This window comes from Pristiophorus japonicus, chromosome 1 (assembly GCF_044704955.1).
Source record: "Pristiophorus japonicus isolate sPriJap1 chromosome 1, sPriJap1.hap1, whole genome shotgun sequence".
Taxonomy (NCBI): domain Eukaryota; kingdom Metazoa; phylum Chordata; class Chondrichthyes; family Pristiophoridae; genus Pristiophorus; species Pristiophorus japonicus.
The window spans coordinates 149,595,691-149,739,869 of NC_091977.1; the positions used below are offsets into that span (position 1 = coordinate 149,595,691).

Here is a 144,179-nt window from a genome sequence, read left to right on the forward strand (position 1 = left end):
GGGATCCCAAATGGCTTGCAGGGACAGTAACGGGCAAGGAAGGAAACAGGCTACTGGTAGTACAAATAGACAATGGCAAAACCTGCCGGAGGCATGTAGACCAAGTCAAAAGCAGATTTACCAACAGCACTGCGGAACCAGAGGCAGGCTACAATGTGGAACTCGCACCACACCTGGTGGACAGAGGGAACAACCTGAGGAAAGGGAAATCCCAACAGCCAGCCCAGGCGAGTCAACAACAATCACACCAATCGAAACAGACAGCCCAGGCGAGATACCAGCAACCACACCCAAAGAAAAACAGACACTAAGGCAAACAACTGAACCACAACTCAGACGCTCCACACGAGAGCGTAGACCAACTGAGAGACTGAACTTATAAAGATAATAAGACCTTGGGGGAGGGTGATGTCATGTATCTTACATTATTATATATAACTGTATCCCAACATGCTATACATGACTGTAATAAGATATGACCTGTAACCACCAGCATACCTTACCACCGGGCGGGGGGGTGCACTTGCAAGAGACAGGTATCTCAGCACAGGTCTCAGGCAAGTGCAGCATTCCAGAGCTGTGAAATAAAAGGTGCAGGTCCAGAGTGACCTTGACTTCATGACATGCCTTGTGTGAATCTGTACTGAAGGGACAGGACTTTACAACTGCCAAGATAAACCTAAAACTTGCAACCCAAACTTACCTACGAGTGAAACAAGATGGTGGATGTAAGTGCTAACATTTTTCAGAGGCTATGTGAAGATCGTCACAAACGAGGCATTATACCAAGTTTGCACCAGCAAAATTTGAACTAAGGCCACAGGAAATTTATAATGGGGAAACGTTAACTTAAAAACGTGAGAACAGGGCAAGCGGCACAGACATGAAATGGTGCAGTTGTTATGACTTGTAATACGCTGTAGATACGCCTTCTGTACACTGACTGGTCTCAGGGTGTGAGTTGGAAGGCGGCACTGGGCATTGTGACGTCGGCGCTGTGACGTGCGGATACAGACGGCTCGGAGCCGAAGAGCAGCGGCGCCGCGTGCCCCGCCCTGGCCGTATTCGGGCTGCTGCAGACATTCTGCGAGAGGGAGAGAGCGAGCGAGTCACCGTGCAACCTCAGAGCAAAGAGCCAGCGCACTTGATAGATTATTGTTGCTCATACAAGTCATGGCGGCGTCGCTTATGCAGCGTATGGACAAGTTCCTGCAAGAGAAGAACGTATTGACGGATCTTTTAGAGAAAATCGAGAGCAAGACGGGAGTGAGTAGACGTTACATCGCGCTCGGTGAGTCAGCGCAGGGTGGGGACAACCCGGGGTACGCGATCACTGCCAGCACCAACCTCGCCAATGGCAAATTGCAGATATCTGTCTTTACTGCTAATTGAGTGAAATGTCACAGTGTCAACTGAAGTTCGAGTAGGTCGTTTAAACTAAAAAGCATCGTCGCAGCTGTAGAATTGATGTTCGGTTCCAGTTGAGCTCTGTGTATGTTGATATTGTAACCTGATACAATACAATATCTGTCAGAAATGTAACTAAATTTACAGCAATCTGCATGGGGACAGAATGAATATATTTATAAACGAGACCTCTTGCGTGCCGATTTTTGGTGTAGTCTGACACGGTGAGGTGGCCATTTCAAATGAATACTTTATGTCAATAGATGCCAACATTCCCCTTTCTTGCCAAAGTACAATATTGCTGATGGCAAAAATTGGCTCTTGCACAATGAATTAGAGAGAATCGGAATATAAAGGTACTGAAGATATTTGCTAAGGTGATTACTTCCGTATAGTTGAATAACATCTACCAAAAAGCACGGGATATGACGGGCCTAGAGTATTCTGCCTTCGCCCTTTTGCTGAATTGCTTCACTTGGATATTATGCGGAAAAACAGCTGTTAATGTGCCTTGTATTATAGTATATGTTTTTTTTTAAACAGTTTTCATTGGAATCATTTCCGTTTACCTTGTGGTCGGCTATGCAGCATCTTTACTTTGCAACTTGATCGGATTCGTTTACCCTGCTTATGTCTCGTAAGTGACATCCGCTTTATTTTAATCTGCGTGCTTGGAATCCTTTTAAACGCGTGGTATTAACGATGGAGATCTAATCTTTTTATAAACGGAGAACAGATACCACATTCTTATTTTAATCGTTCTAATCGGAATGGGAATGATTTATATATTACCAAGAAAAGGTGTCTGCACTGGGAGATCATTTGGCAGGATGTTAAATGTTACATTAATCAGTTTTTTATATTTATTAGTTTTCAAGTTATGGGTGATGCTGTTAATCTATACTGTTATCTTTAATAGTGGAAATATTTTAGAATGCAGACCAAAGCAGATGATTTAAAAAATATATATATTTATTTCACTACCCCTGTTTTTTATTTTGTCTTTAACAAAAGCATTGAATTATGCTGGTGTACCTTTCCACAAGTGTTCGCTACCCATCAGTACTTTACTCATGTGGTCTAGCTGGCTATTACATCATGCCAAACGCTGCACTGATCCCAATTTCGCACTTGCTTGATGTTCACATGCCTGCAGTTTCCAGAGAGTCACTCGATAGTGATCAAGAGTGACCCCTCCCCTCTTCCCCTGCCCTTGGTCACTGAGGTTAATTCTAGTACCCCACTGCCCCATGTTGAACTCAACACAGACTGGCAACTGAACTTGGGATCTTCCTAGTTTAATGGCTCAGTTCCACAATGAATTGCATTTAGCACGGAGCTATTGGGAGAGCTGGATGCATTTTTAAAAAATCTACAGGGCACGCAGAACTCATAAAATACTGCCATAATAATTTCTGCAGCAGCCTGGTAGGACATGGTGTGTAGTTATGAGGATGGGGGCTTGGGTCAGATATTATTTTTGGAGTGAAATGGTAGATGTAGCAGCCCGAAAAAATTGTAGCCTCAAAGGATAGTGTATTTATAGAAGGGTGGGGTAGAAGAGTGATGCATCATTTTTTGTGATGCAGTGCTGCATTTCAATACCATTTCTGTTATGTTATGTAATGTCATGTGATGTGTTTGATTCATAAGGATGGTGCCCCTTCCTTCAATAGGGGTTGTCTAGGCTCAGGTGGATGGGGTGGTGTTCATATCTCTGAGAAAGATCTAGTGTTGATTCCATTAAGCTTGTTGTATTAGATGATACCCATTTCAGACTAGTTTTAGGCCTTTTGAAAACCTTTGCCAAATATGCTTCTGCATTATTTCTATCCCTTGTACAGATTCAAAATTATGGGACTTTTTTTTAACCTTTAAGCTTTCTTTGTTACATATATATATCACAGAATAGTGTTTTGATTTTTGCCAAATCTGACAGCTGAGCTCTTGGTGAGATGAGGTACTTTTGTTTGGTAGCTGGTTTGGCCATATTTAAAAATCCAAAAATCAGCAGCAAATTTGCCGTTTGAACAAAATAAATGAGGGTGTTTGTGTGTGTTGTTGCTACCAGTTTTATTTACCCTTTTCCATAAATATTTTCTCTTTTGTTTGCCCCCTTCATTGTCCATACACCTACAATGCTGCCTCCTTCAGCTGGGAGGGTGTGGTAGCTCAGCTTCCACATGAATTTCATCAAGGTCACTTTGTGATCCAGCAGGGAGACTAAAGGCTTGCTTATTCATACTTTCAGTATCTAGTTGTTTAGCTACCACAAAGCTGTCTGACCAAAAGTTTATTACAATTTAGAACAACACATCCAAAACTGAGACCAATGAAGAACTCCTGTCATTTCTATTGTGCCAGGCTGATCTCTTGAACACTTTTTTTTTTTCTCCTGATGGCAGTGACTCATGTTAGGGTATGGGTATTACTGTAATACCTTCCTCAGGTAACCACTTTTGTGTTTTGAAATCTTGGCAGTGAATATTGGCAGACTATTTGACTGTGGAGTATATCCACCCTGATTCCTTTGCTCACCTGACAATTAAATATATGCTTTTTTTTTCAGCAGAGGCCTCTGGATAGCAGTTAGGACCAACATTTTCTCCTCCCTAGCTCTAGGGTGCTGAATCTATTTATAGCACATCCACTGCAGCCTCAGCTATATCAGCACAAGCCAGAATCAAACTTAGGGCCTTATTGGTCTGAATGCCTCTGTGCATTGCCACATGGTACATTTTATCCACTGAGCCATTAGGAGAATTCATATTTGTATTTCTTTATGATTCAAAATAGATGTTGATTTTTCAGCAGTGAATGAATATATAACATTCTTTGCAATATACTTTGAAGCACATGTCTGTCAAAGATTCCATCTTAATTGTCATATATTCAAGAGCATTTTCACTTTATATCATGGATATTTTACTTCAGTTAAACACCCATGTGCTCCTGAATATGGCAGCAAGTTTACACTAGTTTCGGGTTAAATCTAACCTTGCTGGCATGAGTGAAAGCCTTGTTCATATTAATGTCCTTGCTACACTAGACCATTACTGCTAGTTGACCCTGATCTAGACTGATAATGTGCCAAAAGTTGCAGTCGGAGGCTTCCCGCGGGTGGACGCCTCCAACCACAAAAATATTTACGAATGTACCTGGTAGTCCCGGAGGAGCAAACACTAACCCAGTGAAAATGGCGTATCCCCATTCACAGTAATGGTGAGTTCTGTACGGAGATCACCATTTCTATGAATGGAGATGCCCCCAAAAACACACACACAAGAAAAACACTTCACATATTTAAAATTAATTGTAATACAATACAAATATAAAATACAAAACCGTAAAATGAAAATTGGTATAATTTTGTAGTGTCGAGTGTTCACAGCTGTAACACTCTGGTTAGATTGTAGCAGCTCTTGCTTCACCCTTGTAGTTTATGGTGTCATTCAAAGAGGTACTGGATTTACACCCTCGCAGGCATTGTTTGAGCTTTGTTAAATGAAGATAGTGAGAACTTCTGATCTTGCTGCATTTTTGTAATACCCTGTAGCAGAAACAAAGTACTAACATTATTCCCATCCCATGGCTTATGAAAATATAAATGCATTTTGTAAAGGGGGAACTCTTCTAACTTTTGATTTTGAATACCTGTGTTTTTATTGTATTTGGCAAGTTGACTTTGGATAAGAATAATTATAGCCCAGCCTTAAATACTGTAAAATATAAATGAATGTTGAAACAAGTGGCAGGGAAAAGGAAGGAGGAAACTGATACTAGCTTAATATTACCTTTAACGTGTAGTCTGTTCATCTGCTGTGTTCTGCCCGAGAGTAGGTTCTAACTCGGGTCTCATATGAGACTCTTGAGCCAATTACTGGGGAAGAGGAGCTGAGGTGGATTCTTATTGCTTTCCTCATGCTTTTTAATCTTTGGAATACCTTCCCTTAGGTGGGCTGCAACAAGGCAAAAGAGCCCCTCCTATTCTTTACAGTGGAGGACCACCTGCATCTATCAGAGTGTGCAATAAAATATATTATGACACTAAAATCCTGCCATCTTGCCTCTGTATCGCATAATGGAATCTTTTTTTTAAATCAATAGTTAATTTGTTTTCCTTGAAGATGTACATACAGTAATCTTCAGAAACTACTGTTTAGAATTTCTTTTTTTTTTTAATTCTCTTCAATCTCATTGTTCTTTATTCTCAGTTAACTCGTTTATTTCTCTGAACATTTCGGATGTTTAAGTTTCTTTTTTTAGTGGAATTCTGTTTGCATTGGTTTGCAGAAAAAGGGTTCTAGCATTCTTGATGTAAATCATTTCATGACTACTACATTGGCAACAATTGAAATAGCCTACATGAGTGCACTGTTAATTCATTTTGACTTGGCCAGAGCATTGAACTAAACTGAAATGTTACCTGGTATTTATATCTGGTAGGCTGATATTTTATAAGAACATAAGAAATAGGAACAGGAGTAGGCCATATGGCCCCTCGAGCCTGCTCCGCATTTAATACGATCATGGCTGATCCGATCATGGACTCGGCTCCACTTCCCTGCCCACTCCCCATAACCCCTTATCCCCTTATCGTTTAAGAAACTGTCTATTTCTGTCTTAAATTTATTCAATGTCCCAGCTTCCACAATTCTGAGGTAGCGAATTCCACAGACTTACAACCCTCAGAGAAGAAATTTCTCCTCATCTCAGTTTTAAATGGGCGGCCCCTTATTCTAAGATTATGCCCTCTAGTTCTAGTCTCCCCCCATCAGTGGAAAATCCTCTTTGCATCCACCTTGTCAAGCCCCCTCATAATCTTATACGTTTCGATAAGATCACCTCTCATTCTTCTGAATTCCAATGAGTAGAGGCCCAACCGACTCAACCTTTCCTCATAAGTCAACCCCCTCATCTCCGGAATCAACCTAGTGCACCTTCTCTGAACTGCCTCCAAAGCAAGTATAGCCTTTTGTAAATATGGAAACCAAAACTGCACGCAGTATTCCAGGTGTGGCCTCACCAATACCCTGTATAGCTGTAGCAAGACTTCCCTGCTTTTATACTCCATCCCCTTTGCAATAAAGGCCAAGATTCCATTGGCCTTCCTGATCACTTGCTGTACCTGCATACTATCCTTTTGTGTTTCATGCACAAGTACCCCCAGGTCCTGCTGTACTGCAGCACTTTGCAATCTTTCTCCATTTAAATAATAACTTGCTCTTTGATTTTTTTTTCTCTGCCAAAGTGCATGACCTCACACTTTCCAACATTATAATCCATCTGCCAAATTTTTGCCCACTCACTTAGCCTGTCTATGTCCCTTTGCAGATTTTTTGTGTCCTCCTCACACACTGCTTTTCCTCCCGTCTTTGTATTGTCAGCAAACTTGGCTACGTTACACTCAGTCCCTTCTTCCAAGTCGTTAATATAGATTGTAAATAGTTGGGGTCCCAGCACTGATTCCTGCGGCACCCCACTAGTTACTGATTGCCAACCAGAGAATGAACCATTTATCCCGACTCTCTTTTCTGTTAGTTAGCCAATCCTCTATCCATGCTAATATATTACCCCCAACCCCGTGAACTTTTATCTTGTGCAGTAACCTTTTATGTTGCACCTTGTCAAATGCCTTCTGGAAGTCCAAATAACCACATCCACTGGTTCCCCTTTATCCAACCACCTTGAGGTTTTTTTTAATGAGCAGGTTTACTTTCAAAATCTGATTAAAATCCAATTGGGCTGAATTTATTTGTTGCCTGCAACATTATACTTTAACATAGAATTTTTAAAAGTGCATACTGTCAGTTTCCCATCACTCCATGTTAAAATGACTGAAAATAAGTTAGTTGCAATTGTGTAATGTGGCCTGCAATTTGAAATTAATTTTAGTGTCCTTTATTTTAAATATACCCTGTTTAAGGGAGTGGCCATTTCCCTCAATAATGCATCAATCGTGTAGAACTAGGTACACGCTATTCTCAGGAGAGTGTATTCCTGAGACTTTGCTTTTTAAAAAAAAAATATTCAAGGCACACCTGTCTAAAAATTCTGACTTAATATCAAGCTTATATCAGGTTTATAGCCTGTCCTCCCCAACACAGTCTGTGTGTGTGTGTGTCTGTCTGTCTCTAAAATGCAACATTGCATTACTTGCTCCTACTCTTCAGGTGCTGTATAAGGAAGTTGAGATTTTGGTAGGGACCTATTTTTCAAAGTAACGTATTGAAAATATTTTCAGGATTTAATAGGACTTGAGTTTTTTTTTTGGTGAATTTTGTGCCTCTCAAAATGAAGGATTTTAACAGAGAAATGGAACTCTTTTCCATTTTGAGCATCCAGTGTCAGCATTAATGTTGGAGTTTTGCTCAAATATTTAAAGTCCTTCACATAGGGAACATTTCCCATAAACATGTATCACAATTTCTGACACTCATTTGTTTAGTATTTCATGGTAGCATTTCTAAGATATGACATCTGACTGTTGCCTATATGTCAGCACTGTAGCTGTCATATTAATTGTTTCATTAACAAACTGGTGTGAAATTTGCCATTATATGTACCGATTTTCAATCTTAAATATTGACATCAAAAAGTGTGACTGATATCGTGACACAGGAAGTATGCTCCAAATGCGATATTTTATGCCACTTGCATGAGGTCTGGCAGTATTGGGGTGGGGTCTCTTTGTTTAGTGATACTTTGAGGAGTCTCGGGCAGGAGCATTGCACTGGGCAGCAGGAACACTGAAAAAAGGTGGTTCTGGAATCACAGGGATCAGGTTCCTGCAATCTTGGAGAACAAGAGAGGGAAGTCTCGGGGTCTGAGAAGGGGTGGTCCTGAGATCAGGGAGCACTGGTAATGAGGTCTAGCATAAGAGGGGTGGGGTGGTGGGGAGGGAGTCTGCGAGTGGGGAATGGAAGTCTGAGAGACAGTACCCCTGGGTTCAGCGAGATGGGTGTTGGTAACATTTGGGGGAGTAAAGTCTGGCAGTTTTGGAGAGTTGTTGGATCCAACGATATTGGGGGATGGATGCAAGAATTAGCAGCCTTATGGGGAGGGGGAGAGGGGTAAGAGAATGATGTCAAACTAGATTTGGCCAATTTAGGACTATCGGATACCACCCTACTAGCGTGGTCTTACTTATCAACTTCCTCCCCACAATGCTCACCGCCCCTCTTTGTGTTTCTGGATTCCCCCTCAACACAGTCACACTCAGCAATTTTTGTCTTTGTTCCTGTCTTAGAGGATATAGGGGCATTTCAATAGCTAAATTAATGAGTAGGAAATCACAGGGGTGAACAATTTCCTGAAATAATCTCATGTTGTGCATAATGAAAGTAGGAGTGGCAAGTCTATCCTATAGTGTCTTTTGTGAGTTTGCCAATGGATATAGTCCACACATTTCCATAAACAAACCAAAATCACCATATTAAATATTAAAAAGTTAATTGTTTCTGAATTTTGCCCATTTTTAAGAATTTCCTTAAACTCCTTCCAAAAATAGTTCAGAAGATAAAAGTTTATTAACTGAATTTTGAACCTTTTCATTGAGGGATTCTCTGAACAATTTTTGATCGAAAGGAAAACAAAAGAAAGTACAGCTACTGCTAATCATAGGTGTGTTAATCACCTGTCTTGTCTGACTGAAAACTTCATAATAGAAAAACTGTTGATATTTTAAATGAGATCTGCCTAAAATAATTCATTTGCCAGTTTGTTTGAAAGTCTTTTGGAAAAAGCAAAGTGTAAAGTCCTGTCCCCTCAGTACAGATTCACACGAGGCATGTAGTGAAGTCAAGGTCACTCTGGACCTGCACCTTTTTATTTCACAGCTCTGGAATGCTGCACTTGCCTGAGACCTGTGCTTATATACCTGTCTCTCGCAAGTGCACCCCTAGTGGTAAGGTATGCTGGTGGTTGCAGGTCATATCTTATTACAGTCATGTATAGCATGTTGGGATACAGTTATATATAATACTATAAGATACATGACATCCCCCTCCCCCAAGGTCTTATTGTCTTTATAAGTTCAGTCTCTCAGGTGGTCTACGCTCTCGCGTGGAGCGTCTGAGTTGTGGTTCAGTTGTTTGCCTTGGTGTCTGTTTTTCTTTGGGTGTGGTTGCTGGTATCTCGCCTGGGCTGTCTGTTTCGATTGGTGTGATTGTTGTTGACGCGCCTGGGCTGTCTGTTGGGATTGCCCTTTCCTCAGGTTGTTTCCTCTGTCTGTCCACCAGGTGTGGTGTGAGTTCCACATTGTGGTCTGCCTCTGGTTCCGCAGTGTTGTTGGTAAATCTGCTTTTGACTTGGTCTACATGTCTCCGGCAGATTTTGCCATTGTCCATTTGTACTACCTGTAGCCTGTTTCCTTCCTTGCCCATTACGGTCCCTGCAAGCCATTTGGGACCCCTGCCATAGTTTAGTACAAACACTTTGTTCCCTATCTCATTCCATCTCCCCCTCGATTTTCTGTCATGGTACTCAGTCAGCTTACTGCGCTTTGCCTCAACGATTTCGTGCATGTCTGGGAGGATTAATGAGAGCCTTGTTTTTATCAACAGTTGCGCGGGGGGGATCCCAGTCAGTGAGTGCGGACAAGATCTGTATGCCAACAGCAGTCGCGACAGGCGTGGGACCTTGGATTTTAAGCATGCCTTGTTTAATGATTTGCACTGCTCTCTCCGCCTGGCCGTTGGAGGCCAGCTTGAACGGTGCCGTCTTGATGTGATTTATGCCGTGGTCAATTATAAAGTCTTGGAATTCTGCGCTGGTGAAGCACGGACCATTGTCACTGACTAATATGTCAGGGATTCCGTGCGTTGCAAACATTGTTGCGAGGCTCTCCACAGTGGTGGAGGTTGTGCTCGAGTTTAAAATAGTGCATTCGATCCACTTTGAAAATGCATCTACAAATACGAGGAACATTTTGCCCATGAATGGCCCGCATAGTCTACGTGCACCCGCGATCACGGTTTGGTAGGCCAGGGGCTCAGTGGAGCCTCCCTGGGGGCATTGCTGAGTTGAGCACAAATGGTGCACCTTCGGACGCAGAGCTACAAGTCCGCGTCAATACCAGGCCATCAGACATGGGATCTGGCTATGGCCTTCATGAGAACGATCCCCGGATGCTCGCGGTGGAGCTCCCGGACAAATGCCTCTCTGCCTCGCAGACGCATGACTACTCGGCTGCCCCACATCAGGCAGTCTGCTTGTAGTGATAGCTCATGCATGCGCCTGTGAAAGGGTTTTAATTCCTCGGGGCAGGCATCGCGAGCCTCTGCCCAGTCACCGGTTAGGACACATCTTTTTACGAAGGATAACGTGGTGTCGCTGGCCATCCAGGCTCTGATTTGGCGAGCCATCATGGGCGAACCTATGGACTCGAAGGCATTGATTGCCATGACTATCTCACAGTCCTGTTCGTCAGACCCTTCCGTGGTCGCCAGGGGTAGCCTGCTGAGCGCGTCGGCACAGTTGTCTGTGCCTCATGGTATAGTCGTAGGACGCCAGCATGAGTGCCCACCGTTGAATTCGCGCCGAGGCGTTGGCGTTTATTGCCTTGCTCTCGGATAGGAGGGACGTGAGGGGCTTGTGGTCGGTTTCTAATGCGAACTTGGCCCCGAAAAGGTATTGGTGCATCTTTTTGACACCGTACACGTACGCGAGCGCCTCCTTCTCTACCATTCCGTACCTGCGCTCCGCCCGCGAAAGTGACCTGGAGGCATAAGCTATGGGTTGTAATTTGCCCGCACTATTGACATATTGCAAAATGCACCCGACCCCATACGCTGACACATTGCATGTGAGAACTAGCTTTTTACCTGGGTCAAAGAAAGTCAAAACACTGTTGGAACACAGAAGGTTGCGTGCCTTATTGAAGGCGCCTTCCTGGGCGTCCCCCCAAAACCAATCGCACCTCTTCCTGAGTAGCACGTGGAGAGGCTCCAGCAGCGTGCTTAAGTTCTGCATAAAGTTCCCAAAGTAATTGAGTCGCCTGAGAAAGGCACGCAGTTCTGAGACATTCCGGGGCCTGGATGTCAGGCGAATTGCTTCTGTTTTGGACTCTGTTGGGCGGATTCCATCAGCGGAAATCCTTCTGCCCAAAAATTCAACCTCGGGTGCGAGAAACAGGCACTTGGATTTCTTGACTCGTAGGCCTACCCGATCCAACCGCTTTAGTACTTCCTCCAAATTACAGAGATGGAAGTCGGTGTACCTGCCCGTGATAAGTATGTCGTCTTGAAATACAACCATCCCCGGGATGGACTTGAGCAGACTCTCCATGTTGCAGCTGCCGACCTGATGCTGAATGGGCATCGATTGTACATGAAAAGGCCTCGATATGTGTTGATGGTGGTGAGTAGCTTGGATTCCTCGGTCAATTCTTGCGTCATATATGCAGATGTGAGGTCTAATTTCGAGAAAAGTTTACCTCCAGCCAATGTGGCAAATAAGACCTCCGCTCTGGGCAGGGGTAATGTACTCACGTGGATAGAGAAATGGTTGGCAGACAGGAAGCAGAGAGTAGGAATAAACGGTTCTTTTTCAGAATGGCAGGCAGTGACCATTTGGGTACCGCAAGGTTCAGTGCTGGGACCCCAGCTATTTACAATATGCAATAATGATTTAGACAAAGGAATTGAATGTAATATCTCCAGGTTTGCAGATGACACTAAGCTGGGTGGCAGTGTGAGCTGTGAGGAGGATGCTAAGAGGTTGCAGGGTGACTTGGACAGGTTAGGTGAGTGGGCAAATACATGGCAGATGCAGTAGAAGGTGGATAAATGTGAGGTTATCTACTTTGGTGGTAAAAACAGGAGGGGATTATTATCTGAATGGTGACAAATTGGTAGGGGGGAAGGTGCAACGAGACCTGGGTGTCATGGTACATCAGTCATTGAAGGTTGGGCTACAGGTGCCGCAGGCGGTGAAGAAGGCAAATGGCATGTTGGCCTTCATAGCGAGAGGATTTCAGTATAGGAGCAGGGAGGTCTTACTACAGTTGTACAAGGCCTTGGTAAGGCCACACCTTGAATATTGTGTACAGTTTTGGTCTCCTAATCTGAGGGAGGACATTCTTGCTATTGAGGGAGTGCAGCAAAGGTTCACCAGACTGATTCCTGGGATGACAGGACTGACCTATGAAGAAAGACTGGATCGACTAGGCTTATATTCACTGGAGTTTAGAAGAATGAGAGGGGATCGCATAGAAACATATAAAATTCTGACAGGATTGGACAGGTTAGATGCAGGAAGAATGTTCCCGATGTTGGGGGAAGTCCAGAACCAGAGGTCACAGTCTAAGGATAAGGGCTAAGCCATTTAGGACCGAGATGAGGAGAAACTTCTTCAGAGTTGTGGACATGTTGAATTCTCTCACACACAAAGTTATTGGGGCCAGTTTGTTGGATATATTCAAAAGAGAGTTAGATGTCGCCCTCACGGCTAAAGGGATCAAGGGGTATGGAGAGAAAGCAGGAATGGGGTACTGAAATGCATGATCAGCCATGATATTGAATGGCGGTGCAGTCTCGAAGGGGCGAATGGCCTACTCCTGCACCTATTTTCTATGTTTCTATGGCAACGATCTTATTACATTTTTAAACCAAGAAGTGTCACAAAAACATGGGGGGGAGGGGAAAAGGGAATGTAGTAGTGGTGTCCATTTTATTCCTTGTTTTTCATTTCATTACCTTGCACCTTATCGTAGAGGATTGATTGGAGGTTGAACTGTTGGGTGCTAAACTACACAGCTGCTCCTGTCTCCTATCTTGCCTGCCTGTTATTAATAGTCACCACCCAGTTTGCCATTAGATACAGTTACTTGACATTAAGCCTACTATAGTGGGTCATGAAAATGGAACATCCATCTGCCTCACCTTAAATAAGGTTACAGAACTGCTACCGAATAGGAAGGGTTTGTTTAATTTCCTGTGATTCTGCCAGCGTGTGGGGAATAAAATGGCCATCCAGCCTGGAGGTGTCTGCTCAGGGCAAAGCCATTTTAAAAACCTAGACTGCTTGGCTCAATAGATATTGAGAAGTGAATATTACATTAAAAAATATATTGTCATGGATCTCTCCAGTATTATTTGTGAAAATCAGCCACTTTAGGACCATTACGGTTCTGACTCATTATCACTGAATATAATCATTGATCTTCTTTCATTACTGCAGGACATCAAGCCTAGGTCATTAATAATCAACACTGGTAAATGCTGTCCATCAAATACTTCAATAAGCTCCCTCCCCCATTATACCCAGGACACGAAACCTTTAATTCAACGTTCTAATTTATTTATTTACATAAACTAATAAAGTATGTTTAATTGAATTTGGTTAAGTTCCAGAGACATGGTACACATGTGCTAGGCATATTAAAAAAATGTAAAATATTTGACAATGGGCTGGAGAATCGGCAGTAGGATCGGAGAGTGAACTGTGGAGGGAAGACTGGGAAAGCAGCAAAAGACAAGAGAGAAGCCTGTTGCCACCCTGAGAAGCAACCAGAGCAACAATTGTACATCCCTGTCTGGCGTAAAAATAAAACGGGGAAGGTGGCTCAACCGTGCCTAACAAGGGAAATTACGGATAATATTAAATCCAAGGAAGAGGCATATAAATTGGCCGGAAAAAGCAGCAAACCTGAGGACTGGGAGAAATTTAGAATTCAGTAGAGGAGGACAAAGGATTTAACTAGGAGGGGGAAAATAAGAGTACAAGAGTAAGTTTGCAGGGAACATAAAAACTGACTGCAAAAGCCTCTATAGATATGTGAAGAGAAAAAGATTAGTGAAGACTAATGTAGGTCCCTTGCAGTCAGAATCAGGTGAATTTATAAAGGGGAACAAAGAGATGGCAGACCAATTGAGCAAATACTTTGGTTCTGTCTTCACTAAGGAAGACACAAAAATAACCTTCCAGAAATACTAGGGGACCGAGGGTCTAGCAAGAAGGAGGAACTGAAGGAAATCCTTATTAATCAGGAAATTGTGTTAGGGAAATTGATGGGATTGAAGGCCGATAAATCCCCAGGGCCTGATGGTCTGCATCAGAGTACTTAAGGAAGTGGCCCTAGAAATAGTGGATGCATTGGTGGACATTTTCCAACATTCTATAGACTGTGGATCAGTTCCTATGGATTGGAGGGTAGCTAATGTAACCCTACTTTTTAAAAAAAAAAAGGAGGGAGAGAGAAAACAGGGAATTGTAGACTGGTTAGCCTGACATCGGTAGTGGGGAAAATGTTGGAATCAATTATTAAAGATGTAATAGCAGCGCATTTGGAAAGCAGTGACAGGATCGGTCCAAGTCAGCGTGGATTTATGAAAGGGAAATCATGCTTGACAAATCTTCTAGAATTTTTTGAGGATGTAACTAGTAGAGTGGACAAGGGAGAAACAGTGGATGTGGTGTATTTACACTTTCAAAAGGCTTTGGACACGGTCCCACACAAGAGATTAGTGTGCAAAATTAAAGCACATGGTATTTGGGGTAATGTATTGATGTGGATAGAGTACTGGTTGGCAGATAGGAAGCAAAGAGTAGGAATAAACGGGTCATTTTCAGAATGGCAGGCAGTGACTAGTGGGGTACCGCAAGGTTCAGTGCTGAGGCCCCAGCTATTTACAATATACATTAATGATTTAGATGAAGGAATTGAATGTAATGCCTACAAGTTTGCAGATGACACTAAGCTGGGTGGCGGTGTGAGCTGTGAGGAGGATGCTAAGAGGTTGCAGGGTGACTTGGGCTGGTTAGGTGAGTGGGCAAATGCATGGCAGATGCGGTATAATGTGGATAAATGTGAAATTATCCACTTTGGTGGCAAAAACAGGAAGGCAGAATAATATCTGAGTTGTGACAGATTAGGAAAAGGGGAGGTGCAACGAGACCTGGGTGTCATGGTACATCAGTCATTGAAAGTTGGCATGCAGGTACAGCAGGCGGTGAAGAAGGCAAATGGCATGTTGACCTTCATAGAAACATAGACAATAGGTGCAGGAGTAGGCCATTCGGCCCTTCTAGCCTGCACCGCCATTCAATGAGTTCATGGCTGAACATTCAACTTCAGTACCCCATTCCTGCTTTCTCGCCATACCCCTTGATCCCCCTAGTAGTAAGGACCTCATCTAACTCCTTTTTGAATATATTTAGTGAATTGGCCTCAACAACTTTCTGTGGTAGAGAATTCCACAGGTTCACCACTCTCTGGGTGAAGAAGTTCCTCCGCATCTCGGTCCTAAATGGCTTACCCCTTAGACTGTGACCAACATTGGGAACATTCTTCCTGCATCCAACCTGTCTAACCCCGTCAGAATTTTAAATGTTTCTATGAGGTCCCCTCTCATTCTTCTGAACTCCAGTGAATACAAGCCCAGTTGATCCAGTCTTTCTTGATAGGTCAGTCCCGCCATCCCGGGAATCAGTCTGGTGAACCTTCGCTGCACTCCCTCAATAGCAAGAATGTCCTTCCTCAGGTTAGGAGACCAAAACTGTACACAATACTCCAGGTGTGGCCTCACCAATGCCCTGTACAACTGTAGCAACACCTCCCTGCCCCTGTACTCAAATCCCCTTGCTATGAAGGCCAACATGCCATTTGCTTTCTTAACCGCCTGCTGCACCGGAATGCCAACCTTCAATGACTGATGTACCATGACACCCAGGTCTCTTTGCACCTCCCCTTTTCCTAATCTGTCACCATTCAGATAATAGTCTGTCTCTCTGTTTTTACCACCAAAGTGGATAACCTCACATTTATCCACATTATACTTCATCTGCCATGCATTTGCCCACTCACCTAACCTATCCAAGTCGCTCTGCAGCCTCACAGCATCCTCCTCGCAGCTCACACTGCCACCCAACTTAGTGTCATCCGCAAATTTGGAGATACTACATTTAATCCCCTCATCTAAATCATTAATGTACAGTGTATACAGCTGGGGCCCCAGCACAGAACCTTGCGGTACCCCACTAGTCACTGCCTGCCATTCTGAAAAGTACCCATTTACTCCTACTCTTTGCTTCCTGTCTGACAACCAGTTCTCAATCCATGTCAGTACACTACCCCCAATCCCATGTGCTTTAACTTTGCACATCAATCTCTTGTGTGGGACCTTGTTGAACGCCTTCTGAAAAGTCCAAATATACCACATCAACTGGTTCTCCCTTGTCCACTCTACTGGAAACATCCTCAAAAAATTCCAGAAGATTTGTCAAGCATGATTTCCCTTTCACAAATCCATGCTGACTTGGACCTATCATGTCACCTCTTTCCAAATGCACTGCTATGACATCCTTAATAATTGATTCCATCATTTTACCCACTACCGATGTCCGGCTGACCGGTCTATAATTCCCTGTTTTCTCTCTCCCTCCTTTTTTAAAAGTGGGGTTACATTGGCTACCCTCCACTCCATAGGAACTGATCCAGAGTCAATGGAATGTTGGAAAATGACTGTCAATGCATCCACTATTTCCAAGGCCACCTCCTTAAGTACTCTGGGATGCAGTCCATCAGGCCCTGGGGATTTATCGGCCTTCAATCTCATCAGTTTCCCCAACACAATTTCCCGGCTAATAAGGATTTCCCTCAGTTCCTCCTCCTTACTAGACCCCCCGACCCCTTTTATAACCGGAAGGTTGTTTGTGTCCTCCTTCGTGAATACCGAACCAAAGTACTTGTTCAATTGGTCCGCCATTTCTTTGTTCCCCGTTATGACTTCCCCTGATTCTGACTGCAGGGGACCTACGTTTGTCTTTACTAACCTTTTTCTCTTTACATATCTATAGAAAGTTTTGCAATCCGTCTTAATGTTCCCTGCAAGCTTCTTCTCATACTCCATTTTCCCTGCCCTAATCAAACCCTTTGTCCTCCTCTGCTGAGTTCTAAATTTCTCCCAGTCCCTGGGTTCGCTGCTATTTCTGGCCAATTTGTATGCCACTTCCTTGGCTTTAATACTATCCCTGATTTCCCTTGATAGCCACGGTTGAGCCACCTTCCCTTTTTTATTTTTATGCCAGACAGGAATGTACAATTGTTGTAGTTCATCCATGCGGTCTCTAAATGTCTGCCATTGCCCATCCACAGTCAACCCCTTAATTATTATTCGCCAATCCATCCCAGCCAATTCACGCCTCATACCTTCAAAGTTAGCCTTCTTTAAGTTCTGGACCATGGTCTCTGAATTAACTGTTTCATTCTCCATCCTAATGCAGAATTCCACCATATTATGGTCACTCTTCCCCAAGGGGCCTCGCACAATGAGATTGCTAATTAATCCTCTCTCATTACATAACACCCAGTCTAAGATGGCCTCCCCCCTAGTTGGTTCCTCGACATATTGGTCTAAAAAACCATCCCTTATGCACGCCAGGAAATCCTCCTCCACCGTATTGCTTCCAGTTTGGTTAGCCCAATCTATGTGCATATTAAAGTCACCCATTATAACTGCTGCACCTTTATTGCATGCACCCCTAATTTCCTGTTTGATGCCCTCCCGAACATCACTACTGCTGTTTGGAGGTCTGTACACAACTCCCACTAACGTTTTTTGCCCTTTGGTGTTCTGTAGCTCTACCCATATAGATTCCACATCATCCAAGCTAATGTCCTTCCTAACTATTGCCTTAATCTCCTCCTTAACCAGCAATGCTACCCCACCTCCTTTTCCTTTTATTCTATCCTTCCTGAATGTTGAATACCCCTGGATGTTGAGTTCCCAGCCCTGATCATCCTGGAGCCACGTCTCCGTAATCCCAATCACATCTTATTTGTTAACATCTATTTGCACAGTTAATTCATCCACCTTATTGCGGATACTCCTTGCATTAAGACACAAAGCCTTTAGGCTTGTTTTTTTAACACCCTTTGTCCTTTTAGAATTTTGCTGTACAATGGTCCTTTTTGTTCTTTGCCTTGGGTTTCTCTGCCCTCCACTTTTCCTCATCTCCTTTCTGTCTTTTGCTTTTGCCTCCTTTATGTTTCCCTCTATCTCCCTGCATTGGTTCCCATCCCCCTGCCATATTAGTTTAACTCCTCCCCAACAGCACTAGCAAACACTCCCCCGAGGACATTGGTTCCGATTCTGCCCAGGTGCAGACCGTCCGGATTGTACTGGTCCCACCTTCCCCAGAACCGGTTCCAATGCCCCAGGAATTTGAATCCCTCCCTGCTGCACCATTGCTCAAGCCACGTATTCATCTGAGCTATCCTGCGATTCCTACTCTGACTAGCACGTGGCACTGGTAGCAATCCCGAGATTACTACTTTTGAGGTCCTACTTTTTAATTTAGCTCCTAGCTCCTTAAATTCATTTCGTAGGACCTCATCCCTTTTTTTACCTATGTCGTTGGTACCAACGTGCACCACGACAACTGGCTGTTCTCCCTCCCTTTTTATAATGTCCTGGACCCGCTCCGAGACATCCTTGACCCTTGCACCAGGGAGGCAACATACCATCCTGGAGTCTCGGTTGCGGCCGCAGAAACGCCTATCTATTCCCCTTACAATTGAATCCCCTATCACTATCGCTCCCCCACTCTTTGTCCTGCCCTCCTGTGCAACAGAGCCAGCCACGGTGCCATGAACTTGGCTGCTGCTGCCCTCTCCTGATGAGTTATCCCCCTCAACAGTACTCAAAGCAGTGCATCTGTTTTGCAGTGGGATTGACCCCTGCACTACCTTCCTTGCACTACTCTTCCTGCTGGTCTTCCATTCCCTCGCTGGCTGTGGACCCTTCTCCTGCGGTAAGACCAACTCGCTCCACGTGCTACTCACGTCATTCTCAGCATCGTGGATGCTCCAGAGTGAATCCACCCTCAGCTCCAACTCCGCAACGCGGACCGTCAGGAGCCGGAGGTGGATACACTTCCCGCACATGTAGTCGTCAGGGACACTGGTGTTGTCCCCGAGTTCCCACATGGTACAGGAGGAGCAGATCACGTGACCGAGCTGTCCTGCCATGACTTAACCCTTAGATACACTTAAATTGGCGACAACAATGTTAAAAGTTACTGACTAATAAAGAAAAAGAAAAACTACTCACCAATCAGCAGCCAATCACTTACCACGTTGGCTGTGACGTCACCTTTTGATTTCTTTCTACTTCTTTTTTGCCTTCTCTCCCAGCTGGAGCTGCACCGGTACGCCTCTCTCGACTCCCGCCTCTCTCGACGCTCCCCGGACTGCTGAGCCTTTTATAGGCTGCTGCCTCTCTCGACTCCCGCCTCTCTCGACGCTCCCCGGACTGCTGAGCCTTTTATAGGCCGCTGCCTCTCTCAACTCCCGCCTCTCTCGACTCTCCCCAGACTGCTGAGCCTTTTATAGGCCGCTGCCTCTCTCGACTCCCGCCTCTCTCGATGCTCCCCGGACTGCTGAGCCTTTTATAGCGAGAGGATTTGAGTATTGGAGCAGGGAGGTCTTGCTGCAGTTTTAAGGGCCTTGGTGAGGCCAAACCTTAAACTGTACACAATATTTTGGTCTCCTAATCTGAGGAAGGACATTCTTGCTATTGAGCGAGTGCAGCAAAGGTTCATCAGACTGATTCCCGGGAAGGCAGGACTGACATGTGAAGAAAGACTTGATCGACTGGGCCTGTATTCACTGGAGTTTAGAAAGATGAGAGGGAATCTCATAAAAACATGTAAAATTCTGATGGGATTGGACAGGTTAGATGCAGGAAGAATATTCCCGATGTTGGGGGAAGTCCAGAACTAGGGGTCACAGTCTAAGGATAAGTGCTAAGCCATTTAGATGAGGAAATACTTCTTCACTCAGAGAATTGTGAACCTGTGGAATTCTCTACCACAGAAAGTTGTTGAGGCCAGTTCGTTCGATATATTCAAAAGAGAGTTAGATGTGGCCCTTATGGCTAAAGGGATCAAGGGGTATGGAGAGAAAGCGGGAATGGGGTACTGAAGTTGCATGCTCAACCATGATCATATTGAATGGTGGTGCAGGCACGATGAGCTGAATGGCCTAATCCTGCACTTATTTTCTATATTTCAAAGGTGAGGAGGCTGTGGACTTGGCAAGAATAGGGTTGAACTGTCTACCAATGTTGAAATAGAATTTTTGTTTGAATTTTTTTGAGGTGTGTGGGGGAGATGTAATTGTCTTCAATCTCTTGAGTATAAATGAAAAGCAAAATGGTATCTGAGCTGGAAGGGAGACAAAAATTTGACTTGACCACCAAGCAGCTAGATTGTGTAATTGCAGCCTTGCAAGTTTCCACTGGTGAAACACAATATATGTTGGCAGGGGAATTTATACACGAGAGGAAGTCAAATGATGCAGTTAGGAAGTGCGTGCAGATATAAGATTTTAAAAAGATATAGTTATATATTTTGTGCACCGGAATCCCACAAACAGCAATGAAGTTAGTTCTCTGCTTGGTGACTGTGATTGAAGAGGAATGTTGATCACAACACCTGGGGAACTTACTGCTCTTCCATGAGTTAGGGTGACCATATAGAGACAGTCCCTAGATCCCTAGATGAGGTAGTGGGTCCCCAGGCAAATAATGTCCCTGGTTCACAAAACTCATCCTGAAGTGTACACCTGGGCAGTGAGTGTGCCACCCACCCAACCTCCCGCCCGCCCCCCCCCCCCCCCCCGTGACCCGGAGAGCTGTCAGTTTGTGGCTCTAAGGTTAAATTAAACAACAATATGTACAATGGCCAGAGTGACTCATTATGCATTCACGACTGGGCGGTCTTTCTGCACATGTGCTAGTTGTTGTTTGAGTTTCCAGCTGGACTCGTGCTGTTGGATTGTCGGTGCACAGCAACCAGAGCGGGTGCGGGAGGGCCCGGTCACAATCACCAGAGCAAGGGGTGGGGGGCTAATCCTAGACACGGAGGGGTGGGTGGTCAGGGGTAACTTCAGTCACGGGTAGGGGTCGGCTCAGGTGTGACTTCAGTCACTGGGGGGTGGGGAGGATGGTGTTCGATATCTGAATGTGTTTCAATAATGTCACATCCACGGTAACTATATGCACATTTTTTTGCACGTGTTAAAATATAGGCTACTAAAAAAATGATGCATCGTTATGCTGCACAACCTACCGTTTCCATCCTGGCTACTTTGCTGCGCTCCCACCCTGTGTGTCCCCAGACTCGGTTTAGAAAATGTTGTCACTCTACCATTAGTGCCATTTGGATTTAATGTCCATCTGAACCATTGGAACAGTAGACAGGGCCTCAATTTAACAGCTCATTTAAAGAATACTGATGATGCAGCACTACCTCAGTGCTACATTAGAGTGTAACCTAGGTTATGTGCTCAAGTCTTGAAGTGGATTGTAAACCAACAACTATCGAACTCAGTGGGAGGACTTTGGATTCCGTTAGCACTTAATAGTTTTAATGGCTGATTTTATGTATGTATGTGTCTGTTTTAATACTTTTTTTAGTAATTTGAGAAGTAGCACATCACAGTAGCATAAACTTTGAACATGTGTTTGCATCTCTGATTTTCCATGTCTTGAGGTTTTGCTGTTCCATTGTGAAAAGTGAAGGTCAGGTTGCCAATGGAATTGCCAACGTGTATCGAGAATCATGACGTTGGAAATTTTTTATTGACTACTCTTGATATTAGTTCAAAGTTTCACAGTTTTGAAATTGAGATTTCTGTTTTGAAGGAACACCCTCTTCTCTCTCTTGTGCAGCACATGAGTAGTAGTACAAAAACTAGAGCAATCCTTTTTTGGATTTTAGTTTCCCAACCCAAAAATGTTTTAAGAACTAGTCACTACTTTCACACTAAAAATAGCCTTTTTTAAATCTCTTTTATAGGGGTTTTTATTTGATTATTGGGGGGCGGGTGGAAGAAACGCTCGAGTCCACGCAACCCAGGGCACAGATTTTCTACTTGACACACAAATATAGGAACTATTTAAAATTTAAATCACAGTTATGTTTTTACAAATTGTTACATTGTAGTATTAAAGAAATATGAAAATAATATACAAAAGGGTTATGGAGATAGTTGGCAACCCTGAAATAAGTTTTAATACTAATCATTTTTTTTGTTTCATTTTTGTATGCTAGGGATTGGCAGAACTGACTATCCTATAGGGAGAAGCAGAAGGAGTCGCCCCCAGTGACCAATTATAGATTGACATTGGCTGAGGCTCATTCATGGCATAAGAAAAAGAAAGACTTTCATTTATATAGCACTTTTGACATCCTCAGGACATCCCAAGGTGCTTCATGGCTCGTCAAATACTTTTTGAAATTTAGTCACTAATTTCTCTAGGCAAATGTAGGAGCCAGATTTGTGTACAGCAAGAAACCACAAACCAGTGAGATGAAGGACTGGTTAATGTTTTGGTGGCATTGGTTAAGGGAAGAATGTTGGCGAGTGCTCCGGGAGAACTCCCTGCTCGTCAAAAAAAATGTTGGATCTTTTATGTTCACCTGAACAGGTAAACAGGATCTTGGATTATTATCTCATCCAAAATTCAACACTTCTGGCAATGCAGCAGTCCTTCAGCCCTGCAATGAAGTGTCAGCCTAGATTATGTGCTCAAGTCCTGGTGTAAGACCATTGAGGATAGACTTTGGTGGAGAGAAAAGATAATACAATTTGCGCACACAATTAATGCTTTGGAATAAATCTGTAGTAGGCATGTAATTGAACAGTACTAACCATGCCAATATGCACAGTGCAATCAAACTGTGTAGAGTCGTCTGTTTACCAGTGGTGTGCCCATTAAATATGCTGAAATTGAATTCAGTTGACAGCTGGGCTATTGTCATAACGCCATACGTTTCCCTAAGTGAACTATGTCACAGTGTTTGCATACACTATTTGGTTCTGTTTATTTTGTTGTCCCTCAAAAATGTACTATACATCCATCGATTAACAAGTACATCATCAAGTGATGCACATTAAATGAACAACCGGATGTGAGCGTTTTTGTGTGGCTACAAGTGATGCTGATATTTCTAAGCAGCCAACATGATAAGAACATAAGAAATAGGAGCAGGAGTAGGCCATACGGCCCCTCGAGCCTGCTCCGCCATCTAATACGATCATGGACTCTGGTACACTTCCCTGCCTGTTCCCCATAACCCCTTAATCGCTTATCAGTTAAGAAGCTGTCTGTCTCTGTCTCAAATTTATTCAATGTCCCAACTTCCACAGCTCTCTCAGGCAGCAAATTCCACAGATTTACAACCCTCTGAGAAGAAATTCCTCCTCATCTGTTTTAAATGGGAGGTCCCTTATTCTAAGATTATGCCCTCTAGTTCTAGTCTCCCCCCATCAGTGGAAACATCCTCTCTGCATCCACCTTGTCAAGTCCGCTCATAATCTTATATGTTTCGATAAGATCATCTCTCATTTTTCTGAATTCCAGTGAGTAGAGCCCAACCTACTCAACCTTTCCTCATAAGTCAACCCCCTCATCTCCGGAATCAACCTAGTGAACCTTCTCTGAACTGCCTCTAAAGCAAGTATATCCTTTCGTAAATATGGAAACCAAAACTGCACGCAATATTCCAGGTGTGGCCACATCAATACCCTGTATAGCTGTAGCAAGACTTCCTTGCTTTTATACTCCATCCCCTTTGCAATAAAGGCCAAGATTCCATTGGCCTTCCTGATCACTTGCTGTACCTGCATACTATCCTTTTGTGTTTCATGCACAAGTACCCCCAAGTCCTGCTGTACTGCAGCACTTTGCAATTTTTCTCCATTTAAATAATAACTTGCTCTTTATTTTTTTTCTGCCAAAGTACATGACCTCACACTTTCCAACATTATACTCCATCTTCCAAATTTTTGTCCACTCATGCTCTTCACCGTAAAATGAAAATACTGTAGTACATAAAATTCCTCTCAATAACGTGATATTAACTGAAATAATATAAAGGACATCTGTTCAATAACTTGTCAGTAAATCTAATCTTCCATGTTTGTTTGCATAAAGTATCTCATGGCCAAAAAGAGAAATGGTGAGCATTCATCATCAGAATTTGCAGATTGTGACATACAGTCTACCATTATTTTGAATTACTGGATCATTTGAATAATCAAGGGGTATGGTGAGAAAGCAGGAATGGGGTACTGAAGTTGCATGTTCAGCCATGAACTCATTGAATGGCGGTGCAGGCTAGAAGGGCCGAATGGCCTACTCCTGCACCTATTTTCTATGTTTCTACTGACAAATAGGCCTGAAATTTAGCTATTAAAGTAGTAATCCAGGGAGAGCTATCAGTCATGTTTTCTAACTAGTGTTGCCTAAGTGAAAAATGTTATTTAATACTTCCTTTCTCTAAAGGCTGTCCTGTGTAATGGGGGGAATGCAACCACCCACTCAAGGGTTTCTGTGCCTTGCATTGCCCAAAACTAACACACAATGATGTATAAGCATTGCATACTGCGTCTAACGCTTTCCTGAGTTTATTGTTGAACCTCGCACTGACTGCAGTTAAAACTTAAAGACACCATGTGGTGTAGTGGACTTGAAAGTTACCTGTTCAACTCTTGGTTTGTGCTGTTTTGAGCTAATCTTAGCTGGGGTAGCACAACAATTTGCCTTAGTTGCCCCTAGGCTAAGGGGGAGAAAAATACGGTGGGACTCCCACTCCTGATTGCATAGTATGCATGTAATGGGATCAGGATGGAGTCACTATGGCATTGGGGTCAACTCTGTGGTCAAGTGCTCAGTTGAAGCTCAGGAGCAGGCATAAAGAATGGACATTTGGGTGAAGTAATGGAAGATTATTAGCGTAGAGGAACTATAACCCAGCAAGAAAGAGCATCTTCAGGCGATGCAAAAAACATTTCAAACACACTTTTTATATAACTCCTTTTTGATCCCTGGTAGTAGTTTTATGTTTCTGTTTTACCAGCAACATGGGTTAAACGTACTTACTCAAAACTAATTTAGTACATTTATCATGAGATTTTGCTTTTATTTGCTTGGGCAATCCAAGCAACATGTAAAGGCCCCATTTATACCCTAACTATCTTGAAAACCACTGTCTTGATACTTCTCTGCATTTGTTTTTTTTCTGTGCTCTACATGTTCAGAATATATTGAATCAAATATAGGTTTGCTTTTGTATTCTTTAAATATTTGGTAATTTGATTTTTCTTGCAGAATCAAGGCCATTGAAACCCCTGATAAAGACGACGACACAATATGGCTGATGTACTGGGTGGTATATGGTCTGTTCAGTGTAGCTGAATTCTTTTCTGACATCTTCTTTTCCTGGTTTCCCTTCTATTATATATTGAAGGTAAGTAGAAATGGAGTTGTAATGGATTAGTGTTGTGATGTACACTAAAGTTGGAGAACATATGTTGGTTCTAATTTTAAGCACCACTGATTTTTCTTGCCATTAATTACTAATACAGCTATCAGTCTAAAAGTAATAGGGAACCAGATTCTATTGTCCACAAGCCTGAAGCTGATCTATTTAGGTGTAAAATATCAAATATGCACTGGTTGTATGGCCTGCAGTAATGAATCTATAAATTTTATATGTAGAAGATATTCTAGATTTACTTTATAATGACCAGAAAGGTTATACATTTAAAATGATTAAAATCTAGTTAATGGAAGAGAAATTGTATAGTTTTGTAATTAGATTTTGCACTTGCATGTTCACTCCACTTCCCCAAATGAAGACATCTTGTGTCGACATGTTCTTTTCAGCTGCAAGATTAGATAATCAGCACACTTCTCTTCCTCACAGTTCTGCAGAGTAATTGCGAGCACACATCCTGTTTTAGTCAGGGAACTAGGATCATTAAGCCATAGATTACTGAAAAACCTTAGTTCATGCTGTCCTATGGTCACTTAGGATGTGTGATTTAAGCAAGGCCAGTTAAAAAGCAGCAAACCTGAGGACTGGGAGAAATTTAGAATTCAGCAGAGGAGGACAAAGGGTTTAATTAGGAGGGGAGAAAAAGAGTATAAGAGGAAGCTTGCCGGGAACATCAAAACTGACTGCAAATGCTTCTATAGATATGTGAAGAGAAAAAGATTAGTGAAGACCAACGTAGGTCCTTTGCAGACAGAATCAGGTAAATTTATAATGGGGAACAAAGAAATGGCAGACCAGTTGAACAAAGTATTCTGTCTTCGCGAAGGAAAACACAAATAACCTTCCGGAAGTACTAGGGGACCAAGGGTCTCGTGAGAAGGAGGAACTGAAGGATATCCTTATTAGGCGGGAAATTGATGGGATTGAAGGCCAATATATCCCCGGGGTCTGATAGTCTGCATCCCAGAGTACTTAAGGAAGTGGCCCTAGAAACAGTGGATGCATTGGTGATCATTTTCCAACAGTCTATCGACTCTGGATCAGTTCCCAAGGACTGGAGGGTAGCTAATGTAACACCACTTTTTAAAAAAGGAGGGAGAGAACACGGGTAATTATAGACCGGTTAGCCTGACATCAGTAGTGGGGAAATGTTGGAATCAATTATTAAGGATGAAATAACAGCGCATTTAGAAAGCAATGACCAGATCGGTTCAAATCAGCATGGATTTATGAAAGAGAAATCATGCTTGACAAATCTTCTGGAATTTTTTGAGGATGTAACTAGTAGAGTGGACAAGGGAGAAGAGTGGATGTGGTGTATTTGGATTTCAAAAGGCTTTTGACAAGGTCCCACACAAGAGATTGGTGTGCAAAATTAAAGCACATGGTATTGGGTAATGTATTGACGTGGATAGAGAACTGGTTGGCAGACAGGAAGCAGAGAGTCGGGATAAATGGGTCCTTTTCAGAATGGCAGGCAGTGACTAGTGGGGTGCTGCAGGGCTCAGTGCTGGGATCCCAGCTATTTACAAATACACATTAATGATTTGGATGAGGGAATTGAGTGTAATATCTCCAAGTTTGCAGATGACACTAAACTGGGTGGCGGTGTGAGCTGTGAGGAGGACGCTAAGAGGCTGCAGGGTGACTTGGACAGGTTAGTTGAGTGGGCAAATGCATGGCAGATGCAGCATAATGTGGATAAATGTGAGGTGTTATCCACTTTGGTGGCAAAAACACGAAGGCAGAATATTATCTGAATAGCGGCAGATTAGGAAAAGCGGAGGTGCAACGAGACCTGGGTGTCATGGTACATCAGTCATTGAAAGTTGGCATGCAGGTACAGCAGGCAGTGAAGAAGGCAAATGGCATGTTGGCCTTCATAGCTAGGGGATTTGTGTATAGGAGCAGGGAGGTCTTACTGCAGTTGTTCAGGGCCTTAGTGAGGCCTCACCTGGAATAGTGTGTTCAGTTTTGGTCTCCTAATCTGAGGAAGGATGTTCTTGCTATTGAGGGTGTGCAACGAAGGTTCACCAGACTGATTCCCGGGATGGCTGGACTGATATATGAGGAGAGACTGGATCGACTGCGCCTTTATTCACTGGAGTTTAGAAGGATGAGAGGGGATCTCATAGAAACATATAAAATTTTGACGGGACTGGACAGGTTAGATGCAGGAAGAATGCTCCCGATGTTGGGGAAGTCCAGAACCAGGAGACACAGTCTAAGGATAAGAGGTAAGCCACTTAGGACTGAGATGAGGAGAAACTTCTTCACTGAGTTGTTAACCTGTGGAATTCCCTGCTGCAGAGTGTTGTTGATGCCAGTTCATTGGATATATTCAAGAGGGAGTTAGATATGGCCCTTACGGCTAAAGGGATCAAGGGGTATGGAGAGAAAGCAGAAAGGGGTACTGAGGTGAACCATGATCTTATCGAATGGTGGTGCAGGCTCGATGGGCCGAATGGCCCACTCCTGCACCTATTTTCTATGTTTCTAACTCTTGATCATAGAATCATAGAAATTTACAGCACGGAAGGAGGCCATTTCGGCCCATTGTGTCCATGCCGGCCAACAAGAAACTCTAGCCCAATCCCACTTTCCAGCTCTAGGTCCGTAGCCCTGCAGGTTACAACACTTCAAGTGCACATCCAAGTACTTTTTAAACATGGTGAGGGTTTCTGTCTCTACCTCCCTTTCAGGCAATGAGTTCCAGACCCCCACAACCCTCTGGGTGAAAAAAATTCCCCTCAAATCCCCTCTAAGCCTTCTACCAATTACTTTAAATTTATGCCCCCAAGTTGTGGACCCCTCTGCTAAGGGAAGCAGGCCCTTTCTATCCACAATATCTAGGCCCCTCATAATTTTATACACTTCAATGAGGTCTCCCCTCAGCCTCCTCTGTTCCAAGGAATACAAACCAGCCTATGCAATTTGTCCTCATAGCTAAGATTCTCCACTCCACGTCCTCTAATGTAGCTTAGCAAGCCATTCAGTGTAAAACAATTGCTGGGAAGCTGACCACTGCTTTGAGTAATTGTAATAAATGCATTCTTATTAACGTTGATCATGGACTGAGAACAAATATTAAAGTTTGGTGTGGGAAATGTAAGATTCTATAGTTCTATGATAATTATCTTCAGGCTGCATTCCTACTGTTAAGATAGTAATTTGAGTTTAGTGTAAGTCAGGAATATTTTGGGGGAGGAAAAATAGGTAAACATCTCCACAAAATTCAGTTTTCCTATGTCTATCTTCCAGCTAACAGATTATTCTTGGCAAAAGTCTCTTGTGCTGATTGGGGTACAGTAGCATAGTAGTTATGTTACTGGACTAGTAGTCTGGAGACGCAAGCTCAAATCCTACTACGACAGCTGTGGAATTTAAATTCAGTTAACTAAGTCTGGAATAAAACGCTTGTATCAGTAAGGTTGACCATGAAATTACTGGATTGTCAGAAAAACCTAACTGGTTCACTTGGGGAAGGAACTCTGCGGTCCATACCTGGGCTGGCCTATATGTGACTCCAGACTCACAGCAATGTGGTTGACTCTTAACTACCCTCTGCAATGGCCTAGCAAACCACTCAGTTGTACTGAACCGCTACAACAAAGTCAGCACTGTGGGGTACCTTCACCACATGGACCACCACCTCAAGGGCAATTAAGGATGGGCAATCAATGCTGGCTTTGCCAGCGACGCCCACATCCTGTGAACTAATACATAAAAATTCAGCAGGAACGAGAGGGACATGGGCTACTATAAAAATTGCTAAAAGGTTGCAATATTCCATTTCAAAATGTTTTGAAAATTTCTGATGTCAGGCACTGTTAATAGAAAAAGCTATTCTAAAAGTGACGACATGTACCTGCAGTGCCAATTACTCTTGTAGATGTAGATAATGACGAATTTCATTGTAAACCAGTAATCAGGTGGAACAGCAGGAGTTGATCTGGCAAGCAGATCATCCTGAACATACACATTGTGGTCACCTAGGCTCGGCAACAGCCTGTTGGCACCATAAACTCATGACAGAGAAGCAGAATAACAATGTCTAACTTCAGACGGCAAAGTGTTGCCTTCCCACAATGCTGAAAGAGCCCTCTGTCCAAAACCCTAAGCAGAAACTTTGGGGTAAATTTATCAATTTAGAATAGTGTTGTGCTCTGACAGGAAGTCGGGATATACGAAGGAGAATAAATAATTTGCAGAAGTGAAAACCAGCATATTTTGAAGAAGCAAAGCCCATAGTGAGTAGTAGTTCAGGTCCTGGTGGAGAGGGAATGTTTATCTTGCCTCAGCTTGCACGCCTGACCCAAATGATAATGTCTGTGGCTAGAAGGGAGGCTCCACCACCACACTCCCTCTCTTGCTGAGATGAAAATTGCAGATCCCTGCTGAGATAATTTTCATGCTTTTTCTGCTCGCTCTTCATTTCCCTCTTTTTCCTCTAACTGTTTCTCCATCCCCTTCACCCCCAATTTATCTCCCTCTTTTCAAACCCATTAAAGGCTAGCTACAATGTATCCTTTGATTTTAAAATAAAATGTATAAAAATCTGTTTTCACGTCGTGCTTCTGACTACCTGATCTACAGTACCATTTCCTGCTTTAAGACAGATGTAGACTACAATTATTTTTTCACATGATATGATGGGATAATCAGTTGGAGAGGCCAGTGATGAAAAACTTTCTACATGTTTACCATCAACAAATATTCAGAACTTTGCTGTTATTGTTACATAGTAAATAAAAACTATCAATGTCCTACATGATGACATTTGAAGCAACAATTGATATACAACCAAATCTAATGCAGTAGCAGTACCATTGTAGACAAATGGAGGATCTCAGTTATTTTAATACGTCTCTTTATCTGAAAATTTTTAGTGTGCATTTCTGGTTTGGTGCATGGCTCCCATCTCTTCGAATGGTTCTCAACTGATCTACAAGCGTTTCATCCGCCCTTTCTTTCTGAAGCATGAGGCTAAAATGGATGAGGTTATGAAGAATCTTGGTGACCGGGCCTCAGAAGCTGCAGATAGCCTTAGAGAAAATGGTAAGTTAAATCACGCATTGCATTATTTATGTGTAGTAGATTCACAATATAAATTGCGTGTTGGGGCCTGTCAAGCAGATCTGTTGATCTACAAAACTTTCAAATATGTTGTCTGAGTGATGGGGTACAATTTTGTGTTTGTAGTTCTTGCAGAGTGAGTACCCTAACTCAGCCATGCTCGAAAGCAAGGAGGAAAAATTGCTGGGAGAGCCTCTCAGTAGTGCTCTGTCTCATCCTGAGTGGGCTGGATCAAGAGCAACATTAGCAATGGCTTAGGAGCAGGTTGGCTGAGGTTACAAACCAGTTACTCTTGCTTTTGTAATTGGTGGGGAAGGGGGCTGGTGGGAAACAATAATTTAGCTAGGGAATAGTTGTAAGGCCCAAGGTGACCCAAAGAGAAAGATTTAACAAAGAAGAATTGAGCCTATTTACACCCCTTCCCCCCCCCCCCCCCCCCCCCCCCCCGGCCCATCTTTCCCTTTCAAGCCCCACTCCAGAAACTTGTACACACAATGTAGGCTGGCAGTTCAATGTAGCAATGATAGCATGCAGCACTGGCGGAGATCTGTCTTTTGGATGAGATGTTAAACTGAGGCCTTGTCTACTGTCTTCAGGTGGATGTAAAAGTACATGTGGCATTATTTGAAGAAAAGAAGGGAAGTTCTCCTGGTGTCCTGGCCAATATCACTAAAACAGATTATCTGGTCATATATAAATCAGTGGGCTAGAATTTCCCCAAAGCCTGCCAGAGCCCAGTTGCCGCCCAAAAAACCGCTACGGCTGGGAAGATTATCGCCGGCGAAAACGTCCCGAAAATTTTTTTAAAATCTGCCCAGCGAAAAATATGGGCCTTGTACCCTCAATCTGGGTAGAAAAGTACAATTTCGGCTAGATTGGGCGGTGCCTAAAGAAAATGGCCAAAAATATTTTAAAAATCTATAAAAATTTAGCCCGTGGCTGCAGGTTGGGCCCAACACCAAAATAAGAATAAAAATAATTTTTCAAAAAACCTAACTAAAAAATCCCGAAAGACATTCCCAAGACACTTTTTTAAATTAAATCACCCCAACAGATTTTTAAAATAAATGTTTTTTTTTTAAAAACAAATCACTTACCTTTTTTGTTGCAGACCTACCGCCCAGCTCCGCTGATCCTCATGGGCGTTTAAAAATGTTTTTTTTTTATATACTTACCTATGGGTCCCCACTCAGCCAAAGATCGAGCCAGGGCAATCTGTGGACATTGCACGCCAGCGGTCTGCTCCCCAGTGGTATTTCAAAATTGCCGCTATGCCTCAGCCAGGGAATTTTTCACCGACCTGGTTCTCGCCCAGAACAGCCAACATCGCCGAGAAATCAGGCGGTGAAACAGTGCAAATTCTAGCCCCAAGTTCTTTCTATTTTTTTTAGTCTTTTGGTCCAGATATGCCACATTGGATTCTTGTTTTGTTGTATTCTGGTTTGACTCCAAGGAATTGCAGGAGTCATCTAGAGTTAACTCTCTCCCTGTGTGTGGGTAATTTCCATAACTGTGTGTGATGCCGCCCCAAGGAGGCTGAGCTTGGAATATTGAATAGTGGGCACATGGTTACATGACAATTTATACTGGAGTTCCAACACACTGTGCTGTATCTCTGCTTAAAAAGTTAATTTTCAAAGATAGCTAGTTAAGGCACTGAGCAGCTGAGCTAGGAAGTGACTAATTTGATCCTTAGTTGATGCTGCGTTAATCAGCTTCTGATTATTATTCAGTGATGCATGCTGGAAAGTGCATGTTGGGTCAGGATGAGATCGGACTCTAGTGTCGTGCCAGAATGCTGGAATAGCCTGTCAACATTTACTCTTTAGGCTCCCACTTGGAAGATATTGGGGCTTCCTGGTGTCCCCACATAGAACCAATGCCTCAGAAGGTGCGAGGGAAGAACATTAACAAAAACAATGTATAAACATTTTAATTAGCAAACTGGTGTTATTGGAAGCATTGATCTGTGGCATAAGGATTTTTAAAGTGTTTGGTCTGGTTTAGTGGAATAAAAAGGAATATTTGAAAATACAGTCCATGTTTATGTATATTTGTGTCTTTCCAGCCAAGAAAGCAACAGCAAACATAATCTTTGAAGAGAAGAAGAGCACTTAAATAATGCCTGAGAAAGCTTGCTTTTATCCTCTGCTCCGTGGGAACCAGAGTGTTAAGATGTTGCCTTTGGAAAGTTTTTTAATGCACACTTTAAATGTGTTTCTTATAATCTATATACTCAATTTTACCAAAATCAAGTGGAAAAAATATGATATTCAAATGTCATGTAATATTACAATCAGTGTTTAATTCCTTGTTGCAAACATTTCATGGATTATTGCCAATGATGCAGGTTCATTTCTGAGAGTGGCATTTTTCTGGTATGTCTTGTCCTTTTATCGTCTGGTAAGTGTCCAATAAACTTCTAAAGTTAACTCTTGTCACTTTTATTTTTGAACGGTTGATTCCAATATCTTGGATGAGTGTTACTTATTACATTCGTAGACTAGAATATCATTGAGAAGATGCAGTTTCTGTAGCATTGCTCACATACAAATTTATTTATTAAATATTTATTTATGTTAATAACATGAGCTGGTACTGTGAGCTGCAGGACCCAAATGTTGCTTGATACTGAGATCAGATTTGCACAGGGAGAGAGGCTGCTCATGCATCGCGACAAAAACACCTCATTTTCTTATGGAACCAGGTACTTGGCCTTCCACACTCTTGCATCAGTAACCTTTTTTTAAAAGGTCATAAATTAGGCTGTTTCTCAGCTACAGGTGTGGTTAAAACAATTGCTTTTCTCAACGATTTATAGGTGGTTTTATCAAGGCCAGGCCAACATTGCCTATTATCTTAGAATCATAGACATTTACAGCACGGAAGGAGGCCACTTCAGCCCATCGTGTCCACACCGGCTGACCAAGAGCTATCCAGCTTAATCTCACTTTGCAGCTCTTGGTCCATAGCCATGTAGGTTATGGCACTTTAAGTGCACATCTAAGTATTTTTTAAATGTGGTGAGGGTTTCTGCCTCTCCCACCTTTTCAGGCAGTGAGTTCCAGACCCCCACCCCGCTCTGGGTAAAGACATTTCCCCTCATATCTCCTCTCTATCTCCCTCAATTACTTTAAATCTATGCCCCCTGGTTGTTGACCCCTCTGCCAAGGGAAATAGGTCCTTCCTATCGACTCTATCCAGGCCCGTCATAATGTTATACACCTCAATCAGATCTCCCCTTAGCCTCCCTCATGTGTTCCAAAGAAAACAAACCCAGAATCTCCAATGTTTCCTCATAGCCAAAATTCTCCAGTCGAGTCAACATTCTTGTAAATCTCCTCTACACCCTTTCCAGTGCAATCGCATCTTTCCTGTAATGTGCTGACCAGAACTGCACACAGTATGTCAGCTGCGGCCTGACCAGTGTTTTATACAGTTCAAGCATAAAGTCCTTGCTCTTGCCTTTATAAGTCGAGGCATAGAATAAAAGTATTCCATATGCCTTCTTAACCACCTTATCTGCCTGTCCTGCTACCTTCAGGGATCTGTGGACCTGCACTCCAAGGTCCCTTTGTTTCTCTACACTTTTCAGTGTCATACCATTTAATGTGTATTCCCTTGCCTTGTTAGACCTCCCCAGATGCAATACCTCACACTTATCCGGATTGAATTCCATTTGCCACTGTTCTGCCCACCTGACCAGTTCATTAATATCTTCCTGCAGTTCGCAGCTTTCTTCTTCATTATCAACCACACAGCTTACTTTTGTATCAAATGCAAACTTCTTAATCATACCCCCTACATTCAAGTCTAAATCATTGATATATACCACAAAAAGCAAGGGATCCAGCACTGAGCCCTCCGAAACCTCAATCAACCATTACCCTTTGCTTCCTGCCTCTGAGCCAGTTTTGGATCCAACTTGCCACTTTGCCCTGGATCCCATGGGCTTTTACCTTCGTGACCAGTCTGCCATGTGGGACCTTATCAGAAGCTTTGCTAAAATCCATATACACTACATCATATGTACTGCCCTCATCGACCCTCCTGGTTACCCTTGAAAATTTCAATCAAGTTAGTCAGACACAACCTTCCCTTAACAAATCCATGCTGACTGTCCTTGATTAATCCAGGTCTTTCCAACAGAAGATTTATCCTGCCCCTCAGGATTTTTTGCAATAATTTTCCCACCACTGAGGTTAGGCTGACTGGCCTATAATTACTTGATCTATCCCTTTCTCCCTTTTTAAACAAAGATACAACATTAGCAGATCTCCACTCCTCTGGCACCATGTCTGTAGCCAGAGAGGACTGAAAAATGATGGTCAAGAACTCTGCTATTTCCTCTTTTGCTTCTCAACAGCCTGGGATACATTTTATCTGGGTCTGGGGATTTATCTACTTTCAAAGCTGCTAAGCCCCTTAATACTTCCTCTCTCACTATATTTATCTCATCTAATATTTCACACTCCTCTTCCCTCATTGCAAAGTCTGCATCACCCCTCTCTTTTGTGATAACAGATGCAAAGTATTCATTAAGAATCCTCCCCACGTCTTCTGCCTCCACACACACATTTTCTTTATGGTTTCTAATAGGCTCCACTCTTTCTCTAGTTATCCTCTTGCTCTTAATGTATTTATAATACAGGGTTTTTCCTGATTTTACTTGCCAACATTCTTTCATGCTCTCTTTGCTTTCCTGATATCTTTTTAATTGCACCCCTGCGCTTCTTATACTCCTAGAGTTTCTGCAGTATTGAGTTCTCGGTAGTTGTCATAAGCTTCCCTTTTTTTTCTTTATCTTGCCTTGAATGGCCTTTGACATCCAGGGGGCGGTAGATTTGTTGGCCCCACCCTTTTTCTTTAAGGGAACATACTTGCTCTATACCCTCAGGATCTCCTCCTTGAATGCCTCCCACTGCTGACACAGATTTACCATTAAGTAGCCATTTCAAGTCCACTTTGGCCAAATCCTATCTCCGCTCAGCAAAATTGGCTTTACCCCAATTGAGAACTATTTTTCCTGGTCCACCTTTGTTCTTTTCCATAACTACCCTCAATCTTACTGAATTATGATCACTAGCACCATGTTCTCTCACTGATATCCCCTCCACCTGCCCCTCTTCATTCCCCAAAACCAAGGCCAGAACCGCCCCCTCCCTTGTTGGGCTTGCATACTGGCTAAAGAAGTTCTCCTGAATGCATTTTAGGAATTCTGCACCCTCTGCTTTTTCCCCAGTTAATATTGGGGTAGTTGAAATCCCCCACTACTACAGCTCTATAGTTTTTGCACTTCGCAGCAATTTGCCCACATATTTGTTGTATTTCCCTCTGACTGGGAGTCTATAGTACACTCCTAGTAGTATGATTGCCCCTTTTTTGTTCAATTCAACCCATAGAGACTTGCTATATGATCCTTCAAACATATCCCTTCTCACAGCTGTAATTGTTTCCTTAATTAATACTGTGCCCCCCCCCTTGCCTTTTTTACCCCCCTCTCTATCCCGTCTGAAAACCTTGTAACCAGGAATGTTGAGCTGCCATACCTGCCCTTTAAGCCATCTCTAGCTATAATATCGTACACCCACGTGCCTACCTGTGCTCTGAGCTCATCTGCCTTATTCCCTATACTCCTTACATTGAAGTATATACCATTTAGTGGTGCTAAACTCCCTTTTTGTCTATTTTCCAGCCCTTGTTTTCTCTGTCTTCCAAATTTACTTTCTACATTACTACTGCTGCCCAATTCCAGCTTTGCTTCTCTCCCCACTGAATCTATTTTCTGGTTCTCAACCCCCTGCCAAGCAAGTTTAAACCCTCCCCAACAGCCCGAGCAAACCCTCCCGCGAGGATACTGGTCCCGGCTCTTTTGAGGTGTAACCCGTCTGGCTTGTATAGGTCCCAACTCTCCCAGAAATGGTCCCAATGCCTCAGGAATCTAAAGCCCTCCTGCCTGCACCATCTTTCCAGTCATGCATTCATCTTCTCTATCCTATTTCTGTACTCACTAGCACATGGCACCGGCAGTAACCCGGCGATTACTACCTTTTTAAGATCCTGCTTTTTAATCTCTATCGTAACTCCCTAAACTCTGCCTGCAAGTCCTCATCCCTCTTTCTGCCTATGTCATTGTTACCGATATGGACCATAACCTCTGGCTGTTCACTCTCTCCTCCCCCCACCCCCCCCCCCCCAACCCCAGAATGTCTTGCAGCCGCTCGGTTGAGATCCTTGACCCTGGAGTCATGTCTGCGGCCGCAGAAACGTGTGTCTGCTCCTCTGACGATCAAATCCCCTACCACTATTGCTCTTCCATTATTCTTTCTACCCCTGTGCAGCTGTGGTGCCATGGACTTGGCTCTGGCTGCATTCCCCAGAGGCATCATCGCCCTCACCAGCACTCAACAGAATACTAGTTGGAGAGCGAGATGGACTTGGGGGACTCCTGCACTACCTGTCTTGTCATCCTCTTCTGTCTCGTGGTCACCCATTCCCTCTCTGCCTGCACACTTTTAAGCTGCATGGTGACCACCGCTAGAAATGTGCTATCCACGAAATTCTCAGTCTCGCGGATGCATCAGTGAGTCCAGCCGCTGCTCGAGCACAAAACACGGAGCTCGAGTTGCTGTAACTGATAGCTGATAACACTTCCTGTACATGTGGGCGTTCAGGCTATGCAAAGCGTCTAGGACTTCCCTTATGGCACAGGATATGCGCTCCACAGGACTGAGCTGCCCTGTCATGCCTCTATTTAATAGACTAAGAACTAACCCAACAGAAATAAACTTAAAACTTAACAAAAAATACTCACCAATCAGCTCCTTCCCTTGTGATGCAAATGATTTCACAATTACAATGGGACAGGGACCAGGAAGTCTTTTCTGTCATTTTTCATATGTTCATAAGAAAGCTGATTGAAAACTGAGATTAATACATTCAAATATTTATAGGAATTGTATTACTTACAGTAAGCCATAACATGGTTTTGTGCTTTTTAAGTTTTTCAACCAATTTCAGTTTCTTCTGTTTTCAGCAAAAACAACATTTTCCTTCAAAGATAGATTTGGCAGAGTCTCTGGTACAATAGCAGTATGCATTTATGTTGTGCCTTTAATATAGCAATGTGCCAAGTAGCTGTACGGGGCAAAAGAAAAAAAGATGCTGAACCACGAGGAAATATTAGCAAAGAGGTGAGGCCATGGAGGGATTTGAAAACCAGGATGAGGATTCTAAAATTGAGACGTTGTCAGACTAGGAGCCAATGTAGGTCAGTAAACAGAGGGGTGATGGTTAATATTCCCTTTAAGCTGCGTGGTTCTCTGGCCTTCCATGCGAAAAACGGCACATGCAAGGTATTTTGAATGGGCTGCACAGCCAAAAGAAATGAACGGGAACATTTGTGATGGGTGAACGAGAATTGGTGCGAGTAACGATACGGGCAGCAAATCTTTGGACGAGCACTAGTTTATATACGGTGGAAGATGGGAGGCAGGCCAGGAGAGTATTGGAATAGTCAAGTCTAGAGGTAACAAAGGCACGGATGAGGGTTTCAGTAGCAGATGTCAGGTGATAGTACAGAGATGTCGGATATCGGTTCTACACGTGTCAACGATTGGAGGGCCAGGAAGTGGCGAGCTATGTTGTCGAACTAAGGTGCCTTGAAGGACATTGTGAGTTTGAGGGATTCCTAGAACAAATGCTCAGAGACTTTTTTGTACTGGGCATCGGACATGTGACAATCCTTCGCAAACTGTTGACTGTAGAAATTCCGAATCTGAGTAAAGCCATAACGATAGCCCAGGCATTTATGTCCACCAGCGACAACACCAAACAGATTTCGCAGAACAAAGAAGTTTGGGCCAGTACTGTGCATAAAGTAACGTCGGTTTTGAGCAGAAATGTACATGGCAGAATGTACACGCCGGCTGCTGTGGCCCGACTTCAATTGACCCAGAGTCCGCCATCATCTGTTAATGCAAGGCAGTTAACACCCTGTTGGCGCTGCGGGGGTGATCATCAGCCCCATCAATGCCACTTAAGCACTAAGCGTGCAATGATTGCAGAACAGTGGGACATCTCCAACGAATGTGCACGCGAGCAGCAAACACTGCAAACCACCACGTTGCATCAGACGGAATTGGAAACTCATACGGAGGAGGCAGAGGTATACGGGGTACACATGTTCACGACGAAATGCCCACCAATAATGTTGAAAGTTGAACTGAACGGTATTCCAGTGTGTATAGAGCTGGACAGGGGGGCAAGTCAGTCCATAATGAGTAAAATGGCCTTCGACAGGCTGTGGGAGAAGAAGGCACCCAGGCCCAAGCTCAGTCCCATTCACACGAAGCTAAGGACTCATACAAAGGAACTAATCCCGGTAATTGGCAGTGCTGAAGTCAAAGTCTCCTATGATGGAGCAGGACACAAACTCCCACTGTGGATCGTGCCTGGGGATGGCCCCACGTTTTTTGGCAGAAGCTGGCTGGGGAAAATCCGCTGGAACTGGGACAACATCTGAGTGCTTTCGTCAGTGGACGACACCGCATGTACCCAGGTTCTAAGCAAGTTCCCATCGTTATTCGAGCCAGGCATTGCAAGCTTCTCGGGGGCGAAGGTGCAAATCCATTTGGTTCCCAGTACGCGACCCATCCATCACACGGCTCGGGCAGTACCGTAAATGATGCATGAAAAAGTGGAAATTGAGCTAGACAGGCTGCAATGTGAAGGCATCATCGCGCCGATGGAGTTCAACGACTGGGCCAGTCCGATTTTCCCGGTACTCAAGGAGGACGGTACAGTTAAAATTTGCGGTGACTATAAAGTAACAATTAACCGTTTTTCGCTGCAGGACCAGTACCCGCTACCCAAGGCAGATGACCTATTTGCGACCCTGGCTGGAGGGAAGACATTCACCAAGCTGGACATGGCCTCGACCTACATGATGCAGGAGCTGGAGGAGTCTTCGAAAGGCCTCACCTGCATCAACACGCACAAGGGTCTATTTATTTACAACCGGTGCCCCTTCGGGATTTGGTCGGCTGCAGAGATTCCAGCGGAACATGGAAAGCCTGCTAAAGTCTGTTCCTTGTACAGTGGTCTTCCAGGATGACATATTGGTTACAGGTCGGGACACCATGGAGCACTTGAAGAACCTGGAGGAGGTTCTTAGTCGGTTGGAGCGCATGGGGCTCAGGTTGAAACGCTCGAAGTGTGTTTTCCTGGCACAGGATGTTGAATTCTTAGAAAGGAGGATCGCAGCAGATGGCATCAGACCCACCGACGCCAAGATGGAGGTCATCAAGAACGCGCCACGACCATGGAACGTGACGGAGCTGCGGTTGTTTCTGGGACTCCTTAACTACTTTGGTAATTTCTTACCTGGGTTAAGCACCCTGCTAGAACCCCTGCATGCGCTACTGCGCAAGGGAGACGACTGGGTATGGGGGAATTCACAAGAGGCTGCCTTTAAGAAAGCCAGAAATTTACTGTGTTCTAACAAACTGCTTGTCCTATATAACCCATGTAAACGACTAGTGTTAGCTTGCGATGCGTCATCATACCGGGTTGGGTGTGTGTTACAGCAGGTTAATGAATCGGGAATTTTGCAACCAGTTGCATATGCATCCAGGAGTTTGTCCAAGTCCGAAAGGGCCTACAGCATGCTTGAAAAAGAAGCTCTGCCATGCCTTTATGGGTAAAAAAAAATGCACCAGTATTTGTTTGGCCTCAAGTTCGAGCTTGAAACAGACCACTAGCCAATCATATCGCTATTCTCGGAGAGCAAAGGGATCAATACCAATGCCTCTGCCGCATCCAAAGATGGGCGCTCACGCTGTTGGCACACAATTATGTAATTAGCCACAGACCGGGCACAGAGAACTGCGCAGATGCTCTCAGTCGGCTACTATTGCCCACCATCGGGGTGGAAATGGCGCAGCCAGCGGACTTGCTTATGGTCATGGAGGCATTTGAGAACGAGAAATCCCCCGTTACAGCCCGCCAGATCAGAACCTGGACCAGCCAGGATCCTTTACTGTCCCTGGTTAAAAAAAATTGTGTCCTCCATGGGAGTTGGTTCAGTGTCCCAGTGGAGACGCAGGAAGCAATTAAGCCATTCCACAGACACAAAGGTGAGCTGTCCTTGCCTGTCTCTTGTGGGACAATCGTGTGGACTTGCCCAAGAAAGGCAGAGACACATTTATTGGGGAACTACACAGCTCCCACCCATGCATCGTGATGATGAAAGCCATAGCTAGATCCCATGTGTGGTGGCCAGGCATCGACTCAGATTTAGAGTCTGTGCTTGCTCTCAGTTGAGCAATGCACCCAGAGAGGCATCGCTAAGTTTATGGTCTTGGCCATCCAAACCATGGTCGAGGATCCATGTAGACTATGCAGGCCGATTCCTAGACAAAATGTTTTTAGTTGTCGTGGATGCTTACTCAAAGTGGATTGAATGTGCAATAATGTCTGGAAACACATCCACGGCCACCATTGAAAGTCTAAGAGCTATGTTTGCCACGCACGGTCTGCCCAATGTCCTAGTCAGCGACAATGGGCCACGCTTCACAAGTGCCGAATTCAAAGAGTTCATGACCCGCAACGGGATCAAACATGTCACATCTGCGCCGTTCAAGCCAGCATCCAATGGCCAGGCAGTCCAGACCATCAAGCAAAGCTTGAAACATGTGTCGGAAGGCTCCCTGCAGACATCATTGTCCCGAGTACTGCTCAGCTACCGCACCAGACCCCACTCACTCACAGGGATTCCCCCAGCCGAGCTGTTCATGAAGAGGGCTCTTAAAACAAGGCTCTCTTTGGTCTTCCCTGATCTACATGATCACGTGGAGGACAAACAGCATCAACAGAGTGTGTACCATGACCGTGCAAACTTGTCACGCAATATTGAGATCAATGATCCTGTGTTTGTGCTCAATTATGGACATGGTCCCAAATGGCTCGCTGGCATGGTCACAGCCAAAGAGGGGAGTAGGGTGCTTCAGGTCAAACTGACCAAAGGACAAACACACAGAAAACACTTGGACCAAATTAAACTGTGGTTCACCAACAGCTACGTACAACCTGAAGAGGACACCACCAACTTTGACCTTCCAACACACACACAAGTGGAAACTGACATCACAGTTGACCACAAAACAGAACTCATCATCCCCAGCAGCCAGGCAAGGCCGGCTGCCCAACAGCCCAATGAAGAACTGATCAACCCAACCACACCAACATTTGGACCGACACGATCGACAAGGGAGCGCAAAGCCTCAGATCGTCTCACCTTGTAAATAAGTGTATTGTTGACTCCCTTGGGAGTACAGTATATAAGAAGGCCACCCACGAGGTACATGCACTCTGGAACTACAATAAAGGAGCTAAGGTCACACTTGCTCATTGCTCACAGTACTCGGTCTGACCATTTATTATGAGTATAACAACAATGATAGCACAGAAATTCACCTAAAGAGCTACAGGGGTTTCAGAAAGGACAGGGTAGGTCAAAGGGGAGGTAGGGTTGCTATTTTTATCAGGGGGAATCTAACAGCTAGAGACTTGATATTGCCTCATCAGGCTCAGCTGAAGCCTTCTAAGTTCAAGTGGATCAAGCTCCATTTGGCAGATGGAGTATAATGTGGGAAAATGTGAAGTTATCCACTTTGGCAGAAATAATAGAAAAGCAAATTATAATTTGAATGGAGACAAATTGCAAAGTGCTGCAGTACAGAGGGACCTGGGGGTCCTTGTGCATGAAACACAAAAAGTTAGTATACAAGTACAGCAAGTAATCAGGAAGGCAAATGGAATGTTGGCCTTTATTGTAGGGGGATGGAGTATAAAAACAGAGAAGTCTTGTTACAACTGTACAGGGTATTGGTAAGGCCACACCTGGAGTATTACGTACAGTTTTGGTCTCCGTGTTTAAGGAAGGATATACTTGCATTGGAGGCTGTTCAGAGAAGGTTCATTAGGTTGATTCCAGAGATGAGGGGGTTGACTTATGAAGGTAGGTTGGGCCTATACACATTGGAGTTGAGAAGAATGAGAGGTGATCTTACTGAAACATTAAATAATGAGGGGGTTCGACAAGGTGAATACAGAGAGGATATTTCCACTCATAGGGGAAACTAAAACTACGGGACATAGAATTAGGAGCCGCCCATTTAAAACTGAGATGAGGAAGAATTTCTTCTCTGAGGTTTATATATCTATGGAATTCTCTGTCCCAGAGAGCTGTGGAGGCTGGGTCTTTGAATATATTTAATGCGGAGATAGACAGATTTTTGAGCGATAATGGAGTAAAGGGTTATGGGGAGTGGGCAGGGAAGTGGAGCCGAGTCCATGATCAGATCAGCCATGATCTTATTGAATGGCGGAGTAGACTCGAGGGGCCAAGTGACCTACTCCTGCTCCTATTTCTTATGTTCTTAAGCTCATGGGCAGGGATTAATTATTGGTAATTGTTATAGGCCTCCGGGTCAGACACTTGAACGTGATGAGTTATTATGGAAACAGATCACTGATGCTTTTAATATAAAATGCCACCTTTGTTTGGTGGGTGATTTTAATTTTCCTGGCATTCAGTGGTACGATGGTTTACCTGCTGTTGTGGTGGGAAGTGCAGCTGAAAAATGAAGTAACTGGGGAAAATCATACATTGGATTTGGTGTTTAGTAATGTGCCTGACCTCGTATCAGGCCTCCAAGTGGGGGAACATCTGGGCAACAGTGATCACAACATTATACAGTTCCAATTGGCTAGTAGAACTAAAGATACTGAAAACCTGCAACTCATATATCGAATTTCAGAACAGTAAACTTCTCCAAAATGGCAGATGATTTGGAACGGTAACTTGGCTAACCCTCCTCAGTAATAATGCGACCGATGTTGAACATAAATGGAAAGTTTTTAAGAATAAGATTAAAAATGTGGAAAACAAACGGAGACGTGGCTCCAGGATGATCAGGGCTGGGAACTCAACATCCAGGGGTATTCAACATTCAGGAAGGATAGAATAAAAGGAAAAGGAGGTGGGGTAGCATTGCTGGTTAAAGAGGAGATTAATGCAATAGTTAGGAAAGACATTAGCTTGGATGATGTGGAATCTATATGGGTAGAGCTGCAGAACACTAAACGGCAAAAATCGTTAGTGGGAGTTGTGTACAGACCTCCAAACAGTAGTAGTGATGTTGGGGAGGGCATCAAACAGGAAATTAGGAGTGCATGCAATAAAGGTGCAGCAGTTATAATGGGTGACTTTAATATGCACATAGATTGGGCAAGCCAAACTGGAAGCAATACGATGGAGGAGGATTTCCTGGAGTGCATAAGGGATGGTTTTCTAGACCAATATGTCGAGGAACCAACTAGGGGGGAGGCCATCTTAGACTGGGTGTTATGTAATGAGAGAGGATTAATTAGCAATCTCATTGTGCGAGGCCCCTTGGGGAAGAGTGACCATAATATGGTGGAATTCTGCATTAGGATGGAGAATGAAACAGTTAATTCAGAGACCATGGTCCAGAACTTAAAGAAGGGTAACTTTGAAGGTATGAGGCATGAATTGGCTAAGATAGATTGGCTAATGATACTTAAGGGGTTGACTGTGGATGGGCAATGGCAGACATTTAGAGACCGCATGGATGAATTACAACAATTGTACATTCCTGTCTGGCGTAAAAATAAAAAAGGGAAGGTGGCTCAACCGTGGCTATCAAGGGAAATCAGGGATAGTATTAAAGCCAAGGAAATGGCATACAAATTGGCCAGAAATAGCAGCGAACCTGGGGACTGGGAGAAATTTAGAACTCAGCAGAGGAGGACAAAGGGTTTGATTAGGGCAGGGAAAATAGAGTACGAGAAGAAGCTTGCAGGGAACATTAAAGCGGATTGCAAAAGTTTCTATAGGTATGTAAAGAGAAAAAGGTTAGTAAAGACAAACGTAGGTCCCCTGCAGTCAGAATCAGGGGAAGTCATAACGGGGAACAAAGAAATGGCAGACCAATTGAACAAGTATTTTGGTTCAGTATTCACTAAGGAGGACACAAACAACCTTCCGGATATAAAAGTGGTCAGAGGGTCTAGTAAGGAGGAGGAACTGAGGGAAATCTTTATTAGTCGGGAAATTGTGTTGGGGAAATTGATGGGATTGAAGGCCGATAAATCCCCAGGGCCTGATGGACTGCATCCCAGAGTACTTAAGGAGGTGGCCTTGGAAATAGCGGATGCATTGACAGTCATTTTCCAACATTCCATTGACTCTGGATCAGTTCCTATCGAGTGGAGGGTAGCCAATGTAACCCCACTTTTTAAAAAAGGAGGGAGAGAGAAAGCAGGGAATTATAGACCGGTCAGCCTGACCTCAGTAGTGGGTAAAATGATGGAATCAATTATTAAGGATGTCATAGCAGCGCATTTGGAAAATGGTGACATGATAGGTCCAAGTCAGCATGGATTTGTAAAAGGGAGATCATGCTTGACAAATCTTCTGGAATTTTTTGAGGATGTTTCCAATAAAGTGGACAAAGGAGTACCAGTTGATGTGGTATATTTGGACTTTCAGAAGGCTTTCGACAAGGTCCCACACAGGAGATTAATGTGCAAAGTTAAAGTACATGGGATTGGGGGTAGTGTGCTGACGTGGATTGAGAACTGGTTGTCAGACAGGAAGCAAAGAGTAGGAGTAAATGGGTACTTTTCGGAATGGCAGGCAGTGACTAGTGGGGTACCGCAGGGTTCTGTGCTGGGGCCCCAGTTGTTTACATTGTACATTAATGATTTAGACAAGGGGATTAAATGTAGTATCTCCAAATTTGCGGATGACACTAAGTTGGGTGGCAGTGTGAGCTGCGAGGAGGATGCTATGAGGCTACAGAGTGACTTGGATAGGTTAGGTGAGTGGGCAAATGCGTGGCAGATGAAGTATAATGTGGATAAATGTGAGGTTATCCACTTTGGTGGTAAAAACAGAGAGACAGACTATTATCTGAATGGTGACAGATTAGGAAAAGGGAAGGTGCAACGAGACCTGGGTGTCATGGTACATCAGTCATTGAAGGTTGGCATGCAGGTATAGCAGGCGGTTAAGAAAGCAAATGGCATGTTGGCCTTCATAGCGAGGGGATTTGAGTACAGGGGCAGGGAGGTGTTGCTGCAGTTGTACAGGGCCTTGGTGAGGCCACACCTGGAGTATTGTGTACAGTTTTGGTCTCCTAACCTGAGGAAGGACATTCTTGCTATTGAGGGAGTGCAGCGAAGATTCACCAGACTGATTCCCGGGATGGTGGGACTGACCTATCAAGAAACACTGGATCAACTGGGCTTGTATTCACTGGAGTTCAGAAGAGTGAGAGGGGACCTCATAGAAACGTTTAAAATTCTGACGGGTTTGGACAGGTTGGATGCAGGAAGAATGTTCCCAATGTTGGGGAAGTCCAGAACCAGAGGTCACAGTCTAAGGATAAGGGGTAAGCCATTTAGGACCGAGATAAGGAGAAACTTCTTCACCCAGAGAGTGGTGAACCTGTGGAATTCTCTACCACAGAAAGTAGTTGAGGCCAATTCACTAAATATATTCAAAAGGGAGTTAGATGAAGTCCTTACAACTCGGGGGATCAAGGGGTATGGCGTGAAAGCAGGAAGGGGGTACTGAAGTTGCATGTTCAGCCATGAACTCATTGAATGGCGGTGCAGACTAGAAGGGCTGAATGGCCTGCTCCTGCACCTATTTTCTATGTTTCTATGTTTCTACCCAAAATCAAAAGAAGGAAATGTAAGAAAAAGCCAAGGTGGCTGACTGGCTATGTACAAAGACAAATAAGATGTAAACAGAAATGTTTCTATAAATTAAAGAACTTTAACAATCAAATAAATATGGCTGAATACAAAGAACTAAAGAAAACAAAGGCTGCTATTAGATCAGCAAAAAGCCTAATGGAAAAAAGGATTGTAGACAACTGGGGCAGTAATGGGACAAGCTTTTTTAATTATGTAAAGAGTCAGAACTATGAAAGACTGTTTGGGCCACTGAAGGGTGTTCAAGAACAGGTTACAAATAGCTTACTGAGTATGGCGAGAATATTAAATGAGTACTTTGCATTAGTATTCACCCTTGAAGATGGTGCTCGAATATTAGAATTTAATAGTAGTTTTATAAGTAACACTAACATAGATAAGCATATTGTGTTAGAAAGAATTAAGAACTTAAAAATGGAGCAGCAGGGCCAGATGATATCCACCCGAGGGTCCTCCAGGAGATTGGACATGTACCGTGCGAGCACCTGGCCTGTATTTTTAATAGCTCACCGCACTCTGGAATGGTTCTTCGACTGGATGGAGGCTAATGTAGTCCCCATTTTTAAAAAAGGAGACAAGGCAGAGCCGGGTAACTTATAGGCCCATCAGTTTATCAGTAATAGGTAAGATGGTTGAAAGAATCATAAGGAATGCAATATATGAATAGGGAAGGACATATTAGGGATACCCAGCATGGCTTCATAAAAAAGAGATCATGTCTCACAAATCTAATTGTATTTGTTGAAAAAGTTAGAAAGTTGGTGAATGAGGGAAGTCCAGTAGAGATTGCCTACTTAGACTTCCAAAAAGCTTTTGACAAGATACAGGATAAGAGGATTCTCTATAAGATCAGAGCCTCTGGTATTAGTGGAAATATATTGAGCTGGATACAGAACTGGCCGGCAGGACGCAGGCAAAGAGTAGTTATAGATGGATTTAGATCCATTTGGAGACCAGTCACCAGTCGTGTCCCGCAGGGATCAGTGTTGGGACCGTTGCTTTTTATGATTTTCATTAATGATCTAGATTCAGGGATTGGTGGCACAATTTGCAAATTTGCAGATGATACCAAGATCTGTGCGAGTGCTAGAACTGTAGAAGAGGCTCGTCTGATTCAGGCAGATCTTAATGTGTTTGGAGACTGGGCTCAAGTCTGGAAAATGATGTATAACTTAGATAAGTGCAGTATTATGCATGTGGGCAGGGCAAATGCTCAACATTCATACACCCTCCAGGGAAAGGCATTAAAGATGGTGGAGATAGAAAGAGATTTGGGCATTCTAGTGCATACATCCTTAAAGGTACACAAGCAATGCTATGCAGCGATAGCTAGAGCAAATAGGGTGTTGGGGGTGCATCCATAGGACAATTGAGTATAAGACGAGGCATACTGTTTTGTCCTTGTACAAGACCTTAGTCAGGCCACACTTGGAATACGGTGTCCAGGCATGATGGGTGATATTGAGGCTCTGGAAAAGGTGCAGAAAAGGGCCACTAGACTAATTCCAAGTCTAACGCATTCTAGTTATCAAGATAGGCTAAAAGAGTTGGGACTTTATATCTTAGAGTTAGGGGGAATATGATTTGAGGTTTATAAGATAATGAAGGAAATAGACAGTGTTCCAGCTGCAGTTTATTTCAATTAAATAGGTTGGGCAGGACTAGGGAGCACAAATATAAGTTGTATAAGGCTAGATCAAGGTTAGATGTCAGGAGGTGGTTCTTTTCCAGAGAATAGTCGACCTCTGGAACAAGCTGGCATTTCATGTGGTGGATGCAGATTCACTGAATTCCTTAAAGCAAAAGCTGGATTTGTTTCTGGCTGTGGCAGAGATTACCTCTTATAGAAGGTAGGTACTGCAGGGAATTTAATGGCCAGTGATATCCTGGACTAATTTTGCTCACCGAGATGGGTCGGAGAGGAATTTCCCAGATATTTTCCCCCAAATTGGCCTGGGTTTTTAATGTTTTTTTTGCCTCTCCCAGATCATCACATGGTTTCGGGTGGAGTGTATATGTTGTGATACACAAGGTATCGCAATTGTGTGGGACAGGCTTGATGGACCAGATGGTCTTTACCTGTCCATCATTTTTCATATGTTCGAAAGCTGGGGATATTTTGTCAGAGTTATGGAGTACAAATTCCAGCAGATGACGAGTTTCTGCAAGGCACTGGTATGGCCACACCTGGAGTACTGTGTACAATAATTCCAGTCACTACTACATCAAGGATATCCAGATCGTGCAGAAAAGGGCCCCAAAACAGATATCTAGCTTAATGTATGAGCTCTTCTCAAACTTTCTCGTTGCAATAGTTCACCTCACCTTTAACAAGCTCCCTGCCGGAGTGGAACTAATCTTCAGGATCAACAGGAAATTGTTCAATTTCTGTTGCCTCCAGTCCAGATCCAAGGTTGTTCCAATCTGTCATTGAATTACAGTATGTAGACAACATGTGCGTTTGTGCACACTTGGAGGCCGAACTCCAAACCATCGTTGATTCCTTCACTGAAGCGTACAAGAAACTGGGCCTTACATTAAGCATCCATAAGGCAAAAGTTCTCGACCAACCTGCCCCCATCACACTGTACTGCCCCCCCCCCCGATTATCAAGATCCATGACGAGACCTTGGACAGCGTAGACCACTTCACATACTTTGAGAGCCTTCGGTCAGCGAGGACAGATATCGATGACGAAATCCAACACCCTGGCTTCAGTGAGCCAGTGCAGCCTTTGGCCGCCGGAGGAAAAGAGTGTTTGAAGACCAAGACCTCAAACCCAGCACCAAGCTCATGGTCTGCAGAGCAGCAGTAATGCCCACCCTCCTGTATGCCTCAGAGACATGGACAACGTACAGTAGGCACAAAGCACTGGAGAAGTACCACCAACGCTGCCTCCACAAAATCCTGCAAATCCATTGGCAGGATAGGGGTACCAACGTCCGTGTTCTCTCTCAGGCCAACATCGAGGCATTGATTATGCTCAACCAGCTCCGATGGACGGACCACATTGTCCACATGCCTAATACAAGACTCCTGAAACAAGAACTCTACTCCGAGCTCTGTCACGATAAGCGAGTTCCAGGAGGCAGAGAAAACGCTTCAAGGACGTCCTCAAAGCCTCCTTGAAAAAAAATGTAACATCCCCATTGATTCTTAGGAATCCCTAGCCCAAGACCACTCAAAATGAAGGAGAAGCATTCGAGAAGGGTCAAACACTTAGAGTTTCTTCATCGGGAGCACACGGAAGTCAAGTACAAACAGTGGAAGGAGCGTACGACAAACCAAGCACCCCACCCATCCGTCCCTTCAACCACCATCTGCCCCACCTGTGGCAGAGTCTGTAACATAGAAAATAGAAACATAGAAAATAAGTGCAGGAGTAGGCTATTCGGCCCTTCGAGCCTGCACCACCATTCAATAAGATCATAGCTGATCATTCACCTCAGTACCCCTTTCCTGCTTTCTCTCCATACCCCTTGATCCATTTTAGCCATAAGGGCCACATCTAACTCCCCCTTAAATATATCCAATGAACTGGCATCAACAACTCTCTGCGGTAGGGAATTCCACAGGTTAACAACTCTCTGGGTGAAGAAGTTTCTCCTCATCTCAGTCCTAAATGGCTTACCCCTTATGCTTAGACTATGTCCCCTGGTTCTGGACTTCCCCAACATCGGGAACATTCTTCCTGCATCTAACCTGTCCAGTCAGAATTTTATATGTTTCTATGAGATCCCCTCTCATCCTTCTAAACTCCAGCGAATATAGGCCCAGTTGATCCAGTCTCTCCTCATATGTCAGTCCTGCCATCGCGGGAATCAGTCTGGTGAACCTTCGCTGCACTCCCTCAATAGCAAGAACGTTCTTCCTCAGATTAGGAGACGAAAACTGAACACAATATTCCAAGTGAGGCCTCACCAAGGCCCTGCACAACTGCAGTAAGACCTCCCTGCTCCTATATTCAAATCCCCTAGCTATGAAGGCCAACATACCATTTTCCTTTTTCACCGCCTGCTGAACCTGCATGCCAACTTTCAATGACTGATGTACCATGACACCCAGGTCTCGCTGCACCTCCCCTTTTCCTAATCTGCCGCAATTCAGATAATATTCTGCCTTCGTGTTTTTGCCACCAAAGTGGATAACTTCATATTTATCTACATTATACTGCATCTGCCATGCGTTTGCCCACTCACCTAACCTGTCCAAGTCATCCTGCAGCCTTTTAGCGTCCTCCTCACAGCTCACACTGCCACCCAGTTTAGTGTCATCTGCAAACTTGGAAATATTACACTCAATTCCCTCATCCAAATCATTAAATGTATATTGTAAATAGCTGGGGTCCCAGCACTGAACCCTGCGGTACCCCACTAGTCACTGCCTGCCATTCTGAAAAGGATCTGTTTATCCCGACTCTCTGCTTCCTGTCTGCCAACCAGTTCTCTATCCACGTCAGTACATTACCCCCAATACTATGTGCTTTAATTTTGCACACCAATCTCGTGTAGGATCTTGTCAAAAGTCTTTTGAAAGTCCAAATACACCACATCCACTGGTTCTCCCTTGTCCACTCTACCAGTTACATCCTCAAAAAATTCTAGAAGATTTGTCAAGCAGGATTTCCCTTCATAAATCCATGCTGACTGGGACCAATCCTGTCACTGTTTTCCAAATGTGCTGCTATTTCATCTTTAATAATTGATTCTAACATTTTCCCCACTACTGATGTCAGGCTTTCTCTCTCCTTCCTGTCTTAAAAGTGGTGTTACATTAGCTACCCTCCAGTCCATAGGAACCGATCCAGAGTCAATAGACTGTTGGAAAATGACCACCAATGCATCCACTATTTCTAGGGCTACTTAGCTTAAGTACTCTGGGATGCAGACCACCAGGCCCCAGGGATTTATCGGTCTTCAATCTCCCTAACACCATTTCCCGATCTCGCATAGGATTTATTAGTCACCGTAGAACTCAATATTAGTGTGGGAGCAAGTCATCCTCGACTCTGCGGGACTGCCTAAGAAGGAGGATCTGAGCTATGAGGAGGGGTTGAAAAACCTGGGATAGTTTGAGAGGTAGAAGGCTAGGGGAAATAGATTTTCAATATTCTTCAGGGCATAAATAAATTGAACCACAGTATTATGTTCCAGCTTACCACAAACTTTAGAATTAGGGATGTTAACTCACGCATAGAAGCAAGAAGGTTCACAGACAATTTACAAAAAGGCCAATGAATATGTAGAAGCAGATAGTGTGGAAATATTTGGGGCTGAACTGGATGACTGAGGGAATGGGCAAATGAAAGTCATCGTTTTTTGGGACTGGCCCAACAGACATGTGGTCCTTTCCGATCCTGTACTTTCCCATGTTCCCAAGTGCATTTTCAATCTTGCACTTAAATATCAGTGAGGTTTCGGCAACTAAGAAAAAATTGCAATTGAAAACAGAACTATTTATTTTCATTACATTCAGGTAAACAAAGAACATAAATTTATTTTTAAGCGAGAAACCGGTCAGGCAGCTTTAGCATGCTTTACAGCTAGTGAATGACATCCTTTGCAGTTTCATGTTTTGATAAATTCTTACTTTAAATGCCACACTTCTGTCTTTTTAAACTGATATTGATCTCCCCCTAAAAGTAGGGCTGTTAAATTTAGACTTCAACTGTTCAGTTTCCACTTTTTAAAGCTCCATTCTGTTGAACACTCAAAAATATGGAAAGCACTTACATTCAAAAATGGATTAGCAGTTTTAGAGACATATATAGCATAACCATTAATTCTGTCCAAAAGATATAGAATATATGAGTTATACTCATTTTATTAAGAGATACCAACTTCCATCCAGACATGCAGTGCGACAATATAATGACTGCAGCAGGGCACGATTTTGAAAACCTGAAAATGTTCCTAATTTAATCTAAAGAAATTGCAATGTTTTGAATTTCTTTCCTCCCGCTACTTAGATTACTAAATTTAAAGAAAAGATGGTGCCAATTTTGTCCTACATTACAGACCAAAAAAAACCCAGAATGCTCAATGGGTTTATTATACAGGAATGATTTCAAAATAAATATAACTAAAGTCAGCATTAGCAATAGAATCACTTCTTCTTCTTCTTCTTGCTCTTCTTGCCACCCTCACCTGGTTGTGCATTCTGATCACCTCCTCCAGCCTTTTGGGTCCTGGTTTTCAGTTTTGGAATCATTTCTGCTACATACAACATTACTGATTTACCTGGGAGGGGGGGGGGGGGGGGGGGGGGGAAAGAGGGAGAGAAAAAAAAAATAGCAATTTCTTAAAAGATTTACTATAGCGATTTTTAAAGAGCCTATTAGTTTGCACTGTTCTGTTTTCAGTACCAATAAACTCTTCTGGAGATTCAATAGAAACATCTTTCACTAACACTAGAGATAGTCGACTAAAATATTGGAAAAAAAATAAAAGAGTTTGGTGCCCCTGTCCTCCTCTCCAGCATGGTATGATGTCCCTTTCCTCCCCCAACCAAGCTAATTGGTCACTGGTAATCAGCCAACTATTTCCTTCACTTAGATGCATATAGCTTCTCCAGATCAGAAGCCATCACTAACAACCCATTTCCTGATATAGGTATAACCAATTTTATTCATTTTTCCCCGTACATGATCGTAGCACTTTAGGACTTTTCTGCCTAAATTTAGGTCTCATCCATTCCCGCAGCTATGTAGATCTGACTTTCGAAGAAGTGACAATGTATTTTAATTTCCTCAGCCCCACTGCAACTCTTCCTAATTCTGTGCCCCACGCTCCACTCCCTGGATCCAGTATAGGAGGATAAGCATTTCCAAACAGGACTAAACTGAAGATTTCGTGTGAAAGTTTTTGGGAATATGTTGAGCATGCCAATAATAAAAAGGAACTAATAACAAGTATGTGACTGTAATAACTTATTTAATTCAAGTAATTCCATTGGGCGGGCCACATTGTTCGCATGCCCGACACGAGACTCCTAAAGCAAGCACTCTACTCTGAACTCCGACACAGCAAGCGAGCCCCAGGTGGGCAGAGGAAACGATCCAAGGGCACCCTCAAAACCTCCTTGATAAAGTGCAACATCCCCACTGGCACCTGGGAATCCCTGACTCAAGACCGCCCTAAGTGGAGGAAGAGCATCCGGGAGGGTGTTGAGCACCTTGAGTCTCATCGCCGAGAGCATGCAGAAATCAAGAGTTGACAGCGGAAGGAGCATGCGGCAAACCAGACTCCCAACCCACCCTTTCCTTCAACCACTGTCTGTCCCATCTGTGACAGAGACTAATTCCTGTATTGGACTGTACAGTTACCCGAGAACTCACTTTTAGAGTGGAAGCAAATCTTCCCTCGATTTCAAGGGATTGTCTATGGTGGTCATAATGGTTAAAGACAGATCTCAAAACAGCAGAAACCATGCTTCAGGCCCTGGAATACTGATGGTAGCAATGCCCCAGGAGATCTACTAGTTTATAGTGAATTGTTATTAATCAGGTTGAAAGTCCATTTGAAGAGGAGTTTCAAAGAGTTTTGATTACTACATTTTGGCATCATTTAGCACATTGAAGGACACTTTTAAAACTACTGGAGCATATTCAGAGTGGAGCTATTTTGGGCCCAAGTTTTGAGCCGCGCCTAGAACGGCGCAGTCCCGACCTGGACGACCATTTTTCGCGCCACAAAGTGCGCCTAAAAAAACCCTCCAGATTCTCCAGCTCCCTACAGGTCGTTTGCCGCTCGGCGCAATGTAGCACGAGCAGTAGGGGGCGGAGCCAGGTCCCTGCGCTGAAAACAGTGCCGGGACCTCTGCACATGCGCGCTACAGTGGGCGCGCATGTGCAGTAGCTCCAGGCACCCAAAACTGTGTGGGAGGGACCCAAAGCACGCAGCCCCTAGCCCTGGCCGAATGGCCTCACTGGGGCTGCGTGAGTAAGGCTCCTCCCACGCTCAGCTCCTGCTTCCTCCCGACCAGACTCGACTCCCGCTTCCCGCCTCCGGACCGGACACGACACCCTCTTCCACCCCACCGCCCCTGGGCCGGACCCGACTCCCGCTCCCCCCCCCGCCTCCGGACCCGGACTGGATCCGACCTGACCTCCCTCCCCCCGACCTGACCTCCCTCTCCCGACCCGAACTGACCTCCCACCACCCCCCCCCGACCCGACCCAATGCCATCTACCTGTAAATCTGGTGTTGGGGATGGGCCCTGCCCGAAGTCTCGGGCCCGGCCCGTTCAGCCTCCCTCCACCCCCTCTCCCCTCCCCCCATCTCCTTTCCCCTCCCCCCTCCCCATCCCATCCCCTCCCCTATCCCTTCCCCTTCTCCTCCCCCCCACCTCGCTGTCAGAAACACAGACACTGGCAGACAGAGAATGAGAGACACACACAGACAGACAGAGAAATAGAGACACACTCGGGGGGAGGGGCATCCCAGCACGCTGTTGGAGGGCTCCCGGTGCTGCAGTCGGTAAGTAGAAAATGTTTTATTTATTGATTTTTTTTTTTAACTATTAATTTTTTTTTGATTTATTGATGTATTTATCATTTATTATTGATGATATCTCTTTATTTGTAAAACTGAAGTGTTTAATGTTTGTAAACTTCCCTTTAAACCCCCCCCCCCCCCCACCCATTCCCTACGCCTGATTTGTAACCTACGTCTGATTTTCTAAAGTGTAGACAAGGTTTTTTTCGAGTGTGCAAAAATCTTCACTTACTCCATTCTAAGTTAGTTTGGAGTAAGTTTTCACTGACGAAACTTTGAAAACAGGCGCAAGTGGCCGGACACGCCCCCTTTTGAAAAAAAAATTCTGTTCCAAAGTGAAACTGTTCTAACTGACTAGAACTGGAGCAAACTAAATGACGAGAATTCCAATTTCTAAGATACTCCGTTCTACACCAGTTGCTCGTAAAAATCAGGAGCAAATCATGTCGAAACTTGGGGCCTTTGAATTTGGAAGTTGGTCTCTTGTCAGGGTCTACAGTACATTTCCATAATTTTCCATTTTCATGTCTTACTTCCGATATATCTTCAGATATTTTTTCTCCCTCCAATTTCTCCTATTTGCTGGTCATTTTTGTGTGTGGTCCTGTCTCCCAAGGCTTTTCGGTTCGCAATTTTCATGTTTTTTTTTTTTTAAGTCTTTCAATTGCTTCATGGAGATGCTCATTTAAATCATGTTTCCCGCCTTTATTTTAAGCAGTTTGCAGGTTATTCAACCCATTAACTTTGTTCCTGTGATTGCAATATTGGTCATTTCTCCCCTCCATCCCACACTCCCAACTGGGAGACTTGTTTGTCTATCAGTTCTGATGAAGAACTATACTCACAACATTGACCTGCTAATTGCCTGCTGTGTCGTTTTAGAATTTTCTGCTTTTGAAGCAATCTTAAAATTGCATTTGCCCAATTTTATATTATGGTCCTTAATGTTAAAGTAAGCAATGTCAAAATGCACAAGTCATCCTATTATGGTCCCATCAGTACAGCACATGGTCTCATGAAATTAATGAACATAAAAGGCAAAGAAAGCTTTCAATAATTTGCAAATCTTCTGAACAGATATTATTTCAACACTGTATACATACTCCAAGTTAAGCAGCCAAAGACACATTTTGTGTTTGAAGAATGAAGTCAGTCTTATATCAGTCTCTTGGATTGATAACAGCTATTGGGCAAGCCTCCACAGTTTACAAGATTTTGTTGTTCCCAATAGGGAGGGAGGGTTTTGCTGCTATAACACCTGATTATTAAATGTTTGTCAATTTCAAGATTAAAAAAAACAAGGCAAGTGGAATCATGTAAGGCTGTGGAATGCACTGACTCAGTGATTGAAGTAGAAACCATATCAACATTTGAGAATAGGGTAGATAGGAGGTTGATGGCAACAGGAATAAAGGGATATAGGAACAGAGTGGGCACATAGGATTAGGACTACTGCTCATGGGGGAAGATAAACATGAACAGACTGATTGGGTCGAATGGCCTGTGTCCATATTGTAATTTCTGTGTGTCTCGTATCACAAACTAGAGAACAAAACAGATAAATCGGTGTCACAAGACAGAGGGGTTTCCATTTAAAATGAATACAACCCACCACTGTACAAGTTGTAAGATCATTGCTGATGTCCAAATAAGGAAAGCTACTAGTATCAGCGTACATATGTCAAGCAGAATCTTCACACTATTCTGCCTGCCTCCTGTACAACTGGATTCAGAAAGTTTATTGGTTTGTTGTCTTATGTTTATTCAGCAGTTTAAGTTTATGCAATACATTATTTGAGCATCCATTATTTTAATCGTTCAACCATTGGTGGTGTGCCTTCAGCTGCCTAGGCCCCAAGCTCTGGAATTCCCTCCGTAAACCTCTCCGTCTATCTACCCTAATTTCTCCTTATGTGGTTCGGTGTGAAAATTTGTTTCACAACTCTCCTATGAAGTGCCTTGGGAGGTTTTACTACGTTAAATGTTCTATATAAATACAAGTTATTTGAAAAATCAGTTTCACACACTGCTCAAGCGGTATGATGTGACTAGTAGAGGTATTTTATGCCAAATAAATCTTACCACATAACAATGCAACACATGTACTAACACCAAAATCTTAAAGAATCATAGAATGATACAGCACAGGAGGAGGCCATTTGGCCCATTGTGACTGTATTGCCTCTTTGGTAGAGATATCCAATTAATTGCACACCCTGATCTTTCTCCAAAGCCCTGTAAATATTTTCCCTGCAGGAATTTATCAAATTCCCTTTGGAAAGTTACTACTGAATCTGTTTCCACCACCGTTTCAGGCTGTGCATTCCAGATCACAAGTCGTACATAAAAAGATTTCCCCATGTCTCTTCTGGTTCTTTTGCCAATCACCTTAAATCTGTGTCCTGGTTACCGACCCTTCTGCCACTGGAAACAGTATCTGCTTATTTACTCCACCAAAACCGCTCATGAGTTTGAACAACTATCAAATTTCCTTCTTAACCTTCTCTCCTGGAAGGAGAACAACTCCAGCTTCTCCACATAACTGAAGCCCCTCAACCCTGGTACCATTCTAGTAAATCTCTCCTGCACACTCTTTAAGGCCTTGAAATCCTTCCTAAAGCATGGTGCCCAAAATTGAACACAATACTACAGCTGAGGCCTATTTTATAAAGGTTTAGCCTAACTTTCTTGCTTTTGTACTCTATGCCTCAATTAATAAAGCCAAGGATCCCTTATGCATTTTTAAAAAGTTTTTTCAACTTGTACTGCCATCTTCAAAGATTTGCGTACATACACCCCAGGTCTCTGTTCCTGCATCCCCTTTAAAATTGTACCATTTAGTTTCTATTGCCACTCATCATTTCTACCAAATTGTATCACTTCACATTTCTCTACATTGAAATGCCTGTCTGCCCATTTCACCAGTCTGTCCACATCCTCCTAAAGTCTGTTACTATCCTCCTCACTGTTTACTACATTTCCAAGTTTTGTGTCATCTTCAAACTTTGAAATTATGCCATCTATACCCAAGTCCAGGTCATTAATATATATCAAAAAGAGCAGTGGTCCTAATACCGACCCCCAGGGGACATCACCGTATACTTCCCTCCAATCTGAAAAACAACCGTTCATCACTACTCTCTGCTTTATGTCCCTTAGCCAAATTCTTATCCACACTGCCACTGCCCCTTTAATCCTGTGGGCTTTAATTTTGCTAACAAGTCTATTATGTGATACTTTGTCAAACCTTAGTACCATTAACAAAAGTATGGTTTATGATATGGATGGAATTACATTAATTGCTTTGAAAAAAGTAAAGTGCACAGGGTTATAGACATTGTTCAGGAAAAGTAAAAATCATCTCGTGCACAAGACACATGTACATTTGAGCAGATTCAGTTACTTACGTGTGGGAAACTGCTCTAAACAGAAGGAACCATCTTCATTTTTCAATTGAACGCGTATTCTGCCTCTGAATTGTACATCTCTGTTCCACTCACGTGGGTATAGTTTATTCTGAAAAAACAGTGTAAAAGGTATACTAATGGGTATGTGGGGGAAAAAAATCAGCAACTTTAATGAAATGTTCAATAATCAGCAAGTGATATTTATTATGTTTAATGCTAATACCTCTACAATCACCATTAGTCCTGCTGCTGCACAAACATCGCGAATTTCTCCAAATGTTGGGTTTTCAACAGCCTTTACAGAAACAAACAGTTATTATAACTGATACAACAATTTCCAATTATGTAGGACTTTATTAAAAACATGTGAATGCAACCATGCAAGGGCAGTCGCACAGAGCTGGACAATGGAGGAGAGCAGTTAAAAGAAGATTGCATCGTTAAAGACAGTGAATTGAGAGGAATAATCTGAGCAAGGGGAGTAAATTGAAAAATGGAATCACCCACGATAAGGAGTTGCGTGCTGCAGAGGCTAAAGGAGGAGAAACTAAGGACATATGGAGATGGGAGTCAATGTGAGACTTGGGGAATGCTAGAGCAAACTTAAATAAAAAGGCAAGAGGAATGGAAAAAGACAAGATGCTCAAAGGAGGAGAAGGAGCTGGAGGAGTAGGGAAGAGGCCAAAGTACAACTTGGAGATAAGGGCCATGCCGCAGTCATGGTTGTTTGGGCTTTATCTTCAGTACACATTCGGCAATTATCAGGGAATGCAATATATCCAAAAATGCAGCTACCAGAAGTCTTCCTTAATCTCACCTTTTCTACTGGTATTCTTCTTCCTTCTGCTATAGTCTTTTTGCTGTTTATATATGCTGGATATATGCAAATAAATCTTCAAAGACAAAAAGGTTTATTTAGATTTTGAACCCGCCTCAAAACATATTTCCCTAGGTTATCACAAAAATCATCTCCAATACTCTAGAGGAATTTACATTATTGTAACAGCAGAGACTGAGTTATGTAACTCCTCCACTGATTCCATCATCATCTCTGGGTATGATTAAATTGATTTTTAACCGATTTCCACCATAAATGTCTGGATTTCTTTTCCTCCAAGCTGTACAGTCATAAACAACACTTATTTAATTGTTTCTGCTAAATAGTAGTTATTCAATATATAAACCTGTATTCATACACTTTTATATGGCCTACAGCAGTGGCCAGTTTTCCAGTCACTTGTCTTTTCCAACACAGGATAATACTTTCAGATAATACAATTCTATATTTAGGGGATTAATCAATATTCTATTTGCTCTGTACTTTCCTGATTCCCAAGACAGCAGCATGTGCAATACGTGATCAATAAACAGACATCATTCAAGGACTTGTCAGTAAAACTATGGTGCGTGGCAGCATGGATCCCCATACCTCCCCCAAGAAGCCGCCGACACACTGGGTGTACCTCTCTTTATCGGCGTGGCTCTTGTCCATGTACACCATATTGCCCCTGCCGCTGCTCCGCTCAGACAGGCGGCCTAAATGCAGAAGGTCGGCCTCTGCACCGCGCTGATTGGTCAGACCTCCCCAGCCCCCAGCTCTCATTGGATGGCGGGCTGTCAATCTCCAAAACAACGCTACTTCCGCCAAACTCCAAGCAGCTGGTCCCTGAAAATTAAATTCCCCCAAGAAGTGTCACCTTTAGTCCGGGAGGCGGAAGGAAATATACAAACCCACCTTGAAAACGCAGAAAAGTTGTCAGCCTGCTTCAAAAAAAACGATAATCAAAAAAAGCATAAAACTTAAAAATAACCCTTAACAAAGCCAAGGCATGCTTCAGGCAACAGGGTATGTTAATTTCATTTTATTACAGTGGATTTCAAAATTGGTAATAGTGTTTTGGGATCACATTCTGAAATGTAATTTGTTTTTCTATGAAAACTGAAACCCAATGGTCTGATGTATAATATATGATAATCAATTTCAATCAAACTGCAGTGCAACATGAAATTGTCACGACTTAAGCTGAAGCTATGTCCAATCTTCCATCAATTACATTATAGGGAATATTAGAATCATGGAATGATACAACACAGGAGACCATATGGCCCATCATGCCTGTGGTAAAGATAACCAATTAGTCCCACTCCCTTCCTCATTCCTTCAAGTATTTATCCAATTCCCTTTCGAAAGATACTATTAAATCTGCTTCCACCACCCTTTCAGGCAGTGCATTCCACATCACAACAACTCGCTGTGTTTAAAAAAAAAAGGTTTCCACACATCACCTCTGGTTCTTTTGCCACTCACTTTAAACCTGTGTTCTTTGGTTACTGACCTTTCTGCAACTGGAAACAATTTCTCCTTATTTACTTTATCAAAACCATTCATAATTTTGAACACCTCTATTAAATCTCTTAACCTTCTCTGTTCTAAGGAGAACAACCCCAGCTTCTCCAGTCTCTCCACATAAAAAACTGAAGTCCCGCATCTCTTCTGCACCATCTCTATGGCCTTGATACCCTTCTTAAAATGTGGTGCCTAAAATTGAACACAATACTCCAGCTGAAACCTAAACAGTATTTTATAAAGGTTTAGCATAACTTCCTTGCTTTTGGACTCTGTGCCTCTATTAATAAAGCCACGGATCCCATATGCTTTTTTAACAGCCTTCTCAACTTGCCCTGCCACCTTCAAAGATTTTTCCACATATACCCCCAGGTCTCTCTGTTCCTGCACCCCCTTTAAAATTGTATCATTGAGTTTATATTGCCTCTCCTCATTCTTCCTACCACAATGTATCACTTGACACTTCTTTGCGTTAAATTTCACCTGCTATGCACTTGCCGATTTCACCAGTCTGTCTATATCCTCCTGTAGTCTGTTACTATCCTCCTCATTTTTTACTATATTTCCAAGTTTCATGTCATCTGCAAACTTTGAAATTATGCCCTGTATACCCAGGTCCAGGTCATTAATATATATCAAAAAAAGCAGTGGTCCCAATACCGACCCCCAGGGAACATCACTGTGTAACTCCCTCCTGTTTATATTAATAAAGAGTCTGACTGGATACTGTGAGCTCAAAGTAAAGTGTGACCGAAGTCTTTTATTGCAAGTCTCCAGAGTGCCTCTCAGCCTCTTTAAATACCTGCACTCTCAAGGGATTGTGGGATCCTTTGGGACTCCAGGGGATGAGCCCTCTGGTTGCTGTACAAGGTATATACAAGTTTATATACATAACAACACTCCTGCTCCCCCCCCTCCCTTCCCCCCAAAGTCAACAGTGTAACTATTTAAAAGGTGAGTCAATCTATGGCCTTTCTTTCCCTGGTTGATCGTCTCGGTGCAAATGCTGATTTTGATGAATCGTTTTTTGGGCCCTCGCTGGGCTGCTGTGCAGCTGGCCTTGTTGGGCTGCCTGGTGTGGTGAGTCCTGCTGGGCTGCGGCGGGTGATGGGTTCTGCTTCGTGGCCAACCGCGGTGTCGGTTGCCACTGGTGTGTATGTTGGGGGGTCAAAGAAGGTAGGATCTAAGGTGGGTTGCTCAGAATGGTCCGTGAATCTGAGTTTTATTTGGTCCAAGTGTTTCCAGTGAATGAGTCCTTTTGAAGTCCCGAAACACCCTGCTCCCCCTCTTTGGCCACAATAGGGCCGGGAAGCCACTTGGGTCCTTGTCCATAATTCAGTACAAATACAGGATCATTGATTTCAATTTCGCGTGACACATTTGCGCTATCATGATATGTACTTTGTTGAAGCCACCTGCTCGCTACCTGTTCATGTAGATCAGGGTGAACTAACGAGAGCCTTGTCTTAAGTGCCCTTTTCATGAGCAGTTCAGCAGGTGGAATCCCAGTAGCGAGTGGGGTCTTGTGCCGTAGCTAAGCAGGACTCGGGATAGACGCGTCTGCAGTGACCCTTCAGTTACCCTCTTCAAGCCTTGCTTGATAGCTTATACTGCTCTCTCTGCCTGACCATTGGATGCTGGTTTGAACGTGGCATTTAACATGTTTGATTCTGTTACGGGTCATGCTTGACAAATCTTCTGGAATTTTTTGAGGATGTTTCCAGTAGAGTGGACAAGGGAGAACCAGTTGATGTGGTGTATTTGGACTTTCAGAAGGCTTTCGACAAGGTCCCACACAAGAGATTAATGTGCAAAGTTAAAGCACATGGGATTGGGGGTAGTGTGCTGACGTGGATTGAGAACTGCTGGGCAGACAGGAAGCAAAGAGTAGGAGTAAATGGGTACTTTTCAGAATGGCAGGCAGTGACTAGTGGGATACCGTAAGGTTCTGTGCTGGGGCCCCAGCTGTTTACATTGTACATTAATAATTTAGACGTAGTATCTCCAAATTTGCGGATGACACTAAGTTGGGTGGTAGTGTGAGCTACGAGGAGGATGCTATGAGGCTGCAGAGTGACTTGAATAGGTTAGGTGAGTGGGCAAATGCATGGCAGATGAAGTATAATGTGGATAAATGTGAGGTTATCCACTTTGGTGGTAAAAACAGAGAGACAGACTATTATCTGAATGGTGACAGATTAGGAAAAGGGGAGGTGCAACGAGACCTGGGTGTCATGGTACATCAGTCATTGAAGGTTGGCATGCAGGTACAGCAGGCGGTTAAGAAAGCAAATGGCATGTTGGCCTTCATAGCGAGGGGATTTGAGTACAGGGGCAGGGAGGTGTTGCTACAGTTGTACAGGGCCTTGGTGAGGCCACACCTGGAGTATTGTGTACAGTTTTGGTCTCCTAACTTGAGGAAGGACATTCTTGCTTTTGAGGGAGTGCAGCGAAGTTGGTGATTCCCGGGATGGCGGGACTGACATATCAAGAAAGACTGGATCAACTGGGCTTGTATTCACTGGAGTTCAGAAGAATGAGAGGGGACCTCATAGAAACGTTTAAAATTCTGACGGGTTTAGACAGGTTAGATGCAGGAAGAATGTTCCCAATGTTGGGGAAGTCCAGAACCAGGGGTCACAGTCTAAGGATAAGGGGTAAGCCATTTAGGACCGAGATGAGGAGAAACGTCTTCACCCAGAGAGTGGTGAACCTGTGGAATTCTCGACCACAGAAAGTTGTTGAGGCCAATTGTCTAAATATATTCAAAAAGGAGTTAGATGTAGTCCTTACTACTAGGGGGATCAAGGGGTATGGCGAGAAAGCAGGATAGGGTACTGAAGTTGCATGTTCAGCCATGAACTCATTGAATGGCGGTGCAGGCTCGAAGGGCCGAATGGTCTATTCCTGCACCTATTTTCTATGTTTCTATGAACTCTTTGAACTCGGCACTGGTAAAACATGGCCTATTGTCGCTCACAAGGTCATCAGGTAGCCCATGCATGGCAAACATGGCCCACAGGCTTTCCGTGGTGGCAGTGGACATGCTTGCCGATATTATCACACATTCAATCCATTTGGAGTACACATCTACAACCACAAGGAACATTTTACCCAAAACGGGCCTGCATAGTCGACATGGACCCTGGACCACGGTTTGGAAGGCCAAGACCATAAACTTAGTAGTGCCTCCCTGGGTGCATTGCTTAACTGCGAGCATGTGTTACATCTGTGCACGCAGGACTCTAAGTCCGCATCGATACTGGGCCACCACATGTGGGATCTGGCTATCGTTTTCATCATTACTGTGGTGTACGTAGCACACAAATCACTGACTCCACACGGTCTGGTGTTAATCTAACTGCTGTGACCTTCGTCCTTTATTGAACAGCTCCAGAGCGACTCTCAGGTGTGGTGGTCAGCCTTTTATACTGCCTCTTGCAAGTACTTTCAGGTCTCCCACCACAGCGCCCTCTGTGGTGTACCATTGTGCTTATTATACATTTAAGGTACCAGGACGATACACACATCGATATATAACATCTCACTTCCCCCCCCAGGATGCAGGACGATACACACATCGATATATAACATCTCACTTCCCCCCCCAGGATGCAGGACGATACACACATCGATACATAACATCTCACTTCCCCCCCGCAGTCCCGAAGCCGTTGCCGGGATCTCGACCTTGTTTGTCCAACGGAAGGCAGGTATGCATTGACAGTGCATTTATATGGGACATGTTATCTGGTACAGATGTTGCGCCAACGGGTTGCGGGTACACTGAGCAGTTACATTAAATAGTTATTAACTGGTAACGGATCCCTGATTTCCTTATTAGCTCTTATCATTAATTGTACATAGAAAACATAGAAACATAGAAAATAGGTGCAGGAGCAGGCCATTCAGCCCTTCTAGCCTGCACCGCCATTCAATGAGTTCATGGCTGAACATGCAACTTCAGTACCCCCTTCCTGCTTTCTCGCCATACCCCTTGATCCCCCGAGTAGTAAGGACTTCATCTAACTCCCTTTTGAATATATTTAGTGAATTGGCCTCAACTACTTTCTGTGGTAGAGAATTCCACAGGTTCACCACTCTCTGGGTGAAGAAGTTTCTCCTCATCTCGGTCCTAAATGGCTTACCCCTTATCCTTAGACTGTGACCCCTGGTTCTGGACTTCCCCAACATTGGGAACATTCTTCCTGCATCTAACCTGTCTGAACCCATCAGAATTTTAAACGTTTCTATGAGGTCCCCTCTCATTCTTCTGAACTCCAGTGAATACAAGCCCAGTTGATCCAGTCTTTCTTGATAGGTCAGTCCCACCATCCCGGGAATCAGTCTGGTGAATCTTCGCTGCACTCCCTCAAAAGCAAGAATGTCCTTCCTCAAGTTAGGAGACCAAAACTGTACACAATACTCCAGGTGTGGCCTCACCAAGGCCCTGTACAACTGTAGCAACACCTCCCTGCCCCTGTACTCAAATCCCCTCGCTATGAAGGCCAACATGCCATTTGCTTTCTTAACCGCCTGCTGTACCTGCATGCCAACCTTCAATGACTGATGTACCATGACACCCAGGTCTCTTTGCACCTCCCCTTTTCCTAATCTGTCACCATTCAGATAATAGTCTGTCTCTCTGTTTTTACCACCAAAGTGGATAACCTCACATTTATCCACATTATACTTCATCTGCCATGCATTTGCCCACTCACCTAACCTACTGATGTGCATGTTCAGCCATGAACTCATTGAATGGCGGTGCAGGCTAGAAGGGCTGAATGGCCTACTCCTGCATCTATTTTCTATGTTTCTATCTAAGTCACTCTGCAGCCTCATAGCATCCTCCTCGCAGCTCACACTGCCACCCAACTTAGTGTCATCCGCAAATTTGGAGATACTACATTTAATCCCCACGTCTAAATCATTAATGTACAATGTAAACAGCTGGGGCCCCAGCACAGAACCTTGCGGTACCCCACTAGTCACTGCCTGCCATTCTGAAAAGTACCCATTTACTCCTACTCTTTGCTTCCTGTCTGACAACCAGTTCTCAATCCACGTCAGCACACTACCCCCAATCCCATGTGCTTTAACTTTGCACATTAATCTCTTGTGTGGGACCTTGTCGAAAGCCTTCTGAAAGTCCAAATATACCACATCAACTGGTTCTCCCTTGTCCACTTTACTGGAAACATCCTCAAAAAATTCCAGAAGGTTTGTCAAGCATGATTTCCCTTTCACAAATCCATGCTGACTTGGACCTATCATGTCACCATTTTCCAAATGCACTGCTATGACATCCTTAATAATTGATTCCATCATTTTACCCACTACTGAGGTCAGGCTGACCGGTCTATAATTCCCTGTTTTCTCTCTCCCTCCTTGTTTAAAAAGTGGCGTTACATTGGCTACCGTCCACTCGATAGGAACTGATCCAGAGTCAATGGAATGTTGGAAAATGACTGTCAATGCATCCACTATTTCCAAGGCCACCTCCTTAAGTACTCTGGGATGCAGTCCATCAGGCCCTGGGGATTTATCGGCCTTCAATCCCATCAATTTCCCCAACACAATTTCCCGACTAATAAGGATTTCCCTCAGTTCCTCCTCCTTACTAGACCCTCTGACCCCTTTTATATCCGGAAGGTTGTTGGTGTCCTCCTTAGTGAATACCGAACGAAAGTACTTGTTCAATTGGTCTGCCATTTCTTTGTTCCCAGTTATGACTTCCCCTGATTCTGACTGCAGGGGACCTACGTTTGTCTTTACTAACCTTTTTCTCTTTACATACCTATAGAAACTTTTGCAATCCGCCTTAATGTTCCCTGCAAGCTTCTTCTCGTACTCCATTTTCCCTGCCCTAATCAAACCCTTTGTCCTCCTCTGCTGAGTTCTAAATTTCTCCCAGTCCCCAGGTTCACTGCTATTTCTGGCCAATTTGTATGCCACTTCCTTGGCTTTAATACTATTCCTGATTTCCCTTGATAGCCACGGTTGAGCCACCTTCCCTTTTTTATTTTTACGCCAGACAGGAATGTACAATTGTTGTAGTTCATCCATGCGGTCTCTAAATGTCTGCCATTGCCCATCCACAGTCAACCCCTTAAGTATCATTCGCCAATCTATCCTAGCCAATTCACGCCTCATACCTTCAAAATTACCCTTCTTTAAGTTCTGGACCATGGTCTCTGAATTAACTGTTTCATTCTCCATCCTAATGCAGAATTCCACCATATTATGGTCACTCTTCCCCAAGGAGCCTCGCACAATGAGATTGCTAATTAATCCTCTCTCATTACACAACACCCAGTCTAAGATGGCCTCCCCCCTAGTTGGTTCCTCGACATATTGGTCTAGAAAACCAACCCTTATGCACTCCAGGAAATCCTCCTCCACCGTATTGCTTCCAGTTTGGCTTGCCCAATCTATGTGCATATTAACGTCACCCATTATAACTGCTGCACCTTTATTGCATGCACCCCTAATTTCCTGTTTGATACCCTCCCCAACATCACTACTACTGTTTGGAGGTCTGTACACAACTCCCACTAACGTTTTTTGCCCTTTGGTGTTCTGCAGCTCTACCCATATAGATTCCACATCATCCAAGCTAATGTCCTTCCTAACTATTGCATTAATCTTCTCTTTAACCAGCAATGCTACCCCACCTCCTTTTCCTTTTATTCTATCCTTCCTGAATGTTGAATACCCCTGGATGTTGAGTTCCCAGCCCTGATCATCCTGGAGCCACGTCTCCATAATCCCAATCACATCATATTTGTTAACATCTATTTGCACAGTAATTCATCCACCTTATTGCGGATACTCCTTGCATTAAGACACAAAGCCTTCAGGCTTGTTTTTTTAACACCCTTTGTCCTTTTAGAATTTTGCTGTACAGTGGCCCTTTTTGTTCTTTGCCTTGGGTTTCTCTGCCCTCCACTTTTCCTCATCTCCTTTCTGTCTTTTGCTTTTGCCTCCGTTTTGTCTCCCTCTGTCTCCCTGCATAGGTTCCCATCCCCCTGCAATATTAGTTTAACTCCTCCCCAACAGCACTAGCAAACACTCCCCCTAGGACATTGGTTCCGGTCCTGCCCAGGTGCAGACCGTCCAGTTTGTACTGGTCCCACCTCCCCCAGAACTGGTTCCAATGCCCCAGTAATTTGAATCCCTCCCTGTTGCACCGCTGCTCAAGCCACGTATTCATCTGCGCTATCCTGCGATTCCTACTCTGACTAGCACGTGGCACTGGTAGCAATCCCGAGATTACTACTTTTGAGGTCCTACTTTTTAATTTAGCTCCTAGCTCCTTAAATTAGTTTCGTAGGACCTCATCCCTTTTTTTACCTACTCGAACTCCCGAAGCCTCTCGCGGCCTTTTATAGGCCTCCGACCCCGGATTCACGCCTCACCAACGAACTCCCGACACCTCTCGTGGCCTTTTATAGGCCTCCGACCCCGGACTCACGCCTCACCAACGAACTCCCGACGCCTCTCGCGGCCTTTTATAAGCCTCCGACCCCGGACTCACGCCTCACCAACGAACTTCCGACGCCTCTCGCGGCCTTTTATAGGCCTCATATCCTTTATTTTACACAAACACAGTGACCATTCAGCATTAAAATATTAATTCTTATTATAAATCCGTCATCTCACATTAACATAGCTCATTTCCTTTTTAAGGCGCCATCTTTGATGCAGCAGGATTCCACGAGGCTTCTCCTTGGGTACCGCCATCTTTGATGCTCTGCTGCTCTGGACACGAGGCCGCCGCCATCTTGCTCTCCGCCGCTCCGGATGCCCTCCGCCACTGCAGCCTCCACTCCCCTCCGCTGCCACCTGACTTGCCGCCTCTCCTGCGACCATCGTCATCGCTTCTCCGGCGGCCCCCGTAGCCGCCTCCCCTGCGGCCATCGTGGCCTCTCTAGCCGTCGCACTTGCCGCCTCCCCTGCGGCCTCTGTAGCGGCCCCCTCTGCGGTCGTCATGGCTGCCGACCTCCAGCTGCTGCCGCCGCCCGACTGTTCCTCTGCGTGGGCCCCTCCGATCCGCTGGCCATCCCGGATCCCTCGCACCCTGCTCGCGGCGCCCCGCCGGCTCACCGCCCCCTCCCCCCCCCTCCACTAGGCCCGCCTCTGCTGGGCTGCTTGCCTGTGGGGGCTACGGCTGCAGGATCTCTGTGGCTTGAGGTCCAGGGCTGGGGCTTGCTCTGCTTGCCTGTGGGTGGATTGAGGCTGCAGCTCCAGCTCGGTCGGCGCTGCTCTCTGGGGACCCGGGGCACGGCAGCACCCCGGGGGGCAGCAGCCTGTGGAGTGGTGAAGTCTTCCCAGCTCCCACGGACCGTCTCCATCCATCTCCGGCCGAGGAGTGTCGGCCCATCGCCTGCAACGACCCACAAAGGTAAACCATGCGTCTCGTCTCCGTGGGATACCTGCACCATCGCTCTGCCAAGAACAGGTATCAGTTCCCTGGTGTAGTTACGCAGCTTCGCCGTGACCGGGACCAGCTTGGGTCGTGCAGCTGGGTTAATACACAGTTTATCAAAAGTTCTCCGACTCATCAACGATGGGCCCGAGCCCGTGTCCACTTCCATACTCACAGGGACTCCATTGATTTTTACTTCCCTTATCATTGGGGGCGAATAGTCGGTGCACGTGTACAGTCCCAACACCTCATCATCTTTTGCCTGCTCCTCGCTGAACAGTGGATCATCCCCCATCTCCTCAGCCACATGGTGAGTCCGATTTCTTTTACACATACGCTGAAGGTGACCTTTCGTGTGGCAGGTATTGCACGTGTACTCCGCAAACCTGCAACGGTGAGCCCCATCGCTTCCTCCGCAGCGCCAGCATGGTGCTACTCGATTGGCCCCCCTCAGCGGACTCTGAGTTCCAGGATCCCGAGGTCCGTGCTCTCTGCCCCAGGCAGAGCCACGTTCTGCAGTTTTGTCCGTGGTGGGCGCTATCCTGCCGGGTGCGAGACTGTGTGGATCATTTGCTTGGTGCTGCAAGTTGAGGTCATATATGCCCGGCTGATGGTGATGGCCTTTGTCAGAGTGACTGTGGGTTCCGTTGCGAACAGCTTGTGAAGGAGGCCCTCGTGGCCAATCCCCATAACGAAAACGTCCCGCAACGCCTCGTCAAGGTGTGCGCCAAAATCACACGGCGCCGCGAGTCTCCTGAGGTCCGCAGCATATTTGGTGACATCCTGGCCCTCGGGTCTGCAGTGATGGTAAAATTTGTATTTCGCCGTGAGGATGCTCTCCTTCGGTTTCAACTGGTCACGAATGAGTTCAGTCAGCTCCTCGTATGACTTGTCCCTGGCGCTCCCAGGTGCCAGCAAATCCCTGACGAGACAGTAAACATCATCGCCACAACTGGAGAGCAATATCGCCTTACGCTTATCTCTCATTGCGTCCGTGTCCTCCGTCAGGTCGTTTGCTGTGAAGTAGTACTCGAGCCTTTCCGTAAAGGCCTTCCAATCACTGCCCATGGTAAAATCCTTTAGCGAGCCCAGAGTAGCCATTGTTGTGTGGAATTTGTCCGCTTCCTTGTCGCCAATGTGGTGTATGTAGCACACAAATCACTGACTCCACACAGTCTGGTGTTGGTCTAACTGCTGTGACCTTAGTCCTTTATTGATACAGCTCCAGAGCGACTCTCAGGTGTGGTGGTCAGCCTTTTATTCTACCTCTTGCAGGTACTTTCAGGTCTCCCACCACAGCGCCCTCTGTGGTGTACCATTGTGCTTATTATACATTTAAGGTACCAGGACGATACACACATCAATACATAACATCTCACTTCCCCCCCCCCAGGACGCAGGACGATACACACATCGATACATAACAATTACGATGTCTGAGTGGGTACTGTGGAGGTCATTGATGAAAGTGTCTCTGCCCTTCTTGGGGACCACTACCCGATTGCCCCACAGAAGGCAGTTTGCCTGTATCGACATTTCATCTTTGTACCACTGGTACGGCTTTATCTCTTCCTGCATTTCCACTGGGACACTGGACCAGCTCCCGTGAAGCATACAATTTTTTACGAGGGACAGTAAGGGGTCCTGGCTCGTCCAAGTTCTAATCTGTCAGGTTGTGACGGGTGATTGCACACTCTCGAATGCTTCCATAACCATGACTAAATCTGCGCACTGCGCCATTTCCACCCCCGTGGTGGGCAATGGCAGCCTACTGAGAGCATCGGCGCAGTTTTCTGTGCCTGGCCTGTGGTGGATGGCGTAGTTATATGCGGACAATGTGAGCGCCCATCTCTGGATGCGGGCCGATGCATTCGTATTTATCCCTTTACTCTCGGAAAACAGGGATAAAAGTGGCTTGTGGTCCGTTTCCAATTCAAATTTGAGCCCAAACAGATATTGAAGCATTTTCTTTACCCCATAGACACACGCTAACACTTCTTTTTCAATCATGCTGTAGGCCCTCTCAGCCTTAGACAGACTTCTGGATGCATAAGCAACCGGTTGCAATTTCCAAGATTCATTAGCTTGTTGCAATACACACCCGACCCCGTATGATGACGCATCACATGCTGGTACCAAACGCTTACATGGATCATACAACACAAGCAATTTGTTTGAGCATAACAATTTTCTAGCTTTTTTAAAGGCATTTTCTTGGCTTTTGCCCCATACCTATTCATCTCCTTTATGCAGTAAGGTGTGCAGTGGTTCTAACAGTGTGCCGAGACCCGGTAAGAAGTTACCAAAGTAGTTCAGGAGTCCTAGAAACGACCGCAGCTCTGTCACGTTCTGTGACCTCGGTGCATTCTCAATTGCCTCCGTCTTCGAATCGGTGGGCCTGATGCCGTCTGCTGCAATTCTTCTCCGCAGGAACTCCACTTCAGGTGCCAGGAAAATGCACTTCGAGCGTTTCAATCTGAGCCCCACGTGGTTGAGTCGACTAAGAACCTCCTCCAGATTCTGCAGATGCTCGACTGTGTCCCGACCTGTAACCAAGATGTCGTCCTGGAAGACCACCGTGTGCGGGACTGACTTCAGTAAGCTTTCCATGTTTGTCTGGAATATCGCCGTAGCTGATCGAATTCCAAACGGGCATCTGTTATAAATGAAGAGATCTTTGTGCGGGTTGATGCAGGTGAGGCCCTTCGATGATTCCTCCAGCTCCTGCATCATGTAGGCCGAGGTCAAGTCCAGCTTCGTGAAAGTCTTTCCTCCCGCCAGCATAGCAAAAAGGTCGTCAGCCTTTGGTAGTGGGTATTGATCCTGCAGGGAGAAATGATTGATAGTTACTGTGTAATTACCACAGATTCTGACGGTGCCGTCTCCCTTGCGGACTGGAACAATCAGACCGGCCCACTCGTTGAATTCGATCGGCGAAATGATGCCTTCTCGTTACAGCCAGCCCAGCTCGATCTCTATCCTTTCTCTCATCATACACGGTACTGCTCTCGCCTTGTGATGTCTGGGTCGCGCCCCCGGAATTAGGTGGATCTGCACTTTTGCTCCTTGGAACTTCCCGATGCCTGGTTCGAACAGCGAAGGGAACTTGTTTAAGACCTGGGCACACGAAGTGTCGTCAGCAGACGAGAGTGCTCAGACGTCCTCCCAGTTCCAGCGTATCTTTCCCAGCCAGCTCCTGCCGAGCAGCGTGGGACCATTGCCTGGTACCATCCAGAGTGGTAGCTTGTGCACCGCTCCATCGTAGGAGACCTTTACAGTAGCACTGCCGACTATGGGAATCAGTTCCTTTGTGTAAGTTCTCAGTTTCGTGCGAATGGGAGTCAGGACTGGCCTTGAGGCCTTGCTGCACCACAATTTATCGAAAGTCTTTTTGCTCATAATGGACTGGCTCGCACCCGTGTCCAGCTCCATTGACACCGGGAGTCCATTTAATTCAACCTTCAGCATTATCGGAGGACACATTTTGGTAAATGTGTGCACCCCATATATCTCTGCCTCCTCGGTCTGAGGCCCTGATTCGTCATGATCCGCCGTGGATCTGTCCTCCTCTGCAACATGGTGGTTTGCAGGATTACCAGGGTTTTCAGCTCGCCTGCACATACGTTGGAGGTGTCCCATTGTTCCACAGCCCTTGCAAACGTACCCTTTGAAGCGGCATGAATAGAAACGATGATCACCCCCGCAGCGCCAACAAGGTGTTAATGGCCTTGCATTCATCACCCTTGATAGTGGACTCTGAGACATCTGTGGACGTGCAGCTGCAGGTTAGTGGGGCCAGCCCTGTACATTGCAATTTGAAAACAACATCACTTTATTCACAGTACTTGTCGCAGCACTCGTGTCCTGAGAGATTTGCTTCGTATTGTCACTGGTGGTAATGAATGCCTGGGCTATCACTATGGCCTTACTCAAGGTTGGGGTCTCTATAGTCAAAAGTTTGCGAAGTAACACTTCATGGCCAATGCCAAGTACGAAAAAGTCTTTGAGCATGTGCTCCAAATGTCCTTCAAATTCGCAATGTCCTGCAAGGTGCCTTAGCTCGGCGACATAACTTGCCACTTCCTGGCCTTCAGACCTTTTGTAGGTGTAGAACTGGTACCTCACCATCAGAACGCTTTCCTTCGGGTTCAGATGCTCCCGGACCAGTGTGCACAAATCATCGTATGATTTCTCTGTGGGTTTCACTGGAGTAAGCAAATATTTCATGATGTCATACGTTGGTGCCCCGCAGACGGTGAGGAGAATTGCCCTTCGTTTGGCAGCGTTCGCTTCTACTTCCAACTCGTTGGCCACGAAGTATTGGTCAAGTCGCTCCACAAAGGTTTCCCAATCATCTCCCTCCGAGAATTTCTCCAGGATACCCACTGTTCTCTGCATCGTTGGGTTCGTCATCTGTTATATATGAATAAAGAGTCTGACTGGATACTGTGAGCTCAAAGTAAAGTTTGACCTTAGTCTTTTATTGCCAGTCTCCAGAGTGTCTCTCCAGCCTGTGAGGCCTTCTTAAGTACCTTTGCTTCCAAAGGATTGTGGGATCCCTTGGGACTCCAGGGGATGAGCCCTCTGGTGGCTGTACAAGATATATACAAGTTTACATACATAACACCTCCAGTCTGAAAAACGTTCGTTCATCACGACTCTCTTTCCTTTAGCCAATTATGTATACACGTTTTCACTGTCCCTTTAATCCCATGGGCTTTAATTTTGCTAACAAGTCTATGAACTGGTAAATTGAATTAAATGCAATTTTTGTAGTGGTGGATTTAGAAATTATTGAAGGGGGAAATGAGCTAGTGTTACTAAATTTATTTCCTTGGGGACATCAGTTGGTATCAGTAAAGGTTACCATGAAGATGACGGATAATTATAAAAATATCCTCCATGGAAGGAAAACTCCCATCCTTAATTAAAATGGCTTTTTTGTGACTCCAGTCCCACGTCAATATGGTTGACTCCTTAGTGCTCTCTGAGGTAGCCTAGCAAGTCACAACTGAGTATCAACCCACTACAAAGAATAACAAGATGATGGTTTAAGAAGTCCCACCACCACCTTCTCAGAGCAACTAGGGATGGACAAAAATGCCGGTCTTGCCAATCATCCCCACATCATGATTTAAAAAAAATTCACCCTCTGGAAATTCTGATCTTTGCTGTTGCATTTTCTAGCATTTCGAAGTGCACTGTGAATCATTACTTAGCTTGCTTTTTCAATTTGTTGCTATGCTTTCTTATTTTCCTTATACATTTCTGATTCTTTTGCACTTCTGTTGAAATTCAGATACTCATGTATCTTTAACCAGTTTCCACATGCTTGTGTTTGCATAGTCCTCTTAACCCATGAGCATTGCCATATGGCTTGAACTAATTAAATTAGAGAACTCAATACATTCCAAAATGGGTGTGTCTGAGGAGAAACAAATAAACAAATAAACATGCAAAATAAAATGAGCTGTTTTATGACAAACGGCACTGAACACGTTATATTCAATAGCCAGGTGCATTACTAGCCTTAAAACAATACTGTGCCTTCCTCTCCTCATCCAGATCCTTGCACCACTGGAGAACAATAACAACCCCAAGCTCCTCCTTTCAATGACTCTATTGCCTTCCTTAATTTACTTCCAAAGAGAGCCTTTTGCCGTGGAGCCAAAATCAAGCGATTTTTTTTGTTTCTGAATTGACATAATTCATTGCCGTCTGCACACCTGTGCCTCTGCACTTGAATGTAAATCAAAAGGTAAATTATATCAATGGACTGTTTAGATTTCTTTCACATCATTATAGACCTGCCAACAACAAAAATATCTGGTTACAATTATAACATGAAAAGTGAACACACATGTTTTGTAACGTCTCTATACATTTTTCTCACAAGATACATCAGGAGAATACATGAGCACATTTAAGTTGTCACTATGGTTATGCACATATTGGGAACTGTGCATTATTTCGGGCATGACAAATAGGAGCTTTCTTACAATTCAAATAATAGGAAAGTCTGTAAATTTTTATTATCTAGTGGCTGCTTACTTTAATATTTATTATTGCTAACTTCTTTTCTCACATTGTCTCATATACAAAAGGCTACTTCAAAGGTATTATTCCAATGCAGATATGTTTTTATCGCAAAGCAAATATAAACCACTTAACACTTAGGCCGCGAAATTCGGGGGTTTAGTGCCGGCTGTTGAGGCCCACTTCCAGCATGCCCCACGGCAGCTGCCATTTTGGGGAGGTCGGTAGCGCTGCCATTGTCAGTGCTCGCTCCGATATTTAGATTAGGAAGATTGTGACATCAATGAGTGTGCAACGCTGAGTTGATGCACAATCTGCCATTTTGGATGCCGCCACTCCATTTACTTCATCATCAGTGATGCTTTCTACTTCTCTGCTCGCTACAGACTCTGTCACAGCCCCTCCAATTATTCGCAACACTGAATCCACCAGGTCGGTTAGGTTTTCAACCCTTGCTTGGCCGCTTCCCCTCTGCTGTTGTTCATGGCGGTTATAAGCCACCTTGGCCTGCAAGAGAAAGGGTAAGTGAGTGTGGTGCAATGTGTTTGGGTGATGTGCCTGCCATGGTTGAATAGCTGGACGTGGGTTTAAGGTGTGAGATGTGGGTGTTGAAGCAGTGATAAATGTGTGAGGATGAAATGAACCTATGATTGTGAGGTGTGAGTGGTGATAGCTAGAGATTGTTGGTAGGTGAGTGATGGGGGTGTGTTGCATTAAGCTTGTGTGAGGCTTGTGCTGCAGATGGTGGAGTCGGGTATTTGCTTCACTCACCTTGACCAGCCATGTGAGGTCATTAAACTTTTTGCGGCCCTGGATCCAGGTCCTGGGGACAACACTCGTCGCAATGACGTGTGATCTCCTCCCAGATCCTTCTGCTGTTTATCTTTAAAAGCCACTTGCCCCCATGCGGGTGTAGGATATGCCATCAATGTTGGACCCCCAAGACCAAGGCCTCCAGTGCAGCATTTGAGAAACGTTTATCCTTTCTCTAGGGTGTTAAGCCCAATGTTCCCTCTAATTTTTTTTGTACACAGCGGACCACAAACTCTTTTGAGTGCAACCTTTTTGTCCATGGACAAATTTTACAATAATAACTTTTACAACAACGGCAGCAACAACAGCCACTTAGAAATCATAGAATCATAGAAATTTACAGCACGGAAGTAGGGAACATACTTGCTCTGACACTGATTTGCCTTCCAGCAGCTGTTTCCAGTCCACCTTGGCTAATTCACATCTTAGCTTAGTAAAATTGGTTTTCCCCAGTTGAGAACTTTTATTCCTGGTCTATCTTTGTCCTTTTCCATAACTACCCTAAATCTAACTGAATTATGATCACGAGCATCAAAATGCTCTCCCACTGATACCCCTTCCATCTGCCTAGCTTCATTCCCTAAAACTAAGTCCCGAACTACCCCCACCCTTGTTGGGCTTGCTACATACTGGCTAAAAAAGTTCTCCTGAATTCATTTTAGGAATTCACCATCCTCTATACCTTTCACACTAATTTTATCCCAGTTAATATTAGGGTAGTTGAAATCCCTGATTATTACTGCCCTATGGTTTCTGCACTTCTCAGAAATTTGCTGACATATTTGCTCTTCTATCTCCCTCTGACTGTTTGGGGGTGTATAGTACACTCCCAGCAGTGTGATCGCCCCTTTTTTTTTCTTCAATTCAATTTATGTGGCCTAATTTGATAATCCTTCTAACATATCATCCCTCCTTACAGCTTTAACTGTTTCTTTAATTAAAACTGCGACGCCACCCCCCCCTCCTTTTTAACCCCCTCTCTATCTTGTCTGAAAACACTGTAGCCAGGAATGTTGTGGTGCTATATCTGCCCTTCTTTCCAACAGGAGACCAGCAGGAAGAGCAGTGCAAGGAAGGTAGTGCAGGGGTCCCCTGCGGCCATCCCCCTGCAAAACAGATATACCGCTTTGGGTACTGTTGAGGGGGATGACTCATCAGGGGAGAGCAGCAGCAGCCAAGTTCATGGCACCGTGGGTGGCTCTGCTGCACAGGAGGGCAGGAAAAAGAGTGGGAGAGCTATAGTGATAGGGGATTCAATTGTAAGGGGAATAGATAGGCGTTTCTGCGGCCACAACAGAGACTCCAGGATGGTATGTTGCCTCCCTGGTGCAAGGGTCAAGGATGTCTCGGAGCGGGTGCGGGACATTCTAGAAAGGGAGGGTGAACAGCCAGTTGTCGTGATGCATATAGGTATAAAACGGGATGAGGTCTTACGAGACGTATTTAGGGAGCTAGGAGTTAAATTAAAAAGTAGGACCTCAAAAGTAGTAATCTCAGGATTGCTACCAGTGCCACGTGCTAGTCAGAGTAGGAATCGCAGGATAGCTCAGATGAATAGCGGCTTGAGAAATGGTGCAGAAGGGAGGAATTCAAATTTCTGGAACCGGTTCTGGGGGAGGTGGGACCAGTACAAACCGGACGGTCTGCACCTGGGCAGGATCGGAACCAATGTCCTAGGGGGAGTGTTTGCTAGTTCTGGGGAGGAGTTAAACTAATATGGCAGGGGGATGGGAACCTATGCAGGGAGACAGAGGAAAATAGAAGGGGGGCAGAAACAAAAGATAGAAAGGAGAATAGTAAAAGTGGAGGCAGAGAAACCCAAGGCAAAAAGCAAAAAGGGCCACATTACAACAAGATTCAAAAGGGGCAAAGTGTGTTAAAAAGACAAGCCTGAAGGCTCTGTGCCTCAGCGCGAGGAGTATTCGGAATAAGGTGGATGAATTAACTGCACAGATAGCAGTTAACAGATACGATGTGATTGGCATCACGGAGACGTGGCTCCAGGGTGACCAAGGCTGGGAACTCAACATCCAAGGATATTCAGCATTTAGGAAGGATAGACAGAAAGGAAAAGGAGGCGGGGTGGCGTTGCTGGTTAAAGAGGAAATCAATGCAATTGTAAGGAAGGACATTAGCCTGGATGATGTGGAATCAGTATGGGTGGAGCTGCGGAATTCCAAAGGGCAGAAAATGTTAGTGGGAGTTGTGTATAGACCACCAAATAGTAGTAGTGAGGTTGGGGACAGTATCAAACAAGAAATAAGGGATGTGTGCAATAAAGGTACAGCAGTAATCATGGGCGACTTTAATCTACATATAGATTGGGCTAACCTAACTGGTAGCAATGCGGTGGAGGAGGATTTCCTGGAGTGTATTAGGGATGGTTTTCCAGACCAATATGTCGAGGAACCAACCAGGGAGCTGGTCATCCTAGACTGGGTGATGTGTAATGAGAAGAGACTAATTAGCAATCTTGTTGTGCGAGGCCCTTTGGAGAAAAGTGACCATAACATGGTAAAATTATTTATTAAGATGGAGAATGACAAAGTTAATTCGGAAACTAGGATCCTGAACTTAAGGAAAGGTAACTTCGACGGTATGAGACGTGAATTGGCTAGAATAGACTGCCAGAGGATACTTAAAGGGTTGACGGTGGATAAGCAATGGCAAACATTTAAAGATCACATGGATGAACTTCAGCAATTGTACATCCCTGTCTGGAGTAAAAATAAAACTGGGAAGGTGGCTCAACCGTGGCTAACAAGGGAAATTAAGGATAGTGTTAAAACCAAGGAAGAGGCATATAAATTGGCTAGAAAAAGCAACAAACCTGAGGACTGGGAGAAATTTAGAATTCAACAGAGGAGGACTAAGGGTTTAATTAAGAGGGGGAAATAGAGTACGAGAGAAAGCTTGCAGTGAGCATAAAAACTGACTGCTAAAGCTTCTATAAATATGTGAAGAGAAAAAGATTAGTAGAGACAAACGTAGGTCCCTTGCAGTCAGATTCAGGTGAATTTATAATGGGGAACAAAGAAATGGCAGACCAATTGAACCAATAATTCGGTTCTGTCTTCACAAAGGAAGATACAAATAACCTTCCGAATGCTCTAGGGGACAGTGGGTCTAATGAGAATGAGGAACTGAAAGATATCCTTATTAGGCGGAAAATTGTGTTAGGGAAATTGATGGGATTAAAGGCCGATAAATCCCCGGGTCCTGATAATCTGCATCCCAGAGTACTTAAGGAAGTGGCCCTAGAAATAGTGGATGCATTGGTGATCTTTTTCCAACAATCTATCGACTCTGGATCAGTTCTTATGGACTGGAGGGTAGCTAATGTAACGCCACTTTTTAAAAAAGGAGGGAGAGAGAAAGCGGGTAATTATAGACCGGTTAGCCTGACATCAGTAGTGGGGAAAATGTTGGAATCAATCATTAAGGATGAAATAGCAGCCCATTTGGAAAGCAGTGACAGGATCGGACCGAGTCAGCATGGATTTATGAAAGGAAAATCATGATTGACAAATCTTCTGGAATTTTTTGAGGATGTAATTAGTAGAGTGGACAAGGGCGAACCAGTGGATGTGGTGTATTTGGACCTTCAAAAGGCTTTTGACAAGGTCCCGCACAAGAGATTGGTGTACAAAATCAAAGCGCATGGTATTGGGGGTAATGTACTGACGTGGATAGAGAACTGGTTGGCAGACAGGAAGCAGAGAGTCGGGATAAACGGGTCCTTTTCAGAATGGCAGGCAGTTACTAGTGGGGTGCCGCAGGGCTCAGTGCTGGGACCCCAGCTCTTTACAATATACATTAACGATTTGGATGAAGGAATAGAATGTAATATCTCCAAGTTTGCGGATGACACTAAACTGGGTGGCGGTGTGAGCTGTGAGGAGGACGCTAAGAGGCTGCAGGCTGACTTGGGACAGATTAGGTGAGTGGGAAAATACATGGCAGATGCAGTATAATGTGGATAAATGTGAGGTTATCCACTTTGGGACAAAAACATGAAGGCAGAATATTATCTGAGTGGCGGCAGATTAGGAAAAGGGGAGGTGCAACGAGACCTGGGGGTCATGGTTCATCAGTCACTGAAAGTGGGCATGCAGGTACAGCAGGCAGTGAAGAAGGCAAATGGTATGTTGGCCTTCATAGCTAGGGGATTTGAAGACAGGAGCAATGAGGTCTTACTGCAGTTGTACAGGGCCTTAGTGAAGCCTCACCTGGAATATTGTGTTCAGTTTTGATCTCCTAATCTGAGGAAGGACGTTCTTGCTATTGAGGGAGTGCAGCGAAGGTTCACCAGACTGATTCCAGGGATGGCTGGACTGTCATATGAGGAGAAACTGGATAAACTGGGCCTTTATTCACTGGAGTTTAGAAGGATGAGAGGGGATCTCATAGAAACATATAAGATTCTGACGGGACTGGACAGGTTAGATGCGGGAAGAATGTTCCCGATGTTGGGGAAGTCCAGAACCAGGGGACATAGTCTTAGGATAAGGGGTAGGCCATTTAGGACTGAGATGAGGAGAAACTTCTTCACTCAGAGAGTTGTTAACCTGTGGAATTCCCTGCCGCAGAGCGTTGTTGATGCCAGTTCATTGGATATATTCAAGAGGGAGTTAGATATGGCCCTTACGGTTAAGGGGATCAAGGGGTATGGAGAGAAATCAGGAAAGGGGTACTGAAGGAATGATCAGCCATGATCTTATTGAATGGCAGTGCAGGCTCGAATGGCCGAATGGCCTACACCTGCACCTATTTTCTATGTTTCTATGTTTCTTTCAGCCATATCTCAGTAATAGCTATAATGTCATGTGCTCTCAGCTCATCTGCGTTATTCCCTTGACTCCTGTAGGGAGTGGTGGGTTTGTCAACCTTTTCTGACCTTGACGGTTCGAATCATCCCACTCCCTGGTTCTAGGGCTTGGAATTATTTAGGGGATGTGATAGATGTAGACAGACAACTGTTTGGTGCAAGAACAAATATTTTATTTAGAAAATAGCACAGCACACTAATTAACTTAATAACTTAGAACAAAATGTACAGAAAAAGGGGGAAAATTTATACGCGCTGCTTTCTTTGGGTTTCCTCTAGCTGTAATCCACTATGCTTTTGTTTAGTTAATTCCTCAAACATTTTCTCCCCTGCCATAGCCCTTACAGCTGAGTGCTCTTCGGTTTCCTGGAGCTTTGCTACCAATTTCTTGACCTTCCTATCCAGCAACTGGATCTGTCTTTGGTAGCAGATCAACCAAATAGCCTTCTCTATTGACCTTTTATGGTCCTTGCTCTCGGTCCACTTAGCAGCTGCATCCACTGGACGCTCAGCCCGTAACAGGCTTATGACCCACTTTTTGGTAATATTTACTTTCTTAAATACATATTCGGAGATTCTTTCCTCCATTTTTGTTCTTTCCACCAGAACCGAGTCTACATCCTCACATCCTTTGTACCGAGCTCCTACCTGGCTCGCCATTATGTAGGGGGGTGTTGGGTTTGTCAGCCTTTTCTGGCCTTGACGGGTCGAATCGTCCCACTCCCTGGTTCTAGGGCTTGGAATTATTTAGGGGATGTGATAGATGTAGACAGACAACTGTTTGATGCAAGAACAAATCTTTTATTTAGAAAACAGCACACTACACGAATTAACTTAATAGCTTATAACAAAATGTACAGAAAAAGGGAGGAAACGTATACGCAACGGGTACAGAGGTTATGCAGTGAAAAAGAAAACACCTCCCACCACTACACTAATTAAGTTAGGCTCTGAAATTGCAGGGACTATGCTCAGCAAAGGATTTCGCCACAGTCTAGACCAGTTGCACACTGCTTTCTCTCTCCTCAATCTTGTGGATTCTTTGGCTGGTTGCGGTGTCTTCGGTATGAGCACTGGTCGACGTTTTAGTAGTAAATTAGTTTTTTCCTTGCTGGATGATTGTTGGTTTTTCAGTGACTCCGAGGCTTTGGGTACTGTTGAGGGGGATGACTCATCAGCAGCCAAGTCCATGGCACCGTGGGTGGCTTTGCTGCACAGGAGGGCAGGAAAAAGAGTGGGAGAGCGATAGTGATAGGGGATTCAATTGTAAGGGGAATAGATAGATGTTTCTGCGGCCGCAATCGAGACTCCAGGATGGTATGTTGCCTCCCTGGTGCAAGGGTCAGGGAGCGAGGAGTTAAGTTAAAAAGTAGGACCTCAAAAGTAGTAATCTCAGGATTGCTACCAGTGCCACATGCTAGTCAGAGTAGGAATCGCAGGATAGCTCAGATGAATAAGTGGCTTGAACAGTGGTGCAGCAGGGAGGGATTCAAATTCCTGGGGCATTGGAACCGGTTCTGGAACCGGACGGTCTGCACCTGGGCAGGACCGGAACCAATGTCCTAGGGGGAGTGTTTGCTAGTGCTGTTTGGGAGGAGTTAAACTAATATGGCAGGGGGATGGGAACCTATGCAGGGAGACAGAGGGAAATAAAATGGAGACAGAAGCAAAAGATAGAAAGGAGAATAGTAAAAGTGGAGGGCAGAGAAACCCAAGGCAAAAAAACAAAAAGGGCCACTTTACAGCAAAATTCTAAAGTGTGTTAAAAAGACAAACCTGAAGGCTCTGTGCCTCAATGCGAGGAGTATTCGGAATAAGGTGGACGAATTAACTGCGCAGATAGCAGTTAACAGATACGATGTGATTGGCATCACGGAAACATGGTTCCAGGGTGACCAAGGCTGGGAACTCAACATCCAAGGGTATTCAGCATTTAGGAAGGATAGACAGAAAGGAAAAGGAGGCGGGGTGGCGTTGCTGGTTAAAGAGGAAATTAATGCAATTATAAGGAAGGACATTAGCTTGGATGATGTGGAATCGGTATGTGTGGAGCTACGGAATACCAAAGGGAAGAAAACGCTAGTGGGAGTTGTGTACAGGTCACCGAATAGTAGTAGTAGTGAGGTTGGGGACAGCATCAAACAAGAAATAAGGGATGTGTGCAATAAAGGTACAGCAGTAATCATGGGCGACTTGAATCTACATATTGATTGGGCTAACCAAACTGGTAGCAATGCGGTGGAGGAGGATTTCCTGGAGTGTATTAGGGATGGTTTTCTAGACCATCGAGGAACCAACCAGAGAGCTGGCCATCCTCGACTGGGTAAAGGTAACTTTGAGGCGTGAATTGGCTAGATTAGACTAGCAAATGATACTTAAAGGGTTGACGGTGGATAGGCAATGGCAAACCTTTAAAGATCATATGGATGAACTTCAACAATTGTACATCCTTGTCTGGAGTAAAAATAAAACGGGGAAGGTAGCTTAACCGTGGCTAACAAGGGAAATTAAGGATAGTGTTAAATCCAAGGAAGAGGCATACAAATTAGCCAGAAAAAGCAGCAATCCGGAGGACTGAGAGAAATTTAGAATTCAGCAGAGGAGGGCAAAGGGTTTAATTAGGAGGGGGAAAATAGAGTACGAGAGGAAGCTTGCCGGAAACGTAAAAACTGACTGCAAAAGCTTCTATAGATATGTGAAGAGAAAAAGATTAGTGAAGACAAACGTAGGTCCCTTGCAGTCGGATTCGGGTGAATTTATAATGGGGAACAAAGAAACGGCAGACCAATTGAACAAGTACTTCGGTTCTGTCTTCACAAAGGAAGACACAAATAACCTTCCGGATGTATTAGGGGACCGAGGGTCTAGTGAGAATGAGGAACTGAAGGATATCCTTATTAGGCGGGAAATTGTGTTAGGGAAATTGACGGGATTGAAGGCCGATAAATCCCCAGGGCCTGATAGTCTACATCCCAGAGTACTTAAGGAAGTGGCCCAAGAAATAGTGGATGCATTGGTGATAATTTTCCAGCAGTCTATCGACTCAGGATCAGTTCCTATGGACTGGAGGGTTGTTAATGTAACACCACTTTTTTAAAAAGGAGGAAGAGAGAAAACGGGTAATTATAGACTGGTTAGCCTGACATCAGTAGTGGGGAAAATGTTGGAATCAATCATTAAGGATGAAATAGCAGCCCATTTGGAAAGCAGTGATAGGATTAGTCCAAGTCAGCATACATAAGAACATAAGAACATAAGAATTAGGAACAGGAGTAGGCCATCTAGCCCCTCGAGCCTGCTCCGCCATTCAACAAGATCATGGCTGATCTGGCCGTGGACTCAGCTCCACTTACCCGCCCGCTCCCCATAACCCTTAATTCCCTTATTGGTTAAAAATCTATCTATCTGTGATTTGAATATATTCAATGAGCTAGCCTTAACTGCTTCCTTGCGCAGAGAATTCCACAGATTCACAACCCTCTGGGAGAAGAAGTTCCTTCTCAACTCGGTTTTAAATTGGCTCCCCCGTATTTTGAGGCTGTGCCCCCTAGTTCTAGTCTCTCCGACCAGTGGAAACAACCTCTCTGCCTCTATCTTGTCTATCCCTTTCATTATTTTAAATGTTTCCATAAGATCACCCCTCATCCTTCTGAACTCCAACGAGTAAAGACCCAGTCTACTCAATCTATCATCATAAGGTAACACCCTCATCTCCGGAATCAGCCTAGTGAATCGTCTCTGTACCCCATCCAAAGCTAGTATATCCTTCCTTAAGTAAGGTGACCAAAACTGCACGCAGTACTCCAGGTGCGGCCTCACCAACACCCTATACAGTTGCAGCAGGACCTCCTTGCTTTTGTACTCCATCCCTCTTGCAATGAAGGCCAACATTCCATTTGCCTTCCTGATTACCTGATTCACCTGCAAACTACTTTTTGGGATTCATGCACCAATGGTGGAGCAGTGGAGGCGTGTCCTGTTCAGTTGGCTGAGTGAGCAGTGAGGAGAGGAGCTCCTGCTTTTGCTCCTGGCTGGGCCTGTGAATTAGCCCAGGAAGAGAAGGAAGGAAGGAAGGGGCTTCACCACCAACTTTCACCCAGAGGGAGAGGAGGAAAGCAGAAAACTTTTTTTTTACCATTTCTACAAAGAGTTGGAGAGAGGGGGAAAGACCAACAACAACATCCAGTGTGGAAGGAGGGAGACTCTACTATTCTACAGGTGGGTGTGGGTGCATTCCCCAATAGACTTTGCTGTATCGGTGGGGGGAGGAAAGAAGACCACTGAGGGCCGGAACATCGCGGGGGGTGTGTGTGTGTGGAAGTATGTGTGGGAGCCTTGCTTACAACTAGGCCCCACACACAATTGAACCCCCCCCCATTGGCTAGCCTGGGATAGCTGGAGCTACCAGGCTGAGGATTTTCTTAATCACCCATTTAAACATCGTTAGGAGTGTGTGCCTGGTGGCTCGAGCTGCCCCAGGTGAAGACATCTTCTCCCCCCACCCGAAGACCAACCCAAAGACTGTGCTTGTGTGTTTTGCCATCTGGGGAGTGCACCCCAAGAAAAACACCCACCCATCGCTGTGAGGGGAGACCTGCCCTCGCAGCCTCCCTCTTTCCCGCACCCCCCTTTCTCTATCTCTCTCTCTCTGTCTCTCCCCTCTCTCTGAGAGCCCTTTCCCCTAATTAAAAAAAAAATAAAACAACTGAGCAGAGGGAGCAAGGCCCCTCCCCAACTAGGGGAGAGGTGTGCCTCGTTAAGAGCTCCTCTGCTCAGTCTTATCAAACGAGGCCAATTAAGACTATTAAGGCCTGTGACTTTGGGGTGGGTGTAGCCCTTAAAGGGACCCCGTGATGGCGACCCCATCCACGCCGGTGGCAGGGCCAGCGAAGACATATGCGCAGGTGGCAACCGCTTCCACGGCACCTCCTGCGCCACCCGCTGCCCTGCCACCATTCAGACTTATAACCAGGAAACACGGGGTCAAGAGCTACACTCACCCCACAATGAGCATCGAGGAGTGCGTGCGGGCGATGGCTGGGGTAGTCGGCCCCTCGGCCATTGTCGCGGCCTCCAAGATGTCTGGGAAGGCTGTGTTCTTCCTGGGGTCGGAGCGGGCGGTGTCCCTGGCCCTCGAAAAGGGGCTCACGGTGGACGGGATGTTCCTGCCGGTGGACCCTCTCGAGGCCACCGCGCAGAGGGTCATCGTGTCAAACGTCCCGCCCTTTGTTCCCGCTGAGCTCCTCCTCCCTCACCTACACCAACTGGGGGAGGTAAGGTCGGGGATCAACACCATACCGCTCGGCCTCGGGGAGAACAGCCTGCGCCACGTGTTCTCCTTCCGCCGCCAGCTCTTTGTCCGGCTGGCGCGGGAGGAGACGACGGAAGGGCATTTTAATGTGGTGCACGAGGGGACTGCCTACCGCGTCTTCTGGACGTCGGACGGCGTGCGGTGCCATGCCTGTAGGGAGGTGGGGCATGTTTGTAAGAACTGCCCCGCCTCCAAGGCCGCCAAACCACCGAAGGCGGCCAAGGCTCGCGCCGCCGCCACCCCTCCCCCTAGTTGTGTCCGCGTGCCGGGAGCCGTAGGTGCGCGGGCATCGTCGGAGGCCTTTGTTTTCAGGGCCTCCGGCGGGGGGAGGGAGAGCGTCCGACCGGAAAGAAGGCGCGGAACAAGGCGAAACATTGGAGGCGGGTCCCCTCAGTGCGCCAGAAAGTTTGACCACCGCGCCCGGCCCAACCCAGTCACCGGCGAGCGCGGGGTGCCCTGAGCCCGTGCCCGAGCCCTTGAACAACACCACAGAGGGGCGCGGGCAAGAAAAGGAAAAGGAAAAGGGGGGAGCGGAGCGGGAGGCCTCGGCAGACATGGAGGTCTCCCTGCCTCAGCGCACCCCCAGCAACAAAAGGAGGTGCCGCTCCGTTGATGCGGAGAGGGAACAACATCCCTCCGCGGAGGAGTCGGTGCCCGCCGCGTGTCCCGCGTCCCCCACCAGCGCCCCCAAGCAGCGCCGTAGGTGGGAGGAGTCTGTCCCCGGGGAGGGTGAGACAGTCGAGGCTGCCCAGCCTCTGCCTCCCGGGGATGGCGTGGAAGATCTGCCTGTCGTGGGGATCGCGGAAGAATGCATTGCCGCCGGGCCGGGCGTCCCGGGGACTGAGGCGGGCGGGGCCGAAAAGGCCGAACCTGAGCCCGCCCAGCCAATACCCAACTTCCCCCGGGAGTCGCTCGACCCGGCAGAAAATGAAACATATGTCTATTATGACACTGTAGATGCTGGGCCGGGGGGTGGCAGCGGGGAGGGGGAGGAACACCCACCCTCGCCCCTTGCTTTGGAGCTGGAGCACTTGGGGAGCCTGGGGATTTCCTATGGCCGGGTCTCTCCTTGTTCCCCGGTTCCTGGGGCGGAGGGGGAACCCCTTCCGCTGTCATTTCCCGACCCAGCACCATTTTTAAAAGAGCCCAGTGGGGACTCCTCTGCCGACGATCCTGGGGGTGGGATCGGGGCAGAGCCAGGGCCGGTTGGAGCGGCCGGGTCATTTGCCGTACCTTGTGCGGTCGATGGGCCGGCTGCTGGCGGCCACCTCCCGGAGGAGGACGGGGACTCGGTGGGGGACGCGGGTGAAAATCTAGAGACCACCGCCAGCGAGGCGGTGGATCTGCTCGCGGCCGCCGCCGAGACCATCCTCATTCCTGCAAAGGAACTCCGGGACTTTTTGGCCCAGAGCCGGGGTCGCTGCAACCAAGACCGACTGGCCCTGGAAAAATGGTCCGAGCCAGAGCTGATCAAGGGGTCCGTCCGCGCCGCCGCTAAAACCTTGGCCGCGGGCGGGCCCTTGACAAAGGCGCAACACCTTGAGCTGCGCGAGCTCGAGGGACTCCTCGCTGGGCTGCGGAGGGAGTGGAGTTCAACAAAAGACTCCGCTCCCCCCCCCCCACAATAGGTTAAGGTAGAGGTTGCACTATGCTTTTGCCATGAAGATAACCATAGCCAGCCTCAACATCAACGGCGGCAGAGGGGCACGCCGTAGATTTGACAATTTTTCGCTCCTGCGGGAGGGGAAATATGCGGTGTGCTTCCTGCAAGAAACCCACACCGTTCCGGGAGACGAAGCCACGTGGCTCCTGGAATGGCAAGGAGAGGTCCGCATGAGCCACCTCACCGCCATTTCTAGTGGGGTGGCCATCTTGCTGGGCCCGCATTTTCAGCCGGAGATCTTGGGGGTCGAGGAGCCCGTGCCAGGCCACTTGCTGCACGTAACAGTTCGCCTGGGGGACGTGCCGCTCCATCTCGTGAACGTGTACGCCCCTCAGCCCGGCCCGCAGCAAACGCGCTTCTTTGAAGAGGTGTCCGCTCTTCTTGGCTCCGTCGACGTCGGCGACTGCATTGTCCTCGGGGGGGATTTTAACTGCACCCTCGAGGCGAGGGACCGCTCCGGTGCCCCGCAGTGCATGACGGCGATGGAGAAGTTGAGGGACCTGGTCGGGTCCTTCGACTTGGTGGACGTCTGGCGAAATCTCCACCCCGACTCCAGCGCCTTTACTTGGGTGAGGCCTGGAGTAGGATGGTCCAGAGTCGACCGCCTTTACGTGTCTCGGGCGTACGTTTCCTGCGTCCCGGCGGCCTCCATGCGGCCGGTGCCGTGTTTGGACCACCACTTGGTGTGGGCGGAGCTCGCTTCGCTCCGCGCGAGGACGGGGTCCGCGTACTGGCACTTTAACAACCAGCTGCTGGAGGACGTGCGGTTCCAGGACTCGTTCCGTCGATTCTGGTCCGACTGGAGAAGGAAGCAGGGGGGCATCCCCTCCTTGAGGCTATGGTGGGACGTGGGCAAGGCTCACGTCCGCGTCTTCTGTCAAGAGTACGCGAGGGGGTCGACCAAGAGGCGGGCGGCCAGAGTCGGGCGCCTAGAAAAAGAGGTGCTCGACCTGGAAGCCCGTCTCGGTCAAGTCGTCCAGGACCCGGCCCTGCGGACGGTGTACGAAGCGAAGAAGGCCGCGCTGAAGGACCTGCAGCTCGTCGGGTCCCGAGGCGCGTTCGTGAGGTCGCGGATCCGGTTCCTGCGGGATCTGGACCGCGGCTCCCCCTTCTTCTACTCGCTGGAAAAAAGGCAGAGTGTCCGTAAGCAGCTCTTGACGCTGCTGGCCGACGACGGCTCTCTCGTCTCGGATCCGGAGGGCGTCAACAACAGGGCCCGTGAATATTACGGGGCTCTGTTCTCTCCGGATCCGTCCAGCGAGGAAGCGCGTAGAGTTTTGTGGGAGGACCTGCCGAAGGTCAGCCCGGAGGGCGGCGAAAATCTGGAAGCTCCGCTAAGCTTGGCGGAGCTGACCGGTGCCCTCGACCGGCTCTCGAGGGGAAAATCCCCGGGGCTGGACGGGCTGACCGTGGAGTTCCACAGGGCGTTCTGGGACGTCCTGGGGAGCGACTACGCGCGGGTCCTGGGGGAAAGTCTGGCGACCGGGGAGATGCCCCTCTCTTGGCGCAGGGCAGTCATCGTCCTGCTGCCTAAGAAGGGCGATCTCCGCCTCCTTAAGAACTGGCGCCCGGTCTCCCTCCTCAGCACGGACTATAAAATCTTCGCCAGGGCGATGTCTGCTCGCCTTGGTGCCATGCTGGACCACATGATCCACCCCGACCAGTCCTACACGGTCCCGGGCCGGACAATCCACAATAACATCCATCTGGTCCGGGACCTCATCCATTGTTCCCAGGAGGCTGGTCTGTCAGTCGCCTTCCTATCCCTCGATCAAGAGAAGGCGTTCGACAGGGTGGATCACGACTATCTGCTCGGAACTCTGCGCGCTTTCGGGTTCGGGACGCATTTCGTCGCCCGGATCCGACTTTTGTACGCCACCGCGGAGTGTCTGATTAAGATGAACGGGTCCTTGACGGCGCCCCTTCGCTTTAGGAGAGGGGTGCGCCAGGGATGCCCCATGTCCGGCCAGTTATACGCCGTTTGCGTGGAGCCTTTCCTGCGCCTCTTGCGGACGAGGTTGACGGGACTGGCTCTGCAAGGGCCGGGCGTGGAGGTCGTCCTCTCGGCTTACGCCGATGACGTGCTCCTCGCGGTAGAGGATCCCGCTGACCTGCGGAGGATGCGTGAGTGCCAGGAGATTTACTCGGCCGCGTCCTCCGCCAGGATCAACTGGGAGAAATGTTCCGGACTCCTGGTGGGTCAGTGGCGGGTGGACTCCCTGCCGGAGGAGCTCAGGCCTTTTGCCTGGAGACCCATCTCCTCTATCTGGGAGTCTACCTTAGCCCCGACGAGGGAGCCTGGCCGGCGATCTGGCAGGAGCTGGAGGCCAAGGTCGCCGCTCGCCTAGGGCGCTGGACAGGACTGCTCCGAGTGCTGTCCTACAGGGGTCGAGCGCTAGTCATAAACCAGCTGGTGGCCGCAATGTTGTGGTACCGGCTGGTCACTTTGACCCCTCCCCCTGCGTTTGTTGCCAAGATACAGAAGAAGCTGGTGGACTTCTTCTGGAACAACAGGAAGCACTGGGTCTCTGCTGCGGTCTTGAGTCTCCCGCTTGAGGAGGGCGGTCAGTCGTTGGTGTGCGTCAGCGCCCAGCTCGCGACTTTCCGTCTTCAGACCCTGCAGAGATACCTTTACGTCGAGCCCCCTCCTAGGTGGTGTGCTCTGGCGACGTATTTCTTCCGCCAGCAGCGCGACCTCAATTACGACACGCAACTCCTGTTTGTGAACTTGGGGGGTGTCAGGACCGCCCTCCGGGAGCTGCCTGTCTTTTACAAGGAACTCATCAGGGTCTGGAACAAAGTCTCCACCAAGCGCAGCTCTCCGCCGGCTGGAGTGGCGGCCGTCCTGCAGGAGCCGCTGCTAGGGAATCCGTACCTCCACGGCCGAGGCTTCATGTGGCGGTCGGAAGAGAGGGCTGTGGCTGGTGAGGTGACCATGGTCAGGGACCTGCTCGATGGCGGAGGAGCGGGCTGGATGGCGCCAGACACTCTGGCGCGGCGCCTAAATTCTGCCAATGTCCGCCACGCGGCCGATGCCATCGAGTCGCTAAAAACAGCTCTGGGCCCTGACTCCGTTAGGTGCATCGAGGAGGCTCAAGCACGTGGGGAGATCCCGTCGGAACTGACTCCCGTTCGGACGGAATTCCTCATCGGCGCCAAACCCCGGAACCTCCCTCGGGGGCCGGCGCCTCACAACTTGAGCCGCCTCGGGGAAATCCCCTCTGTGCCTTTCAGTTCCGCGCGGAGGGGTTTCCTGTACGGGCTGCTCCTGCACACTCTCAACTTTGCCATCCTCGCCGGCCGTCCGGACACGCCATGGCGTACCATCTTGCCGTCCGGAGGAGGCGGGGGTCCCCGATGGAGGGCACTCTACGCAGGGGTCCTCCCACTATTCATCGGGGACTTGGCCTGGAGGGTGGTGCACGGAGCAGTGCCGTGCAACAAATTTTTAAGCCGGTTCACGGACTCCCAGGCCGCCTGCAATTTCTGCGGTCTGGAAGAGTCCGTGTTCCATGTTTTTATGGAATGCACAAGGTTGCAGCCCCTGTTTTATTATTTGAAGGGGCTGCTCCTGAAATTCTGGCTGCACTTCAGTCCCACTCTCCTGATCTTTGGGCACCCTGTGCGGAGGGGAGCGGGTAGGTCCGAAGGCCTCCTCGTAGGACTGCTCCTGGGCACGGCCAAGGGTGCCATCAGCCGGTCCAGGCAGCGGGCGGTCGAGGGGGTCGTTCAACCTGACTGCCTGCCTCTCTTCCGCTCTTACATCCGAGCCAGGGTGTCCCTGGAGATGGAGCACGCGGTGTCCACCGGTACGCTCGCGGCCTTCCGTGAGAGGTGGGCACCGGAGGGACTGGAGTGCATCATCACGCCCGGCAACCAAATTTTAATTTGATTTTACGTTTTAAAGTTTAATTTGTTTTAATTGCCGGTGCTTTTAGTGTCCCCTTCCCTTTTATAGGGGGCACTGGAAAATTGTGATTTTAGTGCCCAAAAAAAAAGAAGAAAAAAAAAGAAAAACACAAAAAAAAACAAAAAAAGGAAAAAAGGGCCTTGCAAATGTCTGGTGTGTCACCCAGGTCGGGTGGCACGGTTTAATGTTTTTTGTTTTGCAGATAAACTCCAAAAAGAGTTTCATGCACCAATGGTGGAGCAGTGGAGGCGTGTCCTGTTCAGTTGGCTGAGTGAGCAGTGAGGAGAGGAGCTCCTGCTTTTGCTCCTGGCTGGGCCTGTGAATTAGCCCAGGAAGAGAAGGAAGGAAGGAAGGGGCTTCACCACCAACTTTCACCCAGAGGGAGAGGAGGAAAGCAGAAAACTTTTTTTTTACCATTTCTACAAAGAGTTGGAGAGAGGGGGAAAGACCAACAACAACATCCAGTGTGGAAGGAGGGAGACTCTACTATTCTACAGGTGGGTGTGGGTGCATTCCCCAATAGACTTTGCTGTATCGGTGGGGGGAGGAAAGAAGACCACTGAGGGCCGGAACATCGCGGGGGGTGTGTGTGTGTGGAAGTATGTGTGGGAGCCTTGCTTACAACTAGGCCCCACACACAATTGAACCCCCCCCCATTTGCTAGCCTGGGATAGCTGGAGCTACCAGGCTGAGGATTTTCTTAATCACCCATTTAAACATCGTTAGGAGTGTGTGCCTGGTGGCTCGAGCTGCCCCAGGTGAAGACATCTTCTCCCCCCACCCGAAGACCAACCCAAAGACTGTGCTTGTGTGTTTTGCCATCTGGGGAGTGCACCCCAAGAAAAACACCCACCCATCGCTGTGAGGGGAGACCTGCCCTCGCAGCCTCCCTCTTTCCCGCACCCCCCTTTCTCTATCTCTCTCTCTCTGTCTCTCCCCTTTCTCTGAGAGCCCTTTCCCCTAATTTAAAAAAAAATAAAACAACTGAGCAGAGGGAGCATGGCCCCTCCCCAATTGCCAACTAGGGGAGAGGTGTGCCTCGTTAAGAGCTCCTCTGCTCAGTCTTATCAAACGAGGCCAATTAAGACTATTAAGGCCTGTGACTTTGGGGTGGGTGTAGCCCTTAAAGGGACCCCGTGATGGCGACCCCATCCACGCCGGTGGCAGGGCCAGCGAAGACATATGCGCAGGTGGCAACCGCTTCCACGGCACCTCCTGCGCCACCCGCTGCCCTGCCACCATTCAGACTTATAACAAAGAAACACGGGGTCAAGAGCTACACTCACCCCACAATGAGCATCGAGGAGTGCGTGCGGGCGATGGCTGGGGTAGTCGGCCCCTCGGCCATTGTCGCGGCCTCCAAGATGTCTGGGAAGGCTGTGTTCTTCCTGGGGTCGGAGCGGGCGGTGTCCCTGGCCCTCGAAAAGGGGCTCACGGTGGGCGGGACGTTCCTGCCGGTGGACCCTCTCGAGGCCACCGCGCAGAGGGTCATCGTGTCAAACGTCCCGCCCTTTGTTCCCGCTGAGCTCCTCCTCCCTCACCTACACCAACTGGGGGAGGTAAGGTCGGGGATCAACCCCATACCGCTCGGCCTCAGGGAGAGCAGCCTGCGCCACATGTTCTCCTTCCGCCGCCAGCTCTTTGTCCGGCTGGCGCGGGAGGAGACGACGGAAGGGCATTTTAATGTGGTGCACGAGGGGACTGCCTACCGCGTCTTCTGGACGTCGGACGGCGTGCGGTGCCATGCCTGCAGAGAGGTGGGGCATGTTCGTAAGAACTGCCCCGCCTCCAAGGCCGCCAAACCACCGAAGGCGGCCAAGGCTGGCTCCGCCGCTACCCCTCCCCCTAGTTGCGTCCGCGTGCCAGGAGCCGTAGGTGCGCGGGCATCGTCGGAAGCCTTTGTTTTCAGGGCCTCCAGCGGGGGGGAGGGAGAGCGTCCGACCGGAAAGAAGGCGCGGAACAAGGCGAAAAATCTAGAGGCGGGTCCCCTCAGTGCGCCAGAAAGTTTGACCACCGCGCTCGGCCCAACCCAGTCACCGGCGAGCGCGGGGTGCCCTGAGCCCGTGTCCGAGCCCTTGACCAATACCGCAGAGGGGCTCGGGCAAGAAAAGAAAAAGGGGGGGGCTAAGCGGGAGGCCTCAGCAGACATGGAGGTCTCCCTGCCTCCGCGCACCCCCAGCAACAAAAGGAGGCGCCGCTCCGTTGAGGCGGAGGGGGAACAACATTCCTCCGCGGAGGAGTCGGTGCCCGCCGCGTGTCCCGCGTCCCCCACCAGCGCCCCCAAGCAGTGCCGTAGGCGGGAGGAGTCTGTCCCCGGGGAGGGTGAGACAGTCGAGGCTGCCCAGCCTCTGCCTCCCGGGGATGGCGTGGAAGATCTGCCCTTCGTGGGGGGCGTGGGGCCAGCGGAGGAATGATTTGCCGCCGGGCTAGGCATCCCGGGGACTGAGGCGGGCGGGGCCGAAAAGGCCAAACCAGAGCCCGCCCAGCTATTATCCAACTTCCCCCGGGAGTCGCTCGACCCGGCAGAAACCGAAACTCATAATTTTAACAACACTGTACATGCTGGGCCGGGGGGTGGCAGCGGGGAGGGGGAGGAACACCCACCCTCGCCCCCTACTTTGGAGCTGGAGCACTTGGAGAGCCTGGGGATTTCCTATGGCCGGGTCTCTCCTTGTTCCCCGGTTCCGGGGGCGGAGGGGGAACCCCTTCCGCTGTCGTTTCTCGACCCAGCACCATTTTTAAAAGAGCCCAGTGGGGACTCCTCTGCCGACGATCCCGGGGGTGGGATCGGGGCAGAGCCAGGGCCGGTTGGAGCGGCTGGGTCATTTGCCGTACCTTGTGCGGTCAATGGGCCGGCTGCTGGCGGCCACCTCCCGGAGGAGGACGGGGACGCGGGAGAAAATCTAGAGACCACCGCCAGCGAGGCGGTGGATCTGCTCGTGGCCGCCGCTGAGACCCTCCTCATTCCTGCAAAGGAACTCCGGGACTTTTTGGCCCAGAGCTGGGGTCGCTGCAACCAAGCCCGACTGGCCCTGGAAAAATGGTCCAAGCCAGAGCTGATCAAGGGGTCTGTCCGCGCCGCCGCTAAAACCTTGGCCGCGGGCGGGCCCTTGACAAAGGCGCAACACCTTGAGCAGCGCGAGCTCGAGGGACTCCTCGCTGGGCTGCGGAGGGAGTGGAGTTCAACAAAAGACTCCGCTCCCTCCCCCACAATAGTTTAAGGTAGAGGTTGCGCTATGCTTTTGCCATGAAATTAACCATAGCCAGCCTCAACATCAACGGCGGCAGAGGGGCACCCCGTAGATTTGACAATTTTTCGCTCTTGCGGGAGGGGAAATATGCGGTGTGCTTCCTGCAAGAAACCCACACCGTTCCGGGAGACGAAGCCACGTGGCTCCTGGAATGGCAAGGAGAGGTCCGCATGAGCCACCTCACCGCCACTTCTAGTGGGGTGGCCATCTTGCTGGGCCCGCATTTTCAGCCGGAGATCTTGGGGGTCGAGGAGCCCGTGCCAGGCCACTTGCTGCACGTAACAGTTCGCCTGGGGGACGTGCCGCTCCATCTCGTGAACGTGTACGCCCCTCAGCCCAGCCCGCAGCAAACGCGCTTCTTTGAAGAGGTGTCCGCTCTTCTTGGCTCCGTCGACGTCGGCGACTGCATTGTCCTCGGGGGGGATTTTAACTGCACCCTCGAGGCGAGGGACCGCTCCGGTGCCCCGCAGTGCATGACGGCGATGGAGAAGTTGAGGGACCTGGTCGGGTCCTTCGACTTGGTGGACGTCTGGCGAAATCTCCACCCCGACTCCACCGCCTTTACGTGTCTCGGGCGCACGTTTCCTGCGTCCCGGTGGCCTCCATGCGGCCGGTGCCGTGTTCGGACCACCACCTGGTGTGGGCGGAGCTCGCTTCGCTCCGCGCGAGGACGGGGTCCGCGTACTGGCATTTTAACAACCGGCTGCTGGAGGACGTGCGGTTCCAGGATTCGTTCCGTCGTTTCTGGGCCGACTGGAGAAGGAAGCAGGGGGGCTTCCCCTCCTTGAGGCTATGGTGCGACGTGGGCAAGGCTCACGTCCGCGTCTTCTGTCAAGAGTACGCGAGGGGGTCGACCAAGAGGCGGGCGGCCAGGGTCGGGCGCCTAGAAAAAGAGGTGCTCGACCTGGAGTCCCGTCTCGGTCAAGTAGTTGGGGACCCGGCCCTGCGGACGGTGTACGAAGTGAAGAAGGCCGCGCTGAAGGACCTGCAGCTCGTCGGGTCCCGAGGCGCGTTCGTGAGGTCGCGGATCCGGTTCCTGCGGGATCTGGACCGCGGCTCCCCCTTCTTCTACTCACTGGAAAAAAGACAGAGTGTCTGTAAGCAGCTCTTGACGCTGCTGGCCGACGACGGCTCTCTCGTCTCGGATCCGGAGGGCGTCAACAACAGGGCCCGTGAATATTACGGGGCCCTGTTCTCTCCGGATCCGTCCAGCGAGGAAGCGCGTAGAGTTTTGTGGGAGGACCTGCCGAAAGTCAGCCCGGAGGGCGGTGAAAATTTGGAAGCTCCGCTAAGCCTGGCGGAGCTGACCGGTGCCCTCGACCGGCTCTCGAGGGGAAAAACCCCGGGGCTGGACGGGCTGACCGTGGAGTTTCACAGGGCGTTCTGGGACGTCCTGGGGAGCAACTACGCGCAGGTCCTGGGGGAAAGTCTGGCGACTGGGGAGATGCCCCTCTCTTGGCGCAGGGCAGTCATCGTCCTGCTGCCTAAGAAGGGCGATCTCCGCCTCCTTAAGAACTGGCGCCCGGTCTCCCTCCTCAGCACGGACTACAAAATCTTCGCCAGGGCGATGTCTGCTCGCCTTGGTGCCGTGCTGGACCACATGATCCACCCCGACCAGTCCTACACGGTCCCAGGCCGGACAATCCACGACAACATCCATCTGGTCCGGGACCTCATCCATCATTCCCAGGAGGCTGGTCTGTCGGTCGCCTTCTTATCTCTCGACCAAGAGAAGGCGTTCGACAGGGTGGATCACGACTATCTGCTCGGAACTCTGCGCGCTTTCGGGTTCGGGACGCATTTCGTCGCCCGGATCCGACTTTTGTACGCCGCCGCGGAGTGTCTGATTAAGGTTAACGGGTCCTTGACGGCACCCCTTCGCTTTAGGAGAGGGGTGCGCCAGGGATGCCCCATGTCCGGCCAGTTATATGCCATCTGCGTGGAGCCTTTCCTGCGCCTCTTGCGGACGAGGTTGACGGGACTGGCTCTGCAAGGGACGGGCGTGGAGGTCGTCCTCTCGGCTTACGCCGATGACGTGCTCCTCGCGGTAGAGGATCCCGCTGACCTGCGGAGGATGCGTGAGTGCCAAGAGATTTACTCGGCCGCATCCTCCGCCAGAATCAACTGGGAGAAATGTTCCGGACTCCTGGTGGGTCAGTGGCGGGTGGACTCCCTGCCGGAGGAGCTCAGGCCTTTTGCCTGGAACACGACCCATCTCCTCTATCTGGGAGTCTACCTTAGCCCCGACGAGGGAGCCTGGCCGGCGAACTGGCAGGAGCTGGAGGCCAAGGTCGCCGCTCGCCTAGGGCGCTGGACAGGACTGCTCCGAGTGCTGTCCTACAGGGGTCGAGCGCTCGTCATAAACCAGCTGGTGGCCGCAATGTTGTGGTACCGGCTGGTCACTTTGACCCCTCTCCCTGCGTTTGTCGCCAAGATACAGAAGAAGCTGGTGGACTTCTTCTGGAACAACAGGAAGCACTGGGTCTCTACTGCGGTCTTGAGTCTCCCGCTTGAGGAGGGCGGTCAGTCGTTGGTGTGCGTCAGCGCCCAGCTCGCGACTTTCCGTCTTCAGACCCTGCAGAGATACCTTTACGTCGGGCCCCCTCCTAGGTGGTGCGCTCTGGCGACGTATTTCTTCCGCCAGCAGCGCGACCTCAACTACGACACGCAGCTCCTGTTTGTGAACTTCGGGGGTGTCAGGATCGCCCTCCGGGAGCTGCCTGTCTTTTACAGGGACCTCATCAGGGTCTGGAACAAAGTCTCCACCAAGCGCAGCTCTCCGCCGGCTGGAGTGGCGGCCGTCCTGCAGGAACCGCTGCTCGGGAATCCGTACCTCCACGACCGAGGTTTTATGTGGCGGTCGGAAGAGAGGGCTGTGGCTGGTGAGGTGACAAGGGTCAGGGACCTGCTCGATGGCGGAGGAGCGAGCTGGATGGCGCCAGGCATGCTGGCGCGGCGCCTAAATTCAGCCGACGTCCGCCACGCGGCCGAAGCCATCGAGTCGCTAAAAACAGCTTTGGGCCCTGACTCTGTTAGGTGCATCGAGGAGGCTCAAGCATGTGGGGAGATCCTGTCCGAACTGACCCCCGTCCGGACGGAATTCCTCATTGGCGCCAAATCCCGGAACCTCCCTCGGGGGCCGGCGCCTCACAACTTGAGCCGCCTCGGGGAAATCCCCTCCATGCCTTTCAGTTCCGCGCGGAGGGGTTTCCTGTACGGGCTGCTCCTGCACACTCTCAACTTTGCCATCCTCGCCAGCCGTCCGGACACGCCATGGCGTACCATCTTGCCGTCCGGAGGAGGCGGGGGTCCCCGATGGAGGGCACTCTATGCGGGAGTCCTCCCACTATTCATCGGGGACTTGGCCTGGAGGGTGGTGCACGGAGCAGTGCTGTGCAACAAATTTTTAAGCCGGTTCACGGACTCCCAGGCCGCCTGCAATTTCTGCGGTCTGGAGGAGTCCGTGTTCCATGTTTTTACTGAGTGCACGAGGTTGCAGCCCCTGTTCCATTATCTAAAGGGGCTGCTCCTGAAATTCTGGCTGCACTTCAGTCCCACTCTCCTGATCTTTGGGCACTCTGTGCAGAGGGGAGCGGGTAGGTCCGAGGGCCTCCTCGTAGGACTGCTCCTGGGCACGGCCAAGGGTGCCATCAGCCGGTCCAGGCAGCGGGCGGTCGAGGGGGTCGTTCAATCTGACTGCCTGCCTCTCTTCCGCTCTTACATCCGGTCCAGGGTGTCCTTGGAGATGGAGCACGCGGTGTCCACCGGTACGCTCGCGGCCTTCCGCGAGAGGTGGGCACCGGAGGGACTGGAGTGCATCATCACGCCCGGCAACCAAATTTTAATTTGATTTTACGTTTTAAAGTTTAATTTGTTTCAATTGCCGGTGCTTTTAGTGTCCCCCTCCCCTTTTATAGGGGGCACTGGAAAAAATGTGATTTTAGCGCCCCAAAAAAAAAACAAAAAAAAAAGAGAAAAACACAAACAAAAACACAAAAAAGATAAAAAGGGCCTTGTAAATGTCTGCTGTGTCATCCAGGGCGGGTGGCATGGTTTAATGTTTTATGTTTTACAGGTAGACTCTAAAAGAGTTTCATGCACCAATGGTGGAGCAGTGGAGGCGTGTCCTATTCAGTTGGCTGAGTGAGCAGTGAGGAGAGCAGCTCCTGTTGCAGCTCCTGGCTGGGCCCGTGAATCAGCCCAGGAAGAGAAGGAAGGAAGGGGCTTCACCACCAACTTTCACCCAGAGGGAGAGGAAGAAAGCAGAAAACTTTGAACAACTTTTACCATTTCTACAAAGAGTTGGAGAGAGGGGGAAAGACCAACAACAACATCCAGTGTGGAAGGAGGGAGACTCTACCATTCTACAGGTGGGTGTGGGTGCATTTCCCTAAAAGACTTTGCTGTATTGGTGGGGGGAGGAAAGAAGACCACTGATGGCCGGAACATCGTGGGGGGTGTGTGTGTGTGGAAGTGTGTGTGGGGGCCTTGCTTACAACTAGGCCCCACACACAATTGAAACACCCCTCCCCCATTGCCTTGCCTGGGATAGCTGGAGCTACCTGGCTGAAGATTCTTTAATCACCCTTTTGAACATCGTCGGGAGTATGTGCCTGGTATGCTCTAGCTGCACCAGGTGAAGACATCTTCTCCCCCCACCCGAAGACCACCCCAAAGACTGTGCTTTGTTTTGTTTTTTGCCATCTGGGGAGTGCACCCACCCATTGCTGTGAGGGGAGACCTGCCCTCGCAGCCTCCCTCTTTCCCGCACCCCCCTTTCTCTATCTCTCTCTCTCTGTCTCTCCCCTCTCTCTCTGAGAGCCCTTTCCTCCAAATTTAAAAAAAAAACAAAAAAATAAAACAACTGAGCAGAGGGAGCAAGGCCCCTCCCCAATTGCCAACTAGGGGAGAGGTGTGCCTCGTTAAGAGCTCCTCTGCTCAGTCTTATCAAACGAGGCCAATCAAGACCATTAAGGCCTGTGACTTTGGGGTGGGTGTAGCCCTTAAAGGGACCCCGTGATGGCGACCCCATCCACGCCGGTGGCAGGGCCAGCAAGGACATATGCGCAGGTGGCAACCGCTTCCACGGCACCTCCTGCGCCACCCGCTGCCCTGACACCATTCAGACTTATAACCAGGAAACACGGGGTCAAGAGCTACACTCACCCCACAATGAGCATCGAGGAGTGCGTGCGGGCGATGGCTGGGGTAGTCGGCCCCTCGGCCATTGTCGCAGCCTCCAAGATGTCTGGGAAGGTCCGTGTTCTTCCTGGGGTCGGAGCGGGCGGTGTCCCTGGCCCTCGAAAAGGGGCTCACGGTGGGCGGGACGTTCCTGCCGGTGGACCCTCTCGAGGCCACCACGCAGAGGGTCATCATTTCAAATGTCCCGCCCTTTGTTCCCGCTGAGCTCCTCCTCCCTCACCTACACCAACTGGGGGAGGTAAGGTCGGGGATCAACCCCATACCGCTCGGCCTCAGGGAGAGCAGCCTGCGCCACGTGTTCTCCTTCCGCCGCCAGCTCTTTGTCCGGCTGGCGCGGGAAGAGACGACAGAAGGGCATTTTAATGTGGTGCACGAGGGGACTGCCTACAGCGTCTTCTGGACGTCGGACGGCGTGCGGTGCCATGCCTGTAGGGAGGTGGGGCATGTTCGTAAGAACTGCCCCGCCTCCAAGGCCGCCAAACCACCGAGGGCGGCCAAGGCTGGCGCCGCCGCCACCCCTCCCCCTAGTTACGTCCGCGTGCCGGGAGCCGTAGGTGCGCGGGCATCGTCGGAGGCCTTTGTTTTCATGGCCTCCGGCGGGGTGGAGGGAGAGCGTCCGACCGGAAAGAAGACGTGGAACAAGGCGAAACATCTAGAGGCGGGTCCCCTCAGTGCGCCAGAAAGTTTGACCACCGCGCTCGGCCCAACCCAGTCACCGGCGAGCGCGGGGTGCCCTGAGCCCGTGCCCGAGCCCTTGAACAACACGGCAGAGGGGCCCGGGCGCGGGCAAGAAAAGGAAAGGGGGGGGCGGAGCGGGAGGCCTCGGCAGACATGGAGGTCTCCCTGCCTTCGCGCACCCCCAGGAACAAAAAGAGGCACCGCCCCAATGAGGCGGAGGGGGAACAACATCCCTCCGCGGAGGAGGCGGTGCCCGCCGCGTGTCCCGCGTCCCCCACCGGCGCCCCCAAATTGCGCTGCAGGCGCGAGGAGTCTGTCCCCGGGGAGGGTGAGGCAGTTGAGGCTGCCCAGCCGCTGCCTCCTGGGGATGGCGTGGAAGATCTGCCTGTCGTGGGGGGCGTGGGGCCAGCGGAAGAATGCGTAGCCGCCGGGCCGGGCGTCCCGGGGACTGAGGCAGGCGGGGCCGAAAAGGCCGAACCTGAGCCCGCCCAGCCAATACCCAACTTCCCCCGGGATTTGCTCGGCCCGGAAGAAACGGCAATGAATGATTTTAACGAGTCTGTACACGCTGGGCTGGGGGGTGGCGGCGGGGAGGGGGAAGAACAACAACCCTTGCCCCTACTTTGGAGCTGAGGGACTTGGTGGACCTGGAGAACTTCCTAAACCAGGTCTCTCCGTGTTCCCCGGCTCCTGGGGCGGAGGAGGAACCCCTTCCGCTGTCGCTTCCCGACCCAGCACCAATTTTAAAAGAGCCCAGTGGGGACTCCTCTGCCGACGATCCTGGGGGTGGGATCGGGGCAGAGCCAGGGCCAGATGGAGCGGCCGGGCCGTTTGCCGTACCTCGTGCGGTCGATGGGCCGGCTGCTAGCGGCAACCTCCCGGAGGGGGACGGGGACTCAGTGGAGGACGCGGGTGAAGATCTCGAGTCCATCGCCAGTGAGGCCCCTCCTCATTCCCGTAGAGGAAGTCCGGGACTTTTTGATCCAGTGCCAGGGTCGCCGCGACCAAGCCCGTCTGGCCCTGGAAAGATGGTCCGAGCCGGGGCTGCTCGTCGCTTCCGTCCGCGTCGCCGCTAAAACCATGGCCGCGGGCGGGCCCTTATCAAGGGCGCAAGGCCTTGAGCTGCGCCGGCTCAAAAAGTTCCTCGCTGGGCTGCTGAAGGTGTGGAGGTCAACAAACGACTCCACTCCGCCCCCCCACAATAGGTTAGGTAGAGGTTGCACTATGCTCTAGTCATGAAGATAACCATAGCCAGCCTCAACATCAACGGCAGCAGAGAGGCACGCCGTCGATTTGACAATTTTTCGCTCCTGCGGGAGGGGAAATATGCGGTGTGCTTCCTGCAAGAAACCCACACCGTTCCGGGAGACGAAGCCACGTGGCTCCTACAATGGCAAGGAGAGGTCCGCATGAGCCACCTCACCGCCACTTCTAGTGGGGTGGCCATCTTGCTGGGCCCGCATTTTCAGCCGGAGATCTTGGGGGTCAAGGAGCCCGTGCCAGGCCGCTTGCTGCACGTAACGGTTCGCCTGGGGGACGTGCCGCTCCATCTCGTGAACGTGTACGCCCCTCAGCCCGGCCCGCAGCAAACGCGCTTCTTTGAGGAGGTGTCCGCTCTTCTTGGCTCCGTCGACGTCGGCGACAGTATTGTCCTCGGGGGGGATTTTAACTGCACCCTCGAGGCGAGGGACCGCTCCGGTGCCCCGCAGTGCATGACGGCGATGGAGAAGTTGAGGGACCTGGTCGGGTCCTTCGACTTGGTGGACGTCTGGCGAAATCTCCACCCCGACTCCAGCGCCTTTACTTGGGTACGTCTCGGGCGTACGTTTCCTGCATCCCGGCGGCCTCCATGCGGCCGGTGCCGTGTTCGGACCACCACCTGGTGTGGGCGGAGCTCGCTTCGCTCCGCGCGAGGACGGGGTCCGCGTACTGGCATTTTAACAACCGGCTGCTGGAGGACGTGCGGTTCCAGGACTCGTTCCGTCGATTCTGGTCCGACTGGAGAAGGAAGCAGGGGGGCATCCCCTCCTTGAGGCTATGGTGGGACGTGGGCAAGGCTCACGTCCGCGTCTTCTGTCAAGAGTACGCGAGGGGGTCGACCAAGAGGCGGGCGGCCAGGGTCGGGCGCCTAGAAAAAGAGGTGCTCGACCTGGAGTCCCGTCTCGGTCAAGTCGTTAGGTGCCCGGCCCTGCGGACGGTGTACGAAGCGAAGAAGGCCGCGCTGAAGGACCTGCAGCTCGTCGGGTCCCGAGGCGCGTTCGTGAGGTCGCGGATCCGGTTCCTGCGGGATCTGGACCGCGGCACCCCCTTCTTCTACTCGCTGCAAAAAAAGGCAGAGTGTCTGTAAGCAGCTCTTGACGCTGCTGGCCGACGACGGCTCTCTCGTCTCGGATCCGGAGGGCGTCAACAACAGGGCTCGTGAATATTACGGGGCTCTGTTCTCTCCGGATCCGTCCAGCGAGGAAGCGCGTAGAGTTTTGTGGGAGGACCTGCCGAAGGTCAGCTCGGGGGGCGCCGAAAATCTGGAAGCTCCGCTAAGCCTAGCGGAGCTGACCGGTGCCCTCGACCGGTTCTCGAGGAGAAAATCCCCGGGGCTGGACGGGCTGACCGTGGAGTTCCACAGGGCGTTCTGGGACGTCCTGGGGAGCGACTACGCGCGGGTCCTGGGGGATAGTCTGGCGACCGGGGAGATGCCCCTCTCTTGGCGCAGGGCAGTCATCGTCCTGCTGCCTAAGAAGGGCGATCTCCGCCTCCTCCCTCTTCAGCACGGACTACAAAATCTTCGCCAGGGCGATGTCTGCTCGCCTTGGTGCCGTGCTGGACCACATGATCCACCCCGACCAGTCCTACACGGTCCCGGGCCGGACAATCCACGACAACATCCATCTGGTCCGGGACCTCATCCATCATTCCCAGGAGGCTGGTCTGTCGGTCGCCTTCATATCTCTCGACCAAGAGAAGGCGTTCGACAGGGTGGATCACGACTATCTGCTCGGAACTCTGTGCGCTTTCGGGTTCGGGACGCATTTCGTCGCCCGGATCCGACTTTTGTACGCCGCCGCGGAGTGTCTGATTAAGGTTAATGGGTCCTTGACGGCGCCCTTCGCTTTAGGAGAGGGGTGCGCCAGGGATGCCCCATGTCCGGCCAGTGATACGCCGTCTGCGTGGAGCCTTTCCTGCGCCTCCTGCGGACGAGGTTGACGGAACTGGCTCTGCAAGGGCCGGGCGTGGAGGTCGTCCTCTCGGCTTACGCCGATGACGTGCTCCTCGCGGTAGAGGATCCCGCTGACCTGCGGAGGATGCGTGAGTGGCAGGAGATTTACTCGGCCGCGTCCTCCGCCAGGATCAACTGGGAGAAATGTTCCGGACTCCTGGTGGGTCAGTGGCGGGTGGACTCCCTGCCGGAGGAGCTCAGGCCTTTTGCCTGGAGCATGACCCATCTCCTCTATCTGGGAGTCTACCTTAGCCCCGACGAGGAAGCCTGGCCGGCGAACTGGCAGGAGCTGGAGGCCAAGGTCGCCGCTCGCCTGGGGCGCTGGACAGGACTGCTCCGAGTGCTGTCCTACAGGGGTCGAGCGCTAGTCATAAACCAGCTGGTGGCCGCCATGTTGTGGTACCGGCTGGTCAATTTGACCCCTCCCTGCGTTTGTCGCCAAGATACAGAAGAAGCTGGTGGACTTCTTCTGGAACAACAGAAGCACTGGGTTTCTGCAGCGGTCTTGAGGCTCCCGCTTGGGGAGGGCGGTCAGTCATTGGTGTGCATCAGCACCCAGCTCGCGACTTTCCGTCTTCAGACCCTGCAGAGATACCTTTACGTCGGGCCCCCTCCTAGGTGGCGTGCTCTGGCGACGTATTTCTTCCGCCAGCAGCACGGCCTCAACTACGACACGCAGCTCCTGTTTGTGAACTTGGGGGGTGTCAGGACCACCCTCCGCAGCTGCCTGTCTTTTACAAGGAACTCATCAGGGTCTGGAACAAAGTCTCCACCAAGCGCAGCTCTCCACCGGCTGGAGTGGCGGCCGTCCTGCAGGAGCCGCTGCTCGGGAATCCGTACCACCGAGGTTTTTTGTGGCGGTCGGACAAGAGGGCTGTGGCTGGTGAGGTGACCAGGGTCAGGGGCCTGCTCGATGGCGGAGGAGCGAGCTGGATGGCGCCAGGCACGCTGGCATGGCGCCTAAATTCTGCTAACGTCCGCCACACGGCCGATGCCATCGAGTCGCTAAAAAGAGCTCTGGGCCCCGATTCCGTTAGGTGCATCGAGGAGGCTCAAGCACGTGGGGAGATCCCGTCCGAACTGACCCCCGTCCGGACGGAATTCCTCATCGGCGCCAAACCCCGGAACCTCCCTCGGGGGCCGGCGCCTCACAACTTGAGCCGCCTCGGGGAAATCCCCTCCGTGCCTTTCAGTTCCGCGCGGAGGGGTTTCCTGTACGGGCTGCTCCTGCACACCCTCAACTTTGCCATCCTCGCCTGCTGTCCAGACACGGCATGGCGTACCATCTTGCCGTCCGGAGGAGGCGGGGGTCCCCGATGGAGGGCACTCTACGCAGGGGTCCTCCCACTATTTGTCGGGGACTTGGCCTGGAGGGTGGTGCACGGAGCAGTGCCGTGCAATAAATTTTAAAGCCGGTTCACGGACTCCCAGGCCGCCTGCAATTTCTGCGGTCTGGAGAAGTCCGTGTTCCATGTTTTTATTGAGTGCACGAGGTTGCAGCCCCTGTTCCATTATTTGAAGGGGCTGCTTCTGAAATTCTGGCTGCACTTCAGTCCCACTCTCCTGATCTTTGGGCACCCTGTGCGGAGGGGAGCGGGTAGGTCCGAGGGCCTCCTCGTAGGACTGTTCCTGGGCACGGCCAAGGGTGCCATCAGCCGGTCCAGGCAGCGGGCGGTCGAGGGGTCGTTCAACCTGACTGCCTGCCTCTCTTCCGCTCTTACATCCGGTCCAGGGTGTCCTTGGAGATGGAGCACGCGGTGTCCACCGGTACGCTCGCGGCCTTCCGCGAGAGGTGGGCACCGGAGGGACTGGAGTGCATCATCACGCCCGGCAACCAAATTTTAATTTGATTTTACGTTTTAAAGTTTAATTTGTTTTAATTGCCGGTGCTTTTAGTGTCCCCCTCCCCTTTTATAGGGGGCACTTGGAGAAAAATTCAATTCTGTGCCAAAAATAAAAGGCATTGTAAATGTTGGTGTTTCCCCCAGATCGGGGGGCACGGTTTAATGTTTTTCCATTAACTCCCTAAAAGAGTTTCATGCACCAATGGTGGAGCAGTGGAGGCATGTCCTGCTCAGTTGGCTGAGTGAGCAGTGAGAGAAGGAGCTATCAACTTTTGCTCCTGCCTTGGAAGGCCTTGAGAGCCCTGAGACCAGCACAGAAAGAGGAGGAAAGGGTTAGCTTGCTACCCATTCAACATCCGGAGGGAGAGGTGGAGAGCTGAACAATTATCATTTATTACAACTACAGAGAGTTGGAGAGAGGGGAAAAGAACAACCTGAGGAAACACCATCCAGTGTGGAAGGAGGGAGAATCATTTCTACATCTTCGACAGGTGGGTGTGTTTTGGTGCATTCCCCAATAGACTTTGTTGTATCGGTGGGGGGAGGAAAGAAGACCACTGATGGCCGGAACATCGCGGGGGATGTGTGTGTGTGGAAGTGTGTGGGGGGGTCTTGCCTACAGCTAGGCCCCACACACAATTGAAACACCCCTCCCCCATTGCCTAGCCTGGGATAGCTGGAGCTACCTGGCTGAAGAATATTTAATCACCTATTGAACATCGTTGGGAGTGTGTGCCTGGGTGGCTCTCGCTGCCCCAGGTGAAGACATCTTCTCCCCTCCACCCGAAGACCACTCCAAAGACTGTGCTTTGTTTTGTTTTTTGCCATCTGGGGAGTGCACCCACCCATTGCTGTGAGGGGAGACCTGCCCTCGCAGCCTCCCTCTTTCCCACACCCCATTTTTCTATCTCTCTCGCTCTGTCTCTCCCCTCTCTCTCTGAGAGCCCTTCCTCCTAATTTAAAAAAAAACAAAACAATTAAGACACTGAGCAGAGGGAACAAGGCCCCTCCCCAATCGTTAACTAGGGTGTGGTGTGCCTCTTTCAGAGCTCCCTCTGCTCAAAACACAAACGAGGCCAATAAAGACCATAAGGCCTGTGACTTTGGGGTGGGTGTGGCCCTTAAAGGGACCCCGTGATGGCGACCCCATCCACGCCGGTGGCAGGGCCAGCAAGGTCATATGCGCAGGCGGTGTCCACATCCACGGCACCTCCTGCGCCACCTGCTGCCCTGCCACCATTCAGACTCATAACTAAGAAACACGGGGTCAAGAGCTACACTCACCCGACAATGAGCATTGAGGAGTGCGTGCGGGCGATGGCTGGGGTAGTCGGCCCCTCGGCCATTGTCGCGGCCTCCAAGATGTCTGGGAAGGCCGTGTTCTTCCTGGGGTCGGAGCGGGCGGTGTCCCTGGCCCTCGAAAAGGGGCTCACGGTGGGCGGGACATTCCTGCCGGTGGACCCTCTCGAGGCCACCGCGCAGAGGGTCATCGTTTCAAACGTCCCGCCATTTGTTCCCGCTGAGCTCCTCCTCCCTCACCTACACCAACTGGGGGAGGTAAGGTCGGGGATCAACCCCATACCGCTCGGCCTCAGGGAGAACAGCCTGCGCCACGTGTTCTCCTTCCGCCGCCAGCTCTTTGGTGCACGAGGGGACTGCCTACCGTGTCTTCTGGACGTCGGACGGCGTGCGGTGCCATGCCTGCAGAGAGGTGGGGCACGTTCGTAAGAACTGCCCCGCCTCCAAGGCCGCCAAACCACCGAAGACGGCCAAGGCTGGCGCCGCCGCCACCCCTCCCCCTAGTTGCGTCCGCGTGCCGGGAGCCGTAGGTGCGCGGGCATCGTCGGGGGGTCGTTGCTTTCACGGCCTCTGGCGGGGGGGAGGGAGAGAGTCCGATCGGAAGGAAGGCGCGGGAGAGGGCGAAACATCTCGAGGCGGGTCTCATCGGTGCGCCAGACAGCTTGAACACCGCGCTCAGCCCAACCCAGTCACCGGCGAGCGCGGGGTGCCCTGAGTCCGTGTCCAAGCCCTTGACCAATACCGCAGAGGGGCTCGGGCGCGAGCAAGAAAAGGAAAAGGGGGGAGCGGAGCGGGAGGCCTCGGCAGACATGGGGGTCTCCCTGCCTCCGCGCGCCCCCAGGAACAAAAGGAGGCGCCGCTCCGATGAGGCGGAGGGGGAACAACATCCCTCCGTGGAGGAGTCGGTGCCCGCCGCGTGTCCCGCGTCCCCCACCAGCGCCCCCAAGCTGCGCTGTAGGCGGGAGGAGTCTGTCCCCGGGGAGGGTGAGACAGTCGAGTCTGCACAGCCTCTGCCTCCCGGGGATGGCGTGGAAGATCTGCCTGTCGTGGGGGGCGTGGGGCCCGCGGAGGAATGCTTTGCCGCCGGGCTGGGCGTCCCGGGGACTGAGGCGGGTGGGGCCGAAAAGGCCGAACCTGAGCCCGCCCAGCTATTAATCAACTTCCCCCGGGACTCGCTCGACCCGGCAGAAACTGGAATTAATAATTATAACGACACTGTACATGCTGGGCCGGAGGGTGGCAGCGGAGAGGGGGAGGAACACCCACCCTCGCCCCCTACTTTGGAGCTGGGGCACTTGGAGGGCCTGGGGGATTTCCTATGGCCGGGTCTCTCCTTGTTCCCCGGTTCCGGGGGCGGAGGGGGAACCCCTTCCGCTGTCGTTTCCCGACCCAGCACCATTTTTAAAAGAGCCCAGTGGGGACTCCTCTGCCGACGATCCTGGGGGTGGGATCGGGGCAGAGCCAGGGCTGGTTGGAGCGGCTGGGTCATTTGCCATACCTTGTGCGGTCAATGGGCCGGCTGCTGGCGGCCACCTCCCCGGAGGAGGACGGGGACTTGGTGGGGGACGCGGGAGAAGAACTAGAGACCACTGCCAGTGAGGCGGTGGATCTGCTCACGGCCGCCGCTGAGACCCTCCTCATTCCTGCAAAGGAACTCCGGGACTTTTTGGCCCAGAGCCGGGGTCGCTGCAACCAAGACCGACTGGCCCTGGAAAAATGGTCCGAGCCAGAGCTGATCAAGGGGTCCGTCCGCGCCGCCGCTAAAACCTTGGCCGCGGGCGGGCCCTTGACAAAGGCGCAACACCTTGAGCTGCGCGAGCTCGAGGGACTCCTCGCTGGGCTGCGGAGGGAGTGGAATCCAACAAAAGACTCCGCTCCCTCCCCCACAATAGGTTAAGGTAGAGGTTGCACTATGCTTTTGCCATGAAGATAACCATAGCCAGCCTCAACATCAACGGCGGCAGAGGGGCACGCCGTAGATTTGACAATTTTTCGCTCCTGCGGGAGGGGAAATATGCGGTGTGCTTCCTGCAAGAAACCCACACCGTTCCGGGAGACGAAGCCACGTGGCTCCTGGAATGGCAAGGAGAGGTCCGCATGAGCCACCTCACCGCCATTTCTAGTGGGGTGGCCATCTTGCTGGGCCCACATTTTCAGCCGGAGATCTTGGGGGTCGAGGAGCCCGTGCCAGGCCGCTTGCTGCACGTAACGGTTCGCCTGGGGGACGTGCCGCTCCATCTCGTGAACGTGTACGCCCCTCAGCCCGGCCCGCAGCAAACGCGCTTCTTCGAAGAAGTGTCCGCTCTTCTTGGCTCCGTCGACGTCGGCGACTGCATTGTCCTCGGGGGGGATTTTAACTGCACCCTCGAGGCGAGGGACCGCTCCGGTGCCCCGCAGTGCATGACGGCGATGGAGAAGTTGAGGGACTTGGTCGGTTCCTTCGACTTGGTGGACGTCTGGCGAAATCTCCACCCCGACTCCAGCGCCTTTACTTGGGTGAGGCCTGGAGTAGAATGGTCCAGAGTCGACCGCCTTTACGTGTCTCGGGCGTACGTTTCCTGCGTCCCGGCGGCCTCCATGCGGCCGGTGCCGTGTTCGGACCACCACCTGGTGTGGGCGGAGCTCGCTTCGCTCCGCGCGAGGACGGGGTCCGCGTACTGGCATTTTAACAACCAGCTGCTGGAGGACGTGCGGTTCCAGGACTCGTTCCGTCGATTCTGGTCCGACTGGCGAAGGAAGCAGGGGGGCTTCCCCTCCTTGAGGCTATGGTGGGACGTGGGCAAGGCTCACGTCCGCGTCTGCTGTCAAGAGTACGCGAGGGGGTCGACCAAGAGGCGGGCGGCCAGAGTCGGGCGCCTAGAAAAAGAGGTGCTCGACCTGGAGTCCCGTCTCGGTCAAGTAGTTGGGGACCCGGCCCTGCGGACGGTGTACGAAGCGAAGAAGGCCGCGCTGAAGGACCTGCAGCTCGTCGGGTCCCGAGGCGCGTTCGTGAGGTCGCGGATCCGGTTCCTGCGGGATCTGGACCGCGGCTCCCCCTTCTTCGACTCACTGGAAAAAAGACAGAGTGTCTGTAAGCAGCTCTTGACGCTGCTGGCCGACGACAGCTCTCTCGTCTCGGATCCGGAGGGCGTCAACAACAGGGCCCGTGTATATTACGGGGCTCTGTTCTCTCCGGATCCGTCCAGCGAGGAAGCGCGTAGAGTTTTGTGGGAGGACCTGCCGAAAGTCAGCCCGGAGGCCGGTGAAAATTTGGAAGCTCCGCTAAGCCTGGCGGATCTGACCGGTGCCCTCGACCGGCTCTCGAGGGGAAAATCCCCGGGGCTGGACGGGCTGACCGTGGAGTTCCACAGGGCATTCTGGGACGTCCTGGAGAGCGACTATGCGCGGGTCCTGGGGGAAAGTCTGGCGACCGGGGAGATGCCCCTCTCTTGGCGCAGGGCAGTCATCGTCCTGCTGCCTAAGAAGGGCGATCTCCGCCTCCTTAAGAACTGGCGCCCGGTCTCCCTCCTCAGCACGGACTACAAAATCTTCGCCAGGGCGATGTCTGCTCGCCTTGGTGCCGTGCTGGACCACATGATCCACCCCGACCAGTCCTACACGGTCCCGGGCCGGACAATCCACGACAACATCCATCTGGTCCGGGACCTCATCCATCATTCCCAGGAGGCTGGTCTGTCGGTCACCTTCCTATCTCTCGACCAAGAGAAGGCATTCGACAGGGTGGATCACGACTATCTGCTCGGAACACTGCGCGCTTTCGGGTTCGGGACGCATTTCATCGCCCGGATCCGACTTTTGTCCGCCGCCGCGGAGTGTCTGATTAAGGTTAACGGGTCCTTGACGGCGCCCCTTCGCTTTAGGAGAGGGGTGCGCCAGGGATGCCCCATGTCCGGCCAGTTATATGCCATCTGCGTGGAGCCTTTCCTGTGCCTCTTGCGGACGAGGTTGACGGGACTGGCTCTGCAAGGGCCGGGCGTGGAGGTCGTCCTCTCGGCTTACGCCGATGACGTGCTCCTCGCGGTAGAGGATCCCGCTGACCTGCGGAGGATGCGTGAGTGCCAGGAGATTTACTCGGCCGCATCCTCCGCCAGAATCAACTGGGAGAAATGTTCCGGACTCCTGGTGGGTCAGTGGCGGGTGGACTCCCTGCCGGAGGAGCTCAGGCCTTTTGCCTGGAGCACGACCCATCTCCTCTATCTGGGAGTCTACCTTAGCCCCGACGAGGGAGCCTGGACGGCGAACTGGCAGGAGCTGGAGGCCAAGGTCGCCGCTCGCCTAGGGCGCTGGACAGGACTGCTCCGAGTGCTGTCCTACAGGGGTCGAGCGCTAGTCATAAACCAGCTGGTGGCCGCAATGTTGTGGTACCGGCTGGTCACTTTGACCCCTCCCCCTGCGTTTGTCGCCAAGATACAGAAGAAGCTGGTGGACTTCTTCTGGAACAACAGGAAGCACTGGGTCTCTGCCGCAGTCTTGAGTCTCCCGCTTGAGGAGGGCGGTCAGTCGTTGGTGTGCGTCAGCGCCCAGCTCGTGACTTTCCGTCTTCAGACCCTGCAGAGATACCTTTACGTCGAGCCCCCTCCTAGGTGGTGTGCTCTGGTGAGGTATTTCTTCCGCCAGCAGCGCGACCTCAATTACGACACGCAGCTCCTGTTTGTGAACTTGTGGGGTGCCAGGACTGCCCTCCGGGAGCTGCCTGTCTTTTACAAGGAACTCATCAGGGTCTGGAACAAAGTCTCCACCAAGCGCAGCTCTCCGCCGGCTGGAGTGGCGGCTGTCCTGCAGGAGCCGCTGCTCGGGAATCCGTACCTCCACGACCGAGGTTTTATGTGGCGGTCGGAAGAGAAGGCTGTGGCTGGTGAGGTGACCAGGGTCAGGGACCTGCTCGATGGCGGAGGAGCGGGCTGGATGGCGCCAGGCACGCTGGCGCGGCGCCTAAATTCAGCAGACGTCCGCCGCGCGGCCGAAGCCATCGAGTCGCTAAAAACAGCTTTGGGCCCTGACTCTGTTAGGTGCATCGAGGAGGCTCAAGCACGTGGGGAGATCCCGTCCGAACTGATCCCCGTCCGGACGGAATTCCTCATTGGCGCCAAACCCCGGAACCTCCCTCGGGGGCCGGCGCCTCACAACTTGAGCTGCCTCGGGGAAATCCCCTCCGTGCCTTTCAGTTCCGCGCGGAGGAGTTTTCTTTACGGGCTGCTCCTGCACACTCTCAACTTTGCCATCCTCGCCGGCCGTCCGGACACGCCATGGCGTACCATCTTGCCATCCGGAGGAGGCGGGGGTCCCCGATGGAGGGCACTCTATGCGGGAGTCCTCCCACTATTCATCGGGGACTTGGCCTGGAGGGTGGTGCACGGAGCAGTGCCGTGCAACAAATTTTTAAACCGGTTCACGGACTCCCAGGCCGCCTGCAATTTCTGCGGTCTGGAGGAGTCCGTGTTCCATGTTTTTATTGAGTGCACGAGGTTGCAGCCCCTGTTTCATTATTTAAAGGGGCTGCTCCTGAAATTCTGGCTGCACTTCAGTCCCACTCTCCTGATCTTTGGGCACCCTGTGCGGAGGGGAGCGGGTAGGTCCGAGGGCCTCCTCGTAGGACTGCTCCTGGGCACGGCCAAGGGTGCCATCAGCCGGTCCAGGCAGCGGGCGGTCGAGGGGTCGTTCAACCTGACTGCCTGCCTCTCTTCCGCTCTTACATCCGGTCCAGGGTGTCCTTGGACATGGAGCACGCGGTGTCCACCGGTACGCTCGCGGCCTTCCGCGAGAGGTGGGCACCGGAGGGACTGGAGTGCATCATCACGCCCGGCAACCAAATTTTAATTTGATTTTACGTTTTAAAGTTTAATTTGTTTTAATTGCCGGTGCTTTTAGTGTCCCCCTCCCCTTTTATAGGGGCACTTGGAGAAAAATTCAATTCTATGCCAAAAATAAAAGGCATTGTAAATGTTGGTGTTTCCCCCAGATCGGGGGGCACGGTTTAATGTTTTTCTGTTAACTCCATAAAAGAGTTTCATGCACCAATGGTGGAGCAGTGGAGGCGTGTCCTGCTCAGTTGGCTGAGTGAGCAGTGAGAGAAGGAGCTATCAACTTTTGCTCCTGCCTTGGAAGGCCGTGAGAGCCCTGAGACCAGCATAGGAAGAGGAGGAAAGGGCTAGCTTGCTACCCATTCAACATCCGGAGGGAGAGGTGGAGAGCTGAACAATTATCATTTATTACAACTACAGAGAGTTGGAGAGAGGGGGAAAGAACAACCTGAGGAAACATGCACAAAGGTCCCTCTGCACCTCAGCATGTTGTAATTTCTGCCCATTCAAATAATATTCACTTTTACTGTTTTTTTTTCCCAAGGTGGATGGCCTCACATTTTCCGACATTGTATTCCATCTGCCAAACCTTAGCCCATTCACTTAACCTATCTAAATCTCTTTGCAGCCATTCTGTGTCCTCTACACAACCTGCTTTCCCACTAATCTTTGTGTCATCTGCAAATTTTGTTACACTACACTCTGTCCCCTCTTCCAGGTCATCTATGTATATTGTAAACAGTTGTGGTCCCAGCACCGATCCCTGTGGCACACCACTAACCACCGATTTCCAACCCGAAAAGGACCCATTTATCCCGACTCTCTGCTTTCTGTTAGCCAGCCAATTCTCTATCCATGCTAATACATTTCCTCTGACTCTGCGTGCCTTTATCTTCTGCAGTAACCTTTTGTGTGGCACCTTATCGAATGCCTTTTGGAAATCCAAATACACCACATCCATCAGAACACCTCTATCCACCATGCTCGTTGTATCCTCAAAGAATTCCAGTAAATTAGTTAAACATGATTTCCTCTTCATGAATCCATGTTGCGTCTGCTTGATTGCACTATTCCTATCTAGATGTCCCGCTATTTCTTTCTTAATGATAGTTTCAAGCATTTTCCCCACTACAGATGTTAAACTAACTGGCCTATAAGTTACCTGCCTTTTGTCTGCCCCCTTTTTTAAACAGAGGCGTTACATTAGCTGCTTTCCAATCCACTGGTACCTGCCCAGAGTCCAGAGAATTTTGGTTTTATGAAAGGGAAATCCTCTTGAAAAATCTTCTGACATTTTTGAGGATGTAACTAGTAGAGTGGACAAGGGAGAACCAGTGGATGTGATGTATTTGGACTTTCAAAAGGCTTTTGACAAGGTCCCACACAAGAGATTGGTGTGCAAAATCAAAGCACATGGTATTGGGGGTAATGTACTGACGTGGATAGAGAACTGGTTGACAGATAGGAAGCAGAGAGTCGGGAAAAACGGGTCCTTTTCAGAATGGCAGGGAGTGACTAGTGGAGTGCCGCAGGGCTCAGTGCTGGGACCCCAGCTCTTTACAATATATATTAATGATTTAGATGATGAAATTGAGTGTAAAATCTCCAAGTTTGCTGATGACGCTAAACTGGGTGGCGGTGTGAGCTGTGAGGAGGACGCTAAGAGGCTGCAGGGTGACTTGGGACAGATTAGGTGAGTGGGCAAATGCATGGCAGATGCAGTATAATGTGGATAAATTTGAGGTTATCCACTTTGGAGCACAAACACGAAGGCAGAATATTATCTGAGTGGCGGCAGATTAGGAAAAGGGGAGGTGCAACGAGACCTGGGGGTCATGGTTCATCAGTCACTGAAAGTGGGCATGCAGGTACAGCAGGCAGTGAAGAAGGCAAATGGTATGTTGGCCTTCATAGCTAGGGGATTTGAATACAAGAGCAATGAGGTCTTACTGCAGTTGTACAGGGCCTTAGTGAGGCCTCACCTGGAATATTGAGTTCAGTTTTGATCTCCTAATCTGAGGAAGGACGTTCTTGCTATTGAGGGAGTGCAGCGAAGGTTCATCAGACTGATTCTAGGGATGGCTGGACTGTCATATGAGGAGAGACTGGATCAACTGGGCCGTTATTCACTGGAGTTTCGAAGGATGAGAGGGGATCTGATAGAAACGTGTAAGATTCTGAAGGGACTGAACAGGTTAGATGCGGGAAGAATGTTCCCGATATTGGGGAAGTTCAGAACCAGGGGACATAGTCTTAGGATAAGGGGTAGGCCATTTAGGACTGAGATGAGGAGAAACTTCTTCACTCAGAAAGTTATTAACCCATGGAATTCCCTGCCACAAAGAGTTGTTGATGCCAGTACATTGGATATATTCAAGAGGTAGTTAGATATGGCCCTTACAGCTAAAGGGATCTGGCGGTATGGAGAGAAAGCAGGAAAGGGATATTGAGGGAATGATCAGCCATGATCTTATTGAATGGCGGTGCAGGCACGAAGGGCCGAATGGCCTACTCCTGGACCTATTTTCTATGTTTCTATGTTTCTTGTTCGGTTCTTCTTGTTGAGTTGCTGTAACCTCGTGTGGCAAGTTTCAAAGCCAGAGTCAAAGAGCCAAGAGTCCAACTGCTTTTCCAGAGTGTACTCGGGTCCATTTGTTCAAAAGTGTTTCCTCAGCCCAAAGGTTCCCATAGCCCAAAAGTCACCACAAAGGCCCCCAGTTATACCTGAGTACACAATTGATTTTTGATGACTGCTTTTGTGTGATTTTGGCTGGCTGATCAACTCTAATGTGATCCCTTTGTGAGAATTTTGGTGGGCTGATTGAGCATTAACATGATACAAGATTCCCAAAGGTGTTGATGGGGTTTTCGAATGGTGCTGTTCGCATGTAATCAGGTCTTGATACTGTCCATTGTATGTTTTGCTAATGCCAGGGTTCTTCTGTATAGCCATTTTCAGAACTATTAAAATTTAAATGTATCTGGGTCCCTGGTAAGTGGGCTTTTGTTAGACTGCTAATGTTTCCCTGGAGCCTGCCTCCCAGGTGGGTTAGCAGCCTTATGCAGACCCAGCATACAATTAAAAATGTCCAAACTCAATCTAAAAGGCCCTAGTTTAGTCTAAAGACACCTAATAGTGGGATATTTCTGTCCACATTTCTCCTCCAAAAGTCTAACACAGTTCCCTTTTAAATTCCAGACACATGTCCATTGAGTAGGGGGTCCCAGAATTTTGTGAATCCTACACTTCTTGCATAGAAGTTTGTACCATTGAGCATTTACCTCTAGTGTCCCCGAAAGATCTATCCTTGGCCCCCTCCTATTTCTCATCTACATGTTTCCTCTTGGCGACATCATTCAGAAACACAGCGTCAGTTTCCACCTGTTCACTGATGACACCCAGCTCTACCTCACTACCACTTCTCTCGACCCCTCCACGGTCACTAAATTGTCAGACTGCTTGTCCGACATCCACTTCTGGATGAGCAGAAATTTTTTCCAATTGAATATTGGGAAGACTGAAGCCATTGTTTATGGTTCCCGGTACAAACTCCTTTTCATAAAAACATAAGAAATAGGAACAGGAGTAGGCCATACGGCCCCTCGAGCCTGCTCCGCCATTCAATAACATCATGGCTGATCCGATCTTAGACTCAGCTCCACTTCTCTGCCCGCTCCCCATATCGTTTAAGAAACTGTGGGCTAGACTTTCCACTAGGTGGCTAAGGCCCCAAAAAATGGGCCATGTTCCAGCGATGTGGGACGTCTCGGCCTTGCTGATCGCCGGCACAAGGCCCTTTTTTTTTGCGATTTTCCACTCGGCCATACCCCGGCGATGTCAAATTGGCGATGTGAATTTTCGGCGATCTCACGATCGCCCACTGAAAGCGGAAGTCAAAGAAGAAAAAAAAGCTTCCCTAACAACGCTATTCTGCGCATTATGGGATTTTTTTTTGAGGTTGATTTTCTTTGCCGCGTTTTGAGAGGTCAAGGGTCATCACACCTGCTCAGAAGCACAGGGAGTGTCAGAGAGAGCGAGAGAGAGGAAGGAGGCTTTTGTGTTCGGTGGCAGTGAATCTTGTATTTGAACATAAAAATAACTAATCTGAAAGATCTTTGGCTTATTTTTTTGAATTTCAAATAATTATAAGTATAATTAGATTTGTGGTAACAATATTTTAATCCTGAAATATTGCAATATATAAAAAAAAAATGGAGGGAGAAAGTGAGAGGAGAAGAGCTCAACCCTTTAGCGAGGAGGCCAATGAGGCCCTCGTAAATATTGTCAGCACAAAGTGGGAGGACTTGACACAGGGTGAGCATGGGAAACCCCCCCCCCCCCGTGCATATAGGAGTATATGGGCTGAGATTGACGATGTGGTCACATCAGCATCAAACAAAGTGCGCACACCAGACCAGTGCCATAAAAGATGGAACAGCCTGCTGGCAGCAGCCAGAGTAAGTTGAAATTTATATTTAAAATCATACATATGTATTATTTAAATGATGTATGCAAATTTTAATTAGAATCTTCAATGTCATTTCGTTGTAGTATAAAATAATTAAATTATGAATTAATTTATGCACCCTAACACTAAGTTGAATCTTATATTATGAAATATTATTCATATGCAATACAATGCTAATTTTTAATCGAATATTTAAATCTGTCAGTCTTAAATGTTTATTACCAAGTCCATTAGCTTAAGCCGTGCAATGTTATCTTATCATTTACAGAAGAAGATATCTATCAGCCGTTCAGAGCAAAGGAGAATGGGCGGCGGCTCTGCTATGGTTCATATTCTCAATGAATACGAGGAGCATGCAGTCGCCTTGGTGGGGCCTGAAAGCCGTTCGGTCATGACCTGTGGTGTGGCAGAACCCACCCTGAGTCTCGTGAGTAATGGGAACTGTGCACTGTGCAATGTGTCAAACATAACTAAATACATACTAAAAATATCTTAGTTACGCATGTAATGTTATGCAATTATAATGCAATTTAATATATAATTTTGATGTACTCTTGATTTACGAATGAAGTCATGTTAGCCCTGGTGAACCCTTGTGCATATGGGGTATTGAAAAGTATTGTAATGTTTTGGGTTATTGAAATATTGAACGTATTGATATGTATTGTTATAAATTGTTTAGAAATTTCATTCGTCTTTCTAAGGTCAAGTGTCCGTCGAGTCAGTGGAGACATCCACTACTCCCGAGCCTTCAAATACCTCGCAGGAGAAAGAGGAGGAACTGCTGACTCATGTTGAGCAAGAGCAAGAGGAGGAGGAGGAAGACGACAAAATTTTTTTTGGGGGGTGGGGCAACAACCTGCGGCCATCTCTATTGAGATGGATGATGCACCGGGACCAAGCGGTGTGCAGGTGGTGACGCCAAGGCGCGTAATGTTGCAAATGCCGACCCCACGGAGGTCCGTTCAGCGGAGTTAGCAATCGCCTACCATGGAAAGCTTATTATCCCTGTATAAGGAGACGGTCGCGACCTTATCCAGGGTTTCGCGGGTTTCTCCGCAAACTGGAGCCAGTTCTCCGTGAACTGGAGCCAGTTTCCAGCAACCTGGAGCGAGTTCTGCACGAACTTCTCTAACTGGTCTTCTGAGCCAAGCACAGACTGCATGGGAGATGTTGGAGGCCATTCGACAGCAGACAGCCGCAACCAATGCCTTACGGCATGCGTTGCCGGCTGGACACAGCGCTGCACCCCAAGGTGTCGTATCAGCTTGCAGCGAGACCCCGAGTACGCAAGCGAGTACGGAGGACACAGTTCCTCCTGACTTGGAAGTGGAGCCTCAGGCTTCTGCTTCCACTCAGTCACCTCCACCACGGCAGGAAGTCTTGCCGTCCCACACTGCACAACACCTTCGTGTCGGTCTGCGTAGACCAAAACGGGCGGGTGGGGTATGAACATGGGGTGGGACAGGACCTGGAGGGAAACGTGGCTGCAGGTAGAGACGGGGGAGCGTTTTTCAAAAGTTTCAATGTTCAACTGTTTTTTCTTATTCTGTTAATTGTTAACATTTTGGGGATTTGAGGGAAGGGTGGGTTGGTGCAGGGGGTTGGAGGGAGGGTATTGTTAAATAGTTTATTGAAAGTTCTTTTTCTATCTTTGTTAATAAAAAAAAATTTTAATTCAACAAATTTTGTGCCTTCTCTCTTAGTTACATTAGTTATCAAATTTACAGTTGTTCATCCTTATTTGTTCTTTTATTATAGCAGTACTTTACTTAAACTTAACTTAAACTAAGCATTAATTCCGATGATAGACCAATGCAGGCAAGACAACAAGGAAACCCCACGCAAATGAAACTTTTGATTAACCCTAACTGTAAATGAACATTTGAATATCCACAATGATAGTTCATGCAAAGCGTTCATTAATGAGCTGCTGACGCAACAGCTTAGTGGCCGTGTAACTGCCACTGGCTAATGGTCTTCGGGAGGGGTGTGGTGGAACCGGTGCTAGATCGCCAGGCTGACCTGTTTATCAATCAGCCAGAAGGTCACGGTTGGATGGGGTTAGTTGTGAGTTTCACTAATTTCACTAATTTTAATAATATCCCTACTGTACTCTATACTCTATACTCTATAATCACTGTACTCTGCACTCTCTGTACTCTCTACGCTGTTTACCAGTCAGTTTGATAGGCCCCAACAATATCAGTAAATAACTTCACTATGTAAAAGCTATTTACAAAATAATTTCAATGTATAAAAGCTATTTACCAAAAATAACTTGATAATACCTATTTATATTCCCTGTCCCAATATTCTGAGTACAATTATCTTTAAATTAATTCTAAATAACTCACAACTAACCCTTCACCCTTCCTCTGATGTTCAAAATGGCGTCCGTAGTGCCCATTTCCTTCTCTTCGGCCCAGTAAAAGCACTATTTCTCAGCACTCTTTTGGGCCTTGCATCGGCCCAGCGAAGTGCAAGCGAGGTGTCGAAACTTGGGATGGGCTTGTGTGGGCGATCATCTCGGCGATCAAAGTGGAAACTTAGGCACCTGTTTTTCTGGCGATGTTTTGGGCCTAGTTTCCACTTTTTGCTCAAAATGGGCGATAGAGGTCTCTGTAATCTCCTCCAGTCCCACAACTCACTCGAGATGTCTGCCCTCCTGAGCATCCCTGATTATAATCGCTTAATCATTGGTGGCCGTGTCTTCTGTTGGCCAGGCCCCAAGCTCTAGAACTCCCTGCCTAAACCGCTCCACCTCTCTACCCTCCTTCAAGACGCTCCTTAAAACCTACCTCTTTGACCAAGCTTTTGATCACCTGCGTTAATATCCACTTATATAGCTCGGTGTCAAATTTTTATTGCATAATACTCCTGTGAAACGCCTTATATGCGTTAAAGGCGCTATATAAATACAAGTTATTGCTACCAAACTCCCTTGTTGTCTATTTTCTAACCTTTGTTTCATAGAAACATAGAAACATAGAAAATAGGTGCAGGAGTAGGCCATTCGGCCCTTCTAGCCTGCACCGCCATTCAATGAGTTCATGGCTGAACATGCAACTTCAGTACCCATTCCTGCTTTCTCACCATACCCCTTGATTCCCCTAGTAGTAAGGACTTCATCTAACTCCTTTTTGAATATATTTAGTGAATTGGCCTCAACAACTTTCTGTGGTAGAGAATTCCACAGATGAAGAAATTCCTCCTCATCTCAGTCCTAAATGGCTTCCCCCTTATCCTTAGACTGTGTCCCCTGGTTCTGGACTTCCCCAACATTGGGAACATTCTTCCTGCATCTAACCTGTCTAACCCCGTCAGAATTTTAAACGTTTCTATGAGGTACCCTCTCATTCTTCTGAACTCCAGTGAATACAAGCCCAGTTGATCCAGTCTTTCTTGATAGGTCAGTCCCGCCATCCCGGGAATCAGTCTGGTGAACCTTCGCTGCACTCCCTCAATAGCAAGAATGTCCTTCCTCAGGTTAGGAGACCAAAACTGTACACAATACTCCAGGTGTGGCCTCACCAAGGCCCTGTACAACTGTAGCAACACCTCCCTGCCCCTGTACTCAAATGCCCTCGCTATGAAGGCCAACATGCCATTTGCTTTCTTAACCGCCTGCTGTACCTGCATGCCAACCTTCAATGACTGATGTACCATGACACCCAGGTCTCTTTGCACCTCCCCTTTTCCTAATCTGTCACCATTCAGATAATAGTCTGTCTCTCTGTTTTTACCACCAAAGTGGAGAACCTCACATTTATCCACATTATACTTCATCTGCCATGCATTTGCCCACTCACCTAACCTATCCAAGTCACTCTGCAGCCTCATAGCATCCTCCTCGCAGCTCACACTGCCACCCAACTTAGTGTCATCTGCAAATTTGGAGATACTACATTTAATCCCCTCGTCTAAATCATTAATGTACAGTGTAAACAGCTGGGGCCCCAGCACAGAACCTTGCGGTACCCCACTAGTCACTGCCTGCCATTCTGAAAAGTCCCCATTTACTCCTATTCTTTGCTTCCTGTCTGACAACCAGTTCTCAATCCATGTCAGCACACTACCCCCAATCCCATGTGCTTTAACTTTGCACATTAATCTCTTGTGTGGGACCTTGTCGAAAGCCTTCTGAAAGTCCAAATATACCACATCAACTGGTTCTCCCTTGTCCACTCTACTGGAAACATCCTCAAAAAATTTCAGAAGATTTGTCAAGCATGATTTCCCTTTCACAAATCCATGCTGACTTGGACCTATCATATTACCTCTTTCCAAATGCACTGCTATGACATCCTTAATAATTGATTCCATCATTTTACCCACTACCGATGTCAGGCTGACCGGTCTATAATTCCCTGTTTTCTCTCTCCCTCCTTTTTTAAAAAGTGGGGTTACATTGGCTACCCTCCACTCCATAGGAACTGATCCAGAGTCAATGGAATGTTGGAAAATGACTGTCAATGCATCCACTATTTCCAAGGCCACCTCCTTAAGTACTCTGGGATGCAGTCCATCAGGCCCTGGGGATTTATCGGCCTTCAATCCCATCAATTTCCTCAACACAATTTCCCGACTAATAAGGATTTCCCTCAGTTCCTCTTCCTTACTCGACCCTCCGACCCCTTTTATATCCGGAAGGTTGTTTGTGTCCTCCTCAGTGAATACCGAACCAAAGTACTTGTTCAATTGGTCCGCCATTTCTTTGTTCCCCGTTATGACTTCCCCTGATACTGACTGCAGGGGACCTACGTTTGTCTTTACTAACCTTTTTCTCTTTACATATCTATAGAAACTTTTGCAATCCGTCTTAATGTTCCCTGCAAGCTTCTTCTCGTACTCCATTTTCCCTGCCCTAATCAAACCCTTTGTCCTCCTCTGCTGAGTTCTAAATTTCTCCCAGTCCCCGGGTTCGCTGCTATTTCTGGCCAATTTGTATGCCACTTCCTTGGCTTTAATGCTATCCCTGATTTCCCTTGATAGCCACGGTTGAGCCACCTTCCCTCCAGCTGCTGCTCAAGCTCCGAAACACGGATCACGAGCTGGCGTAGCTGGTGATAGTTCCTGCACACGTGGTCGTCCAGGCCACAAGAAGCGTGTAGGACTTCCCACTTCCCACTTGTAAATTTTTTGAAGGGGTAACACGGAGTGTCGATGAGGATAGTGCATTTAATGTGGTGTATATGGATTTTAGCAAGGCTTTTGATAAGGTCCCACATGGCAGACTGGTTACGAAAGTAAAAGCCCATGGGATCTAGGGCAAATGGCAAGTTGGATCCAAAATTGGCTCAGAGGTAGGAAGCAAAGGCTAATGGTTGATGGGTGTTTTTGTGACTGGAAGGATGTTTCCAGTGGGGTTCCGCAGGGATCAGTACTAGGTCCCTTGCTTTTTGTGGTATGTATCAATGATTTGAACTTGAATGTAGGGGGTATGATTAAGAAGTCTGCAGATGAAACAAAAATAGGCAGTGTGGTTGATAATAAAGAAGAAAGCTGCGGATTGCAGGAAGATATTAATGAACTGGTCAGGTGGGCAGAACAGTGGCAAATGGCATTCAATCCGGAATAGTGTGAGGTAATGCATTTGGGGAGGGCTAAGAAGGCAAGGGAATACACATTAAATGGTAGGACACTGAGAAGTGTAGAGGAACAAAGGGACCTTGGAGTGCAGGTCCACAGATCCCTGAAGGTAGCAGGCCAAGTAGATAAGGTGGTGAAGAAGGCATACAGAATACTTGCCTTTATTAATCAAGGCATAGAATACAAGAGCAGGGAGGTTATGCTTCAACTGTATAAAACACTAGTAAGGCCACAGCTGGAGTACTGTGTGCAGTTCTGGTCACCTCATTACAGGAAAGATGTGATTGCACTGGAGAGGGTACAGAGGAGATTTACGAGGATGTTGCCTGTTCTGGAAAATTTTAGCTAAGCATAGGTTGAATAGGTTGGGTTTGTTTTCCTTGGAACAGAGGAGGCTGAGTGTTGACCTTATTGAAGTGTATAAAATTATGAGGGACTAGATAGAGTGGATAGGAAGGACCTGTTTCCCTTGGCAGAGGGTCAACAACCAGGGGACATCGATTTAAAGTAATTGGTAAGTGGTTTAGAGGCGATATGAGGGGAAATTTCTTCACCAAGATTGCCTTAAAAACCTGATACTGTAACATTGATGTTTGTCTTATCTTTGCTGAGTTACTGGTGGGCCAACTCATTGCCTGAAAGGATAATAGAGGCAGAAACCCTCACCACATTGAAGGGGTGCTTGGATGTGCACTTGAAGTGCTGTAACCTGCACAGCTGCGGACTAAGAGCTGGAAAGTAGGATTAGGCTGGATAGCTGTTTGTTGGCTGGCATGGACACAATGGACCAAAACGGCTTCCTTCCGTGCTGTAAATTTCTATTGATTGTTATTGTTGTTGTTTTACTATTGGGATGTGTTTTTTTTTGGGGGGGGGGGGGGGATGGGGGGTGTGAGTGGGTGGTTGCTTGTTGAAATAAATACATTTTGTTAGTTTAATAAAAATGTTTTATTACAATTTACAATTGTTGTGCATTGCCTTCTAATAACGTAAGTTACAGGAAAAACTGTTGTAAAATAATGGCCAGGCCAGACCAGGTAAGGATGAAACATAACTCAACGCAAACACAACTGTTGTTTTGCATTAACTGTAACTGTAACTGTGACTGTCCACAATGTAAGTTCATGCAAAGCATTCATATATGAGCTGTTGACGCAACAGTTTTGCAGTCGTGTAGCACCCATGGGGTTTTTCCAGTCTTGCCGGGGGGGGGGGGGGGCGGTGCATGGGGGCATGGGTTCATCGCCAGGCTGATTGTCCTCCTCGAGGTCCTCACCAACCTCCTCCTCCTCTTCCTCCTCCTCGTCTGCCTCTTCCGCCTCCACTCCTTCCTGAGGTGGACCGGCAGCCCCATCTGGCAATTGTTGTCCTCTCCTTATAGCTAGATAATGCAACATGCAGCACACCACAATAAACTCAGCAACCTGGTCAGGATGGTATTGTAGGCTGCCTCCAGAGTGGTCCAGGTATCTGAAGCACTGCTTGAGCACTCCAGTTGTCTTTTCAACGATGTTGCGTGTAGCTACGTGGCTTTCATTGGAATGCTTCTCGGCTTTCGTCAGGGGATTACGCAGGGGGGTCATGAGCCAGCTGGCAAGGCCATATTCTTTATCCCCCAGCATCCAACCATGAGCTTCTGGCTGACTGTTAAACAAGCCAGAGACAGCACTCTCACGCAGGATGTGCACATCATGGATGCTGCCTGGAAAATTAGCATTTATTGCCATGATAATTTGGTTGTGGTTGACAACGTGCTGCACATTCAGGGGGTGGAATCACGTTTGGTTACGAAACTCTTCCGGGTTCTGTAGAGGTGCTTTCAGGGCAATGTGCATGCAGTCTATTGCTCCCTGCACCTTGGGGAAGTTTGCTATTCTCGAGAACCCCAAAGCCCTCCCGGTCTGTGCCTTCCTGGTCATAGGGAAGCTTATAAAGTCCATTCTGCGAGTGTAAAGGGCTCGATTCAGCTGTCGAATGGAGCAGTGTGTGGCGTGCTGAGAGATACCACACATGTCGCCAGCTGAAGCCTGAAAGGAGCCAGATGCGTAGAAGGATAGTGCCGCAGTAATCTTGACCTCAACAGGCAGTGCGGTCCTGATGGTGCTGGGAGGCTGCAGATCTCCCTTGATGAGCTGGCATATCTCATCGATGACCTCCTTTTGGAAGCGCAGCCTCCTAAGGCACACGTTATCAGACAAGTTGAGGTAAAATTGCTTTTCCCTGTAAGTTTGTCGGCTGTACAGTCTCCTCCTACGCCCATAACCCCTTATCGTTTAAGAAACTCTCTATTTCTGTCTTAAATTTATTCCAGCTTCCACAGCTCTCTGAGACAGTGAATTCCACAGATTTACAACCCTCTGAGAGAAGAAATTTCTCCTCATCTGTGTTTTAAATGCGACCTCTTCGATTGGCTCCTTCATTAAACCCTTCACTTAACTCAAGCTCTGATGCCAGCAGTTGTGCATTTACAAGTAATGGTAGAGAAGCTACAGCCCCCATCACTATATTACTTTCACTGTTGATATAAATGCCCTTTCTACTACTAAACTGTCCTTTCTACTAAAATAAATGCAAATATAATTATAATTATAAATATAAGTATAAACTTGAGTGGATCTATCTGTAAAAGACCCTTAAATAACTCACAAATTATAAGCCCCTTGTTTTAGCAGCCTCCTCCCTTCCTTCAACGTTCAAAAAAGCCTCCATAGGGCTAAGTTCTGTGAGGAAGGCTCGGGAAAAGCAACTATTCTTCAGCGATGTTCTCGGTGAACAATCAGCTCGGCGATGTGCCAAAACTTGCACCCGGCGATGTGCGGGTGATCACCTCAGCGATGACCTCGGCGATGTGAGCCGAAAATTGGGGGACAATTTTCCGATGATGTTCCAGCCTAATTTTCCACTTTTCAGTCAAAATGGGTGATAGCAGGCCGTTTTGGCCAATATATGGGCACTAGCCCAGCGATGTGAAGTGGAAAGTATATGATTGTATGATTCTAACAGCACAGACAAACCCAGAACATGGCCCATGGGGACACATCGCCCAACAGCCAGAAGCAGGGGAAGGAATGAGGAGAGGGAGAAAGAAAGGGAGGATTGAAGTGAGACGGAGAAAGCAAGGAACAAAGAGAGAGAAAAGAAGAAATGAAGGAACCAGGAGAGAAATAGAAAGGAAGGAATGATGAGGAGAAAGGAAGGAATATTGAGAGGAGAAAATGAAGGAACAAGAATGGAGAGGAAGAAAGGAACGAGAAGAGAGGGAGTAAATGAAGGAGCAAAGAGGGAGAAAGGGAATGAAAGGGAGTAAATTAAAGAATAATATAACCTGCTGCTCTGTAGATTTTAAAGGGCCCATGCTCGGTTACAACTACTGGCTCTGACAGTCTGTGTGTTCAGTTGTTGGGCCAACTTCTCGATGTAAACTTTAAAAAGCGGCACAGGATCCTTCTCCTTCAACAGCCTCTGTTTTTCCACAGCTTCCTCAAGGCTCAGCCCGACCCACTCCACCTCCTCTTCAAGAATCATGGGCGCCTTATATTTGTTATAGATGAACTCCCGTTTCTCTGCATCATCAGGGTAAAGCTCGGTGTCCTTGTGAGCGAGTCTCAGACGTATTGGCATGTCTTTGAATTTGAGCACGTGGGACCTTACAGATTGCTGCACAACTTAGAGGGAACATTAGTTGAGCCATGGTTTCTTTTCACCTGAGAGTGAGGTGCTTCTGTAACAAAGCACCTCCCCTTTAAGTAGTTGAGAGAGCCTAGGCCAAATTTTATCAGCTAGTAGAGTGCACCCGATAATGGTCCCCCTCCTGTTGAGCATTAAGCCAATCGGCAGCACATTCAGTGCTGAGAGCAGCGCTGCAATCATGTAAATAAGCAGGCAGCATGAATTTTACGTGCCACTTAGACCAGGCGCAGGCAAATTACGCTGGGCGGTGCCCTCACCCGTTTTCGGGCCATATTCAATTTCTAGGCCAGGCTATTGTCCTGAAATCAATCAAATTAAAGTGAAATGTTTAGTAACACATGTAAAAGTGATGTGGTTTCACATCTGGTGGAGTTCAGGAAACCATCACATTAACTTCCTAAACTTGGTTCAGCTATAAAAGACTATTTGTTTTCCTGCATCCCCATTTTCAACTTTAAAGGATACAAGAGGTATATCACAGGTATCATGCTCCCAGCTCAGCAGTTCTTCTCATATCACTCATATTGTCTGCGTGGTGTTGCAAAGCAGAGACTCTGTGGTAGGTAGATTAAATCCCACATATATGTTCTAATTACAGCCATTGGTCAGGTTTAATATTATTAAGAGAGTTAGCAAAGTTGACAGATAAATGTTGGCAAACAAAGTGTTGAATCTTTTGATAATTTTGTATTCAAGGAGGTATAAATGAAATTGGCTTTGTTAACTTTATGCTACAGTTAAACCTTTATGTTTAATAAATGATTATGAGCTGAAATAGTGAGGTAATACAGCCACTTTATAAATCATAGGTATAACCATACTGTACATGTACAGTTCTGGTCACCACAGTATAAAAAGGATATTGTAGCTACTGAACGGATACAGAAGAGAGCAACCAGATGATTGAGAGAATGGAGGGATTGGATTATAAGCAGCGATTATGTAAATTGGGCATCTTCTCACTGGAAAAGAGGTTGAGAGGTGATACGATTGCTGTTGTGAGGATTCCAAAAGGACTAGATAATGTAGACCATGACAAGCTATTTCACCTGGATGAGCAGAAATTTCCTTCAACAAAATATTGTGAAAACTAAAGCCATTGTCTTCAGTCCCTGCCACAAGCTCTCTTCCCTAGCCACTGACTCCACCCCTCTCTCTGGCCACTGTCTGAGGCTGAACCAGACTGTTCGTAATCTTGGTATCATTTATGCCCCCGAGATGAACTGCTGACCACATATCCGCAGCCATCACTAAGTCCGCCTATTTCCACCTCTGTAACATTGCCTGACTCCGCCCCTGTCTCAGTTCATCTGCTGCTGAAACCTTGATCCATAGCTTTGTTACCTCTAGATTTGACTATTCCAATGCACTCCTGGCCGGCCTCCCACACTCTACCCTCCATAAACTTGAAGTCATCCAAAACTCTGCTGCCCATGTTCTAACTCGCACCAAGTCTCGCTTACCCATCACCCCCGTGCTCGCTGATCTACATTCGCTCCTGGTTAAGCAACGCTTCGATTTTAAAATTCTCATCCTTGTTTTCAAATCGCTCGCCCCTCCCTATCTCGGTAATCTCCTCCAATCCCACAACCCTTTGAGATATCCGCTCTCCTTCAATTCTGGCCTTTGAGCATTCCCAATTTCAGTCACTCCACCATTGGTAGCCATACCTTCTGTTGCCTAAGCCCTCAGCTTTGCAAATCTCTCCCTGAACTTCTACTCCTCGCTTTCCTCCTTTAAGCCGCTCATTAAAACCTGCCTTTTGACCAAGCTTTTATTCATTCGCCCCAATATCTCATGTAGTTCAGTGTTAAATGTTGTTTCATAACCCTTCAGTGAAGCACCCTGGGATATTTTACTACATTGAAGGTGCTTTATAAATACAAGTTGTTGTTGTTGTCCAGAACAGTAGAACCAGAGGACAACAAGGGGGTTAAATTCAAAAACAAAGCCACGGAAACATTATTTCAGTGAGTGGGCAGATAGTGGAAGCAGATGGTATTGATTCATTCAAATGTAAATTGATAGATTTCTTTCAGAAAATAATATTTTAGGATACAATATATGAATAATTTGAGACATGACGTATGGTAAGTGTAGCATGCTTGGAAGGAACAAGTGACTTTGGACCTATGGTTTCCAAACCTTCACCACAGGGGTTTTTCGTCACCTCATGTCTGGGTCTGTTGTAGAAGGTATCTTGGCCTTTATTGCAAAGGGGATGGAGTATAAAAGCAGGGAAGTCTTGCTACAGCTATATAAGGCCACACCGGGAATACTGCGTGCAGTTTTGGTTTCCATATTTACGAAAGGATATACTTGCTTTGAGGCAGTTCAGAGAAGGTTCACTAGGTTGATTCCGGGGATGAGGGGGTTGACTTATGAAGAAAGGTTGAGTAGGTTGGGTCTCTACTCATTGGAATTCAGAAGAATGAGAGGTGACTTTATCGAGACGTATAAGATTATGAGGGGGCTTGACAAGGTGGATGCAGAGAGGATGTTTCCACTGATGGAAGGGACTAGAACTAGAAGGCATGATCTTAGAATAAGGGGCCGCCCATTTAAAACACAGATGAGGAGAAATGTCTTCTCTCGGAGGGTTGTAAATCTGTGGAATTCACTGTCTCAGAGAGCTGTGGAAGCTGGAATAAATTTAAGACAGAAATAGAGAGTTTCTTAAACAATAAGGGGTTATGGGGAGCGGGCGGGGAAGTGGAGCTGAGTCCGTGATCAGATCAGCCATGATCTTATTGAATGGCGGAGCAAGCTCGAGGGGCCGTATGGCCTATTCCAGTTCCTATTTCTTATGTTCTTATGTAATAATTGATAGCGATTGACTGCCATGATTAGTCAACAATTCCATTATCATTCTCTCATGCGACCATCAGAATGGTAGAGGATGAACCTTAATTTTTTTTCAGTTAGCAATGACTATGTTCCTATAAATCTGATTTGTAGTTTATAGCTTAAGGCACACAATCTGATATGTTTACTCTTCTGCTATCTGAAGAGTAGCAGGACAAAAGAGGCTCTGTGTCAAATCCAGCAAGTTAAGAAAAAAGAAATTACTTGCATTTAAGCAGCAATAATCACAACCTCAAAACATCCAAAGTACTTTACAACCAATGAAGTACTTTTGAAATGTAGTCACTGTTTCATTGCAGGGAAACGCAGCAGCCAATTGAATACAGCAAGGTCCCACAAACTACAATGAGATAAATGACCAGATAATCTATTTCAGTGGTGTTGGTTGACAGGTAAATGTTGGCTAGGACACATAGCTACATAGGAACACAAGTAGGCCATTCAGTCCCTCGTGCCAGTTCCGCCATTCAATTAGATCATGGTGAATCTGTACCTCAAATCCATTTACTCACCTTTGTTCCATATCCCTTGACACAAACCAATCTCAGTCTTGAAAATTTCAATTGACCCAGCATCCACAACCTTTTGGGGAACATGTTCCAGATTTCTACTATCCTTTGTATGAAATAGTGCTTCCAGATTTCACACCTAAACGGCCTAGCTCTAACTTTAAGATCATGTCCCATTGTTATGGATCCCCCCCTCACCAGGGGAAATAGTTTCTCTGTAACTACCCTATTGTAACCCTTAATCATTTTAAATACTTTGATTAGATTGCCCCTCAACCTTCGAAGTTCAAGAGAATACCAGCCATTGTTTATTCAACCTGGCCTAATAATTTAATCTTTTAAGCCCTGGTATCATTCTGTTGTATCTGCACTTTCAAGGCCTGTGGCTCGGTCAAGTCCCACTCCAGAGACTTGATCACAAAATCTAGGCTGACACTTTAGTGCAGTACTGAGAGGGTGCTGCACTGTCAGAAGTATTGTCTTTCAGATACGACATTAAACCAAGGTCCTGTCTCCCTCTCAGATGAATGTAAAAGATCTCATGGCATTATTTCAAAGAAGAACAGGTGAACTCCCCCCCCCCGGTGTCCTGGCCAATATTTATCACTTAACTTCAAAAGTACTTCATTGGCTGTAAAGCATTTTGGTACATTCCGAGGTTGTGAAAGGCGCTATATGACTGCAAGTATTTCTTCTATATCTCTTTGCTGAGATTTGTTGCCCAGAACTGGATGCAGTACTCCAGATGGATACTAGAGACTTCTCCTGTTCTTCCCCCAATAGTGCCATGGGATCTTTTACATCGACCCGAGAGGGCAATTGGGCCTCAGTTTAACTTATCATCAGTAAGACAGCACCTCTGACAGTGCAGCACTTCCTCAGTACTGCATTGGTGTCAGCCAAGATTTCTGGATTGGGGCTTGAACCCATGACCTGCTGACTCAGAAGCAGGAGTGCTACCATGGAGCCAAGGCTGCCAATAACAAAGGTTTCCTTTCTGGATTGCTGCTCCCCTTTGATTTCCAGGTAGAGTCCACATGGCCTGCTCTGATTGGCACAGTATATCATCTACATGTTTATTGTGGGAAGATTTGTGTTTATCCACAGTGGGCGAATGCATCTCCTTGTAGGTAGCAGTGAAGTTGCAATGGCTTGTGCATTGCATGGTCTCTTTCTCCAGCGGCAGGCCCAATAGACATAGGCCTGTGCTACAGGGATGCTTAAACATGCCATGTTCTCTGTGGCTCACTGGGATGGTTGAATTTGGGGATACAACCACTTCTGGTCTCAGTCCATCCAGCAATCATCCCCACAGGGATGGATTAAAATACGCTCAGCGTATTATCTTGAACTGGCCTTTGAATATTCTGTTACAGGAAGCATTAATAAGGATCTGCTTCCAAATCCCTTTCCATTCCTCCAATGTTATCTGGCACCACAGATCCCAATCCCTTTTTAAACTTTCCTACCTAGAAATTCCCTAACATAGTGATGTGTGTTTGCTATGTATTTCTTTAAAAATTGCAGCTGCCTGGCTTCCACCCACTTCTGGTGCGGACATGGTGGCCATCTTTTTGGTGAGGGCACTAACACTGCCGTTGCCAGCGCTGGCCTCTAAAATTCAAATAAGCAGATCATGACGTCAATCGGCATGCAACATCTGATTTGATGCCACGACTGATATTTTGGGCATCGTCGCAAGCCATAGCGCCCTCTCCCTCAGAAGAATGTGTGTGAAGCAGCCCTGCAGAGACGCTGCCAGCACTTCTTAAAGGAACACACAAATCTTTCAGGTAAGTTTGGATTTCAGCTATTGGTCTTTTTAAAAATATTTTATTGAAGCAGTGGCTTGGTGCAATACAAATTGTTAAAGTGCGCAGCAAGTGCCGGAAAAGCTGCTGGACTCTGAGAAGACAGAAAATGCTGGAAATACTCAGCAAGTCAGGCAGTATCTGTGGATAGAGAAACAGAGTTAACATTTCAGGTCGAGATGCTGCCTGACCTGCTGACTATTTTGAGTATTTTCTGTTTTTACTTCAGATTCCCAACATCCGTAGCATTTTGCCTCCGAGACAACCACTTGCTCACAGTATGGCGGGGCACATGGCAGATAAAGCAAAGGGGACAAGCTTATCACAGAGGGTGAAGTTGAAGACCTCGAGGAGATGGTGGCTGGGAGTGTCAAATCGAATGACTGTTTCTTTTTCTTCTTCACTGTCCTTTCCTTGGTCAGCCACTGGCGGGGCAGGCTGGATTTCTTGGGTGTGTGAAATGAGGAAGGCACACGAATGGAGTCATGGTGAGGAGAGGGCGGGAAAGCAAGAGTTGCATGCTTACACCATGCACAGCTTGTACATCAGAAGAGATTGTGGGATGAGGGGAAGGTGGGATGTGAGGAGGTTAATGTATGAGGATCCCAGCATCTTGTATTCTTTCATGCCCACTGCTGACCAAGGGCACAGCTATGCCAAGAAAGGCCAACACCGTCACCTCCAAGGGGGTGAGGTGAAGCTAGGAATGGGAGATGTACCGAGTGTCTGGTGGAGGGGTGGGGGATGCATTATAGTATGCTATTAGTGCAATTGGTAGGAGACGGCTTTTGAAGAATCATTCACTGACCTTGACTACTGGTCAGAGGTCATGAAACTTCTTTGGGCACTGGAGCCAGATTGTGGGAGCGATACTACTGGCACTGACCACATTGGTGATCGAGTACCACATTGGTGATCGAGTACCACATACTTCCTTCTGTAGGACCTCTCTTGCAGTGCTGACTGCCTGCACAAAGCTGGAGTGCTACGTGAGAGATCCTGGGTGCTGCTTCCCTGGCTTGTTGAGCCATTTGTGTTTGTGCTGAAACACTTTTACCATTTTTTATTTGCAGAAGGCAGTTCAGCTTAAGAGCTGAAGACTGCCATTTTGGAGTTATTTTTAATGTTTTTCTTTTTTTCAGAAGGCAGATGAACTGTAAGGGCTACAGACTCTATTTTTGAATGATTTTTTTTAATTTTAGAAGGCAGTTTCCCTTTAAGGGCTTGAAACTTCTTTCTAAAATGACAGCCTAGCTTTAAGAAAATACTGCCTCACTCCGGGGTGTTACTGCCTCCTGCTGCAATTATACTGGGCCTCCTGCTGAGCGCACAGCCTGAAGCAGTTCGTTGCATGCTAGGCTGTGCATTGCAATCATTCAAATCAGCAGGCAGCACTAAAACAATGGTGCTGCCTGCGCTTTTTATGGGCGTGATCAAAAACCTCGTCCCCCCCAGTGGTTTTATCGGATTTCTAGGCCTCTCTGTTGTAGAAACATAGAAACATAGAAATTAGGCGCAGGAGTAGGCCATTCGGCTCTTCGAGCCTGCACCACCATTCAATATGATCATGGCTGATCATTCCACCTCAGTACCCCATTCCTGCTTTCTCTCCATACCCCTTGATCCCTTTGGCCGTAAGGGCCATATCTAACTCCCTTTTGAATATATCTAGTGAACTGGCCTCAACAACTTTCCGCGGTAGAGAATTCCACAGGTTAACCACTCTGTGAGTGAAGAAGTTACTCCTCATCTCGGTTCTAAATGGCTTACTCCTTATTCTTAGACTGTGACTCCTGGTTCTGGAACTCCCCAGCAACAGGAAGATTCTTCCTGCCTCTAACCTGTCCAATCCCGTCAGAATTTTATATGTTGCTATGAGATCCCCTCTCGTTCTTCTAAACTCCAATGGATACAAGCCCAGTTGATCCAATCTCTCCTCATATGTCAGCCCTGCCATCCCGGGAATCAGTCTGGTGAACCTTCGCTGTACTCCCTCAATAGCAAGAACTTCCTTTCTCAGATTAGGAGACCAAAACTGAACACAATATTCTAGGTGTGGCCTCACCAAGGCTCTGCACAACTGCAGTAGGACCTCCTTGCACCTATACTCAAATCCTCTAGCTATGAAGGCCAACACGCCATTTGCCGCCTTCACCGCCTGCTGTACCTGCATGCCAACCTTCAATGACTGATGTACCATGACACCCAGGTCTCGTTGCACCTCCTCTTTTCCTAATCTGTCACCATACAGATAATATTCTGTCTTCCTGTTTTTGCCACCAAAGTGGATAACCTCACATTTATCCACATTATACTGCAGCTGCCATGCATTTGCCCACTCACCTAACCTGTCCAAGTCACTCTGCAGCCTCTTAGCATCCTCCTTACAGCTCACACCGCCACCCAGCTTAGTGTCATCTGCAAACTTGGAGATATTACATTCAATTCCTTCATATAAATCATTAATGTATATTGTAAGTAGCTGGGGTCCCAGCACTGAACCCTGCGGCACCCCACTGGTCACTGCCTGCCATTCTGAAAAGGGCCCGTTTATTCCAACTCTCTGCTTCCTGTCTGCCAACCAGTTTTCTATCCACGTCAATACATTAGACCCAATACCAGGTGCTTTAATTTTGCACACTAATCTCTTGTGTGTGGGACCTTGTCAAAAGCCTTTTGAAAGGCACATGCACTGGTTCTCCCTTGTCCACTCTACTAGTTACATCCTCAAAAAATTCTAGAAGATTTTTCAAGCATGATTTCCCTTTCATAAATCCAAGCTGACTTGGACCGATCCTGTCATTGCTTTCCAAATGCCCTGCTATGACATCTTTAATAATTAATTTCAACATTTTCCCCACTACTGATGTCAGGTTAACCGGACTATAATTCCCTGTTTGCTCTCTCCCTCCTTTTTAAAAAAGTGGTGTTACATTAGCTACCCTCCAGTCCATAGGAACTGATCCAGAGCCAATAGAATGTTGGAAAATGATGACCAATGCTCCCATTATTTCTAGGGCCACTTCCTTAAGTACTCTGGTATGCAGCCTATCAGGCCCTGAGGATTTATCGGCTTTCAATCCCATCAATTTCCCTAACACAATTTCCTGACTAATAAGGATTTCCTTCAGTTCATCCTTCTCGCTAGACCCTCGAACCCCTAGTATTTCCGGAAGGTTATTTGTGTCTTCCTTAGTGAAGACAGAGCCAAAGGATTTGTTCAATTGGTCTGCCATTTCTATGTTCCCCATTATAAATTCACCTGATTCTGACTGCAAAGGACCTACATTGGTCTTCACTAATCTTTTTCTCTTCACATATCTATAGAAGCTTTTGCAGTCAATTTTTATGTTCCCTGCAACCTCCCTCTCAGACTCTATTTTCCCCCTCCTAATTGGACCCTTTGTCCTCTCTGCTGAATTCTAAATTTCTCCCAGTCCTCAGGTTTGCTGCTTTTTCTGGCCAACTTATATGCCTCTTCCTTGGATTTAACACTATCCCTAATTTTCCTTGTTAGCCACTGTTGAGCTACCTTCCCCATTTTATTTTTACTCCAGACAGGGATGTACAATTGTTGAAGTTCATCCATGTAATCTTTCAATGTCTGCTATTGCCTATTCACTGTCAACCCTTTAATTATCATTTGCCAGTCTATCCTAGCCAATCCACGTCTCATACCATCGAAGTTACCTTTCCTTAAGTTCAGGACCCTAGTCTCTGACCAGTTTTTGAACAGTTAATAAACTTGGTACAGAAGGCAGAAGCATGTTGCAGGAGTGTGCTGTGGAGTGGAGGTTTAATTTCAGCAGATGGGGGAGGGGGTTTGAAGGTGCGGGCGGAGGAGAGGGAGGGTTTGGCTGACTTTGAAGTTTTTAGAGAATGGCTGAACACTGGAGGATGTGCTCGATTTGGTGCTAGCAGGTCACTTTCAGTAAAGTGGTATTTATCTGCCAATTGTTGGATAGGCATATTCTGATCTCGATCAAGCCGCTGGCCTAGCCTGGTGATAACTCTCTTGCCCCAGGTATGAAAAACATCTATGGTAATTCTATCTGTGAGTTCTCCATTGTGTCATAATGGGGAAAGGATCGACAGACCCTGGGGGGATTTCAAGCAGTAGCAGACCTCTTTCCAGATTGATAGTATTGTTATTATATCTGGATTCCTGTTGGTCTTTGCTGGACATAAATGAAGGGCAAGCTGTGTAATTTGGTTGGTTGAGCGACCCTGATCTTCATGTCCAAGTGCGAGATGTGGGGATATAGCAGATTCCACTCCATAATTTCTTAAAGTTGGGCTGTCCAATGAGAGTGCTTAATATTTGGAAGATCGAGCCCCCTTTCGTGTTTGGGGAGCTGAAGGCATTTGAGACATATTTGCAGTTTTTGGTCTGTCCATGGTGTAGTGTATGGAGAAAGAGTCAGACTGAACACTGTGAACTCAAAGTAAAGTGTGACCTTAGTCTTTTATTGCAGGTTTCCAATGTGCCTCTCCAATCTGTGAAGCCTCCTTAAATACCTGTGCTCCCAAGTGATAGAAACGTAGAAAATAGGTGCAGGAGTAGGCCATTCAGCCCTTCGAGCCTGCAACACTATTCAATAAGATCATGGCTGATCATTCCCTCAGTACCCCTTTCCTGCTTTCTCTCCATACCCCTTGATCCCTTTAGCCGTAAGGGATCGAACTCCCTCTTGAATATATCCAATGAACTGGCATCGACAACTCTCTGCGGCAGGGAATTCCACAGGTTAACAACTCTCTGAGTGAAGAAGTTTCACCTCATCTCAGTCCTAAATGGCCTACCCCTTATCCTAAGACTCTGTCCCCTGGTTCTGGAGATCCCCATCATCGGGAACATTCTTCCCGCATCTAACCTGTCCAGTCCCGTCGGAATCTTATATGTTTCTATGAGATCCCCTCTCATCCTTCTAAACTTCAGTGAATAAAGGCCTAGTTGATCCAGTCTCTCCTCATATGTCAATCACGCCATCCCGGGAATCAGTCTGGTGAACCTTCGCTGCACTCCCTCAATAGCAAGAATGTCCTTCCTCAGATTAGGAGACCAAAACTGAACACAATATTCCAGGTGAGGTCTCACCAAGGCCCTGTACAACTGCAGTAAGACCTCCCTGCTCCTATACTCAAATCCCCTAGTTATGAAGGCCAACATACCATTTGCCTTCACCGCCTGCTGAATCTGCATGCCAACTTTCAATGACTGATGAACCATGACACCCAGGTCTCGTTGCACCTCCCCTTTTCCTAATCTGCCACCATTCAAATAATATTCTGTCTTGTATTTTTGCCCCCAAAGTGGATAATCTCGCATTTATCCACATTATACTGCATCTGCCATGCATTTGCCCACTCACCTAACCTGTCCAAGTCACCCTGCAGCCTTTTAGCGTCCTCCTCACAGCTCACACCGCCACCCAGTTTAGTGTCATCTGCAAACTTGGAGATATTACACTCTATTCCTTCATCCAAATCATTAATGTATATTGTAAAGAGCTGGGGTCCCAGCACTGAGCCTTGCAGCACTCCACTAGTCACTGCCTGCCATTCTGAAAAGGACCCGTTTATCCCGACTCTCTGTTTCCTGTCTGCCAACCAATTCTCTATCCACGTCAGTACATTACCCCCAATATCATGTGCTTTGATTTTGCACACCAATCTCTTGTGTGGGACCTTGTCAAAAGCCTTTTGAAAGTCCAAATACACCACATCCACTGGTTCTCCCTTGTCCACTCTACTAGTTACATCCTCAAAAAATTCCAGAAAATTTGTCAAGCATGATTTCCCTTTCATAAATCCATGCTGACTTGGACAGATCCTTTCACTGCTTTCCAAATGCGCTGGTGTTTCATCTTTAATAATTGATTCTAACATTTTCCCCACTACTGACGTCAGACTTATGGGATCCCTTGGGATTCCAGGGGATGAGCCCTCTGGTGGCTGTACAGAGTAAATACAAGTTTACATATATAACAACCCTCTTTTCCCGCCCAAAGTAAATAGTGTAACTATTTACAATGTGAGTCGATCTGGGGCCCTTCTTGCTCTGGTTGATCGTCTTGGTGTGAAAGCTGGTGTTTGTTGAATCATTTGTTGGGCCCTCGCTGGGCTGCTGTGCAGCTGGCCTTGCTGGGCTGCCTGGTGTGTTGGGCCCTGCAGGGCTGCTGTGGATGATGGGTTCTGCTTCGTGGTCAACTGTGGTGTCGGTTGCCACTGGTGTGTATGTTGGGGCATCAAAAAAGGTAGGGTCCAAGGTGGGTTGCTTAGGATAGTCCGTGAATCTGAGTTTGATTTATCCAAGTGTTTCCGGTGAATGAGTCCATTTGAAAGTTTGACCCAAAACACCCTGCTCCCCTCTTTGGCCACGACAGTGCCGGGAAGCCACTTGGGACCTTGTCCATAATTTAATACAAATACAGGGGCATTGATTTCAATCTCGCGTGACACATTTGCACTATCATGGTATGCACTTTGTTGAAGCCGCCAGCTCTCTACCTGTTTATGTACATCAGGGTGAACTGACGAGAGCCTTGTCTTAAGTACTCTTTTCACGACCAGTTCAGCAGGTGGGATCCCAGTGAGTGAGTGGGGGGCAGTAGCTAAGCAGGACTTGGGATAGGCGAGTCTGCAGTGAGCCTTCAGTTACCCTCTTCAAGCCTTGCTTGATGGTTTGCACTGCTCTCTCTGCCTGACTACTGGACGCTGGTTTAAATGGAGCAGATGTGACATGTTTGATCCCGTTACAGGTCATGAATTCTTTGAACTCAGCACTGGTAAAACATGGCCTGTTGTCGCTAACCAGGACATCGGGTAGGCCATGTGTGGCAAACATGGCCTGCAGGCTTTCAGTAGTGGCAGAGGACGTGCTAGCCAACAATCTCACATTCAATCCATTTGGAGTACGCGTCTACAATCACAAGGAACAGTTTACCCAAGAACGGGCCTCCATAGTCGACGTGTACTCTAGACCACGGCTTGAAGGGCCAAGACCATAAACTTAGCGGCGCCTCCCTGGGTACATTGCTTAACTGCGAGCATGTATTACATCTGTGAACGCAGGAATCTAAGTCCGCATCGATAACAGGCTACCACACGTGGGATCTGGCTGTCGCTTTTATCATTACAATGCCTGGGGGGGTATTGTGGAGGTCATTGTTGTAGGTGTCTCTGCCCTTCTTGGGGACCATTACTCGATTGCCTCACAGAAGGCAGTCTGCCTGTATAGACATTTCATCTTTGCGCCGCTGGAACGGCTTTATCTCTTCCTGCATTTCCACTGGGACACTGGACCAGCTCCCGTGAAGCACACAGCTTTTGACTAGAGATAATAAGGGGTCCTGGCTCATCCTCTGGATTCCCAAGGGATCCCATAATCCCTTGGGAGCACAGGTATTTATGGAGGCTTCACAGGTTGGAGAGGCACTCTGATGACCTGCAATAAAAGACTAAGGTCACACTTTGAGCTCACAGTGTTCAGTCTGACTCTTTCTCCGTATACCACAACTGGCGACGAGATGCAGATAGCGAACCCAAAGATGCAGAGAACAGTGGGCATCCTGGAGAAATTCTCGGATGGAGATGATTGGGAAACTTTTGTGGAGCGACTCGACCAATACTTCCTGGCCAACGAGCTAGATGGGGAAGAGAGCGCTGCTAAATGAAGGGCGATCCTCCTCACCGTCTGTGGGGCACCAACGTATGGTCTCATGAAGAATCTGCTCACTCCAGCGAAACCCATGGAGAAATCATACGACGATTTGTGCACACTGGTCTGAGAGCATTTGAACCTGAAGGAAAGTGTTCTGATGGCGAGGTACTGGTTCTGCACCTACAAAAGGTCTGAAGGCCAGGAAGTGGTGAGTTCTGTCGCTGAGCTAAGACGCCTTGCAGGACATTGCGAACTTGAAGGACATTCAGAGACTTTTTCGGACTTGGCATTGGCCACGAAACCATACTTCGCAAACTTTTGACTGGAGAGACCCCAACCTTGAGTAAGGCCATAACGATAGTCCAGGCGTTCATTGCCACCAGTGACAATACGAAGCAAATCTCTCAGCACACAAGTGCTGCTACAAGTACTGTGAACAAAATGATGTTGTTTTCGAATTGTGACTTACAGGGCAGGTCACACATACCTGCAGCTACACGTCCGCAGATGTCTGAGAGTCCACCATCAAGGGTGATGAATGCAAGGCCATTAACACCTTGTTGGCGCTGCAGGGGTGATCATAGTTTCCATTCATGCCGATTCAAAAGGACGTTTGCAAGGACTGTGGAACAATGGGACACCTCCAACGAGTGTGCAGGCAAGCTACAAAGCCTATTAAACCTGCAAACCACCATGTTGCAGAGGAGGACAGATCCACGGAGAATCACGACAAACCAAAGCCTCAGATTGAGGAGGCAGGGGTACATGGGATGCACACATTCATCACGAATTGTCCCCCGATAATGCTGAATGTTGAACTAAATGGACTCCCGGTGTCAATGGAGCTGGACAGAGGCGCGAGCAAGTCCATCATGGGCAAAAAGACTTTCGAAAGGTTGTGGTGCAACAAGGCCTCAAGGCCAGTCTTAACTCCAGTTCGTACGAAACTAACTTACAAGAAAGAACTGATTCCTGTAATCGGCAGTGCTACCCCTCTCGGACGATGGAACGGTGCACAAGCTACCACTCTGGGTGGTACCGGGCGATGGTCCCATGCTGCTCGGCAGGAGCTGCCTGGGAAAGATACACTGGAACTGGGACAAAGTCTGAGTGCTATCGCCCGCTGACAACACTTCGTGTGCCCAGGTCTTAAACAAATTTCCTTCGCTGTTCAAACCAGGCATCGGGAAATTCCAAGGAGCAAAAGTGCAGAACCACCTAATTCCGGGGGCGCGACCCATCCATCACAAGGCAAGAGCAGTACCATACATAATGAGAGAAAAGGCAGAGATCAAGCTAGACCGGCTGCAAAGAGAGGGCATCACTCCCCCTCCCATCCTCGTCGCCAGTTATAGTGTACGGAGAGAGTCAGACTGAACACTGTGAGCTCAAAGTAAAGTGTGACTGCAGTCTTTTATTGCAGGTCACTAGAGTACTTCTCCAATCTGTGAAGCCTCCTTAAATACCTGTGTTCTCAAGGGATTATGGGCTCATTTGGGACTCCAGGGGATGAGCTCTCTGCTGGCTGTACAGAGGAAATACAAGTTTACATATATAACACATGGAAATTTAGCAATGTAGCTGGCCAGTCTTGGAATTATTGGTCTGAAACACTGGCTGTAGCAGGTGGAGCAAATGGGGGAGTCCAATCATTTTTGTGTTTGCTCTCCCCAGGAAAACATGGGCAGTTTGTTCCATCTGTCTGTATCTGCTTATATACTGACCAGGATGTGGTGGGGAGAAGTTTATTTTGTACAGCTCAGTGATTTGGGGAGATATAATTATCTCTAGGAAATTCAACTTGTTATGGTATGTATGTAGACCTTACCTAAATGTAAGACTTGCCACCAGGGGGCACACCTGTGGGAGACCTAAGGATCACCTGTGCACCCTGGGGCAAGCAGTTATAAAAGGTGACTCACCATGCTGCTTCCTCACTCTAGAGTCTGAAATAAAGAGACCCAGGTCACAACAGTATGAGCTTGCAATATAGTCCTGTGGATTTATTCTGAACATAACAAATTGGCGACGAGTAACGGATCACGAACTTTCACGCGGTAATGGCTGCCGTTAGTATTCTTGAGAGATTTGTTGAGGGTGATGATTGGGAAGCCTTCGTTGAGCGCCTCGACCAGTACTTTGCGGCCAACGAATTGGACAAGGCTGAGACCAAGTGCAGGCCGATTCTCCTCACCATATGTGGGCCATCGGTATACGGCCTCCTAACAAACTTGCTGGCACTGGTCAAAATATCGGACAAATTTTACGCAAAGCTGTGTACGCTGGTTAAGGAACATCTCAAGCCAAAAGGAGAGCATCCTGATGGCCAGGTACCGCTTTTACACACACCGTCGCTCTGAGGACCAGAACATGGCGAGTTTAGTCGCCAGCCTAAGACGCCTTGTGGGACAGCGTGACTTTGCAGAATCCTTGAGGGAAATGTGGGACTTTTTCGTGCTTGAAATTGGCCACGAGGTCATCCTTCGCAAACTGCTGTCTGCCGAATCCCTAGATCTGAGCAAGGCCATCACCATAGCTCAAGCCTTCATATCCACGAGGGATAACATGAAACAGATATCTTCACAGAATCGAAGCTCACCGGAGAGCACCGTGTACAAAATAATGTTTGCAGCAGGCAGAACGGCACAGAGCAGGGCCCACATGGTTGCAGAAGCCACACCTAGGCCTAGAGTGACTCAGAGTCCGCCATGGGGCATGAATGCATATCAATTAGCACCATGTTGGTGCTGCGGAGGCAGTCACAGAGCCCATCAATGTCGATTCAAGCCCGAAGTGTGCAAGGTCTGTGGAACAATGGGACACCTCCAGCGAATGTGCAAACGATCTGTAGTGGGGACTACAGTGGGATGAGGGCAGAGTTAGCTAAAATAGACTGGGAACAGAGACTAAATGGTGGCACAATTGAGGAACAGTGGAGGACTTTTAAGGAGCTATTTCATAGTGCTCAACAAAAATATATTCCAGTGAAAAAGGGCGGTAAGAGAAGGGTTAACCAGCCATGGATAACCAAGGAAATAAAGGAGAGTATCAAATTAAAAACCAATGCGTATAAGGTGGCCAAGGTTAGTGGGAAAATAGAAGATTGGGAAAATTTTAAATGACAGCAAAGAATGACTAAGAAAGCAATAAAGAAAGGAAAGATAGATTACGAAAGTAAACTTGCGCGAAACATAAAAACATATAGTAAAATCTTTTACCGATATATAAAACGGAAAAGAGTGACTAAAGTAAATGTTGGTCCCTTAGAAGATGAAAAGGGGGATTTAATAATGGGAAATGTGGAAATGGCTGAGACCTTAAACAATTATTTTGCTTCAATCTTCACAGTGGAAGACAGGAAAACCATGCCAAAAATTGCTGGTGATGGGAATGTGGGAGGGAAGGAAGGACGTTGAGACAATCACTATCACTAGGGGGGTAGTGCTGGACAGGCTAATGGATCTCAAGGTAGACAAGTCCCCTGGTCCGGATAAAATGCATCCCAGGGTATTAAAAGAGATGGCGGAAGTTATAGCTGATGCATTCGTTATAATCTACCAAAATTCTCTGGACTCTGGAGAGGTACCAACGGATTGGAAAGCAGCTAATGTAACGCCTCTGTTTAAAAAAGGGGGCAGACAAAAGGCAGGTAACTATAGGCCGGTTAGTTTAACATCTGTAGTGGGGAAAATGCTTGAAACTATCATTAAGTAAGAAATAGCGGGACATCTAGATAGGAATGGTGCAATCAAGCAGACGCAACATGGATTCATGAAGGGGAAATCATGTTTAACTAATTTACTGGAATTCTTTGAGGATATAACAAGCATGGTGGATAGAGGTGTACCGATAGATGTGGTGTATTTAGATTTCCAAAAGGCATTCGATAAGGTGCCACACAAAAGGTTACTGCAGAAGATAAAGGTACGCGGAGTCAGAGGAAATGTATTAGCATGGATAGAGAATTGGCTGGCTAACAGAAAGCAGAGAGTCGGGATAAATGGGTCCTTTTCGGGTTGGAAATCGGTGGTTAGTGGTGTGCCACAGGGATCGGTGCTGGGACCACAACTGTTTACAATATACATAGATGACCTGGAAGAGGGGACAGAGTGTAGTGTAACAAAATTTGCAGATGACACAAAGATTAGTGGGAAAGCGGGTTGTGTAGAGGACACAGAGAGGCTGCAAAGAGATTTAGATAGGTTAAGCGAATGGGCTCAGGTTTGGCAGATGGAATACAATGTCGGAAAATGTGAGGTCATCCACCTTGGAAAAAAAAACAGTAAAAGGGAATATTATTTGAATGGGGAGAAATTACAACATGCTGCGGTGCAGAGGGACCTGGGGGTCCTTGTGCATGAATCCCAAAAAGTTAGTTTGCAGGTGCAGCAGGTAATCAGGAATTCGAAAGGAATGTTGGCCTTCATTGTGAGAGGGATGGAGTACAAAAGCAGGGAGGTCCTACTAGACAG

The 144,179-nt window shown here is 47.9% G+C and overlaps 2 protein-coding genes and 1 long non-coding RNA gene across 5 annotated transcripts; 2 read left to right on the forward strand and 1 right to left on the reverse strand.

The window, feature by feature from the left end:
* The first annotated feature begins 1,018 nt into the window (after nucleotides 1-1,018).
* On the forward strand, nucleotides 1,019-33,203 carry reep5 (receptor accessory protein 5). The gene is made up of 5 exons (XM_070864277.1): nucleotides 1,019-1,291; nucleotides 1,951-2,044; nucleotides 25,527-25,665; nucleotides 30,585-30,753; nucleotides 32,840-33,203. The coding sequence occupies exons 1-5, from the start codon at nucleotides 1,174-1,176 to the stop codon at nucleotides 32,887-32,889; spliced, it is 570 nt and encodes a 189-aa protein (XP_070720378.1). The 5' UTR covers nucleotides 1,019-1,173; the 3' UTR covers nucleotides 32,890-33,203.
* An 18,815-nt stretch (nucleotides 33,204-52,018) lies between these two features.
* srp19 (signal recognition particle 19) lies at nucleotides 52,019-60,049 on the reverse strand. Its single transcript, XM_070864405.1, has 5 exons — nucleotides 59,944-60,049; nucleotides 59,298-59,373; nucleotides 58,704-58,775; nucleotides 58,481-58,589; nucleotides 52,019-52,817 (listed from the first exon to the last, which is right to left on the reverse strand). The coding sequence occupies exons 1-5, from the start codon at nucleotides 59,979-59,981 to the stop codon at nucleotides 52,684-52,686; spliced, it is 429 nt and encodes a 142-aa protein (XP_070720506.1). The 5' UTR covers nucleotides 59,982-60,049; the 3' UTR covers nucleotides 52,019-52,683.
* A 129-nt stretch (nucleotides 60,050-60,178) lies between these two features.
* On the forward strand, nucleotides 60,179-119,002 carry LOC139233871 (uncharacterized). Of its 3 annotated transcripts, none has more exons than XR_011588234.1 (4): nucleotides 60,179-60,326; nucleotides 75,681-75,815; nucleotides 117,846-118,004; nucleotides 118,282-119,002. It is a non-coding gene; the product is annotated as an uncharacterized lncRNA (long non-coding RNA). The 3 variants fall into 3 exon arrangements; XR_011588237.1 differs by lacking the exon at nucleotides 60,179-60,326 and adding an exon at nucleotides 69,059-69,568; XR_011588242.1 differs by lacking the exon at nucleotides 75,681-75,815.
* The last annotated feature ends 25,177 nt before the right edge of the window (nucleotides 119,003-144,179 follow it).

What these genes read in the sequence shown, in the direction of transcription:
- reep5 (XM_070864277.1), top strand. Translation starts at nt 1,174, where the DNA reads ATGGCGGCGTCGCTTATGCAGCGTATGGACAAGTTCCTGCAAGAGAAG. An exon ending in CCTTCTATTATATATTGAAG is followed by an intron (nt 25,666 to 30,584) that starts GTAAGTAGAAAT and finishes GAAAATTTTTAG; the next exon opens with TGTGCATTTCTGGTTTGGTG. An exon ending in AGATAGCCTTAGAGAAAATG is followed by an intron (nt 30,754 to 32,839) that starts GTAAGTTAAATC and finishes GTGTCTTTCCAG; the next exon opens with CCAAGAAAGCAACAGCAAAC.
- srp19 (XM_070864405.1), bottom strand. Translation starts at nt 59,981, where the DNA reads ATGGTGTACATGGACAAGAGCCACGCCGATAAAGAGAG. An exon ending in GAAGAATACCAGTAGAAAAG is followed by an intron (nt 58,776 to 59,297) that starts GTGAGATTAAGG and finishes GTTTCTGTAAAG; the next exon opens with GCTGTTGAAAACCCAACATT. An exon ending in TTTAGAGCAGTTTCCCACAC is followed by an intron (nt 52,818 to 58,480) that starts GTAAGTAACTGA and finishes CCCCCCTCCCAG; the next exon opens with GTAAATCAGTAATGTTGTAT.